This window comes from Diadema setosum, chromosome 11 (genome assembly GCF_964275005.1).
Source record: "Diadema setosum chromosome 11, eeDiaSeto1, whole genome shotgun sequence".
NCBI classification, from domain to species: Eukaryota; Metazoa; Echinodermata; class Echinoidea; order Diadematoida; family Diadematidae; genus Diadema; species Diadema setosum.
In genome coordinates this window covers 35,724,972-35,840,874 of record NC_092695.1, presented here as the reverse complement: position 1 = coordinate 35,840,874, position 115,903 = coordinate 35,724,972, and the positions used below count along the sequence as shown (strand labels likewise).

Genomic DNA, 115,903 nt, shown 5'->3' with positions numbered 1-115,903 from the left:
TTCGTGAGTCTTTATGTGTTCTCATGTTCTGTTACAAATAAATAAATGCATCTGTTACTTGTGATTCATAGCTGCTACTTTGTATTGCATCAAAAAGATAAGGTAAACCGTCTTCAGTCGTGTTCCTGAACTGTTGGACGTGCAAATGTCTCCGTCGTCGCCGGGTGCTGCAAAGCGCAAAGTCACTTTTCATACCCAACCGCATGTATAAGACGTCACGGCATAATTACCCAAATCGAGCCAATTACATTCGAAATGTAACTCACTACAATGCCTTGCTCGACAAGATGATGCACTCTTTGGTCCAACATTGATAGAGAAACAAAGTCCATTGTCGGGATGGGATAAGATTTCGGGTAAGTATGCATTTCTCTCCTCCACTGGATGCCTGAAGTGTCACGTCTTAGAAATCGGTTTTCTGATCTATGATTTACACTCCTGCAATCTCAGCCATGCGGAAATTCTTTACGATTTGTTTACAAGACTGTTCGGCCCAGAGTTTTGCCCCTTCGCCCGATTCGGCAAGATTTATCTGACGGCAACGCTGTTATCGTGTGTGACCTTACACTTTTTGTAAATATAATATGAATGTGATTGCAGCAGAAATGGATATTGTTATCGCGATTTGATTGCCTGAGCCTGGTAGAGTCGGGTCAAATTGATCGGTGGGCTGAACTCGGCGGGCTTGACAGAGATTTCCTGCACTTTGTAGTTGCAAGATGTCAGCAAAGCAGTCAGTCAAAGTGGAAGGAATTCATTCGCACTGGCCTCACTTTGATTGAAATTCGTAAGTCATTAACATGTTTCAGTTATTACAACCTCCTGTGGATATCGCGTAATAGCGTCATTATATTTTGGAATGATTTGCGAACAGGTCAGAAGTCGAAACCCCGAAATGTTTTGACCACCTTTAGCTCATTGGGACAGACGTGCTGTATATCCATCCATGCATGCTAATTGAATCACAGTGGACTTCCATCATTGTTTTAACAATCTTGTTTTTAATGATATAAGGAATGACTCTATGAAGGAAGAAGAATGCTTCTGATGATGTACATTTGGTGAGTATATTGTTACGTATATTTTTATCGATTTTTCTCCATAGAATCTCAATTTTAGTTAAAAAAAAACCTTGAAGCTGAGTTGATGTGTGTGTCATCTTTCAGCTCAGTAGGTGATCTTTTCCGGCAATTTCAAATTAGTAGACTCCAATGGCGTTATGAGCTGGTGTGTGTGTGCTTGTTGTGTTGAATGATTTTTAAATAGGCCTATACCTCAGAGACATCTGTTGTATAGTTATTGGCAATTGATACATGCGAAATTACAAATTTTGATGTGACCACTAAATAAAACGCTTATCTTTGTAAGCTAACAATTACGCGCAGATGAACACAGTCAAACAATTTAATCACACAAACCCTCTCACAACCTCTCTGACCTACTTTGACGAAAGGTCGAGCTATTATCCAACACCCCACCCCCAGCAGTCCAATTCGTTCAAATTCCCAACGCTTTGTTGTTGTTGTTATTTGAGGGAGTAGCGATTAACTCAAGCGAACTCTGTACCCCTTTATGATTTTGATATACCAAGTACCACTGCCATGCTTGAATTCGAAGTTCAGATTAATTAGCGCTCACCATCAGAAATAAATGAGTTTTACAGCCGTCAATGTCGAAGTTGAATATTTTGACAATCAGCTGATTTAACAGAAGAGATTGGCATTATGTGTGTATTACTTTCGAGCAACTTGTATAGAGTTCGCAATAACCATGTCATAATATATCGTCGCTGGGGTGACAAGACCTTGTATCTCCAATTTTGGTGAAAATGACTTTTTTGCATTTATGGTCAAATAATCAGTTAAGTGATGTCCTGTCCAAGTCCTAGGTGTCTTACCCCTAATGTGAAGCCATCATGGCACGTCAAAGGAACGGCTGTCCCATTCGGTATAGTGCTTTGGCCTACATTATCTTGATATAGGTCTACCGTATATATATATATATAATTATAATTTTCTACATTGTAATGAAAATTGTCTCATTTCATATCATTTAAAAAAAATTACATTATCTTGTTCTTATTTTGAATGATCAGATAAAGCAAATGAAATGGAAAATTCAGCTATGGTTGTAAGAAGGGATGTTCCTTGTCAACATAATTACATCAACACAAATCTATTCACGATTTGAGTGTCATCATTATCGCAATATCTATATGCATACGCAAATATCTGTGTGTAATTATAATCGTTTTAGATATGTATAGTGTCATTATGCACGAATGAGTGGCGCCTTCTAATTGAAAGTGTGCTTTGATACAAGGCTCTTTATATACGTCAGTATCGCAGGCAAGGACGAACCATCGTTTTAATGATATTTGAAAGTGTCCCTTGTGCACCATGTAGCCCTACATCATTTAAACTGTAAATGAATTTGTTGTTGTTGTTGTTTTGTATTTTCTTCCATTTCCCTTTGCCGGACTTACAACTCAACAAAAGAAATGATCAAATTATACGTCTGGAATCTTTATTCACATCCCCAACGTAACGACTACTATCCTACTTCGATGCAGATCACAAGTGTAACATTAGGGCGATTTTCCTTTTTCATAGCTTTTTGGAAGGTTTCATAGCACAATTTTGATTGATGTCATTATATTGATGCCATACACTAAAGCTTTGTTTCTAAACTTTGAAGATTCATGGCACAAAAGAAATGAAATGATATAAAGAAATATCATAAGTCAACCATGGAGCTTTGCAATTGCATAGAAAAAAGGAAAAGGGACATTGGGGAGTACTCCCCCTAAAAAAAAAAAAAAAAACCCAAACATATTGCTTACCGCCACGTCATTATCATGACGTCGAGATGTTAAATTGAATTTAGTTAATAAGCTCTGTCACAGAAGCCTACGTTAATGGGGTCAAATTCCGAAGTATTTGTCATCTATTCGAGATGGTAGTCTTTGTTTTCACTTATATTCATTAGTTATTATAGTAACAAGACGCAAAACAATTGTCATCACTGACCTCTTCCCTACATATTACCCTTGCATGTTCATATAATGTCCTTTCTGATGTGCCGCGCATATTATGTTACAGCACGGAACATTGTGACAATTACGACTTTAGAGATATTATGAGGAGTCTCTTAAGGGTTATTTCATAAAATTATGACGCTAATTTATTATGATGTAATGAGACTGACTAAAAGGACGTGTGGTGTGAATTACACGAAAAATGCATACCTTGTATTATATCCAGGTACTAAATACAAAGGTTTACATGTATTATATTGGACGGGAAAAGCTAGATACTGTATACCGGTTCACTGGCTCTCACACTAGGTGCAGATATTTTATCTGCCACTCATTCTAAAGCACAAATTTCAAGTACTTTGTATTCCGACAATCGTCTTGAACAGCCCCTCACTTAGTTTATAGACTATACACAATATCTACTACGATAGGGAGACACCTATTTAAATACTGTTCGAGAGTATCCTATTGAAGGGATATTTCACCTACTATTGGCGTCTCAAGTTGTACGTGCTTAAGTGGAATGGCGACATTACCATCACATTTTCACTCGCACCTGCCGATGATACACTGCTCTTTCCGCCCGCCTTTCGACTGAAGGGTGAGACGACGTACCGACTAGTGGCAGTCCATGCGTTGCTGACAAATTGAACTGTGGAAAAGGTCATGCTTTTAAAGAGATAAAACCACACATTCCAGAATGTAAAAGGAAATTTTGTTCCACTTCTATTTTCCATCGTTTTCATCAAGCAAATTTATCGTTTGGCTCTCAGATGATTTTTGTGCCCTGGAGTTTACGAAGTGCACGACTATTGTAGTATGCTTTTTTTTTTTTTTTATTCTTAGTAGTAGTATATGTATAGTTAGGCTATTATAGTCTCTGCATGGTGTTAAACGTTTCGCCGTGTTTTATCTTCCCCTCTATCATACACATCGCTTGCGCGCATGATTATCTTTTTTTTATGCTTTGAGAGATAAATATCCTCCAACTCAGGAGTTGGTTGGAGCTGTTGAGCAGTTGCTTGATTTTAAAAGAAAATTAAGTTTGATGACCCAGTTCTTTTCAAACCATAGAGAATCAGCAAAAATTTAATATTTCATGATGTTGATATATGAAACGTTAACTTTGGTGATTTGAGACTCAAACTAACTTCAGATAATCAAAAAATATCTTCTCAAATCAAAGTCAATTTTGAAAGATCTTGTTTTCCGAGACCTTGTAGTGCATGGACTATCTAAAAAAAGTGGGTCCAGCAAATTAGATGTAGATTGTATGAAAATAATCCTAGTTAGAGGCAAATGAAATTTATTAGAGTGAGCTGCTGGGTATTACTATTAATAAGAATCTATGTCACTGATGGTGCTGTGTTTATATGGGAACACAGGGGCATCTCGCTTGTCAAAATCATAACTTTTGTTGTAGCATTTCACATGGCCTCTTGTGTTCTTTTTTTTTTTCTTCTTCCAATGGTATACAGAGAGTAAACATTTGAATTCTTCCTCCCTGTTCTGAATCATTCGTAAATCTGTCTGTTTGACGAATAAATTTCTCCCATATGTGTCAGGAAAGTATGTGTGTGCACGTCCAATCATGCACCCACCGACGCTCCCTGGACCACCATCCCAAACCGCTATTAAGATTGTCTATAATTAAGCATTTGCTAAAAGGACTCAGGGAGTTAACATGAAAAATTATGCTGTTTCATAGTTTGCCAAGCTTTAGGAAAGGAAGCTGCAGTGTGTTTGCGAAGAGTACATGTGCCGCGGCGTGCCGGATACTCAGAAGTGGACAAAGACAACGGATGTATAAATGACAGGATCCTTCTGCCTCATTTACATTGTATCGTTTATATTGCAAGTGTGGATCTGTTCGCGGAAAAATCAATTCAGATGAAATTTGAACATCTAGGCGTCGAAATCGTTCAGTAAATTTGCGAGGTTGCTATCATACCTGCAAGCAAATCATTTAATGTTTTCTTTTCAAATAGTTTCTCTCATTCTCTTGGTGTATATTATTCTGGCGTCGTGTTGTGGTATATAATATATTGATACAAGTACACGTGTGGTACGTGCTCTTTCTTTGACTGACGTGTGGTGGATCATTAACAAACCAAATACGGTGCAAGTAAAATTCTGGCTCATTTTTACATTGTCTGGATCATCATCATCACTCTTGGTCTGAATGTTTAGATTGACGGGTTAGATAATCTAATAAAGTGAAGGGATCAATTCTCCCCGTCCTTTCTTTTATTTAAGAAATTTAAGCTTCCTGTATTTGTTTCCTTTTTTTACAGTCGTGAAGGCAGTTGATAAACTTGGGCACGGACTTGTTTGGGCTCAGAACTCTTTGGAATTACGTGACGTGCGGAACTAGATGTGACAAAGCAGTGCTGCATAATTGAGGAGGAGGGCTCGCATCTACTTTGTGGTACACTTTTTAATTATTATTTTTTTTCGAATATCTCTGTAATGCTTCATTCATTGTGATGTTCACTTAGTTAGCGGAAACCGTGTAGCACTTTTTCACCTTTTCATAGAGTACATTGTAGGTATTTCTCTCCGCGTGAGGATAGAGCGGACAAGTATCCATTTCCAAGCCACGGGTTGGTAGATTTATTGTTTGACAAAAACAACTCACTTTCATTTTATTTTCTCAATGGAAGGGTCCTTGTCAAAAAACACACCATACAAACAACCAAACAAACACAGAAAGATATATGAGCATGGTCAGCATCAAACACGTTACATCTACCCAAGTACCGGGTTTTTTATTTTTTTTTCAAAACGAGAACGTGACCTGATATTTTTGTGACATTTCCATCTGTAATATTAAGCTATTCATCGTAGTTTGCAAAAGATGTTACTTCCTTTTTCATTAATTTGACTTACTACAAAATAAACTAAAAAAACAATTAATTTCCCTCGTTGTGCAGGAGGAAAAAAAATCATGATCAACATACCCGGATTTACCACCTGTTGCCATGGTGACGATGCGTTCGTTGCGGCTCTTTGTCCCTCACCCAATACCAATGTTTCCGCCATTGAGCCCGAATTGAACAACACTCCTCAGCTCGAACCCAATTACTACGTCTTCGTCTTCACTCTCATCCTGTTGTTTCTCGTTGTCATTGGCAACAGCGTCACCATATTCATCTTTACGAGTTCCAGGAAACTTTTAAATGAAACAGGTATAATAACTGTCATGAAGATGATCTCTCGAGGAGAATTGTAGTGAAATGCACACACTGATGAATTAGAATAATAGTTCTCTTATTTGGCTGATGATTTTCTGAAGAAATTGTAAATGAATATCTATACGATTTGTAAAATTGTCTGTAAGTGTGTGTGTGTGTCTACGTGTGTGTATGTGTGTCTGTGGGTGTGAGAGGGAGAAATGATGATTGAAAGTCACATGTTGATAAACATTTGATTGTACTTCGGATTAGTTTACTTGAAAATTTAAAAGATTGAAAATGAAAAGACGACCTTCGTAAAGTTGGGCTCCGGCCATTTTTGAACTGAGCATAATTTATATCGACTATACTGTAGTTTTGAATCTATACATAATGCTCACCTGATCGCACAACTGTGATTTCTGATGCTATTAAGAACTGAATAAACTCATACTATTGTCGATACATTATTAAACTTTCTCTTCATATGCACAAATATTGACAATCCGTTTCACATTCATATGTTAATTGTTTCCTACGAAGGAACTAGGCAGCTGTCATCGTAAATAGATAATGACATTTACTTATCAAATAATGTTTTCTTTATGTTGATAACAATAATTCTAATGATAACTATGAGTTCTTTATATCAGTACGAGTATGTCCTATACTTTTAATCATATACCATCATTGTTATTTTTGTTGTCATTCTAATTTTATTGTTCTCATTGTTATTATCATGATCTTTGGTCTGTTCTTATTATTACTACTGTTATTATGTACTCCTCCTCCCCCTCTTCCTCTTCCTCCTCCTCCTCCTCCTCCTCCTAATAACGGTGGTTTTATAATAATAATAATATTACCACTACTATACCACCACCACCACCACCACTACTATTATTTGCTGTTTGATTTGCTTTGGATCTGTAGCTCTGTGTCTGGTCAACCTGGCCGTAGCAGACTTCCTGACTGGAGTCTTTTACCTACCGATGTCGCTGGTTTGTTCGCTCAACGGCGAATGCATAATCGCCTCCAATCGACCGCTGTGTCTCAGTGTCATCATCGTTTCGTACACGTGCTACGGCGCGTCGGCCTGCACTCTTACGCTTGTGAGTATCGACCGCTGCCTCAAGATAAGTCACCCCCTCCGCTACCACGTCATCGTTACAAAAACCAGGATAGCTATGTGCCTGGCCTTGATATGGGCTGCTTCCTTTACCCTGCCCTGCTGTTTTATACTGACCAACCCACACATTATTCAGTTCGACGTCAATTATTACCAATGCGGCCTACAGGCACATTACGAAGATGCTCTGGCCTACACGTATGTCACGAATTTCTTGATTTTTTTCGTACCCGTACCAGTCATGACTGTGTGCAGTGTGAGGATCTTGGTTATCGCATTTCAGGCGCGCACACAGATAGCCAATCAAGAGGCGGCAGTGGGTGGACGTGAGGCCAGGCGCGGATCTGCCCGCAGCCGACATTCTCGCGCGTCCGATATGCGCGTCACTGTTCGCGTCTTCATCGTCGTAGTCGCCTTCATCGTCTGCTTCTTGCCCTTCAACATCCAGATGTTTCATGCCAGAAGGTGGTCCTCCATGTTTCCTAACAGACTATCACTCCTGGCAGTCATGATGGTCGAAATAAACAGCGCCATCAATCCGATCGTCTACGTCACAACGTATGCCACTTTTAGGCACGTTATTACGAACAAGTTACTCAGTTGCTGCTTCCAGTCGCGTCGACATAACTCCGTGGTCTGGTCGTTGACAAGACCTAGGTCCCAGGATCAGGCCCTCCCATCAGCGAGCCGAATGAGCGCAAAGAGCATCACGGCACCTGAACCAAACAGACTTCGAGATGAAACTCTAGATGACATACGTGCCACCGGGGAAGAACGCTGTCCCTTTTTATGTGAATCTCCTCCAGCTTTACAATAGATTATATCACTGAATTTGTGTGGGCTTGATGTAGCTATCGTGGCTCACGCACTAATACTTCGTCATTAAAACGTATATGATACAAATGTTTTCAACAATGGATTTGACTAGAAATGAGTGACTGTAACGCCAGATTATTGTAAAGACAAGTTAATTTCTACAGTGGAAAGGATTTGACTTGTAAACTAAGGAGGTATAAAATGAAATCAGGCGGACAATGGAATTGACTCACAGCCCTATAGTAATGCTTACAAATCATTCTTTGGATGCTTGAAACGAATAAAAATGCATGTTAACTTAGTGATATCGATTGACGTATTAAGATTACGACATCATTTTACCCATTAAACCAGTCATTAATCTTAGATAAACCAACTATAGATGTAGGGCCTACCTATCAAACTGTTTGAAGACATTCGATTTTCTCTCAGTCGCCCCTTTCTATCTCTCTCTCTCTCTCTCTCTCTCTGTTCTTTCTGAGAGATCGAGCAGAGCCTAACAGCCAGATTCCTGTCCCGAGAGAAAAAACAAGCGTAAACCATAACAGAATTCATTTTCTCAAACTCATAGCGTGACAAATAACGCACTAAAACCGGTGTGGGCTCTGAATATGACTTGGTGTGACAGTCACAACGGCAAAGGACTACTGAGTGTATCGGGCCCATTGACGCTATTGTGTATAGCCTGATTATGTTCAGACTCTCAGAGAGACTTATGTAATATTCAAATACTCATGCGCTCTCACGCCGTCGTTTGATATGATAGTATCATTCCTGATTATCAACTAATGATTTATATTCTGTTAACGTTATTTTCTGCTGACTTCTCCCATATCTGCTATTTACAACCACGCAGGTAGATGGATTCTTGCCCGTTGGTCTATGTGATAAGAACAATTTAAGAGCTCCATCAATGTATTATGTATTACTGATATGGACGCGTCTATCAGCAAGATGTCATTCTTGTGAAGTTTCCACTGTGGTATTTTGTTCTTTCAGTGAATAAACATCAGTTTGAAAGGAAATTGTCAAAGATTCTGAGTGCAAACAAATTATTTTGTTTCTCGATTTATCAATAACGACATTATATTTCAATGACATGGATAGTACAACGTCGAAAGAAAAAAAAGTTCCGGTTGTGAGAACCTTCACATTGCTGAAACATAGATCCACCTGTATTCAAAAAAAAAAAAAGAAGAAGAAAGAATTAACAAACAAACAAAAACATTCTTTGGTGTCAATCATGCCATGGGATGGCTGTTAGTCCACTTTCAGCTTTTATGACAATAATGAGAGCACTTATATGGTAATGGTCTCGTACCTCGCGTTTTAGTTATCTGTATGTGGGTATGTGTGTTTAAAAGATAAAGGCTTCAGGTAGGACCAGAGGGAAGTAATTAGGGGTGCACGTCACGAGACCGACACCCACGAGTCATACAGCCCACAAGTTATACAGCTCACAAGTCATACAGCCCACGAGTCATACAGCTCACAAGTCATACAGCCCACCAGTTATACAGCCCACGAGTTCGACACTGAGTAAATAAAGCCCACGAGTTCGACATCAAGTAAAATAAGCCCAGGAGTTATACGGCTCACGAGACCGACACTACGTACAAAAGGCTCATGAGACCGATAGTAAGCAAATAAAGCCCACGAGACCGACACTACACTAAAAAGGTCCACGAGACCGACGCTACGCATACAAGGCTCACGAGACCGACATTACGCAAAAGAGGTTCACGAGACCGACACTAAGCAAAGAAGGCCCACGAGACCGACAGGATGAACAGCGCCACCTATAGACCAATAAATTGTATAGGGTGTCCTGATAATAGCATAGGAAGATATGAGAGATGGAAAAGAAGAGTTGCCATCTCCGGCAGGGTGTTACCCCATCAGTTGCCCCCCCCCCCCCCCGAAATGATCAGGATCTTTAATTGTGTTTGCATGGGTGTGTGTTTGTGAGAAAAAAGAATGAACAAAGTACAGTAAAAGTGTGTAACAGATCTTTCTACAATAAACCTGCGAGTGTGTTGATTTAGTATCAATTAAAAATAAAAATAACGTAATCGTCTATTAAGGTAGCGTTAGGGATTCGGAAAAAAACAGATGCATCCATGAAAACAGCTATTGTATTTCACGATAAAATGTACTGTTCGGAGGAGAATAATATAAGCAACAAAATTGAGGTGAATCCCTGCGACATAAAACGTTTTAATCAGTAGAATTACATCATAGTTACAAAGAAAATTACAAATAGATCTTACTGCAAAACGTCAAAGCAAGAGGGTAGAATATCTAAAATAGAATAAGTAAACAGTGAATCGGGAAAGAGAAGAGGTAAAATTTATATCTTTGTCCATTTTCTAGCTAAAAACTGGGAAAGCCTATCAAAAAATAGCACGATGGCATTATGAATGCTCTAAAATTAATGCATATACCGTTATTGTCCTCTGTTAAATTCATTTGTGTTTTTGTCTCTTTTTTTTTGCGGGGGGATGAAGAATACTAATTCTTCTATTTTTTTTTTTGGGGGGGGGGGAGCGGGGGCATGAAGAATACAATTCATTTTTTCTACTTGATAACAATGTCGCTCCCTGACACACTTGCCCCCCCCCCCCCACCTCCCCCAGAAGTATGAGAAATATATATTTGATGACGTTAATAATTATGTAGATGGCCACCATCTTTCAATTGACAGCGTTACGAAATTACACCCGCCAGTATGTTATTTTTCCGTTCATGGAACACCCTGTACAGGTGATTGACATGTAGATGGCGCTGTTTTTCCTGTCGGTCTCGTGGGCCTTCTTTGCCTACTGTCGGTCTCGTGGGCTTTCTTTGCTTAGTGTCGGTCTCGTGAGCCTTTTTAGCTTATTGTCGGTCTCGTGGGCCTTTTTTGCCTACTGTCGGTCTCGTGGGCTTTCTTTGCTTAGTGTCGGTCTCATGAGCCTTTATTGCTTAGTGTCGGTCTCGTGGGCTACGTTTGCTTAGTGTCGGTCTCACGAGCCTTTTGTGCGTAGTGTCGAACTCATGGGCTGTATGACTCCTGAGCCGTATAACTTGTGGGCTGTATGACTCATGGACCTATTAAAGTATTATTGATGTCGGTTTCGTGGACCGTATGACTCGTGGGTGTCGGTCTCGTGGGATGCCCCCAGTAATTAGTAAAAGAGAAAAAAAAAAATAATAGAAAATACATCATAAATAGAATAGGAAAGGAAGAGAGGAAATCAATACCGCGACTTATCAACCAAGCCGCTTGAGATTGGGATTGAGGAATGACTGAAGAATGGTGAAAATACGAGGCACTGAGCAGACATCTTGTTTTGTATGTTTGTTTGTCGATGGTACTTGATGTGATATAGGTATAGAATTTGCATGAATCATGGACTCTTGTCCCGTTTTATCCGTTTGCCCGTCTGCACTGCCTTTAAAAATGATGCGGTGTGTCTGTGTGTGTGTGCACGCCGCTGATGGAGATCCGATCAGATTTTGAGATCCACTTGAGGAATTGGATTATCATTCTCTAGTTTGAGTTCATATATTATCATGTCATGACTTCCGTTGTGTGTGTGTGTGTGTGTGTGTGTGTGTCACTTTGTGTGCTTGACAAGGCAATTTGGATTGAAAGAGGAACCATAATGTCGAAGTTACCTACCTGTAAATGAAAAAGTGAAATTATAATCAAGGTTCGTTTAATGAAAATTACACACAAAAATACAAACCAACAAAAAATAACAAACACAATGGTATACAAACACGCACAAAACAGAAACTCTGTGAAAAGTCATATCATTTTATAATTGCATGTGCATATCAGATATAACCCACATGTCTGCAAGTTGTGTAAGATTAAATCATCATAATATTACACATAATGAATGTTAATTAGTGATTATGAGTAAATTCCTGCTTGAAAAAGCTATTTTTGCTAAATCATAAAATTCAAGGATGACCATTTATGTACGAATAAGCCTATTACAAGCCTAATTTCTGTTTTGTTATGTTTTGTTTTTGGTGCGCACTGAAAGACAAATGGGAAAAGAGAACAGTGATAGTTAAACGGTGTCATGCATCCCGCTCCACAGCTCACTACACTATAGTGGTAACAGTAACAGTAGCGGCAAGACTTATCACAAAACTCGGTAGCAGTTATGTTCTATACAGTCATGAAAATCGCGTTTGTTGGGTTCAGAAAACAAAATTAACACCCATAAGAAATTAAAAACACAACAACAATAGCACACATAAGGCCTACTTACTACATACACTAAGCGTCCTCTACAGGTTATTCATCTGTAGTTGTTATCTTATCATTACTTCACTTATGATTCCTGCTGAAAACGATTTCTGCATTTGTGATCTCTGATGTCCACGTACGACAGAGAAGAAAGAGTTGTAAAATTTACATCTTGTTTTCTTTTTTTTTATGCGCATTGCAATAATGACAATGTGTATTCCCTAACTTGTCCTCCACAGGGTCATGTTGCACAGCCCCCCCCCCCCCCCCAAAAAAAAAGCATCGCAGTACAGTCAATTACGTCACCGCAAACATTCTTCACGATTGGCTGCTTTCTTGAGGTGGAGCGAAATACAAAACATTCATTGGCTTGCCATCCGTATCCCCGTCCCGTACGCCGACACACGTATAACGTATCCGCGAGCCAGCGTTCATCACAGAAACACTGTAGGCCCTACGGAGAAGAAGTTTCAGGCAGTAAAGCCTGTGTAGCTTTAACCCTTGTATGTTTTTGCTACTGTATCATCAGTATGAGTGACCGAGATATTGCAAGCGTAGATGCCCTGACAAATTCCGGGAGAAAAAGGCGAAGAAGTTCCATCGAACATGGTGAGTCACCGTCACAATCAGAAATTCTGTGTTTACATTGTCCCACGCACCTGTTTTTGTGGTGGGTACATAACTATAGTCTACACTAGGTCTACAGTTGTGAATAGAAATATTCAGCCCTGAGCTGAGCTGTCGCTGTATCAAATCACTTAAGTGTTAGAGAAAATGTGTCGCGTGCTTCGCACGGCGTTTGATCGGCTATATAACTACATGGATATTTTCTGTCACTTTCAAAATTCAGATATAGTCCTGGCCATGATAAGCCCTGGCATATGCATAAAATGACATAAAAACTGCATCAGTGCATGAGTTTCATTTCCTTGTTTTTGACGGTATTCTCAGTCCATGTCCTGTGTTGTACTTTTGTAGTGTAGTACTATAGTCATGATAGTAGTGTTTCATTCTGACTGAACTCGCTTGCTTGACTATTAATGAAGTCTCCAATTGATTTTCATCTCTGACATCACCAATGTCAGTTCGGGAAACCCACTCACAAGGGGGGCCCCTCCTTATAAGTAACCCGTCCCCCTTATAAGTAACCCCGTCCCCCTTATAAGTAACCCCCGGGGCACCCCTTATAAGGAGTCTCCACGCTTTTTTGCAATGCAACGCGAAAATGAAAGGACTGTGGCAATTCGCTTGATTATGTCCATAAAGCTTCACAAGTTTCCTAGTTACTCACGAAATTTGAGCAAAATCGGTTCGAGGCATCATATCTAAAATCATGGATTTAAATGCGATGTCAAATGACCCATGCGAATGCTGAAATGCGAGCGATTACTGGCGTGAGTATCGCCAGACTGACTCAATCGCCACGTCTGCACTCAAGCATTGCCGCACCGCCGCGCCTGGCGACACTCACGCCAGTAATCGCTCGCATTTCAGCATTCGCATGGGTCGTTTGACATCGCATTTAAATCCATGATTTTAGATATGATGCCTCAAACCGATTTTGCTCAAATTTCGTGAGTAACTAGGAAACTTGTGAAGCTTTATGGACATAATCAAGCGAATTGCCGCAGTCCTTTCATTTTCGCGTTGCATTGCAAAAAAGCGTGGAGACTTCTTATAAGGGGTGCCCCGGGGGTTACTTATAAGGGGGACGGGGTTACTTATAAGGGGGACGGGTTACTTATAAGGAGGGGACCCCTTGTGAGTGGGTTTCCCGAACTGATGTGATTTTTGCACAGCGCCTACCAAAAAGTTATTAATGTCATGTAAATTTAATTGTTATGATGATAACGAGGGGCAACAGCTTATAAGTTTGGTTTATGTCCACTTCCAAGGTATACAAGGTATGTTATCGTTACACTAATAACATAGTGTTATAGTAAACAGTAAATAAAGCAGATCGAAGCCTTACTGCAACCAGCCCCATACGCATACGTGTGTAGCGTAATGGGGCTGCGGACTGTAGCATTCAGGATCATGACAGGGTAGTATCGTGGACAAATATCAACTTAAAATCAAAAAATTTCTTCAATTTGAAGACTTACCAGTGAAGTTGAAGTATTGACAACAGGGTTCGTGCAACGTTTGGTTCTGTCAATAGTCCTTTTTTGTTCGAATTGATGACTAAATGTGACTCGGTCGAGAGGAACCTGGGAGAGCTACACTGAATTGACGGCCAGCGCATGCGCACACAGACATCTTGTCCAGTCAATGGATTTGAAATTTGTGGGCATGTTATGTGTGCGGATGCACTGGCCATCAATTCAGTGTAGACTATGGCAGTTTGTAATTGTAATGGTTGCATCTCAATCAGCAAAAATGAATCAACAAAAAGTCCTACAGCGTGCAAGCTATTGGACACTCTTCCATGGAGACAAGATAATGACTAGATCCAAAGTTTCAAGGAGGTCAACTGACTTGATGGGGAAAAGAATATATGTCTCTTGTCACTTGACTGCCTTTTGTAGTACATTGTAAAGTATTAATGCAAGAATGTTAGCTTGTGGCAATGAAAGAAGACACCAAATTGGTTGCATGACTATAATGAGGCAAGAAATACAGGGAAAACAATCATATTCCAATACAAAAACACCCCTTATAAAGGAGGTACAAAACAATGGAGTATCAACTAAAGGAGGTACAAAAACAAGGGAGTATGTTGATACACCTCTATAAAGGAGACTTTTTTATTATTTTGTTTTTGCACATTTGCCAGAGATGAGAATTGATTGAATCTTTCAATGTTTCTTGCATATGTTCTAATGACAGTTTTTATTCACTTTACCTGATTACATTGTAAAAACAATGTACAAAAGAAATAATGTTGCAGAAGCTTGCTGAGTGGAGAACCAAGAAAGGGTTGCCTGTTGGGGAGAGTTTTCACAGGACTACACCTCTTCCTGCCAAGAGGTATGTTTCTTTACTTGCTAAAGATATCAATAATTACAGTTTACTTAGGTACTTGCCTGTGCTTTGAGACACAGTCTTTATTCCACTGTGTTTTTCTTGCATTTTCTAAAACAAAATTCAATATATCTGAAGATAAAAGTACATCATAGTATGTTCTTGTATTGTGATGAAGTAAAGTGTATTTTGGAGAAAATTGTAGTCACATGTGCATATTATAAGAAGTTTCACTTTCAACAGGGATCAAAATCAATTTGAATTTGAACAATTGAAGAATAAGGTGAAATTTCCATTTGGATCAGGTTTCCTTAGTAGTATTTTTCAATTTGTCATTTTTTTTTTCCATGTCTATTCCATCTTATGTTGTTTAAATCTCAGAAATGGATGCTTGTTGACTTTGTGCCTTAGACTACCTTAGGTTTACTTGGAATTTCTTTGAGTAGTTGTGCACACTTTGGTATTTCGTATTTCCATCAAACAGGAAAAGCTGCCAGCTGTCTAAATCAGAGAAGAAGAACAGACCCAGCCTCCAGACAACAGCTAGGTTCTCTACCCCAGGACCTTCGTCGCATCATGGCCGAACTCCCTCATTCCACAGTTGTACGCGAGCCACCTCGCAGTCCACTAGAAAGCCTGGCAGACAGAGTCTAAACCCCAGCACTCTGTCCAGGGATACCTCTGCTACCCGGCAACACCAGAGAGGACCAGCCGGGGTGGGGAGACGAGCCTCTCAACCAGCTGTCACTCCTGTGTAAGTGTGCCTCAGTGTGAGGGGGCGACATGTACTTTGTACACACTAACTGCTATGCCACAATGAATATATGGCACATGTTGAGAAAGAGAGATGGGGGGGGGGGGGGGGGGAGTGAATTTGTATGTTAAGTACTTGACAGTGGAAAGAAATAAATGATTTCAATTCAAGTACAATTTTGTAGTGTAATAAAACATTTGGGTAAGTTGAAGTCATATTGTGAAGTGGTACTAAAGATTGCATTGATCAACTGCGAGATCAAAGAGAGCTGTATTTCATTTCTGTGTCTTGTATGCCTATCAAACTGAAACAAATGCTTAACCCATATAGGATGAGTCCCAAGTACATTCGTGGAAGGTGTCTACGGGAAATGCGTGTTGCAGCAAAATCAAACCGTCCTCAACGGGTTTGCAGTATAACCGTGCAAACTGTTTTGCAGTATAACCGTGCTTCTTTTAAAAAGTCCCCTGATATCCAGGTCTAATCCTGTGTTCATGATGACCCCTGCTGATATGAATAGGTCTCCACACCACAAAATCAGGAATTGCTTGATTAAAGTATATTTCAAATATTTCTAATCATTTCTCTCTTTTTTTCTACACCTACTAAGCCCAATCCTTCAAACATCTGTGTTCCCTGCCGTAATGTAATCAAGAGCACATTTTATTCAGAGCTAAAATAAGTACCATGACACACCTTGCCTAAACCAGGTCCACTAGTTCACAGTACCAAGACAAGTTTCATACATAACAATTTCACACCTTTCTTTACCATTCCTTTAATCCTGAAATGTTTTGCACAGAGCAAATGGCTATCATATTATACTATCAGAGGCATTATTCTATAGGATCTGCCTTGCTATTGTTAATTTGTGCATTAGTCAAGATAAGATGTATAACACTCAGCAATGTGATGCACAGTGCAGTTGACTTTACTGTTGATGAAATCACAAAATGCAGATGTCGGAAAGTGCAGAAAAGATGAAAAAGTAAAATGATTAAAAAATTACAATACATATTCTGATCAAGCAGTTCCAGAATTTGTGATTTGTAAACTAATTGATATTTGATATTTGATATTTATTCATGTCTGCAATTTCATGACAATTTACGTACCTAGTAAGCAGCAGTCAACATGCGATTGATGTTGGGGGAATCTTTAAAGTACCAGATATTGTATGAAGATGCACTCTGGGTAAGGATAAAAGGGTAAGCTTACTTGATATGAATAGAAAAAGGTACATGCAACATGTGTATGAAGGTCTTCACATGTATATTGTAACCAGTACCAATAGCATGGCATGTCTGCTTGAAGACAATGGGGAGCTTTAGATTTTTGCGACGGGACATTCAGAGGAAAAAAAACATGTTCTGCGCCTGCGCAGAAGCGTGTCAAGTCGATCTATTTATAGCTTGCGTCGTCTGAGTTTTTCACTACACGTTCTGGGCTATTTTTATGTCTGCTCAATTCACGACATAGAGAACTACTTCATGCACCAAACATATGGGGGCGCCATTTTATTTTTTATACGTTGCGTCTCGGCGTAATCTAAAGCTACTTTTCAGCACGACGCAAGGGGAGAAGAGAACGTCCAATGCACTGGTCTCAAACGTCCGTGCCGCAAATCTAAAGCCTCCCTAATGACTTGATTACAACAAACACGCATGACAGAATACTCATGTCATGTGCAGTGTATGCAGAGATGGCATGTTAAGGGTTAACTGATATTACACCCTTCTTTTCTGCCACACCAGGCCTTTGGTGGATAGAACGAACCATACTCTGGAACCTTCGGGTCCCTACCAGGAGACAGAGGTGACGTTTAAGCCTAAAGCAATCACTCAAAGTAGGAAGTCTGTCAGATTTGCATCACCTCGGAAGAAAGATACAACGGTTACTGTGGAAACGCCATTTTCTGTGTCTGATGCTCTGAATACTCCAGCAACAGCAGAATGTACCAGTAAAGTTGGAATGAGGTAAGGCAGCATTAAAAGATAATTCATTATACTTTTCATTTACGAAGACTACCCGGTAGTCTTTTATTTTTTTATTTTTCAAAATCATTATTCTAACAGGAAATTCTTGAACACAAGGACATGAAGAAATGTTGACCCACTTTTGTCTCATCAATATTCAGCTATAGTATGACTAGACATACACAGCAAGATGAAAAATCTCTCACAGGTCAAAGGGTGAATTTCCTTTGCATTAATACAGGAGTGAATATCAACCAAAGAATCAAGTGCTATTGTTTGGCCATGGTGAATGAATGTGAAGTTGCAAATATTTTGTTCGATGATACCATGCCACACTAAGAAGCAGGTGTCATTCTTCATAACCATGAAATCAGCGAAGTACATCAGCCCATTGTAAGTTTGTTGTTCAAGAGAATCAGAGCAAATTTTTTGTATCCTTCCACCCAATGTAAGGACAAAACTGGAGCAGTGGTTGATCTCAAAAGGCAAGACACCGTCTCGCTTCCGCAACTTTCTTGGATACGAGTCCTCCCTGATCATGCCCCCCTCTTGGGGCAAACGGAGACGATCGTGCACCCCTGGCCCGTCTTCCCGAGTTAGGGGTAGGAGCAGTACCCCAGCGGGTCGAAGGTCAGTGGGTGCTCAACCCAAGACGAGTGATCCTGTCTCAGCGGTGATGAAAGAGTGCCTGGTTATGCTGGAAGAGGTTTGTAAAATCTCATACTGTGAAGTAGAACAAACTACTTGTGTACCTGGTATGTCATTTTACCTTGAAAACTAAAATATGTGCAGAGTGTGTGATGATTCCAAAGTTCTATGAGTTCAAAGCAGCAAATTCTTGTCTGATAAACATGATTCAACACAAAGACGATACAGGTTTTTTTAAGTCCTCTTCTTTATATTCTATTGATTTTAATCCCTCATAAGTCAAATTTTCAAGTCAAAGCTATTTCTTCAGTCCAAATACATGTAGATTCCACTTAGGCAAGGTTGACTGTATATCTATCCAGTGTCTGTATCAAGATTGGGTAAATTCTATCTATCCTGAGTAGAATCTGAAATAGATTTGGCTGTTGCCATGTCTAGCATAGCTGTAATGACCTAGATTTGAGGGCTTGCTTGCTAAGGACTGTCACATGTATAGTGTAGCCTTATTTGTTTGTCAGTGATTGCCTTTCTTTTGTATCACTTTGTGTGACAGGGATGTCCACTGGAGGACATGTCCTCCTGGCTGGATGGAATGGTGACCAAAGTGCCACTCATCCAGCAGAGTGCTTCCTACTGGGTCTGCAAGGCAGCCATTACAGAGAGGAGGGACGGTGACCAGTCTGCTGCAGAGTGTCTGTGTGAGGCACTGGAGTTTGGAGCTGAGGTATGAACACCTTGTCTTCAGTCTCAACAGTGATGATGGTGAATGATGACGATGATGATGATAAATTCTGTGATATCTAATCATTCATGCACATAACAGCAATTGAATGAATATTTCTCATTTTTTCTGGCGGCATTCTGGTGAACTCATGTTCATTGTTGTGGCATGTTAATATTTGTTTCATGTTACTTTGCAATGTCAGTGTACAGTATATTGTTTTCTTCTGTATATACATTTTACTATTTAATGTACGTATGTTTATCAGTAAATTATTCAGGGCTCCATGGAAGACCACTATTTATTGGTGAATGGGCTACCCTTACAAAAGATTAGAAATAGATAAATAAATGATGACAATGATGAAAATAATGGTATAAGGATGAAGAAAAATAGTTACAACAATGAAATCAATACTTATGATAAAACAAGTGTGATTGTTGTATAACATGTACATCTTCAGCAAGAGCATAGAAAATTGGAAAATATGAGTGAGGAAAGACTTGAAAAGATGTGGACATGATAATAATACACATTCTTGGGATCAAGCTTTTCCACAAAGACCAGAGGTTCATAAGTCTTCATTAACAGAGACATCATCTCTTAGATTTTTCAATCCCCAACTAACTCCTCACCACTCTCGTTATAACGAACACGGTTATAACGAAATTGTGGTTTAAGTAGAAATTAGGGCCGCAATGCTATCCACTATGTATTTGTATTATTTGTTCGGTTATAACAAAATTTCGCTATAACGAAAGAATACTGCTGGTCCCGAGGACTTCGTTATAACGGGAGTCCACTGTATGACATAGCATTTTCACAATTTTGATTTGCAGCAAAATCACTCTTAACAAACGGAACAGTTTTTCTTTCTTCTGATGGAAGTTATTTTAATATCGTAAATAAGATTTCTTAAGAAGTTGTAAAAAGCTTTTTCAAAAAAATGTTAAGAATTTTCCTTCAAATTAGCCTGTGAAAGAACTCCAAGATCGTCTAGCTGCCTATCGTCTGAAACTGAAACTGAGCTCAGAGGACCAAGATGAACATGGCGCCATCGAGATGAGGGCAAGCCCCGCCGAGACTGGTGCCCTGTCTCCTCCCATGAGAGCCTCACCAAGCCTCCAGCTGCAGACACCTGTGGCACACTTGGACTTCGACGATGAGCCCCATCATCGGTCTGTGAGGAGGGAAGAGAGTCCTGCATCTCATCTGAACATCAAGTACAGTCTGAAGGAAACCACTCCCTACTTTGCCAGGTATGTCCATGGAAGCTGCATGAACTCTATCCATGAGGTTTACAGACAGCGAGTGATGCTGTAATTGTGTGCACAAAGTCACAGATCTCATATTTCAGCAGGCTGCCCTCTCTGTCCAGAGTAGAGAATGTTCTGTTTGCTGACATGGGGTACTACTGTAGTAAAATCTCAAAAGCACATACCCTGGTCAGATCTTTGCTTTAAAAGTCGGACAAACTTTCATAAACAAAACCGATAAAACTGTTGGTTTTAACTCTTTATGTGCCACGGTGGAAACCCCCTGTGTGCCACGTTATTCTGAGACAGGAAGGTAGTCATGCTTTGAGAAGGAATTCTGTTTTTCCAATTTCTATAACTTCTACAATTTTCTAAGATAGGCATTATAGCAGGCAAAGTGAAAGAGGAATGCCAAGCTTTGTTTCGATATAAATTATATGACGAATCTATTTTCAGTTTTCTTTTAAATGACCACTTGCTACATTACTGTAAATGCATGACTTTTGCACGTAAAACCGTGACAGTAACTTAGAATGTACGAGCAAATCTAGTTGGGAACACCGCTTGATAGTCACCACATAGAATGTAAGCCGTATATGAGAGAAACAAAAGCACGAGATACGCTTTCATTGTGCCGTGGCATTAGCAGTGATTAGCCGATTTATCGATCGGTTTTGGCAGCTTTGTTTGTTGAGCAGAATATGCGAAGTTGGCACACCGTCGACTGAGTCGGACGTGCGAACGTGGCACATAAAGAGTTAACAGAGACAATATAAATTCTTATTCTAAGTCTGTAAGATTAGTTTATGAAGGTCACAAGCTTTTTTTCCCCGCATGACCACATATTATTGGAAGGCATTCCAGGGGTTCCACACAGACTTGTTGAAAGTCCATCGCAAAATTGCAGAAACTTATGCACTAAAAGTGTGTTTTGGTTTTTTTTTCTTCGGAAAAACGAAGCCCCAGAAAACTAGAATGGTGTGAACTGAAGTACTTGTATTTTTCTGTGCATGTTTACTCGAGTCAACCATATGCAGCAGTAGAAATTGACAAATTAATTGGCCCTGCCTTCCTGTTTTTCCCCTGTGCTAGAATCCACTGCACTCCTGGCCATACCCCAGCTACATCCTGCATGATGGTGACACCAGTCAGGCGATCAACACGCCTGGACAACAAGCGACGGTCAGTGGTCAGCGTGGGCCTTTGCCCCGCTCCTGTGGAGGAGGATTGTCTGGACACCATGCAGGACGTCGTCTCCTCCTATCCCACAGCACAGCTCATCTTGAGACCAAACAGGGCTCTGGCAGCCGAGTTTGGAGATGAAGGAGAACTTCTAAACTAAATGGAAAAAACTATCACGTTTCAGTCCGTTTATTTCATTTCCAACAAATATAATTATAACATTTGAATACACATAATAACAATATAAGAAAACAAACAAACTGTGAACTGAGATACAATGTTGTCAATTTCATGACAAATACTGAAAGAAAGTTGTTGAAGATGGAGGGGACTGCTAAAAAACAGGGTTTGTAATTTGCAGTTCCCTCATACAAAAATATCTAATTACAAAACTTACAGAACTACGTAAATTGCTTGAAAAAAAAGAAGAAGAGAAGTTACACAGAAAAGAAGTAGACACAAATATCATCACTTTTGCCTTGTGAAAGACAGCAGACATTATTTCTCGAGCTAGAGGTAATTCTACTGATCCTTAAACCTGCTTAAAGACCCATTAGTGTGGGGAGGGACGGATGGTCCGACTGAATTGATTTCCATTCGCTGCCCACCTAGGTACATTCGAGAACCACAACTAACACAGCCCTGCCAGATTAGAATCGCCCATCGGCAAATATGTACATTGAAGCACATGCTCATCAGAAAAGTTCGTTTCCAGTCTAGCTAGATTCTTTGGTTCCATGTGTGTAGAGATCAGTGGTAAAGCTGTACACATTGCATTTTAATACAGGAATTTCCAAATGTATCCCGAGTCAGGCAGGCCTTCCCATGACATGAACCCTACCATGCCACAGGGTCTTCCAAGTTCCAGGAATTGTCAATGGATATTTTGTCATACAGTGACAAGTTATGGGACAATGATGAATTAGTATATACATGTATTTCCTATATCTTTATATATATATATTTATATACATACATATATATACAAGCTTCAAGTCTCTCTGTGTGTATATCTATATGTATGTGCTCAAATTGATGAAATGAAATTTTCAGTTGCGTTTTGTGTATATGATAGTGAAATATGCTTAACTTGCCTGTACAGTAGTTATATTAATACATGTGTTCAAGTTTAATTGATTTATTTTGATTTATTTGTTTATGTGTCATTAATTTTCAATAGACCATTATTACTCACTACTACTACTACTACTACTACTACTACTACTACTACTACTACTACTACTACTACTACTACTACTACTACTATTACTACTACTACAATGGAAACAATGAAAAATTCAAGGGACTTGTATATTTCTCTGAGCGAAAAGAATGAACAGATTAAGTAAACTAGACTTATCATTTTGTTTATGATGCCTATTGTTATCTACTGATGGAATCTAGTACATTGTAGAAGCAAGAGCTGGTGAAATTGAAAGGATTATTATAGAGGACTGCTGTAACATACTACCAGCCTGCAATGTTATCGGTTCTTACATCATTTTTTTGCAATTATGTACATTCCGTGTATGTGTTGGCTTGATATTTTACAATTCCTTCTACATGCATGGAATCCTTGCTATTGCTACATCTCTGTGTATATACGTGCATAGCCAATTTCTAGTCTTACTCCAAGACCCCTTTGAATTTCATATATTTATTGAAGTAGTCTTTACAAAGATATCATAACTGAAACACCATGTAGACTGAGAAATTATACTCTGTTTTGATCACACAAGTATACTCAACAGTACATCGTGCCATTTTTCTTATAACCAGTTGAAGCAAGAAAACAGCAATAAAGAGGTAGCCTTCTCATCAGCATAAGACCACATTTAGGTTTCAGAGTCTTTAATTCCTTGAAAATGTCCATGGAGATTTAACCTGATCCAGTGTCATACGGGAAGTGGTACATTGTTCTCAATCAAGGCTGGCTCAAAATACACTGTAAATGTATCAGTAGTGGGTGTGACTCCCACAAGCAGACATGCTCATTAGGACCATTTCCATGGGGTCAATTATATTACCTATCAATGCTTTAGTACTCCTCGTTTGTAGGTTTGTAAGACTTGTATTTGATAAAGACAGAGAACATGATGCCAGTTTTGCTAATAAATATGTATCATAGATTCATATGCACATGCACAATATGTATACCGGGTATTGTAGTGCTTATATATAGCAGGTGCTTCAAAGATGGAAAAAAAAAACAACAACAAACAAACATTGGCTATGTTATCAATAATTAGTTGAATCGAATAACATTGGCTATGTTATGCAGTTATCCAAAATGTTTCCAATAGCAAAATATGCCTCTACTGCTTAAATTTGAGTTGATGCTGAATAATGTATCAATTTATCACTGGGCTTGTGAGAATAAATACCACTTGCCACGCAGACAGCAACATTTCTGCCAATTTTTTCTTCTGTGGGTTGATGGCCAATCCTGCCTCTGCAAGAATGTAACAGTCAAATGTATGTGTACATATTTACACACACACACACACACACACACACACACACACGCACATATACCCAGGGTATATAAGAAGAATGAGTCTTGAGTACGCCATTTGTAGATTCCAACAAGGTTTTTTTATTCACAAAATTTTCGGCCTACCTCGAGCCTTCGTCAGTGTATACATTCAAAGTCCAACACATGGAAAATTCCAAGATACAGTATTGATATATATACTGTATATCTAAATAAACTCACTACAGTCCCACCTCTCCTATCCAGACATGTCGGGATCGGTACTTGTCTGGATAAGGGATTTGGCCGGATATGGTAGACTCACTGTTTAATACACGCAGCTGTCGAAGAACGATCACCTGTACTGTGCCCCAATTTAATGAAATGTTTTCTGTCCATGTTCTTGAGGTGACTTGGGGGTAGTGAATGTCTGAATGCGTACTATTTAGATGAAAATTTGATGAGAATTTATGTTAATTATGTTGGGAATAATATGTAATACACATGAGTTTGTGTAGGAATTTTGTTTGAGCTGGACACCTCTTTTCCCCATAATTATTAGCTTGAAAAAACAAACAACAACAACAACAACAACAAAAAACACACACATGCCGAGATCGCATCTGGATCATAGAGAGATTCGGATAAAGGGAGGCCGCATAGGAGAGGTCGGACTGTACTTTATTTTGGCATAAAATCATAGCCCCCCTTTCAGTCCTGTATTGAGTACTGAGCCCTGTCTACTGGCTATGCACCAGGGCCGAACTCAAAGCCACCAGAGGACAACCGAGGAAGTTTTGTCATTCTGCCCTACGTTTACACTGAGATGCACTGCTTTATTACAGTGTTTGATCCCCATTCACCTTCGTTTGACAGTGACAAAAATGGACAATGATACTGTACTTTGTAATATTTCATTATTGCAGCAAATATGCATCTGCACTAGATAATGCAGTTCACAAATCATGTATCATTTAAAATATCAGAAGATCAAGAAGTGAAAACTGTTCAAACTTGAACTTCAGAAGTAAAGTGAGAACTACATATAGAATATCAATTCATTTTTTTTTTTTTTTTTTTTTTTACAAATCAACAAATATGAAACTTTGAATGCAAAGACAAACACACAGGAAAACGTAGAAATGGCCAGTAATTATGTTTGCAAGTTAAATTCATTTTCATTTCATTTCAATTTATTTTCATATTTCTCACATATATCATAATATAAAGTAAATTGACGCGAAATTTATACAGAACATAATTCAAAATAGAACTTCACCGGAATGTTCAAGTTTGTCTTGGTATACACAAGGTCTGTATACATGCGAGTTAAACTGAGATCATAATGCGAAAAAATATGATGGGGCCTGCGTAAAAGCGAGCTTGTATAGAGCCTCAGATCCCGTGATAAAATCAGATTAGGGGAAACATAAGTACAGATATTTTTTTTTTTAGACCATACTATAACTGGGGGATCCGATGTGGAGAATATACTGCAATAAAGCTACCACATTTGACACTAGGAAAAGGCACGCAGTAAAGAATTGTTGCTAATGTGAATAATTCAATTACACTATTTAAACACACATGGCAGTGACACACACTTGTAAACCTTGTCAAGTGTCATTTTATTCTCAGTCAGACTGCATTACCCAATAATTGCCACAAATTGCTTTCAAACGTTACCAGTGTTTCAGATGTGATTTGCAGACAGATGGGAGATTACCGGCCAAGAGTACTGTATCCTCATGTTTGGCCTCGGCGTAAATGACCGACCTTATGACTCTGCAACATCTCTAACCCAATTTAATTTAACATGCAATCAAACAAGGTCCCCTCCCACTAGTAGCCAAAATTAAATGTTTAGAAGTCCAGCCAAGTTGTGCATCTGTCGCATACACGTCTTTGAGACCAGAACTTGTCCACTTTGGAATTACTTCCGGACTGAGGTCGGGCTTTGGCAGGGGAGTCATAGGTGCTGTACACACTGGGCCAATCACATTATGAAGCCATTAGCAATACTAAATCTGTCTTGCACTTTGCAGGTGTGTGCCAATAACCTGCTAAACTTCAAAACTAATCAAAGCTGATTAGTTTTGCTGCTGCTTGAACAATAAGTGAGTAAACATGTATATTGAGTTCTCAATATTGTAGATCCTAGCCAATGGTCATAGAATTTGGGGACCAACTGAGGAGAAAAAATGTTTCCTTGCAAAAAGTGACTGTAATTGTTTTTGAAGGAACAAAACACAGAGCAAAGATTGGAAAATACACACATACATTGTGCTAGTATCATATGCTTTTGCTCATCACGGCAGCTGCAGATGTTGCATGATTTTTAGTTAGGGGTCCATTTGTTGATCAATGCAATATGATGTGTCTGAAACCAAAGTTAGCAAGTGTGTGTGTGTGTGTGTGTGAGAGAGAGAGAGAGAGATATGAGGAAAGAGAAAAGAGAAAACGGTGTGTAGCTTTGACAGTATTATTCCGCTTACTGTTCCTCCTTTTTTTTTTCTTTTTTTGAAAAAGTGCGCAAGTTGAAAATTGGGTCTCCACTGGGATAATATATATATATATATATATATATATATATATATATATATATATATCCTATATATATATATATATCATATATATATATATATATATATATATATATATATATATATATATATATATATATATATATATATATATATATACATATGATTACATGCTATGAATTTCAGTGATAACGCTTTGCATATTGATATATGATATACCACATCTGTAAAGGGTTCTCATTCACATTCAGGGCTGGTTAGTGCATCTGGTTAAAACATAAACAAGGGGGGAAAGGGCAAAATTGCATCAAGTTTGGCCTAGAACACATTGAAAAGGCTTTATTCATTGCTGAATGAATGCTGACAATTTCATCAATCTAATTTAATAACACGTTTAAAACACTCAATTGCATTACCTTAGAAGTTGTAAATACAAGCATATAGCTACCATAGATGCAATTTACTAAACTTATTGGGATACATATGCAGATCCTATTCTGTCTTGCAAAACTACTGTTAGTCCGACATGAAATTTACTGTAAACCAAATTCTTATTAATGAATCTTTGATTCAGCTCTGCTGCATACAGAATCATTAGAAGGTAAAAAAAAAATAAAATGATAAAGTGCAGTTTTATCTAACAGCAGTGTTGTTGATCTTTGCATGTAGATGTGAAATTCTGAAGAGGGAGCAAAACAAAGACTGAGGTGAGGAAGTAAAGTGGGGGGGGGGAGGGAAAGGAAGAGAGGGAGAGCGATAGAGGGAGAGATATCCAGACACAGAGGCTTAATAAGAAATTAGAAGCAGAAGCACATCCCGTCAGACAAGGAAGAGAAGAAATGAGACTATGAACCCGTCATACCTGTGAACACCATGTGTGTGTATCCTCTGGGGATTATCTCATGGGATTTAGAGTTTGTCTGATGTCTGACATGCTCATATAATCCCTGCAGCCGCAAGACATGACATACTTTGTAATGTGTGGGTCTAAGAAAGCAGGCCGAGGCAGACAGAATCAAGCGTCTTGCACCTCCCAGGAGCATGGTTTGTCATGCTCTCAATTTGATATCTTTCCATGATTTTTATTCAAAAATTTATATTTTTCAATAATTTTGTCAATATTGGGTTATCAAAAGCATAACTGCCCTTTGTTGATAGATTTGTAACAATTGTAATAACCATCTGCTTCACATAAAACTTTCATTCAAGAACACTTGCCTCTTACTTTAACTGGAAATCATTTTACACACACACACAAAAAAAAAAATTAATTGTAAATTTACCCCCTCATGGATTTCTCATTCAAACAAGCATATACAGATAAGGAGTAGTATCATATTCACAGACAACATGATAAGAGGAATAGAGGTTAATAGTGGTAACATCATGTGTATGTAGTTGAAAGGACTATTGGTTGCCTTTAAAAAATATGTAACCAAAAACTAGTATCTTTCAATGAAATCATTGATGGTGTATTGATAGGGTTCACAATATCATGGCAACCTTCAATTCAAACTTAGTTGGGAAACTCAGTTTGAGTAGTGACCCTTATCGGTGCTCTGCAGACCTTCATATTTCAATTGATATCACTTGCAGATGTCATTCATTATCTAGCTGCCACTTTGAAAATGACAAAAATTAAATGCTACATTTAAATGCCCTTATTTTCCTTTACATACAACTAGTACATGTATCTAGGAGCAATGTTAAAGATTGTAGCAAAGACTTATATAATATTATAATCATTATGTTAAAGGTGCAATGTTTAGCTGAAGAGAGGTTCTGCATGCAAAGCAATATCTTTTGAGACTCCATAAAACTTGCTTATAATAACCATTCACTCAAAAGTTAAGGTTATCTCAGCAGCAATCTCATATTAAAGGTACTGTAGATTAAAGTAGAATGCTGGGAGCTGGAATTTTGCAATCTCCTGCAGAAACATGGAAAAAACCCACCTAATATATATATAGGGAGAGATGTTACATTGTTCTCATACTGTATATCACAGGAAGCTATGAACTCGCCAGGCTGCAGACGACCCTCCCTCTTCTCCAGGCCCCAATGGTTGCCATGACTCCCACGTGACTCCGTCACCAAGGCGAATTCCCAACAGTCAAATTCTTGTCACCTATTCTCAAGTTGGGTGGTAAGATGATACCACACAGGGGTGACTCAGACCTGTCTACAATCGGGAACCAACTGCAAGAAGGGGAGCGTCACACAGCCTCATTCTTCAATGTCTGATTTTTATCATGTCTTGCATGATGGTGCGTCCCTGACCCAGACTTCGAAGACCACAAGAACATTACAGACCTGGCCAGGTCTTTCTACATGTATTACAGCACATGTGATGTCATCATTCTTTCCGACATTTCCTGTTACACATACCCTAAAATTGAGTATATATCACTTGCCCAGATCTTATGCTGGGGGTTCCTCCCTAAAAAGACATACACTCAGCACAGATGCCTGTCCAAGGGACTAAACTCTTACTTCTTTCTTATCTCAGCGTCTTGTTCGACTAATCAGGGTGAGGCATGCCTCACTAATGTCCTTCCAAGAAGTTGGTTAGTCATTATGACCTTTGCACCACATATCACTCAGCCACACACAGGCTCATTAGACACATTTTTACTTTTGCTGCTACATCCAGAGAGAATTTCATCCATTATATAGCACAACTGTAGCTTGAAAGCCATACATTCTTGTTGGATGACTGCAAAACACCATTGCACTTTTGAAGTTGACAGCATAATTATGTAATACACTTTTAACAGCAAACAGCTTTTACATACATGTGTGTGCTGTATGGGTCTTGGGCATTAAGACTCTGTTGTATAGGTCTGGTTTTTTTGTTTTGTTTTTTTTTTTGCAATGGTCTATGCTTTGTAGGTGTGTATTAGTACATATCTGCGGTTTATAGGTCTGTAGTTGAATTTGTGTTTGTGTAGATTTGTGATTATAGGTCTGTGTTTTAGATAGTCTGTCTTTGTTTAGATCTGCATTTGCATTACGTCTGTATTGGTACAAGAATGTGTTTTGTTGAACTGTTTTCATTAAGGTGTGTTGTTGTATGGGTCTGTGTTGGCATGAGTTTGCATTTGTACAGTTCTGTGTCTGCATCGGCATATGCCTGCATCAGCATACGTCTTTGTTCAGATCCATGATAGTTTAATCATTTCTCTATTGGCATAGGTCCATGTTGGTATGGGTCTCTGAGTTGTTTATATGTTTTCGTCTCTGACATTGCCTCTGTATTTGTGAGCATGTATACTTACACGGTGCACTGAAAGACGTACGTAGAATATCTTCAAGACAATTTTGAACCACTCACTATTTATGCACACAAGAAGGAGTCATCCATGGTCCTGCACTCAGTGACACACTCCTCATGATCCCTCATCAGTTGTCTTGCCTGAGTCAGGATATCAGAGGGGATATCTTTAACTTGGTCCCAGCTAACCACATCACCTGCAGCTGTGGAAGACATCTTGTCACTGACAGGTGGGGGGAAACCCAAGAGACAGCGAACAACAACACTGCCACTCACAACCAGAACAAACAAACAATGCATCTCCATTGGTCAAAAGCTCTGGGTGACAAATAATAACAGTTTAACCTGTCAGCTCATGGGCTGTGAAATATGGAACTGGAATGTTTTTCATTTGTTGGAAAGATTTCAATATTGCATGATGGAGAGAAAAGAGAGTCATTTCTACTTTTTCTTTTTGTTCTCTCCTTTTTCAATGACTGAATCAACTACGATCAACTCATCAATATGAATCAACTATGTCTTGAGGGATTAGGGTGTTTTAAACAGCACAACTAGGTGTACATGTGTGTAGAGATGATGTCCATATTTGATCACATTGCTGCAGGAATTCTTTTTTAGTTTGATCTCCATCTATCTAGAATGCCATTTAATTTTACTGTAGGAAAAGACAGCATTGTGATAAGGTAAGAGAATGAGTTCAGCTCACTGACTAGATTCTATCCTTAAGCAGTACATCTTGGCATAAAACCATGCTAACTGCTGGCTAATGGTGAGTCATGGAAGACAATGAGTTTCAGGAGAAAAAAAAAAGACATGTATGCAAGAACTCATGCAGAAATATTATGGGGTATATTAGATGGGTAGATACCTTTGTATCACACTGTAATTGAATTATACGCCTCCATTTAAGGGAACCGAGGCCATAGCTATCGATTGCTCACTTAAGTTATACCAACACCACTGACTGCAGTGACTTTGGTTGTGGTAATACCTTCCTCAGCCAGATACAAAGTTGTCGACATAGAGGAATAGCGATAATCAAGACTTACAATGTCATGTTTTCAAACACTTGTACATAAGCCACATGAATCCTTTCAAAGAAGATGAATTTCCATGTTTCATCCCTCATTTAATCCCTTAATAATAATACAATGAACACCAGCACCTCAAGCTAAAGGGGGCCAACAATCCCATTATTTTTCACCTATCCAACTATCTTCCACTGATCTCCTGCGAGGCTGAGATGCCAAGATATTAATCTCACTAAAAAAAACAGGCCACATGCAGTGCCTTGGAAGAAGACAAGGCCCCCTGCCTCTCAGAGGGCCAAACTGATGGCTGCCAAGAAGTGACGCAGACTGAACTTCTTTGCTTGACATTACAGTGTGTTACAGTGTCTTCCGGTTACGGAAATCACAACCACAGTAGCAAAAAGCTCATTGTCACATATGAAGAGGAATGGTTAATACAAGTGTACTTTGTTCACACATGTTACTATTCTATCTCGGACTGCAGTTGTACCTATTACACCCACTAGACTGTTCATCACCAGAGATACAGGTATTGATCAAGGCCGTATAATTCAATTCTTTATTTCCATAATGTGGCTATTAATTTACAATATAAACTTCGATAAACTTTGTTACCAAATAAAAAAATATAATATTGTGAGAATTTTGCATGACTTCATAAAAACATTTTCATATTACATACATAATCTTTATAATTTCTCTGATAAGTTTCAAAAAGAACTATCTTTTTTTTTTCCTCTCTTGTAAAACTCTTTTCTTTTTGTCACAATGAATTACATTGGATACTGGATAATTTTGAGGATCCAGGTTCTCCTCTATACACTGATCCATCAATACACATCTACAGCATCTGCTCACAATCAGCTTCTTCTCTTCTTGAATTGCGATCGACAGAACACTGCCACGATCAGCTGCAACAGATGATGGAAATGATGCCAACTTTCCGCGCCCTTTTGTCTCTGACAAGCCAAAAATACTCTGGAATCTTTTGCACTCCGTTCCTGTCTGATTTGCCACACATGATGCCATTCGTTTCGCAGATTCCAGAGAGTGACATGAAGACCGGTTCCTCTGAAGATCACTTCCAGACTGAAGACGTTGAGGGCAGCGCTGCGACGTCCACCACCCCTGTCCAGTCTACATCTCTGAAGTACTCCAGACGATGACTGGTGAAGCAAAGATGGAGCAGACAGTAGTAATGATTGTAGTGGATATTTCATATCAAACATGTTAAATCCAAATCTGCATAAACATTACCTTTACAACAAAATGATTTGCTAGATTTCATATTTCTGATCTTTATCATCTCTAAAAAAATGTCAAATTCAACCATAAAACATTACATCTTAAGAGTAAGAGGTAGCATGTTCAGGGCTACGGAATGAAAGAATAACTGGCACACATTACAAAAAGCTGTACAATAAGCCTTTGATATGGAAATATACTATTTCTGACACATGAACTGTAGGCAAATAGGACATATTTGCTCATTGTAAAGATTTGATTGAGCTTGTAGCATTAAAGAAATTTGCAACAGGAGAAGATTTGAGTTGGTCCATAAATTGCAAATAATTGCTGAATGTCTGAGAATGCATGCAATCTTCTCCACGTATCATCTCCCAAGCCACTGCAACAGCACGTCCCAAACATGGCCGTGGCTCAGAAATAACTTCCGATCAGTTCACCAAACTTCGGGACAAATCAGTTGGGAGTGGCCAGAGACGGAGTGCAGCTGCACACTGACTTTCTGACACTCCAGACGTGACTTAAAGGTCTGATACAGATGTCAGTGAGTGGGATGTTTGCCCTCATATTTCTGCTCACATTTTAGGCCAGCATCCATAGTCATGCAGGCATCCCTTTAATAGCCATAGAAATGGCAGCAATGCACATATTACTGCAAGGCTAACCCAGGTCTGCCAACATTCCTTCATCCAAGGGAGATTCCACACAGCAATCAGGGAGATATCTGTGTGTTACATGCCTTTCAATGGGCAAAAATAATCCCCAAATCAGGGAAATTTTAATATTCTCTTATTTAGACATGAACAGACTTTGACATTTTCAGGGAGACTCCTGCAGAATCAGGGAGACTTGGCAGCTCTGCTGACCACTATCATAAGACATTTGTCTGGCCTTGTTGACCAATACACATCTGATTCAACATCTATTCTATTCATGACCATCTTGCTATGATTGATGGTATTCTGAGCATATGAACATACATTTCCGTAATTCCCCTCAAAAAAAAAAAAAAAAAGAATTTTAAAACAAAGACACAGCAAAAAACAATAATTTGTGCAAGACTTATACATCACAGGGTGTATGGGTGTTGTTATAACACACATCTTTATCCCCTAAATCTCTACGCAAACCCATGACAATTGCACTCACACAAAAATCCATTGCAGAGCCAAAAGAATGCATTTTGTCCACATTAAAAGCATGCAAATATATTTGCTTGCCATATGTTCCAGTTATTAATGTCTTGATTCTGCAGAATCAAAAACATGCAAAATTCATCTTACCTGGCCGAGCGCTAAAAATTACTCACACAAAAGTATCAGGTTTTACAGTACCAATTTCATATACCATATTTATCTAAAAAGTGGCAATTGCTTTTCAGAACTGAACAACCCTCCCCACCCCATCCCATCCACCCCCCCCCCCCACCGAAATACAAATCACTAAGCACATCTCCAGGACCCCATTTCATAAAAAGTTGATATGATAGCAACTCTTGCTGGAGTGGCAATTGTTAAAGTAATGAAAAAAAAAATCCAGCTTCCTGATTGACTTTTGCTATGGGAAGTTGCCATTCCAGCAACAGTTGCTATCCTAACATCTTTTATGTATTGGGTCCCCGATCACAGCCTATGTAACCCTGACTCCATTCAAGGTCATCAGAGTAAGCAATCAGCTCCCATATGTGATAATGACGATATTACTTGACTGCAGAGAGACATTAATTATCCACGAGCACTATCAGTATCAAGGCATTCAGCCATGTATACTTATTGATGATGTACAATCATAAAATGTTTTGGAGTGGAAGCCATTTAAAGGGAATTGCACCTCTGTCTGTGGACAAGGTATTTGTTAAGCACGCATAAATTAGGTTGTGTTGGAGGGGAATATACCGGTAATATGCAAAGAGAAAGACTGAAGTTGATGAATCTCATTATCATTCTAATTACATTATTCTTTAGACATCACTACCACTCTGATGATTTTACCTTCATATAAACTGGCTCCATGCTTTGTTTGTACGTTGACTGCTTGTCATTGCTATGCTCTCATATACCACACATGTTACACATACACTTACTAACTGCCCTACTTTTTCAACTGCAGTCATACTACAGATGATAATTTCTTTTAAAGAAGGAAATATGAATCAGAAGTGTGTGAACCACCTTGATAGATATGTTTGACGAAACAAATGGCTAATTTGCTTCGAGCCATAAAAGGAGTTGCTCTTCATAAATCACTCCAAATGAAGAAAGGATGAAGGATATTCTGAAAACAAAAAACTGCCGCTCAACTCTGCACAAAGTGGTTGTGGTTTCCTGGGATTTGGGATGAGTCAGGATCAAAGTGGATGAAGCATTATCCAAATTTGCCCCACTGTCCAGCTTCATATCCTGTCATCTTTGACCTGACCTTGGCCCAGCTTCCCGAGGTGTCTCATCCTGTCCAGGAGCGATGCGACAAGTTTCCTCACCAATGTCCAAGCACACCATTCCTCGCCAACGTCTGAACGCACCAATTGGCTGGCCAATGAAATCACCCAGAAAGACTCCGATGTTAATTCATTTGACCTTCACAAAAGAGGTCAGCTGACCTTATAAGAGATAGACTGATCATGGTCAGTCTACCCTTTATCAGTGTTTTTTTTTTTATGTTGTACGCTGTATTTAGATTGATAGCTATAATTACAAGAAATAGGGACAGGCATCCTAACACATCAAGAAGTATAGTGGTTAGCCGTATTATTTATGCATATCGTAATGTTCTGATGAAATACTTTGGTTTACTGCTATTCTTTTCATCCACACTTAAAAACCAGGATATTACAAGCTGCTCCTGACTTTGTTCTAACATATCAAGATCTCTTCTGCTACACATGCACAGCTATTTCGACATGAAACTGTCACATCATTCATGACAAGTGAGTCGAAGAGACAATGTAGGACATCTAAAACCCACACACAGCCAGTCAAAAGAGCGTGAAAAAAGCTCAAAGTTTCCAAAGTTGGCGAAAGCCGAAAGTTTGGTCGACAGAAGTGAGGAGGTTTCTCTTCCAGCACAGCCAGGACCAGTTCATACCTGCAGGAGAGACGACGAGAAAGCTGACTAACAGTTTCCGTCATGAATCAGGACTACTGTATAATGAGATGAACCGTCTAACCCCACCTGACATTACCCACAATTGGATAATTGTTCGCACACTGTCAGATTAGTTCTCGTGGCGCCTCTGGGGAATTCTTATCTCGTGACAGAGCGAAAACCAGTGAGACCTCTAGTTGCCTCATTCCAAACAGATTTTAACATTTTGACATAACCCTGTCAGTCATCCAATGACCATTTCCGCGTGACCAATAGGACCCAGTGTAACATGGCCACATGAAAATTATGCACAGCAAATGGGATTGATTTAGAGACCATAAAAATCTGCTCATATCAAGCCAGATGGAACAGGTTTCAACAGGACTGAAGTGGTCATGTTTCATGGTAACCTGCCTCCCAGGTTGGTAATAAGAAGTGCTAATTCCTCTTAGGATAGTGAGCACATCGTGAATGACTTCATTTTCAGTTATTCTGTGACACACACACACAAAAGGAGAAGAAATATCTATATGATATTCATTGTGATCAAGGAGACAATGAGAGTGATACCAATTTAACAGTGACATTGACAGTTGGGAGAGTTAATCTATAACTTCCCTCCATTAACGCAAAAGACTGTTACAGGGGTTCAAATGCACTGGCAGATTTACGCCAACTGGAGTAACTGAATGAGTGGTTCTAGTATGGATTAATACATGACATCAAAACCATTTTTTAAAAACTCTAATAGTATAAATTGTGAACATGTGATACAACCATGTCTTTTTATCACAAACTTCAAAGAAGCAATGGAATTCTATGATGTCAGCTGTTCAGCTTTGAAACTGAATGAGCAGAAATGCGACAAGATTCACTGGTGTTCCATTGGTTTGGCCAGACATGACTTCCTATTTGTTTGATACCCTTCATATTGAATTGATTCATATTTTTCTGTATTTCTATTTCAGTTTCCTCAAACAATCTTCCAAAGTTGGATTCTCCTGTAAGAGTGATGACACAATGTAGGCTTGGTCATTGCTGCACAGAGACTATATCTCTTTCCTTTAGCTCTGGGTGCAAAGCCGTCTTCTTTTTTTCGGAAATTGCTTTCCATTTTAGATGATCGAGCTCAAACTGTGAGTAAAGCTTTTCACATGAGATGATTAAGCTGAAACTGTGCAAGCATGGGTTATGTTTTGCACAATGCATGTGCATGAGTCATGCCAACAGTCCCCCCTTGCAAAAGTTTCCACTCAGCTTAATTATAGACTGGGGAGGATTCCAATGTTTCCTTCCCCTCATTTTCCTCACAACCTGTGCCTCAAATGACACACCAGACATGCCCCATGCACCAAGCTTGCTCCTCCACTACATGATCTTATTAAAAACCTGGTTCTAAATCCATGCACTGCCTGGCAACACTTTCTCATGGATGAATATAAGACAAACCCCCCCCCCCCCAAAAAAAAAAAAAAAAAATCTGTTTCTGAGCACAAGCAGTGCATGTACATGTATGTGTATATTATGGGGTGTGTTCGAGCGCTCTAAAGCGAACCAAAGCGAACTGAACGAAAGTGTACCGTACTGAACTGTGCAAGATTTAGAGCGTTTGGGCACTCTGTCGAGAAAGCGTACCTCACGAGTTATTCCTAGAAGAGGTCACGCATTTTGTAGCAAAAGGGTTATTCACCTGGATTCACTTGAACTACTTACAGATGTCCCAAACAAAGAGAATGAACTCTTTGCATTACGATGTACATGCATCCCTTAAGCACATTCTCACATACGAACCTTTGGTACGTTTTTGCTACCCTTCTGGAGCACATCGGGAAGTGGTCCACTTTTGGCTCAGTACAGTACGGTACACTTCAGGAGCGTTTGAGCGCTCTTCTGGCACGGGTACGGTACGGTACAGTTCGCTTTATGCACCCCCTGTGGGTGTCTCACTGAGCTGGAGACTTCTTGGTGACCTGGTGGTGACTCGGGTCTCCCTGGTCACGGAGTCCTCTCCATGATGCCTCTGCGACATCTTCTGGAATGTAGCCGAGTCTCCGGGAAGTCGCGAGAGAATCAAACATGTTCAATTTTTTTTTTTAGACTCTTTCAAGTCTCAAACATGTTGCCGATACGTCTTAGTGGCATCTCCTGCAATTCAGGTCTCCTGGTCGCAGCCAAGTTGAGGAGACTAATTTTATCTGTGAGGTCTCCATGACAACTTCTGGATGAATATATTATCATCTTATTTGGAGACACAACTCAAGTTGCCCTGGAGTAACTTTGTTTGTGAGAGCACAAGCCATTTTTTTTTTGGTGACTGATCATTCGTGGCAGTCACAGCAAAGTCTCCTCCAGTTAGATACGCCCTTACATATGGTAAATTGTTTCATGTGGTTGCTATGGAAGCAATGAATGCTCATCAGCAAGCAGCCATGCAAGCTATGGCTTCAAGTCCCCTACAAAGGACTACGCAGTAAGGATTAAGTCCCTTTCCCAGGGGCACGACTGTCGCAGCCAGGGGACTTGAAACAGGGACTTCACGATTAGTGGACCGAGGTCATCCCATGAGGCCGACACCCACGGGTCATACAGCCCACGAGTTTGACAATGGAAAAAAAAAAAAGGTCTGTGAGTCATACAGCCCATGAGTTCGACACTACGCAAATAAGGCCCATGAGTTTGACAGTGTAGGTAAACACAGCCTATCAGATTGACATTACAACATGGGGCTTAATGAGTTGGTCACCTGGGCCTTGTTTGCTTAGTGCTAAATTCATGGGTTGTATGACTCATGGGCTGTATGATTCTTGGGTGTCAAACTTGTAATGTGCACCCAATGGATCTATCCAATGAGCCACAGCAATGGAAGTACATGTTGCCTGTTCACCTTTACATGAAGACAGGCTATCTAGACCTAAAACAAAATTTTGTGACAACTTGCATTATTAGAAAGGCACTGCAAAAGACCTAAGTTGTCCAGCAGATTATGCAAATCTAAGAAGATTCATGGATTGTCCTTAGAAATGAAGCTGTGTATAGTGTACATTATCATGCAGGTGTAAGTGTGGATGTGTGTGTATGTGCATGTGTCGCATATTCTGGTATGATCACCTAATAATCATCAAAGCAGTGTAAAAGTCTAATCTTGGGAGAGAGAAAAACTGTATACATGATACGACTGATCTAGAAAAGGCAACATAGTTTTGTTTTCTTCTTTTGTCTGAGCACCCACACTCCGATTCCTTGACCCCAAACACACACAGCAAAAGGAAGATCCAAATTTTGTGTACAATCATCTCCGTTTCCTCCTTGAGGCAACCCCTCCCTTCTCTCTGTCACATACCTTCCTATTCAATGTCTATTCAAACTTACAAGTCTGGACAGTCATGTTTGCCTCCTTCAGCCGGGTACAGGGATTCATACTCCCTCTCTGCACCTGTTCCATGGATTGCGTAAGCATTAAACCTCCTCAGACCCCCTGGTAGGTAGGCAGCGGGGAGCTTTGCCGATCCCCTCCACAAGGACCTGTCATCTTGGATGAGTGCCACAAACTCCAGGGGGAGTCCTTCCTGTGCAAAGATTAAAAAAAGACGAAGAATATAATGAGTGTGAGAATAGATGTGAGGATGTCGGTGAGAGGAAGTCCTGTTTTATCAAGGAATCTATGCTATTCGCTGGCTTGACCCCCCTTGAAGAAAAGTTGCACGAACCTGACAGGAAGGCTGAGTCAACTGACATTATACACTGAAGACAATAAAAAATGCTTGTGGTGACGACTCTTGGCACAGGAGGGGGTGGAGTGGGGTAGGGTGGTCAGGTAATGTTACTCACACCATGCAGTGACATTGCATGAGTGCAGCTAGGTTCTCTGCCTGTAGGCTTTCTTCCACTGACCTGATATGAGACAGAAAGAATTGCCGCGACAGATTCCTAGGGGAACTTTAAAGGGTGTGTACAGTTCTGGTCGAGGTGAGGATTTAGCTTTTAACGTTTTGCGAGATATTCAGAAACCACTCTATGAGATGTCAAAGAGCATGCAGTTCTAAGGGGTATCAAAAGTTTATTCGATGAAAATCGGTTTTGAAATGGCTGAGATATCCAAAAACAAGGTGAAACAAAGAGATCCTAATAAAGTTGTGGCATGTCGCCTTTTGTTATTAGCACTTTTTGGGATATCTCAGCCATTTGAAAACCAATTTTCATCAAATAAACGTTGAATCCTTCTTAAAATTACATGCTCTTTCATATTTCATAAGAGGCTTTTCATTATCTCACTTAGGAATGTTCAAAACATGAATCCCCACCTCAACCAGTACTGTACAGTCCCTTTAAAGTACTTGTAGCTTTGGAAAGACATGGATAATACACATACTATGTATGAAATATACACATAAATCTCTGTCAAGTAATTAACTCAATGTTTGTTTGCTTGTATTTTGTTGTTATTGTTTGTTTTTGTTTTTTTTTTAATTCCTGAATCAGTAATCTTGTTTTCTACAGGATCAGGTGTGGGAAGAGGGAGGTCATGGTTGCCCCCCCCCCCCCTCAATGATCTCAAGGTAGTGTTAATCTGTTGTATTTTTCTAAGAGCCACAAATGTGGGGACTGCAGCACCCAGCCTCCCCCCTCCCTCCCCCAGTTCTGCAGCCCCTTTATACATGTATATCCTTTTCTTACTTTTAGTAGACTTGCTAAGGGGGTAAACACTGCATTTTTTAGTACAAATGTCCTACTTGACACAGATGTTCCCTAGGGCAATTGAAAAATTTTCATCTAAAGAGACAATCTGTATCTATGCAAATAAGCCTTAATTTGCATAATTTATGCAAAAATACATATAAAATTATTTAAAAATATATGTGCATCCAGCGGAAATACATAATTTGGCAAAAAATTTCTATTGAGTAAGTGGAAACAATTCCTGCCAAAAATGATTTTATACCTATGTAAATTAACATAAAATTTGCATAATTACGCAAGTTTTTGTGCAAAAATCTGCATTTTCGAGAGAATTTCTAAGCTATTAAGCACTGGATCTTGTAGTACAAAGTTTCAACCTGGGATGGATGTTCCTTGGGTCAGAAGTAAATGATTCATCTGAGGAGACAAATTGTCTCTATGAAAACAATCTGTTATTTGCATAATATGCATATCAATACCTACACATCTACAGATAATCAGAACAAACAATAAGCTTTAATGTGACAATGTCTTAAATCGCTTTGAACTTAATGTCCAAAAAGCTAATAGAATAAGACAATATTCTCACAGCAACACTTTTCAGTTGCTCAAATTGTGTCCATATTGCTAAATTAACTTAGGCATTTTAAGCATAAATTATGTATAGTACACCAGACGTGAAATTTCAAAACATATTGATCTTGAAATGATTTTTACTATCAATTTTCCCTCATTGCATAAATGCTTTGCAGGGTGGAAAAAATAACAATCGATAGTGACACTCTTTAAATAATATGATTATGCAAATCTAACAGTAGAGCCTACGTATGAACAGATGCAAATTGGAACAATATTGCTTACAAAAGGACTGTGTTTCCCTTGCAAACAGTACACAACTGAGGTCATGGTTAGAAAATCATTACAAAAAATACTACCATAGTTAAAGTGTGAATTCTAATTTTCATTGTATTTTCTAGGCAATCAAGCAAATAAGAGGCTTTTTACCGGTACATCAAACTGATTGTGCAAATTATGTGGATGCAAGGGTAGCTGCACACATTAAGAACTTACAAGCTTCAGTTAGAAACAAAGTCTGTTTCCGGAAAAAAAAAACTTAACTCAGTATACTATGAGCTACTATTGCATGGGAACTATGCTAGGAAATTTAGAAACAATGACATTTTGATATATGTCAATCAATATATGCAAAACTTGCCATGTCAACAATAAAGGAGATGTTATACATTTACTTTAAGTCAAATAATCTCAGTCTCTGACTTAAAATCAATCAATTTCAACCATAAATCAAAGCAGAAATACTATGTCCATAGCCATAAAAGAGTTAAATCGATGGCTTTTACAATTACTAGGATGTGATTTGTCAACAAATCGTCACTGGCTACTGTTTACGTAAATCGTAAATGTCATATTCTCCCGGGTTGTGATTGTTTTCCCTTGGCAAAATGTAACTCCCTGGCGGTCCAAAGAATGTTATATTCCACCACATATCAGCTAATACCTGTATAGATGATCATGACCTACATGATCTTGAAGCTTTTTCCAGAAAATAATTATGTTAACTGGTTTAGTGTAAAGATGTCAGAGGTTAAATTAAAAGAAATACACAGGTAAAAATTTAAAAGGTATAAAGAATGTCAGAGGTTATACATGTGTGCATCAAAATTAACTTCCATGCGACCCATACATTAAATGTAATGACGGTGATGACTATACCATGTCACTGAATTTCATGTCCTTTCCTACTTACCAAGAGGAAACAAAAACACTTGAGAGGGGAGGGCTTAACGTTTTTTTCGATAATAAACAAAGGTATCACTGTCAGGTAGAACATGCACAAATATGTACTAAGTTTCATGATCTCACCTTGATTCACAATCAAGATATGAAAGAAAAAGTGAAATATAGCACTTTTATCAAAGCTTTGACATTTTGGCAGGAAATTTCCCAGAGAATATCCATTACATAATACATGTATATATGAAGTTTCAAGAGAAATCCTACAAGCATTGCAAAAACATGAGGGAAATAGTGAAATTTTAAGGGCTCAATTGACCTTGATCTTTGACCCTTAAATTCCCTAAGTTCCATGAAGACACCTTGAACCATTTGCGAGATGCATAGAAAGTGAAATTGAAACACTTTCACATGAAATTTGACCTTTGACCTCTTGACCTGAAACTCTCTAGAGAATCTTATTTTGGTAGTACATTGTATGCAGTTAGTAAGTTTGAAGAAAGTACCTTCAGACGTTGCATAGATATGGGGAAAACAATTAAATTCTAGCATTGACCTTGAACTTTTTTACCTTTGACCTCTTGCTGATTTTACTAAAAAAACTGCTTTATCACTTGCCCCATCATACGTCATCTTTGGACCAGGTTTGGTGAAATTTGCATAGTCTGGTCTCGAGTTATCGCGTAAACTGATACATTTTCTTAAATCGACCTTGACCATTGACTTCGGGTACATTCGGGTATTAATATGCATAAGATGCTAATTAGGTGGTATTTGCATAGACAAATAGTATTTTGATATTACAAACCATTTCCTTTTGACTAAAGGAAATGCATACTACTTCCGTAGTTTCGATTGTAAAATGCAGTTCTTTGACTGTAAGAAAACTTTAAAAATAATGTTTTTACTTTACTTTCTTTAGTAATTATGTAAATTAGCTGGTAATGATGGTTCAATATATTCAATTTCTTTTCTCATTTTGCTTCATAAATTGTTTCTAAAGGGTTAAATCTATCTAGGATGATATTTAAGAGGAGTTTCTTTAAAGCTCCATTAAGGCTTTTTGTTTGTTCTGATTATCTATTGATGTGTAGGTATTGATATGCATATTATGCAAATAACAGGTTTTTTGCATAGAGACAGTTTGTCTCTTCAGATGAATCATTTACTCTTGACCCAAGGAAAATCTATCCCAGGTTCAAACTTTGTACTACAAGATCCAGTGCTTAATAGTTGAGAAATTCTCTAAAAAATGCAGATTTTTGCACAATAACTTGCATAATTATGCAAATTTTATGTTGATTTACATAGGTATGAAATCAATCTTTGCAGGAATTGTTTCCACATACTCTATAGAATATTTTTACCGAATTAGGTATTTCCGCTGGATGCACATATATTTTTAAATAATTTGTATATGTATTTTGCATAAATTATGCAAATTAAGGCTTATTTGCATAGATACAGATTGTCTCTTTAGATGAAAAAATTTCAATTTTACAGAGGAACATGTGTGCCAAATACGACATTTGTACTATAAAATGCAGCGATCACCCCTTTTTTCGCCCTTAGCAAGCCTACTATTTGTCATTTGTCAGCAGGGATACCATTGGCATGTTTTAGTTCTAATTTCAAGAACCAAATTAACTGACAATGATGTTTTCTAATGAAACTGGAAATGGTCAAAAGTGGTTTTTATGCCACTACTGAAGTTAAAGTGTACATGATGATACGCCAACATATGCCATCTGTCACTCTCGGAATGTTAGTTTATGAGGAACAATATTTTGTTATTCTTCTTGTTTCTCTTTGTGTTTTCCCTTTTTACAGTGTTCAAGAAACACAGCAAAGGGTGTTGGATGCGTAAATCCTAAATCAAATCACAGTAGAGATTAGAGACCTGAAAGAAATAAAGAGAGAAAAAAAAAGATGATATGTAGGGTAGAACTTAAAGAGTCAGCTGATCAGAGGGGCGTGGGAGCTTTAGGGAAGCTGAGGGAGATGTGGGAGAGGAAGGGGGTAAGGTAGGGTTATGTCACAACAAATAGGTGCCTTTAAATTTGTTTTGCCTTCACACATCAGTGGTGGTAGGATGAAGTACACCACATACAGGAAATTGAATCCTCAGGAGGAAGCGCATCAAGAGGGAGTGAGCAAGGAGGGGGTGATGCAGGTATAGAGAAAGGGAGTTTAAGGAGAAATATCAAGGAATAAATACACTGACACATAGAGAGAACAGGAGAAAGGGAGCTAAAAGAATGCATAGGCACACAGAAAGAAATAGGAGAGAAAAGGAGAGAAGAAAGATATAGAGGAATGTTATATAGGACACACAGAGAAACAGGGCAAAGAAAGTGAGCTGAATTAAAGGGATGGTACAGTATTGGTGGAGATGAAAATTGGGCTTTAACTTTTTTTGCGAGATACCAAGAAAACACTTATGAAATAGTACAGAGCATACCATTTTAAGAGGAATTCAAAGTTTATTTGATGAAAATCGGGTTTGGTATGACTGAAACATCCAAAAACAAAGTAAAACAAAGCGATCGTAATAAAGTGTGGGTCCCACACTTTATTACAATCGCTCTTTTTTGGATATCTCAGCCATTTCAAGACCAATTTTCATCAAATAAACATTGAATTCCTCATAGACTTACATGTTCTTTCATATTTCATAAGAGGTTTCTCATTATCTCACCAAAAAATGTTAGAAACCTGAAATTAGGTCTCAACCAAAACTGTACGATCCCTTTAACAATAAAATGGAACAGATGGATAGACACATGGGGTGAAACAGAAGAGAGAAAGGGAGATAAAGGAGAGATATAGAGAAATACACAGATAGACATATAAGAGAAACAGGAGAGAAAAGAGGAGCTGAAGGAGAGATATAGAGGAATATATAGACAGACTCACAGAGAGAAAGAGGAGAGAGAAAAGAAGGTAAAGGAGAAATATAGAGGAATAGATATAACACATTGGGGAAACAGGAGACAAGAAGGGAGCTGAAGGAAGGATATACAGGAATATATTGACACAGAGAGAAAGGAATATAATGGAGTGGTACAGAGGAATAGATAGGACACAGCTAGAAACTATAGTGAGAGAAGGGGAGATGAAGGAGAGATATAAAGAAACAGATAGACAGACACAGAGAGAAACAGGAGAGAAAGGGGGAGTTGAAGGAAAGATATAGAGGAATAGATAGGACACTACAATAATTGGTTGGAGAAGGGAGGATAAAAGAGAGATATAAGGGAATAGACATATTGACCGATTCGGGTTCGTTGAGGGCAGCAGACATTTTATGGCACTGGGCGCAGCCATGAGCTCAAATTGCGGTGTCTCAGCCGACCCCCCCCCCCCCCTGCTCTCCCCCACCCCTCGGGCAACATGTTTATCGCGCACTTGTAACAAAGGTTCGCGCACTAAGCAAGCATTCGCGCACTCAGTACGAGACGCCCATTGGCTAAAGCAACCATGCATCAGTTTTTCATTCTGCGCGCGTGCTAATGTAGGGAGAGGGGTGGGGAGTGGGAAGGGGGGGTCGGCTGAGACACTGCGTAATGGCGCTGCCCATGCCAAAAATACACATAGCGCGTCACAGAATCGGTCAATACCCAGAGAGAAAAAGAAGAAATGGAGATAAAGGAGAGATATAAAGAAATAGATGTATAATAGGCAAATAGAGAGAAATGGGAGTAAGAAAAGGAGCTAAAGTGAGATAAAGGAGAGACAGAGGAATGTATATGCAGACATACAGAAACAAAAGAAAGAAAAAAGAAGCTAAGGAAGAGATATAGAAGAATAGATCAAGGTCACAGCGAGAAACAGGTGAGAGAGGGGAAATCTAACCCATTGAGAAAAAGCTGATTTTGCTTCAACACACATTTCCCGTATACACCTGCCAAAGTATACTCAGGACTAGTCTTTACACTGGTTAAGAATAGGCAGGCAGACACACATAAACAGGAGAGAGAAAGGAAGCTAATGGGAAAGGAAAGAGGAATATATTGGCAAACACACAGGTGTAGTATGTGACTAGTGGAACACATGACAGAAACAAAAATACTGGCATAAACAGACCTCATATAATTGGCATGCTTGTCCCATTCTCACTTATCTCTATCCATTACACCAAGCCAACCTTTCTGATTCACATTTCATCACTTCCTGACATTCAATTAACATTCACTGAAGCCAGGCCAATGAATTTTAAGGCAAATCTTTAGAAAATTTTCATGGGTAAGATTTCAAAGATACTATTGTGATTGTATGTCACTTGTTTGATACCTGTTTTCAATTCTGGGTTTTAAAAAAAAAAAATAGAAGCATATTTCCGGACTTTGCATTAATATTCTTTTCAGCAAACTGCTTCAGAGATCTATCAAAATGGAGAAACAGATGAGCAGACATAGGGATAAAGAGGAGTATTAAAGCTCATTATTCATTTCAATCAACCTATTAAGGACGAGTCCTGAGTATACTCGGGCAGGTGTCTATGGGAAATGCTTGTTGTAGCAAAATAAGCCTACCCTCCACGGGTTAAAACAAGATGAAAAGAATAGATTGGCATATATGGTAAAAGCTGATTATTCATTTCAACTTAAACAGGATGAAAAGAACAGATTGGCATATAGATGCATGAAAATTATCTGCCAATGAACAGAATTAATCTAACTCGCCTTAATCCCTATTGCATCACCGTGGCCAAACTGTCAGACTGAGGCACATGCCTAACGCAAGGTGGCTAACTTAAAATTAGGTCAAGTTTCGATGATGTAACTGCACACTGATGAAAACATGCACAGCACATTACAGCTAAAAACCTGGGTACAATATAGGCAAAAGGAGGAACACAGGAAAAGTTGTGAGTTCAAAGCCTGTTTAACTCTTGTGCAATAATGCACAAAAGCTAATTTCTTTAAGATTTAAAGTTGTCTGATTGGATGGCTATGGCCAAAAAAGAAAAACCATACAATTACGTCTTTAAAGGGCAGAAAAAATTCTTGCTTACTAAACTAAATCTTTGTCATTTTATCAGTCTTTACATATCATATTTGATATTTTGATTTGATTTGATTTGATTTTTATTTCACTTTTGAATTTCTTTTTCATACATAGATGAAATACAAAGTCAATTGAACAAACTAATTGAGCACAGTATAATTTGAATCTGACAGTGTGATTTTGTGATGGTGTGAAAGATATCTAAAAGTTCTGCTTTATAAGCATATAATCAGTTTGAGACACATCGTAAGTTTTTAGATGGATTGAGCCCAGCAAACGTACTGTCCAGCAGGGAAGAAAAAAAAAAAAAACGAAAAAAATAAGGCAGTGGCCCCAGCCATCTGGGACGCGGAGGGTTTTAGCCGATTAGGTGAGGAGCTTCCATGACTGGTTTTCGGAGGGGAAACAACCTTCCTGAGTACTGCTGCTTGGCTAAGGGAACAGCGAAGCCTGATCTGATGATTCAGTCACATCAAGTGGTTTCTCCTGGGTGCACAACTAGGCTTCGCTTCAGAGCAGGACGGCCAGTGATTTATAACGATGCACTAGAGCTGGGAACACTTAAAACTTTTTGGAGATAAAGGACTAAAACGACTCACCGCGCTGTAAACTTTCTGTCCGACAGGCAGCAGGGACTATATAACTACAGCTACAGCATCTGGTAAGTCCTCAATCTATTTATATTTATTTACTACTTGAATTAACAAGGCATACATACTCATATATTAGACCTAGCAGCTAATCCAGTCCCTATTGTATTACAAGTTACTTAACAGTCGCATGTGAGACTCAAACATAAGAGCCCTTAACGCGGGCAAATCAGGTAACTGAAATTCAAATTCCACCAAATTTCTGTTCTTTACTTCAAATGTGACTTTTTGTGCACCCAAGTTTTAGCTCCATTACTCCCTTTACATTGCTACTTTAGTCACAACTTATCTCCAGCCTGAAGGAAACACCCACACTTGCTATGATGTGATTTAAGCTGTGACAGAGACAGATATTGCCGTAGGTCTGCTATGGTTTTTCAGAAAACAACCTGCAGACAGGTAGCATAGTATTGATTACTTCCCGATGTCACAATGGTGGAACGATATAGGCCTAAAGAAGACATAAAGAGAATTCCACAAAATTGAATTTTTTCCATACAAAAAAAAATATACATTTCCCTCACTTTATACTGACATATGTGTCATTAGTAATATTATTCCACATGCCTTCTGAAGGAAGTAGGTCAAGTGCTCTTTCATTATGTTGGAGAAATGGGGAAAAAAAGTGTTGGAATTCTCTTTATATTTTCTTTACCGCATTTCACTACTTAACACCATTACTTTGTTAAACAGATGGTCAAATTTTCCTTGAACCTCTATTGATAAGTTCTCCTAAAGGTGCTGCATTCACTGAATCCATATATATTTAGGATAAATTTCCCTTAAGCAACTAGTACAAACTCAGGAGACTTCTCTGAAGTTTCTGCTTCAGAGCCTCGGGGCTCAACCTCAAGGCTCCGATGAGATCTTCTTTAACCCACTGAAGACTTGTCCCGAGTATACTCGGGCAGGTGTCTATGGGAAATGTGTGTTGTAGCATAATCAGCCTGTCCTCAATAGGTTAACAGAAAGCAGACCTGGTCTTCTCGTCCCGAGAAGTATTTGGTAACGCGACAGCACAATTTTAGCCTTTTATCATAGAGGGAAAGTTCTCTGCTCTCTCTTTTTCCTTCAGTGTCTTTATATTTATGTTGTTGTTTTAATTGTCACTTGATGCCACATAACTAATTCAGATGCTGAAAATTCTAAAATTGCTGCAGTTTATAAGTGGAAGAATCAATTTGCAGTTAAAAAAAAATCAGAGAAAATGTGGGTAGAAGAAAAAAAAATCATCAGGATGACTGCAGATAAGTATCAGGACAAAGCAAACTGCCATCTTTCTCTGATCCAGTTCAATCTGCATGCATACTACAACATTCATGTGAGTGAGTGTGATATTACCAGCTGAGCAGTGGGAAGTTGCCAGTAGACTGTTTGTAAAGTAGGTGGAGCTAGATAAATACATCTGTTCTCCTTAACAAAATAAAGTCAGGAACTTTGACATGAAAGTGAAATATACGACCAGAAGGACCTACAAAGTGTATGTGCTCTTCTGGCGTCCCTAGATTGAACTATAAGGCAAAATGAGATGATATTTAGGAAGGATAATTTGTGTCCTAGCTTCCTGAGCTTTTGCTCTAACATTCAGTCAAACTGTCCTATTTAGGATACATGTGACTATGATAACATAATTGTAATACTGAGCAAGAAAGTAAAAAAAAAAAAAATGAAGTATTCATAAACTAATTAATAGGATTGTATTGCAAACACTGTGGGATAGTATTTGACAAAATTTGCATTCCTGCATGACATGTATATTATAATGCTCAGATGGCTTGTCATAACAGTGTTGCATGGCTTGTTCTTGTGGCATAAGGAGTGGTTTATTCACACACACACACAAAAAAAAATGGTTTGGAGGATGAATCACTGTCCTTTTCTAGCTCTGCCATTACATACTGCTTGGCTGACAAATCCAACATTACAATGTAGAACTGACAAAGGACTTTCTGCCTGCCAGTTTAGAAAGGATGGGGGGGGGGGGGGATGAGGAGAATCAGTCACTTGTTGGTGCTCGCCAGGGTCCTGTATTCCTGAAGGCAGCTCGAGGGATCAAATGTTGCCTGGGACTCTGCACCAAATGCCATCTTTGCTTCACTTCCCCCTCCCTGTCATCGCACATCTCCATACTAATTGTGAGCTTTCAACAACGCTGTTGCCACGAATACGGAAGGAAAACGCAATGTCGAGGCAAGATTTCTCTTCTTGATAAGCTTGGCAACTGTGAAATGTGAGGGGAAAAATGTTCATGCCGTCCAAAGCATATGACAGTTCATTTCATTTACAGATACTGATGCCAAACTGTTGTTTGAAGGCTTTGAATGTGATGTGAATGGGGGACAAAGAAAGTTGATGGAAACAAGCTGTGTATTAAAACGATGTCTACAGAGATACATTGATGGCTGTTCCCTGAATGATACTAATTTATGACAATCATGTTTGAATGTCACTGCTATGATCATGCTTAAATGCCTCATGAATACAGGCATGGTGGCTTTTACTGATTCAGAATGAATAGGACAGTGGAGTGTATGAGTGTGAGAATAAGAGCAAACAGAGCGTACTGATTCTATTCATTCAGAAGTCCCAGTAGGATATTTCACTTCCCCTCTGACTGTACAATACAACAACATGAAAGTAAAGTTTGCAAAAAGTTCAAATTAGGATTCAGATACAACATTTGCCAAAACGTTATACATGTAGGATAAGAGGTTACTGTACAACAGGTAGAAAATACTATTTTAAAGGGTACTGGCAAGCAAGGACTATATGTTAGTGATATTGTACCACTCATAAACGGTGGCACGACATTTGCTCCTGCAACAATTGCTTTGGTCTTATTTTCTCCAAGAACTTAGGGTTAGGGTTGTGATAGGGTTTAAGGTTTGGCATGATGTAGGGATTAGGATTAGGGTTAGGGTTATGCTTGTTGGTAGGTTTTCTGTTTGGCTTAGCATGCAGATATTCCATAAGAGCAATTGTCACAGAGGCAAATGGCATGGAACCCTCATAAACATACATTATGACTATTCTCATCTCTGAAATTCTTACCAAATCTATAAAGGGTGATATTCGTGCAATCTTTTGCCAGATTGCTGCTACTGATCATTTGGTGCAATCATGCAACATAGATTAGTATAATGCTGATCCCTCCTTGCACCCAGTCGAAACCACAGCACGTACATGTGTGATAACGAGTAGTCTATATAGCTATTCTACCTGCCTCTGTGTAACCAACGCTTTAGAACACTATCTGTAACTATCGTGCTGCTTGAAATTTCCTTGTTGCTGAAAGTACATTATATGTGACTCGTAAGTGATCATACCCATTCAAATAATTGTTCAATGAGTCATGTTTTTTTTTAAACATATATTTCTAAAGTATGGAACCAGAGTAATAAGGTCCACAATCAGAAGTTTGTCGAAATTTATAGATTTCATACCCTCGGAATTCTGATGCAAAACTTTGTTCTTTGCTGCGTCAAATCGGAAAGGGTGCATACTGGTAGGAGTCCCAAATGTTGCATTTATTGCCTGTTGGGCAGAACTGCTGCAATTGCAGAGTCATCAACAAAGTCAACAATTTACATGGTTTGTCAAAAAGGCACACCTATCCTAATCAATATTTACACACATTATGGCCTGATGAAAGTCTGAGAACAGGACAGATGAGGAACATACACCCACATTTTTTTTTGACACTGCTTTTCACCTACACTGTCAGTGTGAAAATACTAACGACAAGACAGCAGGTTGTACAGGCACAGTCACTTAAAGATAATACAAAGTTTTGGTATTACCTCAAAAGTTTCCCTGAATTTTCTTGTCTTAGTTTGTGTTTCAGGTTAAAGTACCTTTCATATAACTAACACTGTGAGACTTACTCGCCCCAAAGTGCTCTCATGTCTTAGTAATCATGCAATAATGGTTTTGTACCAGAGCCGCCGCCGTACGGCGGCGAGGTAGTACACGTACAGTATTGTACGAAACCATTATTGCATGATAACTGCGACCAGCAGCGTGCAGCCCCATACGCATACTGAGTAGTTAACTGCGACCAGCAGCCCCATACGCATAGCTAAATGGGGCTTCGCATTGTAGCTTACAGGATCATGACAGATTTAGTATCGCGGGTAAATATCAACTTAATATCCAAAAAATTCTTCAATTTGAAGACTTACGAATTAAGTTGAAGTCTTGAAAACAGGCTTCGGGCAACGTTTGGTTCTGCCAATAGTCCCTTTCTGTTCGAATTGATGACTGAATGTGACTCGGTCGAGAGGACCTTGGGAGAGCTACACTGAATTGACGGCCAGCGCATGTGCACACAAACATCTTATCCGTTCGTGGATTTGAAATTTGTTCGCATGTGATGTGCGCGTATGCGCTGGCCGTAGTAATCAGTGTATGTAGCTCTCCCAAGGTCCTCTCGACAGAGTCACATTCAGTCATCAATTCGAACAGAAAGGGACTATTGGCGGAACCAAACGTTGCCCGAAGCCTGTTTTCAAGACTTCAACTTAATTCGTAAGTCTTCAAATTGAAGAATTTTTTTGATTTTAAGTTGATATTTACCCGTGATACTAAATCTGTCACGATCCTGAATGCTACTATGTGAAGCCCCATTACGCTATGCGTATGGGGCTGCTGGTCGCAGTTAATTGCATGATTACTAAGAAATGAGAGCACTTTGGGGCGAGTAAGTCTCACAGTGTTAGTTATTTGAAAGGTACTTTAACCTGAAACACGGAAATTCAGGGAAACTTTTGAGGTACCAAAAATTTTTATTATCTTTAACTCTTCTCCTGAAGCATAAGCTCCCTTGACCCTTTTTGTGCTAATGACTCAAATTTTCGTGAGATTTTGTTTTCGTGATTAAACATCGAAGCTATCGTAAAAGTGCCCTAATGCCAGTCCAATGACGATATTTTCACATGTTATTAATTTTGCAGCCAAACAATGATCTGCAAAATTTGAGAAAATTAAATCCTCGCAAAAAAAAAATAACAGCTTTTACAATATATCATTAAAACACATAGATAGGCCAAAGTCCTCCACAGAATTAATATACCCAATAAATGCTGTCAATAAGTTTTTGTTTTCTCTTCAAAGAAATCATAGTTGTGCTATAGTTTATTGGCATGCCATTAAAAGCTGCTGTTTGATATGATTTGAATACACATATACAGATTACAATACAAAAGAAATGAAAACAGCACAACCATATGCTCACTTTATGGTATCTCAAAGTAAAAGAGTCCACGTACAAACATGATTTATTGTTCAAATTTGTGTTGTACCTTATGGTTTACACTTACCAGTGATCAAACATTTTCCTCATTCCTACATGCACAAAGTTGCATAGCTATAAATTCTTCCAAACTATCAGTGCTTCTTGGCATGGGATGGTTAGTTGAATTTTGAGAGCATTTGGGTAACTTTAAACACATTTCTGACAATTTCTCAGAATGATACATGGTTGCTTGAAAAATATTTCTTAGTGCTCCACAGACTGAAAGCTGTAGTAAAAAGAAAATCATTTAGAACACAATGATGTAGCTGTACAGACTCACCTTGATTATATTTCTTGCCCCATGCAGTTGTAGAACTAGATACTGACCATGTCTGCAAAAAAAAAAAATGATGAAACTGTCATATGTCAATGATTATTTATCAATGAAAGAACCTTTCAGTGTAAAATAAAAAAGAATCTACTTTGTATGTGCCATACATATTCTATAATAATATTTCTATTTTTCATCAGATTACTTGGATAGGCCCGCAAAAATCCTTCCAAACTAAGCTTCTGTCAAGATGGTGATATCATATATCAATCATTGCTAAAGTATGAACATGATTAAAGGAAACCAAAATTGTTGTAAAAAGTAATGTCATTAACTTTAGTTGTACTAAGTCTTATTTTTAAGATGACACTGAAACACGTAATAACTTTTGAATCTAATTTCCAATTTTCTACAAAATTTCACTTATGGTTTAAACTGATATTCCTTCTTTCACTCGATCCACATTGATATTTGGGCTTTGGTTTCCTTTAGCAAAATACTTTAAAGTAAGATATTTTTGTGGAATTAAATTTTTGCAAATTGTCATTCGCATTCAACGCATACAATGTCGACAAGAACTTCCGCTAGCATTCTAATTTCGTGAATCTTGGCTCTTGCTAAATCGGCATATTAAAATGCATGCTGACATTCCTCATTTTACGGTATATTGGAATGTACCGTCCCCCTCCACTGAGCATAACCTGAATATTTCCCTGCCATGTCTGTTGTTTATGAAATTAGTAACACGGAAAAGAATCTCCTTTGCTACATGGTTGTTTGATGCATCATAAATCATGGCCTCTTGGTTTACGAACAGATTTGATAATCCCTCCTGCAATCAAAAGCTCAAAGATATCACTTTACGGCAGCTGACAAGAAATTGGAGTTCTAAAGTGAGATATGACAACATGTACAGGTTTGATTGGAATTATATTGCGTGCCACTATCCAGCTGATTAGAGTGTGCTTGTCAAATAAGCAGGTTGAGGGGGGGGGGGGTGATAATAAGAAAGTGTACATAATCAAATGTACCTCTCATATAGCGTGACTTGTTCTTTTTTCCCCTCACGTCATCTCAGACAGTGACCCTTCACTCCAATGTTACTACCAAGAAATTTTGTGATCATATTCTTCCTAAGAGTTTAAACAACAAAACTTAAAGGTCCTGTTAACCTGATTTAAAAAATGTTCAAGACATCACATTTGATGCATACAGTCAGACCATTAAGTTATGTTACTCCCGCACGCACTGCGCACGGGGCTGCTTCGTGCGGCTGCGTGCGGTTTCGCACGGGTGCGTGCGGCTCCGTGCCATTTCATACGGCCTCGTGCGGGTGCGTGCGCTTCTGTACGCCCCCGTGCGACCCCGTGCGACCTCGTGCGCCTCCGTGCGGCTGCGTGCCAGTCAGTGCGCCTCCGTGCGGCTGCGTGCCACCGTCGAGTGCGGACCATCTGGCACGCTACCGTGCGAGGTGTTGGCACGGTACCGTGCGTGGTGCTGGCACGCTACCGTGCGAGTCCGTGCGAATCTAGCATCCTGCTAGTCCCGACACGGGACTCTTATCTTTTTTTCACTCTCTCATACGCCCTCATTGGCGGTATACGAAGGCAGTCTAGGCAGTGGACTAGCATCCTGCGTGTGAATCCATTGGAGGCCGTGCGTGCATGCATTGTAAATAATAATATCCCCTTTGTAAGTGTGTGCTCATGACTACGTATGTGTGCGCCTGCGTGTCCATGTCTGTGGATCCGTGCCCATGCCTGTGTGCCTGCAAGCGATCGCGAGAAGACGATACGATGTACACACTGTACAATGTTCAATGAAAGCCCTTACAAGTCTGTGCAACTGCGTATTACATGTAAACACTCATGCCTGTCCAAAAATGGACGATTTTCTACATTGCAGAGATCACTTGCAATCTTTCTAAGAATATGGAGTACCATCACCGTGTGTACATGTATCTCTCCTTGCAAAGAAATTAGAAAAATTGTGTGGTTGTATGTGTGTCTTTATCACTCGATAACGTGAACAGTGTAGAAATAATCATGGTAATAATAACAATTAACAACAACAGAGAAAAGCTATTGTATAATTACATCAAGGGAACCATTTATTGTTGATGATGATGATGTTGATGATCACTCAAAAGGTAATAATAAATGTACATTGTAGATGTTCCATATTGTTACATTATCAGTATGGTGTATTAGTATTTTTACTATTTTTGCCTCTCTTAAAAAAAACACACACACACACACATTCTTTGTCCCTTCTGATAATCCCCGAAAGCTTTGAAATATATGTAGAGCTTACACATTGTCGTAAGCAGGAGCTAAAAAAACAAAAACATCGTCGCTGCAGGATAGGTCGGTATATTAACAGTTTCCGTCTCGATAGGTTTGTAATCTTGGCAAAATATATATATACATATACATAGATTAAGAAATAAAAATATACATTTATATATACATATATATATATATATATATATTATATACATATACACAAATATATATAGATATTGATTGAATCGTTTCTTTATTCAAGAAAATGTTTTACATTACACCAACGGTCTAGTTATCCCAAGGTTTCTTTGAAAATGCTGCAAGCATCAAAATATCAAACATCGTAATTTTTATATACAATTTCCCGTGAATGCTAAGCGTATGAGAGAAAGAGATAGAAAAGAACAAAAAACTTCTGCCATATGTCTTGTTTCTCGCTTTATTGCAGCGTATGTCATTGTCGAGGTATAAATGCTATGATAAATGTTGGTAACAACCACATGAGAACTTGCACATTCGATTCCCAACAACCATTAAATCATTGGGGTCCGTAAAAAAGGTTACATAATACATACGAAGCACCTCATTATAATGTATTCGATGGACCGGTGCAGAAAAACTGGCTGTCTGTAATCGGCCTTTGAACATCTCTATTATGCTCATAATCCCCGACTTTTCAGATGGCGGCTACGAGCGCGTCCAGGGATGTTTTTGTATCAACATTCTGACTATTCATGGAGGTACAATGTAACCTGATACTCTGGCCACCTGGTCTATTCAAAGTATTCTTGCGTAATACACGCGCGTAATTATGCTAGGCTGTGTTTCACCATGATGAATATATAGGACCCCGTAGTAGCAATATCGGCTCTTGCGTTGTATGAATGCTATACAGGGATCCTCCATTTGGTTCGTTGGTCAAGTATATAGATTCTTTTAACGATCTTATAAGCAGGCTGTCATTCATAAGTATGACAGAAAAACAAACAACAACTTCAAGCAACATCGAAGTTGAGTTTCGCGAACTAATCTTCCATTTGAGTTGGTTTCTCGGTTTTGTTTCAACAATTTTTATAATGTTGACAAAAGCCTGATGGGATGTTCAATATTCAATTAAATCATTGCACCTTTCTCGCAATCTTTGACAACTAATGATGACTAAACCTGTGAAATCCACGATTTATTTATTCATTTATCTATTATTTTTTTTTTTTTTGTATAGAGACGTTTTCTTTTTGAATTTATCTATCATGACTGCCTCCAGATTTCGACCATAATTATATGTCTTAGGTTTCCATGGGATCAATAAAGGAGATCAACGAGCGCATTTGTAGGTTTCCTGTCGGGTTTAATGTTGCAAAGTTTATGTGCAATCACGATTCACTTACAACCCTATATACACCGTAATGTCGGGATGAGATATTGTTCACTACACATCAAGTGAGATTAAATCTTACACAGTGTACTGTGATATGATATATATGATAAAAGTCATCAGCAAACGGGATAGATTATTGTTTTGTCTATGTGTGTGTGTGTGTGTGTGTGTGTGTGTGTGCGTGTGTGTGTGAGAGAGAGAGAGAGAGAGACATGAGAAAGGGTGGAGAATATATATATATATATATATATATATATATATATATATTTATATAATTATATATTCACTTACAACTATATGATCTTATAAAACACATGTTCAAGTCAGTTGACGGAACATTTATAAGCTCTTCCGGTCTGCCTATGAAACATCGGAGTCTATGCGATAAGAAGAAAGATTGAGAGATAGAGAGAGAAAAATAAAATAGGCTGGTCTTCTAAATTTTGTTCGATGAATGGTAATCTTAACACACTTTTGCAAACGAAATGAAATATTATACACGGCTAGGTTTGCCTATAATCTGTGTTATGGTGATATCTTATTAGATTATACATAATAATACGGGCAAAGTATCTTGGATAAGTGATTGCCACCATCGATGAGGATATTCAATCTAGACGACTAATTGAAGATGATGGGAATAAAGAAGACATAGTGGATAGCTGGAAAGGAAAGTAATGTGATGCAATGAGATAAAAATGAAGGAGCACGAATCGAGGCAAATGTATTACAAAGGAAGAGAAAATGGCATATTTGAGTGTTCAAAATGGTTTAACATTATGCGAAGATTTCATAGTCATTTTTTTTCTGTGTGTGTGTGTGTGTGTGTGTACGTTTGTTTTCTAATTTTACAGTTATGTAATTCAAACTCGTCGACAAAATAAAAGAAAAAAAAGATAGCGCCATGAATATGTTCATAATTCAATCTCAGTTTCCTCTCACTATATCCTATCACTTCAAAAAAACGTATTCAAATTAGAATGCCCGTAGACAATTCAAATTCGTCTCCATGTGAGAGAGCGTCTTTTCAAACAGGGTCGCAGGTGACCATTCCCGAATTCGACGCAGAAGTTAATTCAATTTAGCAACAAAAAAAAAAAAAAGGCTGGCCATCGCGTATACTCCAGCAGCTGTAGAAGAAGCCGATATGATCATAGAAGTATGACAAGCACAAGCCACACAGGCTTGAAGGCCTAAAATTATTACATCACTTGAGAAAATAAGGAAAAGGCAATATCTTTGTTGAAATAAACAACATTTCTCCTGGCATTCTTCAATCTCTCATAACAGACGGCTAATTTTGCTGAATTGTTCTTCTCTTATGTCATGAGTGTAAATCAATATTTGTTTAATTGTTTATACAGTACCAGTCATCCCCCGATAAAAGACAAGAAAGAAATGAAGAACTAATCTCATTCAATAAGCATAATGTATAAAGGAAATGAGCATTTGCTGCAATCGTTTATGAATATGAAAATGCTGCAATGTGCATGAGTGCGCGAAGTCTAATGGAATGAAAAAATGTAGTCCTACCTAAATGCATATATATCCTTATATATATATATATATATGTTACGCTGGCACGATAAGTGAATAAACCACTTCAATAGCAGCATGAAAACATTTGATTTCATCGATACACATGAGATAAGACAAGAACATTTCATGCTTTTATTGCCCAAAATACCTTGCTCCTAAACAAAGTGTTCAATTGAAGCGATGGGTTATCACAGGTCCATCTCTCACAAAATTGAATCACTCTTCACAAATTTGGAGCGCTTTCTACGAAGGCAAATGCATTCTATGGACCGGTGCAGAAAAAAAGAGACCGTCTGTAATCGGCCTTTGAACTTCTCTATTATGCTCATAATCCCCGACTTTTCTACGAGCGCGTCCAGGAATGTCTTTATATCAACATCCTGTCTATTCAATAAGGTACAATGTAACCTGATACTCTGGCCACCTGGTCTATTCAAAGTATTCTTGCGTAAAACATTCGCATATGTTAGGCTGTGTTTCACCATGATGAATATATAGGACCCCATAAAGGCAATAACCATCGGCTCTTGCGTTGCATGAATGTCATACAGAATATCCTCTATTTGGTTTGTTGGCCAAGTAGATTATTTGAACGACCTGTAAATGACATAATCAGATTGTCATTCATAGGTATGAGAGAAAGAAAAAAAAACAACTTCAAGCAACATCGAAGTTGAGTTTCGCAGACCAATCTTTCATTTGAGTTAGTTTCTCGGTTTTGTTTCAGCAATTATCCCTTTCATAATGTTGACAAGAGCCTGATGGGATTTTCAATATTCAAATAAATCATTGCATCTTTCTTGCTTTCTTTGACAACTTATGATAACTAAATCTGAAAAAAATCCATGCTATTGCGGTACCTGCCATCCACACAGAAGTTTCTTCTCTTTTTTTTTTTGTATAAGAAGTTTGCTTTCTGGAATTATCCATTATGTCTGCCTACAGATATGACTTAAGGTTTCCATGGGATTTAATAAAAGAGATCAACGAGCACATTTGTGATTCAACAGTAGGGGTTAAATGCTGCCAATTGTATGTACAATGTTATAATTGACTTAAAACTCTACTGCCAAGAAGTATTGCTCATTACGAATCACATGAAATAAGATTTCACATAGTGATAAGACAGAAGTTATTTGTTATAATATTATTATGATGAAAACTCATCACTAACCGGAAAGACTATTGTTTTGTGGAATTTGTGTATTTGATAGAACATTTATGAGGTCTTCCGGTCTTCAGGCGAAACACTGGAATCTATAGCGATGAGAAGAAAGATTGAAAGGGAGAGAAAGAGAGTGGGAGAAAAATAGGCTGGTCTTCTAAATGTTGTTTGATGAATGTACATATATTAGATATTGTTGTATTATATATATATATATATATATGTCTGTATATATATAATATATATATATATATATATATATATATATATAATACAGGCAAAGCATCATCGAGAAGTGATCTTCACTAATGACATTATTCAATCAAAGAATTGGATAACTGGAAAGAGAGGGAGAGAGATCAAAGAGGGTGGGGGGGGGGGGAGAAATATGATGGTCTTCTAAATTCTTTTTGATGGATGGTAATCCGATCACACTTTAGCAATCGAAATGTAATGTTACATCCGGTCAGGTTTGCCTATCTATATGTTATGGCAATATCTTTTGAGATTGTATATACGGGCAAAATATCTGTATACGTTTGTAGGCGGGAATGAAGTGGATAGCCGGAAAGGAAAGTGATGAAATGTAATGGGAAAGAATAAAGGAGCACTAATCGAAGGAAATGTATCATAAAAGAAAAGTAATGGAAACTTGATTATAAATAATGGCACATTATGCAAAGATTTTGCAGTCGTTTTTCTGTATGATTTTATTTCAATTTCATAGTTAAGTAATTCATAATCGCCAACAAAAAATAGCTTCCTGAAGATGGCCATTCAGGTTTGTTTTCCCTTCGCTATATGCTATCCCTTCAAATGTAGCATGAACACACTTCAATTTATAGTCCATGGGCCAAGACCCGAAAAATGGGTTGTTGGTACCACCTGAGGTGGCAAAACCTTTTTGGTGTCAGTTTGTTTGTCGGGCAGAGATATGCTTATCAAGCTATGATAGCATTTCCAAATGAGTAGCTTAGTCATAAAAAATGTTTTTTTTTTTTTTTAACCAATTTGGTCTCGTTTTTATATCCCTATACTTCTGAATCGAAACTAACCGCTATAAAAAGAAGAGCACTGTCTTCCGTACGTCCACAGGTGTTCTGTTGTAAACGCGATGCGCTTAGTCTTTATTCAAGGCAGCGAAGGGAATATCCAAAGGGTTATGATGTCCACAGCTGTCACGCGGTGCGCTTATATAGTCTTCATCTGGACCAATGTACCGTTATCATATCTAAAGTTCCTCATATAAGGGATTATCTATACTATTTTTATACTACCCTCTAAACAAATAAATAAATTTTAAACAAAAATCACTCTGTTTATTTACAATATTATTCATTATAATGTATTGTAGTGTACCGGTCCATTGTTTTTGCATTATCCTTTTTTGTTGGATGAAAATAAAGCGACATCGGCGTGGTGTTAGCGTTTTCACACTAGCGTTTTTGCCGGAAAATGATAGATAATTGCAAAATACGGTAAAATTCAAGAGGAATCTTTTTTTTTTTTTGGCTGTTGTTGTTGTTGTTTTAAGATAAAAGGATATACACTGTATCATAAGCTTTGGATATTCCCTTCGCCGTCTAGAATAAAGACTAAGCGCACCGCGTTTACAACAGAATACCTGTGAACATACCATGTAGAGCTGCATTTTACAGCTCTACGGAACATACAGAAAACAGTATTCCTGTGCTTATTTTTAAGGATGTGCCTCTCTTAATGATTGCGATTGATGTTCAACTATTTCTTTCACGCAAGCTTGAACAGGAAGAAGCTAAAATTCAGGCAAGGAGACGAGTTTTCTTCCATGAGATACAATCATTAAGACATACATCTATTCCCGAAAGTTGTGTGATTGCTTATGTGCTGAAGAATTGTGTCCATTACATGAATCAGGCACTATACAAAACGGTTGAAATCTACTGAAAGTCGAACTTGTTTTTTTTTTTCATTTCCATTTAAAGCGGGGATAGATTAGAAATTTGTTTGTCTATACTGACAGGAGACATTACATTTTTCCAGTACATGCTCCGCATTTAAACAGTCACCATATTTTCGTGGTCAGAATCAGATAATGGACAAATGATATATTATAAAAATGAAAATACGAAACTACGAACACGCCATATGTACAAATATTATGAACTTCAATGAATTAAACTTACTTGTGATATTCTGCATAAAAAACAAGCACGCCGATTAGATAATTTAATAGAATTAATAGAACACACAGCAATATCATGCATGGCGGATCAAATCAAGTTCAATTGGTGAGAAATCTACATGAAGTTAAAAAGTTGACTTCTTTTCGTTTCTCTTTCAATTCTTTTCAATTCATCTAATGAAGAGGATTGTCTCTGTTGCGAACGATCGCTATATATAGCACTGTTAGTCGTCTGCGCAAATCCTAATCCCTAAATACTTAAATTTTTGCTTGATAATGTAATAACCCTGCTTATAACTTTATAAAGGACTCGCAAATTCAAAGTTTCAAAACGTATACTAAAATATTATATTGCACACGGTGTATTTCAAAAAACATTTTGAATGCGTTGTGTGTAAGCATGTTAATAGCATCAATCTGCCTTTTATTTTTCGTACGTAAAGCGCACAGAAATGTAACCAAACGTTACCAAATACAGTGAAATGCATTGTACGGCGTGGTACTATCATTAGAAGTATATCCCATTCCTTTTTACTTTTATTTGCTAGAAGCAGTCGTCAAACCATGCGTCATTTTCGTAGCGACATCATTTAGGAATTAGAATGTATGAAGATAATCGGTACTCATTTATTTTGCGCTACTGACATAGCATTTACATTTTCCAACTTTTATTGACATGCAGTATTATGTTACTGTATGGTTACGATTACGAATGTTGGTTATGAATTCAAAAGACTGGTTTATTAATCGAAATATAAAGGTAATAGCTGTTTTGAAAGTAGTTCGATGCAAATTCAAAACGCAATCGAAATCACCGTCATAGGGGGAACTGATGGCTCTAGAAAACTTGTTGAGGCTAGTAAAGATTGCCGTATGCAATCTTTGTAGAAAGTTTTGACTTAGGCCATCTTTCGAGTATTTTGAGAAATTATATAAAGAAAATTATTTGTTTTGATTATGCCAAGAATTAGTTTGAACTATGAGAACAAAAAGGCGCGGTTACCCAAACAATGTCGTAGTTCGAAAAGGCATGATGGGTAAAGTGAATTCATGACTTGACTAATCCTCACTGAATTGATGATCACTACTGTAAACTATCAGTTATGTCTTGTAGATGATACCTCTGTAATCGTAGTCAAAATTCTTTTGAGCGATGAGACGAAAACCAACAAACAAAATGCCGTGTATCATCGCTCGAGATTCCAACATTTGGCGTCACCCGACCAACAATAAGTGACGAATCAAATGGAATATCATGTTGTGGGTTAGCAGACTGTGTTACGATTTTTAAATGTTTCGAGCAGTTGTTTTAAAAAAAAAAGAGAGAAAATGAGGCAAAGTTCAAAAAATTAGAAAAAAGCACGTAAATGCCGGCGGTCATGTTTGATAATCAAAATAAGAGATTATAATTGGCCGTGCGGATGTATATGATTGCCTTATTTACATGTCTGATTTCTGTAAACTATGTTATATTTAAATGTAAGTTCCCTTTCCTCCTTGATAAAAGTTGTGTTGGGTTTTCGCTATAGGCATTTATTAGGAAACACTGTAAGAACGACAACAAATGCGTACTATACATCAAGAGATGACCTATACATACATGAAACACAAAAATTTGTGTACGTTCTGATATAATGCAACTGCTTGTTTGTTAGTTAGTTAGTTAGTTTGTTTGTTTGTTTTGAATTACCATGGTCTTTGTTGAGGGAAAGATGAAGAAAAGTAGTAGAGTGTATTACTCTCAAATCCGGATAATTGCGATAAGTGTGTATCCCCGCCCTTTCTATACAGGTAAACGATTTAAGCTTGGTATGCTATTATAAAAGCCTGCATGTGTCACGCAGAAGAACTGATTCCGCGATCACTTTTAACCTTTCATAAAATTCACGTTTTAAGATAGTAACGACAGCTTGTAGGAGATAGAGTAACTTAGCGTCCCTGACTGTGGTTCTGAAGACAAAAGGGGACTGAAAAATTCTTTTACAAATTAGCAGACATAATGCCGATCCTCCAACACTGTTGCTCCATTCAGTCACTGATTCTGCTATCAATGGCGAAGAAAGAATACTGGTTGCGTCTTTATCCACCCCTTGATAGCAGGAAGTTTACCTTTCATTGTTTAAGGCTTCGTTGATGCGGGGTTTACTCGGATACAAGGCGTGAACAGTGTCGTCCGAGTTCTTTCATTTGAAATTCCTCAGAATACGCAATTCAATGGGCAATTAGCGCTGCTACTTCGCAAAGCTGTTAGCCAAATTCTTTGCAGACTTGACCTCTCACATGTCAGCTACACGCAATACACGACAAACAGCTATCATTACAAACATTCTGATTAAAAAACAAAACAAAATGAAGAAGCACACTTTTGAGTAGCGACACAGCTTTCTGTCCCTTTCTCAGATAGGTCCTACCTCTAAAAAAATACACAGATGACAAGAGTCAGAATATCCTCAAAAGGGAACACAACCTACATTGTATTTGGGCAGTAATAATGTTTATCTTCCGATTTCTCTCCATGCCGTCGCGGCCCAAACCATCATAAGAAATAGGGCAATAAGTTTTATTAACCAGGGCAACAATAGTATGCATTACATAAATTTGGCGAATTATCACACGAATTGTCGACTTAATAAAAACGAGAATACATGTAATTGACAACTTATAGGCCCTACTATATCTCCAGAGATGAACTTTAAACAGCAAGGCACATACCAGGGAAAAAAAGTTATGATTATTTGAATGAATTCATTAATGAGGCCAATTAATAACCGTTGTAAAAGTAAACACTCGCATACAGAGGTTTCAAGTTCGATTATTATGATCATTGTATTAGCTCATAGATAAAGTATTATAAATTCTGCGTGATCGTTCGTTGGAATTATTTTTTCAGCGCGATTTGTGCGTCACATCAATCACCACTTCATGAAATGGAGGGCATGTATCAAACGAAACTCGCTGGTCATGCAATCGATAGCCTTGGTCAGCTCACTATTATTGCGTAATTCTAAAGCCCTCACCGCTTGACCGCCGCGCGCACCATGCTTTGTTTTGTTTCAATGGGGTCAAGAGCAATGCCTCATTAGCATACACCCTAGAAACGGAGGTGGAGTCTCAATCGGGCAAGAACAATAGGTGCGAAACGCAACGCAAAGGCGAGCGTTCGAAAAAAATGTAACCGAAAAAATTGTCTCAGAAAAACTGTGATTTGGGACACTTGTACTCATTTTTACACGCTGAAATTTTCTGTACAAACAGATAAAACATCAAGGAATCAAAATCCGTATAAAAAAATTTCGACCCGAGCACTGCTTCCCCTTCATTTGCGGCTCATTACGGGAAAACTCGCCGTGCGACTTATGACTCATTTTGTCGGAGCGCCACACACGTGATGCGCTCCGTCGGAATGAGTCAAAAGTTGCAAAAAATGAGATCGTAGTTATGCCTATATGTGAATTTTACAGACACTAAGCTTTACACTGATATGTAATACAACTCATTTGGACATCCCTATGGATCATAGAAACGAATATTATCTACGCTTATGATGTCAGTCCATTTTCTAAATAACGGAGAAAATCGCTCTTAAAGTTCGGGCTATGTTCAAGCTAACAACCTGTTTCTTTCACTATAGACGAAACAATACAACAGTCCTGCTCTAAATAGCGACGGCGTTTACGCTCAATCGCAGGCACTACCGTATACGGCATAGCTTGGATGTGTAAGATGGCAAATGACCCAATCGCAGGACAGGTCTATCATTAACTATTCTAACCAATACGGCAGCCCGAATGTAAACTGAAGTGCGTTTGTGTCCGTGCCGCTGCCGCCGCATGAATGAGTCGGTAAGCGTTGTGTGTCGGCTGCGGTGACTTAGTTGCCGCAAGTTTTTAACTCACAAACAATAGGAAACAGTAGAAAGAAAGAAAGAAAGGCACCCAATGCGTATTACAACAAGCGTCTTTTAGCGAGGGCCTTGATCGCTTCCATTCTCCTCCCATATTGTTGTCAGTGGAAACTAAAGGAGATGCGTTTAGCAAGTACCAATACCTATAGTCCATGGGCCAAGACCCGAAAAATGGGTTGTTGGTACCACTCGAGGTGGCAAAACCTTTTTGGTGTCATTTTGTTTGTCGGACATAGATACGCTTATCAAGCTATGATAGCATTTCCAAATGAGTAGCTTAGTCATAATAAATGAATTTTTAACCAATTTGGTTTCGTTTTTATATCCCTATACTTCTGAATCGAAACTAACCGCTATACAAAGAAGAGCACTGCCTTCTGTATGTCCACAGGTGTTCTGTTGTAAACGCGATGCGCTTAGTCTTTATTCAAGGCAGCGAAGGGAATATCCAAAGGGTTATGATGTCCACAGCTGTCACGCGGTGCAATGCGCTTAGTCTTTATCTAGAACAATGTACCGTTATCATATCTAAAGTTCCTAATAAAAGGGATTATCTATACTGTTTTTATACCACCCTCTCAACAAATACATCAATTATAAACAAAAATCACTCTGTTCATTTACAACATTATCAATTATAATGTATTGTAGTGTACCGGTACATTGTTTTTACATAATATTTCATTGTTTGAATGGAAATAAAGCGACATTGGCATGGTATTAGCGTTTTCACCGTAGCGTTTTCAGCGGAAAATGATAAATAATTGCTTTGTTGTTGTTGTTGTTGTTTTTAGATAAAGGGATATACACTGTTTTATAAGCTTTGGATATTCCCTTCGCCGTCTTGAATATTAGACTAAGCGCCGTGGATATCATAACCCTTGGATATTCCCTTCGCTGCCTTGAATAAAGACAAAGCGCACCGCGTTTACAACAGAACACCTGTGAACATACAGAAGACAGTACTCTTCTTTGTATAGCGGTTGGTCTCGATTCAGAAGTAGAGGGATATAACAACGAGACCAAATTGGTTTAAAATTAATTTACTATGACTAAGCTACTCATTTGGAAATGCTATCATAGCTTGATAGGCATATTCTATGCCCGACAAACAAAATGACACCAAAAAGGTATTGCCACCTCAGATGGTACCAATATCTGGCCTGGCCCATGGACTACTAGAGTGAATAGAACCTGAGAACCCATTGTAGGCGGGGATACAAAAGACAGCATCAATAGAGGAAGTTAATGAAGTTAATTAACGATAGTCGTCTTTTCAGATCGTGTTCTTTGCGTGTACTAAAAACCCTCTAATAATGCACATGGTCGTAATGTTGCAGAGCATCAACGACTGCTTTCGTGCCTGCTCTGCTGCAGCTGTATACAGCCGTAACATTCTGAATTCCCGCCATATTAGGCACATTTCCCTTATAGGCGTTGCGTCCACATTATCTATCGCTTTTATCGCGCTTGCCAAAGCTGCTTATAATTTATACTATACGTATCAGAAGCAAAAGTTGATGTATAGGCCTAACAGCTTCATGTTGTTTTTTTTATAATTATGATTGTATCATATTAATTTGAAATTATAGTGCTTCTTATTCTCGGTCACTTTTATGATACCATAGCATATAAAGAACCATTAACTTGTAGCTTAAACCTATTTTTATTTTTGTTTATTATTATTATTATTATTTTTTTTTTTACAGAACACCACATTTACAGTTGCAATCTTTCTGCATTTGAGAAGTTGAGTATAGACCGATAGTCATATTTACAATTATATTCGGAATTAATGCTCTAAAGGCCGTCGTCGTATCGTTTTGTATTCACAAATCTTATACTGAAATAAGTGATTGCTTGATTACTTTCGGGTAAAGGAACCACCGGAAAAGGAACGCATTTATCTGTTTATTTTTTTTTTTCTTAACGAACCTAAGCTAGTAGCGAACCATATGAATTGTGTGATCTATGAACCTTCAGAATAATCAATAACCCCCCCCCCCCAACAAAAGGAAGCATTTCGTAGTGCGTCTCAGTACTCCTGTGTTTGTTTTTAAGGATGTGGCTTCTCTTTATGATTGCGATTGATGTTCAACTATTTCTTTCCCGCAAGCTTGAAAAAGAAGAAGCTAAAATTCAGGCAAGGAGACGAGTTTTCTTCCATAAGATACAATCATTAAGACATACATTTATTCCCAAAAGTTGTGTGATTGCTTATGCGCTAAAGAATTTTGCCCATTATATGTATCAGGCACTAAACAAAACAGTTGAAATCTACTGAAAATTGAACTTCGTTTCCTTTCTTCTTTTTTTTTTTTTTTTTTTTTTTGGTGTGTAATTTCATTTCCATTTTAAGCGGGGATAGACGACTAGAAATTAGTTTGTGTATACTGGTGGGAGACATTAGTGTTCCAGTACATACTCCGCATTTAAACAGTTGTCATATTTTCGTAGTCATAATCAGATAATGGACACGTGATATATTATAAAAATGAAAATACAAAACAACGAACACGTCATATGTACAAACATTATTAGCTTCAATGAATTATACTTACCTGAAATATTCTGCATTAAAAAAAAAAACACGTATGCCAATTAAACAATATCAAATTAAACAATATCATAGAATTAATAGAACACACAGCGATATCATGCACGGCAGATCAAATCAAGTTCAGTTGGTGAGAAAGCTCATTGAAGTTATAAAGTTGACTTATTTACGTTTTCCTTTCTATTTATGAAAACAGAATTACATTGTATATCTATTGAAGCGGATTGTCTCTGTTGCAAACTATTGCCAAAGATAGCATTGTTAATCTTCTGAGCAAATCCGAATCCTTAAAGTACTGTAATTTTTGCTTGAATTGATAATGTAATAACCCATATGACTTTATAAAGGACTCGCAAATTGAAAGTTTCAAACCGAATACTAAAACATTACATTGTACACGGTCTATTTCAAAATATCATTTGAATGCGTTGTGTTAGCATTTAATAGCATCAATCTGCCTTTTATTTTCCGTACGTAAAGCGCACAAAAACGTAACCGACATTACCAAATACAGTGGAATGCCTTGTACGGCGTGATATTATCATTAGAAGTATATCCCATTCCTTTTACTTTTCTTTGCTTGAAGCAGTAGTCAAACCATGTGTCATTTTCGAAGCGACATCACTTGGGAATTAGAATGTATGAAGATGATCGTTACTCGTGTATTTCGCGCTATTATTATAGCATTTGCATTTTCCAACTGTTATTGACAGTATTTTGTTACTGTATGCTTACGATTACGAATGTCGGTTATCAATTCAAAAGACTAGTTCATCAATCGAACTATAAAGGTAATAGTTGTGTTGAAAGTAGTTCGGTACAAGTTCAAAACGCAATCGAAGTCATCGTCACAGGGTGAACTAATAGCTCTCTAAAAAACTTGTTTAGGCCGTAAAGATTGGCGTATGCAATCTTTGTAGAAAGTTTTGACTGAGGCCATCTTTTGAGTATTTTGAGAAATTATATGAAGATTTTTTTTTAAATTATGTAAAGAATTAGTTTGATTTTGACTATGAGAATAAGAAGGCGCGGTTACCTCAATCATGTCGTAGTTCGATTAGGCATGATGGGTAAAGTGAATTCATGACTTGTTGAGAGAGAGAGAGAGAAGAGAGAGAGAGAGAGAGAGAGGCCAAGCAAGAGGCAATAGGCTACTTGTTCATAATGCCCACCGACAGACACAAACAAGGTATATCACAGCTAGTAGACGCTTATAATTGACCAGTTACGCTGGGGTCGCTCATAACACACAAAGAGCCTCCATGGAACACGTCAATTTCTATACGTGGGACAGTACAATATTTTCGCGATTTCGTGCCGAGTAAAGGAATGATATCCTTATGATTTCTGCTGGCGCGCGCTGCTGACCCATCAAATCATCACATTACACCTTAGGTATCATCTTATAGCTGGATAATAATTTTCCTTTTACATGGTATGCGTTCGTTAGAGCCCTACAATGAAAAAGAAGACTCTTTGGGGAATTTTAGACGAGTATGTGAACCCATTATTTCCGGGACATCGGTAATGAATTAGCCATGCACGAAGTCGATGACCTTTCATGTCGCTCTTGGAAAATTTAAACAATATTGCATTCAGGTTTTAACCTTAACCTGTCAAATAAAAAAAAAAAAAAAATCATGTGAAAACGTAATTCAGTGATCATGATCTGCGGGGTCAACTCGAGGTCACCCGTGCGAGAACTTGGATATTCTAGACGGGGTTTTTCGGCTTGCCGACTGACTGGCAATAAGCAAGCAAGGGTTTGAAGCTCCTTGGCGCAAGTAACAAGCCTTTCGTATTGTCGGGAATCGTCTCATTTCACGCTTGCGCTGAAACTGTCGGCCGGGGAATGGCGCATGGACTCGCACGCGGTATACACCTGATACACACGTACCGTGTAAGCACTGCGGGAACCAGGGAGGTGAGATGGGATCATGCGGGAACCAAGCACTGGCGGCACGGGGCCGTGCGAAATCGCACCCAAAAGCCGCACGGGTCCGTGCGCCCGACCCGCACGGGTCCGTGCGACAGCGTGCGAGGGAGTATGGATCCGCACGCAGGCGTGCGGATCTGCACGGGGGCGTGCAGATCCGCACGGAGGTGCACGACTACGCACGGGTGCGTACAGGGGCGCACGGAGCCATACGCTCCCGTGCGAGATCGCACGAACCTGCACGCAGCCGCACGAAGCGACCCCGTGCGCAGTGCGTGCGGGAGTAACATAACATAATGGTCTGACTGTATGTGTATGTCTGTTGTATCACACAAAATTCTACCATATAAAATATAAGGAGATATCAGTTTTTCTCACTAAACCATAACTGTAGATGGGTTAGTCTGGCAACATTTGTATTATATCTTTTGTTCACATTTTGTGTATCTAAAGGGTGTGTACAGTTCTGGTCAAGGTGTAGATTTAGCTTTTAACATTTTGCGAGATATTCAGAAACCACTCTATGAGATGTCAAAGAGCATGCAGTTCTAAGGGGTATCAAAAGTTTATTCGATGAAAATCGGTTTTGAAATGGCTGAGATATCCCAAAACAAGGTGAAACAAAGAGATCCTAATAAAGTTGTGGCATGTCGCCTTTTATTATTAGCACTTTTTTGGATATCTCAGCCATTTGAAAACCAATTTTCATCAAATAAACGTTGAATCCTTCTTAAAATTACATGCTCTTTCATATTTCATAAGAGGCTTTTCATTATCTCACTTAAGAATGTTCAAAACCTGAATCCCTACCTGTATACAGTCCCTTTAACAATACTTAATATTGATTATTATACGGATTCAAATTTTTACAGAGGTTATTTCTATCCCAAACTCTCATTTTGGAACTATTTTAAACGCTAATGCTGGGTTTTTGTTTCATCTGCAAACGGTAAATTATCCTTCAAGACATTTCCAGTTGATTTTTGTGAGCCATACATAAATATTTGTCCAACTTCAGAATGTTTTTGTAGAAAATAGAGAGGATGTAGGTCAGTTTCTGATGGTCCTTTGTGTCCATGAGTCAAGGTGGGACATGGCTAATAAGGCTTTTCCCAATCAGCCTGCGAGAGACTTTTCAATCTGCTCTGCTAAATAATAGCTTCCGTCAAGTCTATAAGGGCAGTTGCCAATCACAACGCCACAGCTGGGGACTCTCGACTCGACAGACAACAGGCCAATCAAGCAATTAACACTGAAATAAATCCACACATGAGATATATCTCTATTGGTTTAATTCTACATGATTTCCAGTGAGAAGTGAGTTATATCTCTGGCCCATTAATGTCAATGATTACAAATCAAAGTAGATCTCATTAAAGTCAGTAACACAACATAAACACATTTGACAGACAAGACAAATAATATTTCTAAATCTCGGTGTTCCCATTGAAGAAAGTTGCTTGCTTATAACCAAACAAAGTTGAGGAGAAAGGAGTAAGTTAAAGGAAAAATTCACCTTAATGCACATGTGGATTGAATGAATACAATAATATCAGTAGAACACATTAGTGAGAGTTTGAGGAAAATTGGACATTCCATTCAAAAATTATGATTTTCAAAAAGGTTTCTGCATAGTCACTGCCAGATGAGAATACTACCACATTTTATGATGTCAGATGTGTAGAATGATATAAAAAGAAAATAAGAGAATTCAACAAAATTTCATAAAAAAAGGGGTATACATTCCCTTAATTTCTTTCTGAAGTATGTTGTTACAGGTAATATAATCCTACCTTCCTTCTGAAAGAGTTAAGTCAGGTGCTCTTTTACAAGGCAAGAAAAGCAAAAATAAGTTGAATTGTCTTTGTATTTTGAGAACGTCTTACGCATCTGACATCACAAGCTGTAGTAATCTTCGCAGACTGTGCAGTTTGACCCAAGGAGCAGAGGTGTGTAGGTGGCCGGGCTGTCATGGGCAGGTCCATCGACTGAACTATACACACGTTTCAAAATGACTGTGTTTATCAACTCTACAGTAACACATTTCTGGCTCAAACACATCTGCAATCACACTGTTTTTCCACATTTCTAAACCCCATAATAAAAAAAAACTTTGCATTTCTCAACTGCCGAAAACTCCCTGAAAGTTGTTTATAATTGGAAACCCTAATTCTGCACCAGAAGTGACAGCTGGGGTTAACACACCTTACACAAGATCACTAGAGAATAAATAACAGGCTATATACAGAAAATAATATTAACATTCCTGTAATCACTTTAACAATCCACAAGTGGTCATAACACAACCAACTACTTTTAAAAAACACATGTATGTTACACATGCACAAGCATACACAAATTCATTCAGAAACCTGTCTTCCTGGTGTATTCAATAGAAAAAAAAAAGAATACTTTGTTGTCATGCTCTCATGTATAAGAAACTTTGTTTGTTTTTGTTGGCAGGCACACATGATATAGCCATTCTAGGTTGTCGAAAATCAGAAAAAGGAAATCCTGAATTAGTGTTTTAATAAAAGATATATATCATGTGATGAAAGGGAAATGTTTCTTCAGCATAAATACTGGTATTGGCATGTTGTCTTTTATACACCTACAGCAGAGAATCCTGAATTGTTTATTGGAAAAAAAAAATCAAAGTGAATACAAAAATTTCATTGTTATACACTGTATCTATCCATATAAAGTTGGTAATTTGGTTGCCTTTAATTCAAAGAGGCATTAAACATTTCAGTTAGTTGAACAGATGCTCAAATGTACAGTTGAACCTCTATTATCCGGCCTCCCTTTATCCGGATCTCTCTATTATCCGGACGCAATCTCGCCGTGATTTTTTTAAAATAATTACGGGAAGAAAGGGGAATTCCCAACTCCTTGAGAACTCCTACCCAAACACACATGAATTACATATTACTTCCAATATGATTAACAAACATTGCATCAAATTTCCTTCCAAATTGCTTACCTTCAGACATTTCAACATCCCGAAACATCCCCAAATGTAACAATGAAAAGGTTGCAGTATACACATTACTACATGTGGTACTACAATGGGCTACAAATGTACATCAGTACATGTGTATGCATATGTACATATTTAAAGCATGGAGTCTCCCGTATCCGGCCAAATCCCTTATCTGGATGAGCCCCGGTCCCGACTTGTCCGGATACGAGAGGTTCAACTGTACTTCAATTTCAATACATTTCATCCATGTAAAAATGAAAGAATTCATTAAATGGGAACTATGTAACTAGTACATCAGTCCTGGTTAATGATATTTGATATACAGTAGCCCATTCTACAATATTATGCAGGTAGCAACATTACTATTGAAAACAGTATGTGATATGACAAACACATCAAGGCCTTTCACTGCACCAGTCAAGCACAGACATTAACACACAAACACATAATAAATGTACACAGACACACATACAGACACATGCTGGTACACACAGGCTAGTGACATGCACCTGCTCTGGGGGAAAGTTGTGTATCATGTCTACCACAGCACTAGTCTGGTTTCCAGACCTTTTACCCCGCGAGGTCCCTTCCCAAATATATGCCCTCTGCAGTGACAAGGCCACCACATGTGATGAAGTGTTGTCGATGCCATAGACAAAGGATAATCCGCCTGAACCTGCTCCTATTTTCAACGTTAGAGGGCATCAATATTCTGCCAAGAAAAATAGTACACAGGCAGAAGGTCAGGAAGCCAGACTACTACAGCACAGTCCTACAATGTTGTGGGTGTGTCCACGATGTGAATTTTGTATAATTTACTGTACTCACTGTTGCTGCACTCATCCCTCTGCCCAAAATTGAATAGCGAGTGAGACTCATCATCTCATTGCCAGTTCATGTGCACTCTCTACAAGCACAGTACTTTACGTGGTAAAATTTTGTGGACAGAGACATCTTCCTTCGGGCAGCTAATAGGCCTATTGCAATTTGCCTTCCGTGCTATAGATCATCAGATATATCGCATGGTACGTAGGACAAACTCTTGTCTACCAGCTACATATAACTTGTGCAGGCAGATGCACAGTGTCTACTCAGAGGAGCCAGTGAAAACTGAAGGCAAATAAGCCATATAGGAATCAGCAGCAAATGCCTTTGAGTGCCACGTCGTACAGGGGTCAACGTAATTCCACATCAACGATTGTCACAAGTGTGTGTATGATCAGTGATCGTGAATAAAACAACACTTCAGTCTGTGAAGGTGATCTTCCATTGGGATCATCATCAAGAAATGATCTGAAACTTCCCAGCAGAGATTATTCTGGGCAGGCAGCTAAAAAGCAGATACCAGCAAATTTAGCAGTGAACAAAACTTGAAGTGGTGTGGCGATAAATGGGAAGGGCTATTTGCCAAGTCAATTGAGCTAAAGTTTGCATGACACCTTTCACCTTACCTTCCTCATGACCATAGAATTACTTGTTAGCCAGTGTGCAGGTCTGAAAGACATAGAGTGTCTGCACTGACAAATCTGAGAGATATCACATTTAAAACTGTAATGTAACCACTAATATAATCACTCAAATACGATGGAAGATAGGACAGTGACACTGAATGTAGGAGGAACATTCTTCACGAGCAAATTCAGCACTTTGACTAAATACTCAAGCTCCAAACTTGCCTGTACGGTGGTGGAGAGTGAGACACGGGAAGTCAATGATGGGACCTGCTTGTTCATCGATAGAGACCCCACCCTATTCCGCCTCATCCTCAACTGTCTTCGGCTCAGCCGCGTGCTCCTCCCTGACAACTTCAACGAGATGGAGATGTTGAAAGAGGAGATGACATACTTTGAGCTCTACGACCTCGCCTCACAACTGTCAAGGGTCCGCCCCGAAACAGCTACCACTGCAGGTTGTACATCAAGTATGGTGGTTGCATCTCACGTACCTTCCAGAAATGGCCAGGACTTTGTCTTCGTGCGGTGCCAGATGCAGGCAGGTTTTACGGTCTATTCTGAGTGGGTCTTTGAGTCTACCGAGTCCATCTGCCAAGAAATCGCATATTCCTTGACAAAAAGATACCAGCAACTAGAGAAACCAAAGCATCTATTGGAAGGTGCAGCTTACCGGCATTCTCAGTCCATCCATGTGGCTATATTTTCTCAGATGATGGCTGTTCATGGTTTTGCTGAAAGCTCACGTTTTGATCAGCTAAATGCTGGCAAGCTGTATAGAATGTTCATCAGACCTCGTTAATCCACCTAGAACTGGTTAGAGACAACTTCTGTACCGATTTTCCTCAAACTTCACTGATTAATGTGTTCCATCATACTTCTGCATTTACTCAAACCACATAAATTTCAGTGCCATTTACCTGTAAGGATTCCAACATTTCACAAATGGGCAATTCCACGGTGACTGACGTTACAAAGAAGGATTTTCATGAAATTGTTTACGTCGTAGTTTTGTGAATAAAAGCCCCTGGGGCTTGTAATTAGCATTGATGAATGAGTTCATGAGAGTGAAGAAATTGGTGGAAAGTTTTTCTCTCAAACTGCATTTCTTATCACATAGCAAGTGTAAATGTGTCCGGAAACTGATGTTACGTAAGAAGGACATGGCAAATGATGGTGTAGATTTAAATGGAAATATCTAATGTCCCTGACTTGCAAACTTTATGTGTTTTTTATGGCAATATATACCTAGGTTCTTAGGAACAAGTGTGCAAAATATCGGCACTTAAGATATTTCCTTTTAGCACCATACCAATTTCAGTGAAGGCATAATGGTAACTGACGTTACATAACTGACGTTATGCTTACATTTGCCAAAGGGTTTACACATGCAAAATCATGATTGAGAATAGCTTTGTGATACTTAATAATTCTGACCTCTCAGAGTGATTTGTTTGATATGGAATCATACCTTGGTTCATCAATTACAAATGCACAAATGAAATGAAACATTAGTCCATTTTCTTTCTAGTAAACATGTCAGTAGCTGACGTTACACATACTTTTGCTATGGGGTTTACAGAGAACTAATTTGTTAAAAGGTTATTATACTGCTGCAGTATACCAGTAACAATCCCAGGCATTTACTTAGCAACAATTCAAAACAAAATTTAAAGACACAAATGGGGTGGGGCCCTTAGAGGGCAAGCTCCCCCCCCCCCCCCATGCCCCAGCACAGTTGAGCAAAAATAATGTAAATGCACCAGATATTTCTTGATATTTCTCTTAAGATTGACTGCTTATTCAACAGTTATAATTACACAGAACCATTTAGATTCAGCGGTTCCAAGTATAGATATTGACATAACTAAGATCTTTTTTTTTTTTTAACGAACAGGAAAAAGTTTCTAGAGTGCCCCACCCATAACACCCTTCAATACTACACAAAACACAGATGTTTTTGCGTGTGAGAGAAAAATATCTTTCGGGTCATGGGGAAAAACACATACAAATATCAACTCATAAATATGCATGTATGAAAACTAAACTGTGATATATTTCTTCTTCTTTTCTTTGTTTTACTCCTTCTCCTTAAAGGCATTGTTAGGGCCACAAATAAAAATTTGATCTCCATCATCAATTAATTTAAATGAATAGTGCTACACCTTCGATATTTTCTGTGAAAAAGAAACATCATGCTTTTTTTGGTCAAAAGGGCTTTATTAGTTTATTCCTTGCTTGAAGTAATACAATTGTTTTTCTTGATTTGCACAGCTCAACAACACCAGCTTGTAATGGTACTTTAAAGACCTAATAAAATGGTTTGGACATTTTTTTCGCAATGATGTAATAATATTAAATGTTAAATTCTAAGTAATTCTATGGTTGTGCGGTTTTTTTTACTGTTCTGAATTTTGTTCTATACTTGTTAATATAATGGATGCAATTTCCTCGGTTTTGGAAAACTTTCTATACTTTCGCCGCATGCAGCGCACTATCACTTCTAAATTGTGATGACGTCTAAGAACGGAGTCGTCGATATTAATTGTCCGACCAGCCTAGCCATAGCCAGCGAGCTGGCAAAGCTATGCTAGCGCAGCGCAGCGACAGCCGGCCGGCGGCTGGCTAGCGCTGGCGGGGGAGCGAGCTAGCGAGCGCATAGCAGGTGCTGCGCTGCACTATTGTCATTGGCTAAGCCTTTAGACAAAAGAATATTTAATGAATTGTATCGGATTAAATACTGCCAATAATACAGATTACAACTGTGGTACGCTTGGATATCCATTATTTTCGGCAAACTCGTGAAATAGGCCCCACCACTGCGTGTCTCTACTAATACTACGGCGACTCGCCTGTGAATTCAGCCCCACCGTGTGGCGTTCATCGGTAGGTAAGAACGGCGGCGGGGCTGCCTTCCACAGTCAATACTCGTGAATGCGGCGAAAATGACTTCCTAATATGGCCCTCGACTAATTTAACGGCCAATTTAACCATAAATACAACCTTACCTAACCCTAAATCCTAGGAGGACCTACCCTTGCTTGCTATAAACGCACGGGTAGGCGGTGCACGCGAACTGCGGTGGGGCCTATTTCACGATAGCCCCACCACCACTGCGTGTCTGTACTAATATTACGGCGACTCGCCTGCTTTATAGGCGCCAGCCTAGACCTACTCGTGAATTCAGCCCCACCGTGGCGTTCATCGGTAGATAAGCACGGCGTTGGGGCTTCCTTCCACAGTATGATTTGTAGCATAAAACAAAAACTACCCGACCAAAATTGACGATCATTCTTGGTATCGTTTTTCTTAGAAAATGGCGCATCTAAATAACTGATAACAAATATTGCAGAAACTGACCATGGGAAACTGGTCAGGCTTTTTTTTTTTTTTTTTTTTTTTTTTTAGCCACGACCCACCCTGTAACGTAAGTTAGTGTTACATATCCCCCTAGAGTGTAGCCTCTGTACTACTACCAAAGATTCTGCTATTACTACTTACTAGTCTACTAGACCTTGTGGTAATAGTACTACTACTAGTAGTAGTACTAGTAGACTACTACTACTAGTAGACTACAATACTAGAAGACTGCTACTAGATCTACTACTAGACTACTAGTAGTAATACTTACTAGTACTAGTTTAACTTGTTAGCGCCGGCCAACGGGCCAGGCCACGGCCGGGACGCTCCCGCTTGCTGCGACCAGAGTAGCCGCTCACTTTGTGAGCGAGCTGGGTCTGTTCTTCTACTACTTACTAGACAAACAGTTGCAACTTACAATGTCAATCATGTAGAATACAGTATATCCTTTCTAACGTTAAACTATATGGGTGCATACCAGACATACCACTCTGTATTTCCCAGGCGATCGTTTCCGTGAGGTCTATTCTCGGACTTGTTGCCATGTTCATACGCTCTTGCACTGGCAGCGGGGGAGATGCAGCTGGTTCATATCGGTAAGGTGCAGCCCCACGATAACATTCTGGTTCATCGGCTGCCTCTCCCTCCCCATCTTCCCCTTCAACTTCATGTGCCTCCTCTTCTTCTCCGCGATATCGTCAGAGCTTCAGTCATCATCATCATCATCATCATCAATGTCGAAGTTTACTCATATAGGGGAAGACATTATGCTCGATGTACCAGGTATTTGTGCAAGCTAACTTAGTGATAATGTACGTGGTACGAATGCGTACATGTCGACAGTCAGTGGGTCGACCGGGAGCGCACATCCCGCGCCCGGGCCTGGCCGGGCTAGCTAACGTGTACGCGCGTGTACCAAGCTAGTAATCTAAGTGCTTGTGCTGAGCGGCGTCTGCTAACTGAGCACATTAACTCCATGCTTATACGTCATCAATCGGTTCAGGGGTGTTGGTCACGTGACTATCTTTTTCGCAAAAGCTGCAACGAGGTCCTCCAAAAATGTGATATTTGGGGGGGTTTCTAGAAGCGATAAAAACCGGAACGACACTGACAACATATTTACATTGATAATCATGACATATATTTTACATTTCTTTTGCATATTAAAACATTCTGCAAGCATTTTATTAGGTCTTTAAGTATGTCTCAAGATGAGCAATTGACCAATCAGATAACTAGAATATTTTTAGGCGTTGTGAAGTGAATGTTACTGGCTCTCAGAGTGGAAGACACATCATTTAACCCAACATGGGTCATATGCCAATTTAATAGGCCAGATCTAAGGCTGTCAACAGATTGCAAAAGCCAATTGATTGGCAAATTACTTCAAAGGCTGTAGTGCTGGCTGCCACTCTTTAAACTTGTACTGTAAACGTGGAAATTTTCGCGGTACATTAATTTTCGCGGATTTCGCGCTACATTCGGCTAGCGCGAATTCAAAAACGCGCGAATATATCTTCGCAATTTTCTATGCACATTTTGAACGGCCTGAATTGCGTGCGCTTCGTCGATGATACTGCTACGTAGTACAGACATGTTCACGCATATAGCAGTATCATCGCACGCACCGCACGCACCAAGCCCATAGCCAAATGGTGTGCTACATCTCCCCGACTACGGTACTAGTACTACAGTACATGTATCGAGTAAAATACCTGTACAGTGTACTACGTAGTTGAGCGCTTGTACTCACACTCGCGCGCGCCGCTCGCTACGTCGCTTTCATACGCTGGCATCGCTGGATGAAAACAGCGACTGTGTATTAACCCGCTACGGAGCGCGAATTTAAGAACCCGCGAATATGTTTTCGAGCCCCTCAGCGCGAAAAATTAATCGCGCGAAAATATTGACGTTTACAGTATGTGATTAGCTGATAGTGTGAGGACAGGATATCTAGTGAGAGATAAAAAGGTTCATTACTTTCAACCAATCATTAGAGCTCTCTCAAAGATTGAGAAGTTAAAGGGGCCCTGCTCATGTGCATTTGCATGCAAACTACGATGTATTGTATACAGTTCAGCCATATACCAGGTTCATGTGTCAAGAACCTGTATGAATGTGCGTGGGACTGTAATTGAAATCTTCACGTTACAAAATGATTGCACACAAGGCCGAATATCAATCTTTTTCAGGTCAGTCATATTATATGGAGAATACATCAAATGCAAAGATCTATCTTCTTCAAATTCTGTGAAGGAGTATGATTCAGATAATATCAGCCTTGCATGGATTTAGAAAAGTCTAGTGTACTCAACTAGAATGGCTGATGTGAAGGATGAATACTTTGAATGAAAATTTTTACCCTAGGATTATCCCATTATTATGGCAATATTGAATGCTATGAATAATCTTTTAAGTTATTTATTACTTCTTCTTTTTTGCGCCATGATACAGAACTGCCAGAACTATTTTTATAATCATACTTTCTTCATTTATGTTTGTAAGTATAAACAAGAGAGGCAATTCTAGTCTCTTGCTATGTAATCCTGTTTTTCTGTGTACTATTATTTTCGCCAGGGTTTAATTTGCGCGAATTTCATGAATCTCTGTTCAGGCGCGGTGGAGCACCCCAATTTGCATCTCATTATCGCCCCGTTCTATTTGAATTTCCAACGGGCATCCACGGCTGCCCGAAACTGTGTGCATGAAAAAGTCAAATCTTTACCTTCTCCTTGTGCCGCTATGCGTGCCGCTAGTAAACTCAAACTTCCCACACTATCTAAGTTTTTAAAAACCTTCCTTTTGATGAAAAAATTATGAAGTTTGCTGCACTAGAACTTGAGATATTCAAGCGTTTTGAAAATCACCTCTCGCAAAACATGCTCTCTGTTTTTTTCCGACTGGACTATGGCCGGGCTCCAATGTGTCCGAAATTGACAACATAAGTTCATCAGGCCTCAATCCATATATGGTGAAAGTTTTCGCTTGGTTCCACCTGTACTTTTTGAGAAATCAACATGTTTCTACAGGGTTTGGAATAGAAAAATTGTAGTAAGCGAAACAATTGAAAATGACGTCATTTCTTTTCCCGTAATATTGGGCATGCGTGGTACGTGAGATTCAGGATTTCGCGCTCATTGTTGGTTTGCATGTGACGCAGTCAATTTTGCTGAGTGTCGCACGGCGGTGACTGCTGAGCTGCTGCCGCGCACGCTGCATGCAGCAAAGCGTTGTGTGCTGTGACATGCAACGCTACAATCACGCGATTATATATACATGGGACCGACCTGTATGCTTTGCGTTCGTGTCATTTTTGACATCACCTTCTGTTTTTTTCCGACACAACCATGGCCGGGAATATTACGGTATGACATTTAAAATGCAAGCAGATAAATAAATTTCGGTGTACTTTGTTTGAATGGCGCTTTGGTTCCACAATCACACTTCGTGAATTTTAGGATGATTTTCGAGGCATATTTTTGGTAATTTTGCTCGCCAGGTTTTCGCTAAAATTTCACATGTTATCATTGTCAAATCCTTTAATATGTTATATGTGCATATTCGGACATGTTTTCAAATTCAAACTAACTCAATTTTAATCCGAAAATAGGTTTCCTTAAATTGTTATTAGCTTGAGAAGTTGTTTACTTTTTCTCAACTACGCGAGTACATGTTGTTTACTTTATGCAAATGAGACTCGGCCGCCGATGGATTTCTGCGAGATAATTGGGGTGCTCCACCGCGCCTGTGTTGGACTGCGAATTTAACAACACACGAGAATGTCTTCATGCCCTAGGGCAATAGCACATTTATGTTAGCGTTGGTGTCAATTCGCAAAAACAACATCTTGCGAAAATATCTGTACATGTATACAGTATGATGTTTATGTGTTTAGTATCGTTCTGTTTGTATTGTTGCATATACATGACTTTTGTTTTAATTCTACATGTATGTATTCTTCGCTTTTTACCATTATGTATGTATGTAGACCCCTATGGAAACAGCTCTGCTGATCAGGGTGTTCCACCCCATGAAGAGGAAATAAAATCAATTCAATTCAATACTCAATCAAGGATGAGCTCCTACTGAAACTAGATATATCGCTACGGCGACTGATATGCCTCCGCCATAATGCATGGTTCTCCTAATAGGTGTATAGTACAATGTCTTGACAATGTGTGATGACAGTTTCACACAGTTGGCAAAATATTAAAATGACAGGTTTGACACAAATGTGCTGAATGTTCACTTTCCTAGAACTAGGTTCAATTGGATGAATGATTAAAATGTCAGAGTGCAGGTATTTTGGGAACTGATGATTTTTACTTGACTTTTGACCCTTTCATAAGTTTATGCATTGAGTAATTTTCAAGGTATTGAGAAAAAGTATAATTTCAGTATCAAATGGGAAAATAGCATTATCTAAACCTTTCGTTTGACCTTTGACCTCACAGTTCCACAGAGAATCACTGTTAGGTAGAAAATGCATAAATATGTAAGTTTCATGATGATACCTTGAGTTACTTTCGAGATATGGAAGAAAAAGTGCAATTTAGCACTTTCACTTGACCTTTTACCTTTTGACCTTTGACCTTTTGGCAAGAAACTTCCCCAAAAATATATATTGGGTAATACATGCCATACATCAAAAAAAAACCTTCACGCATATTGCATTTTAAGGAAAGTAGTGATATTTTGAGTTGACCTTGACTTTGACCCCCCCCCTGGCCTTTGACCCATGACCCCCAACATCCCTAGATAATCACTGCCCATCAGTACAAGCATATATACTAAGTTCCATGAAGATACCTTGAACCATTTGCGAGATATGGAGAAAAACATGAAATTTCAATTTTTTTTCACAAAATAACCTGTGACCTTTGACCTTTGACCCTGTGACCCAAAAATCCACACAAAGTATTATCCCCCAAGGATATGTGACTGGCGACAATGGTTTCAGGCAAAAGTAGCCAATTTTGAAAATTCATTTTTTCACTGAATCACATTGCCCATTTCGTAAGCTTTGCATTGATATAAAACACTTGTATTCTTCGGCACCATAAGTGGGCATAGAAAGAGAAATAAAATACACTTTTTAAGTTGTTAGCCTGACAAAATTGCGAGAAAACAGGCTTTGAAGATTCACCTCTTTCTCAAAGACAATGTCCGAGCGGCGATGCGAGGGGAGAATCACCCATCCGTACGATGGTGCCAATTGATGTTAAGCTCTGCCTCAAGCAACCACATCGCCTTCTGATTGGCTCACTGAGAGAGTCAAATTTCGCGGGCACCTTCCTCGGAGCTCAGCGTATGGAGCCAAAAAACAATGCGTTTCGCTCGGGTTTGTTTACCAGTACGTCTTTCAAGATGGCGAATACGATAATTACCTGTATGGTGTACATGTCCATGTGTATGGTGCACGCATTACGCAATGGCATCCACACGCCATGTCCGTGTGCATGTAACAGGAGCGGTGGCGAATCCACACATTTACAAATCGCGTTTTCATTGTGGTTGATTTGTCTTTATCATTGGCGACCCTTTTGAAGGCAGAAAATTGCTAGTGCTGACAAGGGTCACGCTTCCTGTTTGTTTTGCTTTTACAAGACATGCATATATAATAATGTTGCTTTGCTCGGTGGTGCTAATTGAATTAAAACAAACAAACAAACAAACAAACACGACTCGTAAGTTTGGTGCGAACTTGACGTGTAGTATTTGAATATAATTGGTCACATGTGACCGCTCCTTTCCTCTCATCTACCTTCCATTGAGTCAGTCTGCTGTCATAATTTATACTACATGTACAAGTAGACAAATTTGAGAATATTTACACTGTAGTTTTCTTTTCACACGATTATGTTATGCTACATGATTTTTGTTTCACTTCCGTTGTCGAACATTGCGGTAGAATAGTTTGGATAGAAAGCCAAACGAAGAGCACGCACTATACAGAGCGAGCGTATATAAACCACTATACCAAGAACAATGGAGCATGTAATCGTGCACGCGTGGACAAAGCATTCCCCAAACGCTGCAACTGGTGTCTCCGAAAGCCGAATTATATAAATGTGTGCGACGCACCAGCCAATCGCGTGCGAGACCCTGCGCCATAGCAACGCTGGGGATATTGGCGCAGCGTTCGAAAGAAGCTCGAAACTGACGAGTGCGATCCAACATAGGGTGCTTAAAATTCCATTTTCGATAGGAAAAACTTAGTCTTATGCAATGAAATTTAGTGTAGATGTAGAAAACATATCAAAGATTCGATTTCTGCAAAAAACCTAAATCGACAAAAATAATGGTCAAAATCTTTGTACCCCGTCTAGGAGGGAATTTGCTCTTGCGACTTTTGCCTAGATAGCATAGCAGATTGCATAGATTGATCACTTCTTGTGATTTACCACATGTGACCACTGTAATATTTGTTCTTTTTTTATGTCATGTCGTTATATCATTGTTTGTACAGAGCACCGAAATAATCTGTCTGTTTTTATAACTATGATTGTAAAACATGTGCAATTCAGCCTTTGGCTGCCAGACATGCTTTTTAATAAAACCTGTTCAATTCAAATTCAATTCAATTCAATTCAAAGAAGATAATTTCTGTTCTTTTCATGACATTCTAAACTTGATTTCTATCACAAAGAACAATAAAGGTTAGAAGGACATAAAAAATACTGCAAGTGCTCGATGTGATTATTATCCAGTTATAGTTCCTTAGACAAGAAAAAGGCATAATGGTAGTGCAGCTTGGGCAGCATTTATAAGCTTTCCCAATATTTGAAACACACTTTAATTCCTATTTGCAATCACCTTTCAGATTGTATTTTTCAAGTTGTAGCATTCACCAACTCTGTCAAGAGTTAATTGGCAGGCCTTGTCATTGCGCAACTCCACTGTGCAGTTTGACTAGAACAGTGGAGATGTGTAGTTGGCAGTGGCTGGCGTGGGCAGGTCCAAGCTACAATTGCATTTCAAAACAACTTCGCATTTTAAATCAACTCTACAGAAATGGTTTCTGGCTCAAATGCGTTTGCAACTGCACTCTTTTCCCACATTTCTGACCCCATAATCAAAACAGCTAAGTTGCATTTTAATAAACTGCCCAAAACTTCATGGATTTTTTTTTTTTTTTTGAAATCTTAATTCTGTGCCAGAAGTGAATTGATGAATACACCTTATGTAAGATCACAAGACAATATTATAACAGGCTGTACCGTACAGTTGATAATAATAATAAAAAACAAACAAACCAGTGATCACTCAGCAATTGATGAGTGATCACAACATAACCAACTGCTCATATGCACTTATATAGCTGCCTTTAATTCAAGGATCGAAGCATCAGCACTTCAGTTAATTAGTTAAACATACACTTAAATCACTCCAACTTCATACATTTCATCCACGGAAAGAAATTCATTAAATGAGAACTTATTAGTAAATCTTTCCTGGTAAATGAAATCTGATATAGCCCATTCTACAATATTATACAGATATAGCAACATTACCAATGAAAACATGACATGTGACAGACATAACAAGGTTTTTCACTGTACCAGTCAAGCACATACATTAAATACACAAACACACTATGTACACACACAGACACATTTTGCACTTTGGCTTGAGCACGTGCTCCGGAGCAAAATATTGCGTTATAAATCTTTATCACTGCACCAGTGGCAGATCCAAGGGGGAGTGCACCGGGCACTTGCCCCCTTATTTTTGGTTAAAAACTAAAGAAATAACAAGGAAAAATGGGGGGAGATGTGCATGCCTATGCCCCCTTTAATTTTGTAAAGGCACCTTCTCTTGACAAAATTCCTGGATCCGCCCCCGAGCACAGACCTACAGCATTAATCATAAATCTGTGTTTGAATAGTACAGTTTGTAAAATTACTAAAATCACTGCCAAACTGCTGCTATACTCATATTCCACTGAGAACACCTTAAGTGGTATTTTTTGTGAGCACAGACACCTTCCTTTGGGTAGCTAATAGGCCTATTGCAATTTGCCTTCCCTGCTATAGATCATCAGATATATGATAAGGATACACTGTAGTCTATCTGCCACATAGAGCTTGTGCAGGCAGATGCACAGTGTCTATAAACTCAGAGGAGCCAGTGAAAACTGAAGGCAGAGCCATATAGGAATCAGCAGCAAGTGCCTTTCAGTGCCACGCTGTAAAGAGGCCAACGTAATACCACATCAACGATTGTCACAAGGCGTGTGTGATCAGTGATTGTGAATACAACAACACTTCAGTCTGTGAAGGTGATCTTCCATTGGGATCATCATCAAGAAATGATCTGAAACGTCCCAGCAGAGACTATTCTGGGCAGGCAGCAAAAAAGAAAAAGAAAAAAAAGGTAACATACCGGCAAATTTGGCAGTGAACAAAACTTCAAGTGGTGTGGCAATAAATGGGAAGTGCCAAGTCAACTGCCAAAAAATTTGAATAAGACCTTTTACCTTACCTTCCTCATGCACCATAGAAGTATTTGTTAGCCAGTGTGCAGGTACGAAAGATATAGAGTGATTGTCCTGACAAATCAGAGAGACGCCAAGTTTAAACCTGTTCTGCAACCACTAATGTAAACGCTCAAATACGATGGTGGATAGGGTGGTGACACTGAATGTTGGAGGAACATTCTTCACAAGCAAATTCAGCACTTTGACTCAATACTCAAGGTCCAAGCTTGCCTCCATGGTGGTAGAGCGTGAGACACGGGAAGTTGATGATGGGACCAGCTTGTTCATAGACAGGGACCCCACCCTCTTCCGCCTCATCCTCAACTGTCTTCGTCTCGGCCGCGTGCTCCTCCCGGACAACTTCAACGAGATGGCGATGTTGAAAGAAGAGATGACTTACTTTGAGCTCTACGACCTCGCCTCACACTTGTCCACGGTCCCGCCCGAAGCAACTACCACAGCAAGTCGTACATCGAGTATGGCAGCAGCAACTTGTGCACCTTCCAAAAATGGCCAGGACTTCATTTTTGTGCGGTGCCAGCCAAAAGCAACAAACATCTTTACTGAGTGGGTTTTTGAGTCTACTGAGTCCATCTGCCAAGAAATTGCTAAGTCCTTGACAAAAAAATACCAGCGACTAGAGAAACCGAAGCATCTTAAATCGGGCGCAGCTTACCGGCATTCTCAGCCTATCCATGTGGCTATATTTTCTCAAATGATGGCTGTTCTTGGCTTTATCGAAAGCTCACGTTTTGATCAGGTTACTCCTACCAAGCTGTGTAGAATGTTCATCAGACCTCGCTAATCCAGTTAGAGCCAGTTACTGACAACTTTTGTACTGATTGCACAACTTATCCCAAACTTCACTATTGTCTGTGTTGAATGTGTTCCATTAAGATTTCTGCATTTACTCAGTCCACACAAATTTTGGTTTCATTTCCCTGTAACGATTCCAACATTTCACAAATAGTGAATGGTCAAGAGTTTGAAATCTTGTTTCAATGCACAAGCAAATGCCATTTTGTTTTATAGAACACCATGGACATTGATCAGTGAATGTAGTCCACACCATTTCTTGGATTTAGTATAGAAATGGCAACCATTTTTTATTCTGTGAAAGGCAAATTTGACTGCACATTGTATTGTGGCAGAGTAGAGTCAGTCGAATGCAACATTGATCCAATCAAGCAGCTCAATTTCTTGCTACGAAAATGAGTGAGTAAGTGCATGCCAATAACTGATTTGCATGGCTCAACAGCACCAGCTTGTAATGGTACTTTTAAGTATGTCTCAAGATGAGAAATTGACCAATCAGATAGCTAGATTTTTTTCAAGATGTTGTGAAGTGAAAGCTACTGGTTCACTGAGTGGAAGACACATCATTTAATCCAACATGTGTCATATGTCAATTTAATAAGCCAGATCTAAGGCTGTCACCAGATAGCAAAAGCCAATTAATTGGTTTTAGTTTGATTGGCAGATTACTCCAAAGGCTGAAGTGCTGGCTACCACTAGAGCTGTAAACTTGTATGTGATTAGCTGATAGTGTAAAGACAGGATATCTAGTGAGAGAGAAAAAGGTTCATTACTTTCAACCAATCAGGAGAGCCCTCTCAAAGATTGAGAAGTTATAGGGCCCCTGCTCATGTTCATTTGCATGTAAACTAATAATGTATTGTGTACAGATCTGCCATATATAGACTTCATTGGACATGTGTCGAGAACCTACATCCCGTATGAATGTTTGTGGGACTGTAATAGGAATCTTCACATGTGACAAAAAGATTGCACACAAGGCCGAATATCCATCTATTTTAGGTCGATCAAATAATATATGAAGAGAATTCCATTAAATACAGAGATTTATCTTCTTGGAATTCTGTGAAGGAGTATGATTCAGTCATTCAGATAATGTTGGCCTTGCATTGTACTCAACTAGAATGGCTGGTGTGAAGGATGAATATTTTGAATGGCAATTTTTACCCTAGGATTATCCCATATATATGACAATATTGAATGCTATGAATAATTTTTAAAGTTATTTATTACTTCTTCTTTTTTTGCGCCATCATACAGAGCTGCCAGAACTATTTTTATAACCATACTTTCTCCATTTATGTTTGTAAGTATAAACAAGAGAGGCAATTCGTTAATAGTCTCTATGTAATCCGGAGTATGATGTTTATATACTCAGTCAAGGATGAGCTCCTCTTGAAAGATGTACCGTTATGCCTATCATACTGTACATTGCCACGCCAATAAACCATTTATGACTAAAAATGGTTTTTATTCCACTAGTAATGTCTATGGGAACTTTGAGTTTTGTATATCCTGCCACTTACAGTTTTCCACTCTTTCAAAGCATTTAGAATATATATTCAACCTAGGAAGTTTTTCCACAGCTTTACATTTAATCAACACCAGAGATTCTGATAGCACAAGGACTACATAGCTGAAACTTCTCAACTAGTAACACTGTTAAACAATGGCTTGATGCAGGCACAAATAATCTCTGAACAAACACATTTATCAAAGAGATCATGAAGAACACAATTCTTTAACACATTTCAGGAAGATAATTTCTGTTCTTTTCTCAAGTTTTTAGAAATACATTCTAAACTTGATTTCTATCATGCAGAACAATAAAGGTTAGAAGGACACAGAGAATACAGCAAGTGCTCAAGGTGATTATTATCCAGTAATAGTTCTTTAGGCAAGGAAAAGGCATAATGGTAGTGCAGCTTGGGCAGTGTGTATCAACTTTCCCATATTTGAAACATGCAATCACCATTCAGATTGCATTTCTCAAGTTGTCGCATTCACCAACTCTGTCATGAGTTAATTGGCAGGCCTTGTCACTGTGCAACTCCACTGTGCAGTTTTGACTTGTGAAGAGTGGAGATGTGTAGTTGGCAGTGGCTGGCGTGGGTAGGTCCAAGCTATAAATGCATATGGGCATTTCCACAGTAAATGGGTACTTTTCAGAGATGTCTCTACATTTTCTGTTTCCAATGTGCATTTCCCCTGACCCCTGAATACAATCTGATCTTCTAAAACACTTCAATGAGAGATAACTTTGCCCCAAAATTGCTTCAAACAAGCAATATATGCTAAAACTTATGCCAAAATGAAACATTTTGGGTGAACACGTGTAACGCAGGACAGAAATCTATGGACTAACATATGAAGGTCAAATTATGAATGCTCATTGAAACTTTGCTGTTTTTCGATTGAATGGCTTAATTTTGATGAGAGAAGAGAATAACAGAGCCTGTAAAATTCTATTGAAAATTTTATTTTATACCATTTCTAGACTTAGTGGTGAGCGCGCGTAACATGGACAGACCAAAATGCGACAAGACGGTCTGTCCATGGGAGAGTAGAATAGAATGATCACATGTTAGAGGCTCCCTTTCATTTCCTGAAATCCTTTGCATACTCTTCACTTTCAAGTCTAATAACTTTTAAAAGGATAATGCTATTGCTTTGAAAGTTGGCATTAACTAGAATTATCACTGAACGTGATTAATACCCCCGCCCCTAGTGTTGCTTTATAGTATGTGATGTCATGAGGGCAATGACGTTAATACCAAGTTTGTGCACTTGTCAAATTGGAAACAGAATAATTGTAGTTTACTGTACAATTACAGAGTTGACACTGAGTATAAAACTTACAGCAAATGGAAACATGCTTTCCCCCAGCATCACTACACTTAAAGACCATCATACACACCAAATTTGACCGTCATAGCTTGAAAGGTTTATTTTGATACAAAAATGAGTGGTTACACATTTCCCTCAAACTAACACATTGGTGTCTTGCAAAACTACACTTCTAGATCATGATACATTCTAAATTTGACTTTAATTGCTTGAATGATGGAAAAGTTATTCAATCTGCAAGGTTTTGGTAAAATTGTGGTTACCATGGCAACGGTTTGTGTGACAAACACAAAAATTATGTGTTCCACATCTATACCTCAGGGATATAATGCCAGCAAATTAGGTTTCAATTCCTTGAAAACTGTGGAAGAAGTTCACTCCACAGGATTTTTTTTAAAAATGTGGTTACCATGGCAACGCACTGTCCGATACAAATGATGAAGTAGTTCCCTCCACAAGGTTTTGGTAAAATTGTGGTTACCATGACAACGCATTGTCTGACAAACACAAAAAACATGTCTTGCACATCTATACCTCAATATCATCATTTACCCTAAGTTTCATTTAAATTGCTTCAAAACTGTAGGAGTTCGATCGCGACGCAAGATTTTGCAACAGACCGACCAACCCACCGCCCGACCGACCAACTGCTTGACCAACATCACGGTGATTCCTATATACCCCCTTTACACTTAATGTGGCGGGGGTATAATTATGGACAGAATGTGTTAATAGAGCATGCTTAATTTCAGCTTAATCTGAAAATCTCTTCATTGTTGTTGCTCCGCTTGTTTACATCCTGTTTTTTGTCCCATTCATCGCACAGCCAGCACGGCTTGGTAAGACACTGTACTTCAGAGCCGGTTTCTCAGTTGACGCTTATCCGGAGTGTGTGCTTTCTTTCCAGTATTTAGATATATGTGACCCGCTGCAACAAAAGGATCCGAAAGTCGGGGGCGGACAATTTTCTGAAACTGACATGAAATTATTCCCCTACTCTTCCACTTTAATGTCATATATAACATAACTCATAAAAGCACTCGGTTGCGGAGATATGGATGATTTTTATTAGCGCATATCGGGTGGTTCAAGAAATCAGCGTTTCGAGAAAACCGCCAACAAAGTTTTGCTTTCAACGCTATCACGATCAAGGGGAAGCGAGACAGTTTTCAGCGTTTGACAATAGAAGGTACGCTCCAAGCAACCTCCGCGATGTTCATTCAAGCTTAGCGTCAGTGGTCTACGCACGAACAATCAGTAACCATGCCACACACTGACCAATGAGATCACTCCTTTGTTGCTAGGGGCGGAGTCTAGCTGCGGCGCTAAATCCAAATCTTCGGACATGTTTCTCTTCCGTTGAAAGTCAGAAAATCATTGCACAGAAAAATGCTATTTTCTTGCCTTTCCTTTCATCATTAAGCCTCAAAATTTCGGCAGATGATAGAAGATACATTAGACTACAAAATTATGTCAAAAACAGAGATCCGAATGTTTTGACGGATTTTGATGATCTGACTTCAAACTCGATTTTCTCGGCTCACCCGTCAGTGACTTTAGGATCCTTTCGTTGGAGCGGGTCACATACAGGTTAGGGAAGTCCATTTGAATTGAGTTACACATCATTCTATTTCTAAAGCTTAGAGTCAGCTCTTTCAGAATCTGCCCTAAACTAAAAAAATCCATGTCTGGCAACTTTTTGTAGGTTAAATTTGTGATGCAGGGTTACATGTTATACAGGTGGCAACATTACTATTGAAAACAGTATGTGATATGACAAACACATCAAGGCCTTTCACTGTACCAGTCAAGCACAGACATTTACACAATCACATAATAGGCCCGTTCACAAACAACGAAAATCGAAATTTCAATCGCGATCCAAATTTCGATTTTTTTTTTCGACCGTTCATACACAGGGAAAAATCGCACTTCGCAGCAAGGAAAGAACGATCAGTGGCCAAACTGCACATACGCGAGTCTTGCATGACTGAAGACTGACCCCGCAGTCCCAATAGAGTTTCGCACGCGCTACGAACGATGGGATTAAAAATACCGATTTCCGAATCTCGATCGCGCTCACACACACGACGCTTGGCAAAATAATCGCGATTATTCTGAAAAATCGCACTAATAGTGCGAGTTGGATCGCGATAAGGATCGCGGTAATTAGTGAGATTTTTCTGTCCACACTGGAAAAAATTTCGAAATTTTGATCGCGATAAGAAAATCGATTTTTAAATCGCACTTTTTCCCTTGTGTGTGAACGGGCCTAATAAATACACAGACACACACAGACATATGCTTGCACCTGCCCTGGGGAAAAGTTTTATTGTGTCTACCACAGCACTAGTCTGGTTTCCAGACCTTTTAATTGCCCTGTGTAGTCCCTTCCATGCCCTCTGCAGCGACAAAGCCACCACATGTGACGAAGTGGTGTCGATGCCACAGACAAAGGATAATCCGCCTGAACCTGCTCCTGTTTTCAATGTTAGAGGGCATCAATATTCTGTAAAGAAAAATAGTACAAGCAAAAGAAAAATAGTACAAGCAGAGGGTCAGGAAGCCAGACTACCTCACTGTCCTTGTGAATTTTACTCTACACACTGTGCTGAATACATCACTTTGCCCAGGGAGGTCACCTCAGTACATGTACTTTGTCCAGGGAGGAGTCACCTCCCTGCTTTGCCCAAAAGTGAATAGCAAGTGAGACTGATCATGTCATCACCAGTTCATGCTATGTGCACTAGCTATCTTCTACCTTTTGCGTGTTTAATTTTTGTGGGCAAGGACATCTTCCTTCGGGCAGCTAACATAGACCTATTGCAAATTGTCTTCCCTGCTATAGATCATCAGATAGATTGTATGGTAAGGGCACACTCTTGTCTACCAGCCACATATAACTTGTGCAGGCAGAAGCACAGTGTCTACTCAGAGGAGCCAGTGAAAACTAAAGGCAAAGCTATATAGGAATCAGCAGTAAATTCCTTTGAGTGCCACATCATACAGGGGTCATAGTAATTCCACACCAACGATTGTCACAAGTGTGTGTATCAGTGATCGTGAATAAAACAACACTCCAGTCTGTGAAGTTGATCTTCCATTGGGATCGATCATCATCAAGAAATGATCTGAAACATCCCAGCAGAGTCTGGACAGGCAGCAGAAAAGGACCATACCAGCAAATTCAGCAGTGAACAAAACTTGAAGTGGTGTGGCGATAAATGGGAAGGGCTATATTAAATGCCAAGTCAATTGTGCTAAAGTTTGCTGACACCTTTCACCTTACCTTCCTCATGACCACAGAATTACTTGTTAGCCAGTGTGCAGGTCTGAAAGACATAGAGTGTCTGCACTGACAAACCTGAGAGATATCACATTTAAAACTGTACTGTAACCACTAATATAATCACTCAAATACGATGGAGGATAGGACGGTGACACTGAATGTAGGAGGAACATTCTTCACGAGCAAATTCAGCACTTTGACTCAATACTCAAGTTCCAAGCTTGCCTGTACGGTGGTGGAGAGTGAGACACGGGAAGTCAATGATGGGACCAGCTTGTTCATCGATAGAGACCCCACCCTATTCCGCCTCATCCTCAACTGTCTTCGTCTAGGCCGTGTGCTCCTCCCTGACAACTTCAACGAGATGGCGATGTTGAAAGAAGAGATGACTTACTTTGAGCTCTACGACCTCGCCTCACAATTGCCCATGGTCCCACCTGAAACAACTACCACTGCAAGTCGTACATCGGGTATGGCAGCAACACCTCTGTATGCACCTTCCAGAAATGGCCACGATTTCGTCTTTATGCGGTGCCATTGCAGGTCACTCAACATCTACTCTGAGTGGGTTTTTGAGTCTACCGAGTCCATCTGCCAAGAAATTGCTCATTCCTTGACAAAAAGATACCAGCAACTAGAGAAACCAAAGCATCTTTTGGAAGGTGCAGCTTACCGGCATTCTCAGTCCATCCATGTGGCTGTATTTTATCAGATGATGGCTGCTCTGGGCTTTGCTGAAAACTCACATTTTGACATGGCTAATGGTTCCAAGCTGTTTAGAATGTTCATCAGACCTCGCTTATTCACCTAGTGCTGGTTAGAGACAACTTTTATACCAATTTTACAATTTTCCTCTAAAACTTCACTGATGAATGTTTCCCTGTAAGGATTCCAACATTTCACAAATAGTGAATGGTCATGGGTTTGAAATGAAGAGTTTGTTCGCAAAAACCGATAAGTCCATTTTTGAAGATTTTGAAGTACATTCTCTGTCATAAAGTACAAAATAATACCTTTTTGAATGATATATTGGTCACTACATGTAAAGGTACATTTTTGAAGTTATGGTCAAAAGAAGCAAAAATTTTCTTATTGTTCTCTTTATTTTTCTTGACCTTTAATAACAAATATCTCCATTTGGCAAATATGGACTTATCGGTTTTTGCAAACAAACTCTTCAAATCTTGTTTCCTTGCACAAGCAAAGACCATTTGTTTTATACAACACCTCTGACATTGATCAGTGAATGTGGTACACATCTATTCTTGAATTTAGTACATAAATGGTGACCTTTTTTTTCTGTGAAAGGCACATCATTTAACTCAACATGTGTTAAATGCCAATTTAGTACACCGGATCTAAGGCTGTCACCAGATTGCAAAAGCCAATTAATAGGCTTCAGTTTAATTGGCAGATTTTATTACTCCGCAGGCTAAAGTGCTACCACTCTGTAAACTCGTATGTGATTAGCTGATAGTGTAAGGACAGGATATCTACTATAGTGAGAGATATTACAAGGTTCATTACCTTCAACCAATCAGGAAAGCCCTCTCTCAAAGGCTGAGAAGTTAAAGGGGACCTTCTCATGTTCATTTGCATGCAAACTACAATGTATTGTATACAGTTCAGCCATATACCAGGATCATGTGAAAAGAACCTGTATGAATGTGCATGGGACTGTAACGGGGAATCTTCACATGTAACAAAATGACTGCACAAAAGGCCGAATATCAATCTATATAGGTCGGTCAAATTATATATGAGGAGAATACATCGAATACAGAGATTTATCTTCTTCAGATTCTGTGAAGGAGTATGATTCAGATAATATTGGCCTTGCATGTATTCAGAAAAGTCTAGTGTACTCAACTGGAAGGGCTATTATGGCAATATCGAATGCTGTAAACGAATATAATATTTTTTTCTTTTTTTTTTTGCGCTACCATACAGAGCTGTTAGAAAATATTTTTATATCCATACTTTCTGCATTTATGTTTGTTAGTAACAAGAGAGGCAATTCTAGTCTCTATGTAATCCTGTTTTTCTGAGCATGTTGTTTATATACTCAACCAACGATGAGCTCCTCTTGAAAAATGTACCATTATGCCTATCATACTGTATATCGCCATGCCAATAAACCATTATGACTAAAAATGGTTTTTATTCCACTGGTAACGTCTATGGGAAATATTGCATATTGTATATCCTGCCACTCACAGATTCCCACTATTTCAAAGCATTTAGAATTTATATTCAACCTAAAAAGTGTTTTTTTTTTTTTTCTACAGCTTTACATTTAAACAACATCAGATTCTGATAGCACAAAGACCATGTAGCTGAAATTTCTCAACTGGAAACATTGTAACACTGGCACAAACAGTAATTAAATTCTCTAATGATGCAGGCACTAATCCCAAATATGGCTTCTCGAGAACATAATGGCCATATTCAGAACATTCTTCAAAAAAGATAATTTTATTACAGAGAATAATTGAAGTTGTAAAGACATTAAGAATACTATAACTGCTAATCTGAATATTTACAGATCATGTAATTTGGAATTTAATACCCCTTTCAATAAAGAGCACATCTTCTCTCGAATCTTTCAAGAGGGCACTGAAAATCTACCTACTAAGTACTAAAGCACTGATGACTGTATATGTTAAATGTCAAGTGCAGAGAGAATTTAATGATAATTATTATGCACTTTATAAATGTGAATTATTATTATTATTATTATCATTGTTATCAATTTTTTTATTATTATTATCATTATCATTATTATTATTATTTTTACTGTAATTGTTCTCCTGGCAAGGAAAAGTTACCAATTGTGTACTAGGTATCAGATCACTGGAGAAAAAAACAACAACAACAGGCTACACAGGAAATAATAGGAGAAACCTGTAATCTCACTTACAATAAGTCTATAGACTTAACACTACCCACAACCATATTACACACATGTATGTATGATATTCATTCATACTGAAATACCACACAGGCAAGCATACTGTAAAACGAGGAATGTTCGCGTGCATTTTAATTTCACGAATTTCGCGAGCGCCAAGTTTCGCGAAATTAAAATGCACGCGAAATTTCTTGTCTATACTATATGCATTGAACACCAGTAGCAATTCGCGAAAACTTCATGCCAAGAAAAAGGCCGTCGGCTCCAATTCTCGAAAATCTTGTGCTGCAAATATATCATGTTTTACATTATACAAATTAATCATAGAAACTTATTTTCCTGGTGTTAAATGCATAATCTAATATTTGCAGATGAAACAAAAACCCAGCATTAGTGCTTTAAAATAGTTTTAAAATGTGAGTTAGGGATAGAAACAGCCACTGTAAAAATTTGAATGGTAAAATCGATGTTAAGTATTGTTAAATATACAAAATGTGAACAATAGTTATAACAAAAATGTTTTCAGACTAAACCGTCTACAGTTACGGTTTATTGAGAAAAATACAGATATCTCCTGACATTCTAGGCTTTATCGCAAAAATTGTATATGATAAACAGACCTACACATTTGTATTAAATGTCATATCTTGAAAAAAAAAAATTAATCGCTGTTCCCAAAGGTAAACAGGGCCTTTACCAATACAGAAGGAAACTGAAAAGGACAACTTTGCTGTCATGCTCTTAAGTATAAAGAAGACAGGTTTTTGTTGCTGTTGGTAGGAGTTAATGGTACATGTATGGCAAATACAAGTTAGTTAAAATCAGAAAACTTGGGAAATTATGTGCCAGTCAATAGTAAGCGCAGATATAACACAAACAGAGATGTACACATGCACTAACACAAGTGCAGGTGTGCACATGATCTGGAGGAAATTGTGTTTTATCTAGATCACAAAGAAAGAGGGCACTATTCACCCGACTCCACATTTTAAAATAGTATTACTTCATTTCCGTAAGGTAAATCCACTACTCACAGAGATGTCAGGGCAAGAGAGCAGCTGGGCATGATATTTTGTGGCAAGTCAGCACTTTACCATTTTTAAGCTGTAAATAGGCAATCTGGTGCATACTATTAAAAATATTTTGGCTTATTCTGACAAAAAATACATATAAACATGTATATTGTCTCAAAATGTAAAAAATCAAATAACAAGTGTCGTTAAGGTGAGGATGGGGTTGGATTCAAGTTTTTTATTCATATTCGGAAAAGTCGAGAGGTATCAACCAGTAGCATGCTCACTATTGTGCACGTAAATCTTCCTTCAGATTTGTTTTCTTTTTTCTTCTTCTTCCACATCATTTTTTTCTTTCTATGATATTTTCAGTGAATGAACATACTGAACCGACATTTGGATTTTAACGCCACTGTACTGATGAAATTTCACACATATATTGCTTGATAAGAGTTTGCAATGCATTTATATATAAATAATATATATATATATATATATATATATATATATATATATATACTGAATAATATTGTCATAATTAATCTAATGCATTTTTTTCCAAACTTAGGGAGAAAAAAGTACATGACAACCCATAAATATGTCTTATACTTGGTCGATACAGTAATAAATGATATGTGAAGGCTAGTTTCTAGCCAACTGTTCATCTGAAAAATAAAAGATTGTCTAGATATTTTTTTTTCAACTTGGTCAGTTTATGTTTAATTACAACTGCAATCATCTACCCAAAATATTTCATGATTTATTTAGTCTTAAAGGGACTGTACAGTACTGGTTGAGGTGGGGATTCATGTTTTGAACATTCCTAAGTGAGATAATGAGAAACCTCTTATGAAATATGAAAGAGCATGTAATTCTAAGAAGGATTCAACATTCATTTGATGAAAATTGGTTTTCAAATGGCTGAGATATCCAAAAAAGTGATAATAATAAAAGGCTACAGGCCACGCCTTTTATTAGGATCTCTTTGTTTCACCTTGTTTTTGGATATCTCAGCCATTTCAAAACCGATTTTCATCAAATAAACTTTTGATACCCTTTAGAATTGCATGCTCTTTGACATCTCATAGAGTGGTTTCTGAATATCTCATAAAACGTTAAAAGCTAAATCCTCACCTCGCCCAGAACTTTACACACCCTTTAACAGTAACATACACAACCATCCCCCAAGACGACCAAATGAATTCCATTTCCCATTAATGTTGATTGTACATTACATACCCAAAATACATTTGTTTATACTGGACCCAGATTCTGGTATAGCTTAGCTAACAGCTTAAAAGGATCTGTGAAATTTATCATATATGTAGTCTATCATATGTAAATATATGCTGAAAAAAAAAAAAATGTTTTCCACATATATCAGATAATAACATTGTTTATGCAATATCCTCTACACTTTCACATGTATCCTTGAGATGGAGTGACATGTTCACAGATCTTTCTCCCTTTCTTCTCCACTGCTTTTTTTCTCCTCGTTCTTCATTGGGCAGTACTTGTGTATTTTGTTAACATGTGCATTCTTGTTTGTTTTTTGTTTGTTTATTTATCATGACCACCAGTGTGTTTTTGTATCTTGTTTTGGTCACCATATTTTCCTGGTACACATGGCCCAATGAATAGTGTCTGTGCCATGGCATTGTTATCTTATCTTGAGTTTGTATTTCGTTTTGTACTTTAAAACAAATACTGTCAGTGATACACCATGCTTTTATTTCATAAGCATCACATCGATGATCAAATGCATCTACTGTACATATATTAATTTAGCATAAATACCTCATGTTGGTATATTGGTGTTGATATTTGTTGTTGTTTTTGTTCTGTGATCCACCTCCTACAAGCTTTGCTTTGCAGTGGATCACTCTTTTCCATTACCATAGTTATTTGTTTTTGACACAATGGCAAAGTGTGCATTTTTCTTTTTTTGCTACATTATCATTCACACATATATTTTGTATTACAATAAAATGATTTGTTCTTTCAAATTGTTTAACAATTGAATTAACAAATGTATCACCTTGTACTATGAATTTCCTTTTATGGATGAAAACAAATGTAGACTTGAAATGAATTGAATGAATTGAATGAATTGAATTGAATTGAACTGAATTGAAATGAATTGAATCGAATTGAATTGAACTGAATGAATTGAATGTGACTTTTTTGGTGGAACTTGACGAGTATGCTGAGTTTTTGAGAGTTTTTGCCAGATCACATGAAGCACGAGTATAATGTTTACATGAGCTCCTCTTGAAAGATGTAGGCCTATGTGTGGCTTCATGATGAAGTGATTTTGATTCTTTTTCACAGGGTCTTTAAAGGTGCTGACATAAAAATTTTAACATTTTTCTTGTCCAAAGTGTGGTAATATGAGAATATGAAAATATATTTCCTACTGAAATGATGATAAAAAAGAGATATACTGAATATCATGGCTCTTAGTTCATTGTGTTGTATTGCCACAGTTTATTATATCTATTAAACTGATAAGTTAATCACCTGTCATTGCAGAGCCTTTGTAGTTTCCTCCATGAATTATAAAAGCGGGTAGATGTAAAATATTTGGGACTGCAGGGAAGAATTTGTGGTAGATTCTTAACGTTTCTCAATAGAGTGATAGAGTGTATCATAATTATGTAATATAACACACATAGAATATTAAGATTACAAAAGGATTGTACACCAGGTACGAATAACCTTGAGAAAGCAAATTAAATTCATGCTTCCCCCCCCCCCCCCATCAAACTGGACCAATTTTTGCATTGTCTGGCATATACCACATGAGTTAACAATGTGTGTGTGTGTGTGTGTGTGTGTGTGTGTGTGTGTTTACTTACAATAATTAATGGTTTTCTCATGGTGTAGCAGAAATGAATTTTCAATAACCATTATTTCTGGTGTGTATGAATGGATATGCAATATAAAAGGGGTAGTATAGTTTTTGTTGAGATGAGGATTCAGGATTTAACTTTTTGCAAGAACTATTTATATGAAATATTAAAGAGCATACACTTCTAAGAGGAATTGAAGTTTATTTCACAGGCGTTTGATGAAAATCAGTTTTGATATGGCTGAAATATATATATATATAAAAAAAGATCACAATAATAAGAGGTGGGTACCACCTTTTTATTAGGACTACTTAATGTTTTACTTTGTGTTTGGCTATCTCAGCCATTTCAGAATGATTTTGATCAAATTAAATTTTAATTCCTCATACAATTGTATGTTCTTTAATATTTCATGTACAGCAACTTAGGTGGTTTCTAATCATCCCACAAAAAAGTCAAAATCTGAATCCCCAACTCAACCACAACTACACCACCCTTTAAGTATGTCAAACTGATATTATTTGCAGCACATTTTTTTTTTTTTTTTTGCAAAAGAGAGAGATGGAGGAACTGAGAGACAGAGACAGAGAGTGAGAAAAAGAGAATCAGAGAGAAAAAGGAAAAGAGAGAAGAAAGAAGATAAGATAAAAACAAAATGAACAAACACACTGAAGAGAAAAGGACCGCCAAATAAAGAAAAGTTGCAGCAATATGGATAGAAAAGATTGTCAGAAGAGGATGAACACAAAATGATAAAAAAGAACACTTTTCTTAGAATTTTAGTCCAGTAATCAATCTTACTTACATCAATATTAATCCATCAATTTCATGTAATATGTAATTTTGTAACTAGGAAACATGAAACCTACATAATACATCAATTTCATGTTTTATGTAAGTATACATCAAGGAAAAAAATTGGCCAAATCAGCTGTAATTTGTCCAATGCTCTCATTCATCACACCATGACAAAGCCACTGAAATATGTATAATACATGTATAGTAATGCCAGCTAGAACAGATTTTTAGGTGATCCGAGTATCCTCTCGGATCACCTTCTGTTTTTGTACGGATTCTTTCTTCTTCTTCTTCTTTTTCTTCTTTCTCCCCAAAAGTTGTGCATCGATTAGCTCAGAAAGTCCTCTTCCTATCAATTTCAAACTTATACCATATATGTATCGTCTCGAAAAGACGGCAATCGAACTAAAATCAAAGTGATCAGTCGACCGTGACGTCACTATGACGTCATTATATGAAAACACATTCTCAATCATATCTCATTCATGGAATGGAATTTTTCAATGAAATTTACGTCACATATATTTCAAGTCAAGCGCATTCTATTCATATTCTCAAAATTCATCTATACCTTAAAACGTGCGCGTACGCGCGCGTTTAAATATTTGTATTCTCAAATCGAGCTCAAATTTTTTTTGCACACGTTTCAGACCATTTAGAGCATTTTTTGAAAAATTGAAAAAAATTTACGGACGCGTACGCGCGCGCGCATATACGCACGCACAGCTCATATGCAATAGAAATTTCCCGTTTTTTCACACTTATCGCCTGCCTGAAATGTTAGGGAATATGTCTACCAAGTTTCAAGTCAATCCGACTCAATATGACGTCATACGGGTCCGTCAAAGTTGAAATTCCGCGCAGGTGTCAATGGCGATATACAGTGCAACAATGCCAAAAAACCGCCAATTTTAAATCCGATTTTACTCGTCAGGATGGACGGTGACCCCCCATTTTCTTTACATATTCTGAAAGCTGATGAGTTGTACATGTCATTTCATGGGTTGGCGATGCTGGAAAAATGATTAAAAGATATCAAATTTCTTAATAAAGTAAAAAGAGCAAATTTTCAAAATTACGTCATCAAATTACAAGTTCACTCGAGCGTATCTCACTTATCCTTGGCCAATTTTCACCCAGATTTCAGTATGTTGTAGCTTACTAAATGCTCTTTCATTAATATAATAACACCATTTTGATTAGATGACGGCATCACCTCATAATATTGGATTGAAAGTAATCTTGTCAAATTTGACCAGTTTACGTGTTATCTTAATGGGAGTGCAGTTTTTCTGGAAATGAAAATTGACATGACTATCTTTTTCGAGCACTAGCTCACCTATGCTTCGGTGAATTTCTCTAAGATTTTAATATGTTGTAGCTGAGACTTTGGGCTATCTTAAGTGTGCCCTTCATTTTTTCATACGGTATCGGGATCACGTCCAAAAACTTGGTTGAAATCAAAGCCTATCTTCGATGTATTTTCATATTTCTTTCTTTTTCCAACTTTCTTTGCAATAACTCAAGAAAAACATACTCTATCACCACCATATTTTGCACATGTTTAGTTCATGTCACGTACATTATTTCATAAAATAACAACTACTTCATCAGACGCCATCTTGGGTATGTAAATTAGGGTCAAAGGTCTTAAATGTTTCATCCTGTATCTTGATGAATACATGTTCTATCTTCCCCATATTTTGCACACGTAAAGACCGTGTTACAAGGATCATTTCACAAAATAACTACTTTTTGCTCAGATGCCATCTTGTCTGTGCAGATCGGGGTCAAAGGTCATATGTACTTCTTTCTTTATCTTCGTTATGACATGTTATCTCTATGGGAGGGAATTTTTCTAGATGTCAAAATTGACATGATTGTCTTTATCGAGCACTAGCTCACTTACCCTTCGGTGAATTTCTCCCAGATTTTAATATGTTGCACAACGTTGTAGCTGAGACTTTGCGCTATCGTACGTGTTCCCTTTGTTTTTCATATGGTGTCGGGATCACGTCCAAAAACGTGGTTGAAATTAAAGATTATCTTCGATGTATTTTCATATTTCTTTCTTTTTCCAATGTTCTTTGCAATAACTCAAAAAAAAAAAATAGCCCCTATCAACCCCATATTTTGCACATGTTTAGTTAATGTTACGTACATTATTTCATAAAATAACAACTACTTGATCAGACACCATCTTGGGTATGTAAATTAGGGTCAAAGGTCTTAAATGTTTCATCCTGTATCTTGGTAAATACATGTCTTATCTTTCCCATATTCTGCACACGCAAAGACCATGGTACAAGAATCATTTCACAAAATAACCACTTTTTGCTCAGATGCCATCTTGGGGGTGCAAAGTGGGGTCAAAGGTCAAATATACTTCATTCTGCATCTTTGATAGTGTATACGGAATTCGGTACCCAAGATGGCAGGTCTGACTCCCTTTTCAAAATGAGAATCCAAACATCACACGACCAATGTCCGTAATCTCAGGTGAAAACTCGAATCATTGATTTTAAAAAAATCGGATCACCTAATTTGTCAGCCACTTGACAAATTCCGAGTCTAGTTAGGTGATCCGAGTATCTTCTCGGATCACCTTCTGTTTTTGTACGGATTCTTTCTTCTTCTTCTTTTTCTTCTTTCTCCCCAAAAGTTGTGCATCGATTAGCTCCGAAAGTCCTCTTCCTATCAATTTCAAACTTATACCATATATGTATCGTCTCCCAAAGACGGCAATCGAACTAAAATCAAAGTGATCCGTCGACCGTGACGTCACTATGACGTCATTATATGAAAACACATTCTCAATCATATCTCATTAATGGAATGGAATTTTTCAATGAAATTTACGTCACATATATTTCAAGTCAAGCGAATTCTACTCATATTCTCAAAATTCATCTATACCTTAAAACGTGCGCGTACGCGCGCGTTGAAATATTTGTATGCTCAAATCGAGCTCAAATTTTTTTTGCACACGTTTCAGACCATTTGGAGCATTTTTTGAAAAATTGAAAAAATTTTACGGACGCGTACGCGCGCGCGCATATACGCACGCACAGCTCATATGCAATAGAAATTTCCCGTTTTTTCACACTTATCACCTGCCTGAAATGTCAGGGAATATGTCTACCAAGTTTCAAGTCAATCCGACTCAATATGACGTCATACGGGCCCGTCAAAGTTGAAATTCCGCGCGCGCGTCAATGGCGATATACAGTGCAACAATGCCAAAAAAACGCCAATTTTAAATCCGATATTACTCGTCAGGATGGACGGTGACCCCCCATTTTTTTTACATATTCTGAAAGCTGATGAGTTGTTCATGTCATTTCATGGGTTGGAGATGCTGGAAAAATGATTAAAAGATATCAAATTTCTTAATAAAATAAAAAGAGTAAATTTTCAAAATGACGTCATCAAATTACAAGTTCACTCGAGCGTATCTCACTTATCCTTTGCCCATTTTCACCCGGATTTCAGTATGTTGTAGCTTACTAAATGTTCTTTCATTAATATAATAACAACATTTTGATTAGATGACAGCATCACCTCGTAATATTGGATTGAGAGTAATCTTGTCAAATTTGACCAGTTTACGTGTTATCTTAATGGGAGTGCAGTTTTTCTGGAAATGAAAATTGACATGACTATCTTTTTCGAGCACTAGCTCACCTATGCTTCGGTGAATTTCTCTAAGATTTTAATATGTTGTAGCTGAGACTTTGGGCTATCGCACGTGTGCCCTTCATTTTTTTCATACGGTATCGGGATCACGTCCAAAAACTTGCTTGAAATCAAAGCCTATCTTCGATGTATTTTCATATTTCTTTCTTTTTCCAACTTTCTTTGCAATAACTCAAGAAAAACATACCCTATCACCACCATATTTTGCACATGTTTAGTTCATGTCACGTACATTATTTCATAAAATAACAACTACTTCATCAGACGCCATCTTGGGTATGTAAATTAGGGTCAAAGGTCATAAATGTTTCATCCTGTATCTTGGTGAATACATGTTCTATTTTCCCCATATTTTGCACACGTAAAGACCGTGTTACAGGGATCATTTCACAAAATAACCACTTTTTGCTCAGATGCCATCTTGTCTGTGCAGATCGGGGTCAAAGGTCATATGTACTTCTTTCTTTATCTTCGTTATGACGTGTTATCTCTATGGGAGGGAATTTTTCTAGATGTGAAAATTGACATGATTGTCTTTATCGAGCACTAGCTCACTTACCCTTCCGTGAATTTCTCCCAGATTTTAATATGTTGTAGCTGAGACTTTGCGCGATCGTACGTGACCCTTTGTTTTTTCATATGGTGTTGGGATCACGTCCAAAAACGTTGAAATTAAAGGTTATCTTCGATGTATTTCCATCTTTCTTTCTTTTTCCAATTTTCTTTGCAATAACTCAAGAAAAATAGCCCCTATCATCCCCATATTTTGCACATGTTTAGTTTATGTTACGTACATTATTTCATAAAATAACAACTACTTGATCAGACACCATCTTGGGTATGTAAATTAGGGTAAATGGTCATAAATGTTTCATCCTGTATCTTGGTGAATACATGTCTTATCTTTCCCATATTTTGCACACGCAAAGACCATGTTACAAGAATCATTTCACAAAATAACCACTTTTTACTCAAATACCATCTTGGGGGTGCAAAGGGGGGTCAAGGGTCAAATATACTTCATTCTGCATCTTTGATAGTGTATATGGAATTCGGAACCCAAGATGGCAGGTCTGACTCCCTTTTCAAAATGAGAATCCAAACATCACACGACGAATGTCCCTAATCTCAGGTGAAAACTCGAATCATTGATTTAAAAAAAATCGGATCACCTAATTTGTCAGTCTTGACAAATTCCGAGTCTAGTTTTTTTTCCGTTTTTATCCCATTTGTTCAAGTTAGTCTGCAAATGCAGACCCTACTGACACAATCCCTGTTACATTTTTTTCCTAATGTATTGATGCAGTTTGGAAGGCAAAAATATCCACTTCCCTGTGGAAACATTATAAAACAGAAGACAACCTGCTCAATAAAAAAAGAAATGTCTGGAAAACCACATGAGAAAATATCACAAATTATACACAAACAAGATGTGCTACAACAATTCATAAACATGACTGAAGAGAGAGACTACATACCCTCGAGAGCCTGTGCGCTACTCGCTGTGATAGTAATTTTTGTGTGCACAACAGAAAGAAAGGTGTGGGACAGCAACAATGACCTTCTGTAACTACCAGTACTATTCTGTGCCGAATATGACTATATGAGGATTGATGCAATGGTTCAACTGCTGCACTCTGCTTGCACTTAAGCACAATATCGAGGCAAGGGTTTTAGGTTGTTGCTTATTCTGTGGATGATCACAGGACAACAGAGTGACTGCATATAGCACGACCACTCAGGTCAGCTACGAGTAATGACTTGGGTGTGTTGGTCATTATGCATTTATTGCCAGACTGTGTATATTGAAGGAGGTGTAGCCAGTAGGTTAATTTTCAGCCTTTATAAGCACTAGTAAGAGTGGCTGAAAGAGTTGGTTATGGTCTATGTAGTTTATTAGGATCCTGGAGGCCTCGTTTACTTGACTCAGTACACTATGTTTGCACCCGATACAGTCTATGCACGAGCACAATAGCATTATCTCATATCAGATATAATGCACAGCATGGAATGACAGTACTGCGTTCAACTGCATCTAGGCTTATATTCACTGACGGCATTGTAAAACTCTGCACTGCTGTCAGATAGCATGCTTCGGGCAATTGGAGGTATTAACAAATAACTTCCGAGGGAAACCAGAGCCAACAATGTGGTAAGCTAGACCTTGGCTGGCTTGGTTTGAACTTGGGACACGTTGGGCGAAAAACCAGATAAGTCCGGTCCCTGCCTGACCTTTATTCGACACTTGAAAATGCGGAACATTTGAGTCATGGATTGAACTTGCACTTTCTGGAATGATTTTTTCCATTTATCTCTTGGACAGTGTGCAACTTGCATATTCATCAAGAATTAAATCATTGCAAATTGAGGTTCTGGTTCAAAAACATGCAAACTTGAAAGGTGAACGACCCGACTTGTATTTGACTTGTTCACCGTCTAACATTCTTCGTAAACAAATCAGTTTTCGTGATCTTCAAGAGCCAATTAGACATTAACACCTGCTGTTGTGGGAACGGATCACATAAGTCTCCTGACACGATTCAGTGATACAAACTCAAAACATGGAGGATAAGCAAGTCACACTGAATGTCGGGGGCACATTCTTCACCACCAAATTCAGCACCTTAACAAGATATCCAAACTCCAAGCTGGCAGTTATGGTGGTCGAGAGCGAGACGCGAGAAACCGACGACGGAAGCAGCTTGTTCATCGACAGGGACCCCACCCTCTTCCGCCTCATCCTCAACTGTCTTCGTCTCGGCCGCGTGCTCCTCCCCGACAACTTCAATGAGACTGAGATGTTGAGACAGGAGGCTGCTTACTACGAGCTTTTTGAGCTCATCCTTGAGTTACCCGTGGCCTCACCAAATCAGCATGCCTCCTCGGGTCAAAGGTCACTTCCGGCAGCAGAATCGACCAATAATGAGTCATCGCACATGGGGAGAAAAAAGGATTTTTTGTACGTGCAAGGCCGTGCCGAGCAGTATGATGTTCTTTACTCAAATTGGCACTTTGAATCTTCGGAGTCAGTCTGCCAGGAAATAGCTCAAGCCATCACAGGCAAGGAGCAACCTCTGAACGATACCAAGTACCTCTCGGGAGGGAAGTGCTACAAGACAAAGATAACCATTGACATGGTGTCCTTTTCAAAGCTCATGATGGACTTGGGGTTTGAGCAGCACTCAGTATTTGAGCAAAAGGCATTAAAGCTGCGCAGAATATACATGAGACCAAAATGAGCTTGTGTCTAAAACTGACATTGTGACTAAAATTGATTCTGTTTATGTCAACCATAATAAACAAGGCATCACTTATTATCATTCATGACTGGTGTTGTACTCGTACTATAACACTACTATATTTGCTACGTGGTGACATTTTGGAGCATAATAAGAATTGCTGTAAAGAACTGTTGTCTGTTTAATAGTCAGTAAACTTGTAAGTGTTTGGGCGACATGGTGTCATTCAAACTTCTCTCTTCATTTGGAGTTGGCCTACTGTTCACTCTGAAGTATGTCCCTTTGTCAATTCGTTGAGGCATTTCAGTGGTCAGTGAGATCAGGTTTTGGCAATTCATACTTTTATCAAATTGTGCAATACAACTGAAATTAATTACATCATCTCGACCATCCTATAAATCAAAGAAGTTTAATCAAGTACCGCACTTTCAAAATATATTTCTGATAAACTAATTTCTCAGGCCAGTTTTGTAGTGCTGAATGATTGATTCAACATGTAACCTTTCATCTTCATCTATATTTGTCAATATTTTGGCTTATATTATTTCATGTCATGTCAGTCAAGACAAAAGTGAACCACTCTCATGACCTTTGTCTATTGAGGACAACTGTTTGAAGTACAGTCAACCTTGCTTAAGTCAACCTCGCATAAGTCGACTAAACGCCTAAGTCGAAGGTCTTTTCAAGTCCTCTTCTCTTTATATTCTATTGATCTAATCCCTCACAAGTCAAATTTTCTCTAAGTCAAAGCTACTTCTTCAGTCCAAACAGATTCAACTTACGTAACGTTGACTGTATAGCATGTACACAAATGTGAAAACACTACAAATACTCACCTAATTATAACAATATTTCATTTTAGAAATTGATGCCAACTGCATTCTGAGATTATGAGTAATCTTCAGAAATGGTAGAAGTCTTAATCATTCATCTCTAGAGCTGCCAAAAGAAGACATGACACTGAAATCGTGGATCACTGCAATACCAGTGGCAAAACACAATGACCCACATGGCAGAAAAGTGGATTGCACACACCCACTAGTTTTAAATCCAAAACATTGGTTACATACGATATGTTTTTCCTCTTTTAGATCATATAAGTTAATTATTGCATGTGAAGAGCTTTGAGGGAAGTAACGACCATGGCTTGAGGTCTCGCTCATTCAGCATGATAATTCAACATTTTTGAAAAATTCTGCATTATTGACATTCTGAGTAGATTTTTTTTTTATCATCTTGCAATTTGCCACTTGCCTATCTCAGTTTAGGCTTCCATGCATGTTATGAAATGAAAGCATGATGTGCTACCCAATATCTCTCAATATGAATGCATTTGTTATGTACTATTAAATGTATTTTTTTCTCTCAATCAATTTCGAAATGATTTTCTTCTGAAATGTGCGGTGGCCTCAAAAAGTTATGCACTAAGACTTACAATGTGCTTCATTTTATAGGCCATGATGGGCAAGGATATAGAATTTTCATATTTAATACTTCACATACACCAGGACTCTGCACATGTGCCTGGCGGATGACACAATACATGGATAGTACTCTCTCTCTTTGTCAGTCTAGAATTATGATCTGACATTTACCATTGTCTGAAGATTGCAGTGGCATTGTTCTCATGTTTGACTAGTCGATAATCTTGCCATTTCCTTTCAACCTTGAGCCACAACCCACAAGTACAGTATGTTTGTGGATCACAATCTCTATATCTCTCACTGTATCTGTGTGTATTTAACAGATGAAGCTCTGGGCGTATACAGTCATCACCCTTTAGGTAATTGGGACCCAGATAAACCTGAATACTGTTTTAATGTGACAATGTACTATAGCAACACTTCCAAGGCACACCAATACTATGGCGTAAATGGGGCAAGACATTACTGATATGGAACAAATGTTTCACCAGATGTTCTACCAAAAAACAAAACTTATTACAAAATGCATTTTATCAAAAGGAGAAAATTAGATATGAATTAAAATTATGCCATAGGTTTGGATGAATAACCAATTACCTTCTAATCATAATAATAAGAATAGAAATCATCTTGGTAATAATGATAATAGTGATGATAACAAGTGATGAATTATCCATGTCTTTGTTATCATCATCATTTTTAATATCTTATAGCAGCTTTGGATAAATCAATGCTGGTTAATCAACACACTGATAGCTTATTATATTATGACAATTTTTCTTCTCAAAAGCTAGTACAGTGGCCGTGTTGCCAAAGAACTAGCAGAAATATTCTTTTGAAAGTTAGTGTGTTGTGTATATCAACAATAGCAACTGAGAGAATGGTAAATGCAACTAAGAAGCTTTATGCCTTGAGGTGGTCCTTTTTTAATGTTGATGAAATGTGTTGTAATTCACATTAATGATGCATATTAATCTGTAGAAGTTCATAAGAACAAATTTTGCTGTTAAAAGTGATATAAAAACTTGTCTTGATGTAATGAATTTGTGTACATCTGAAGTCGGTGCTTGTTAGTGATATTCTTGTGTGTGCAAGTTACGGTGCGCTGTGTCAAACCTTGTATTTTTGTATGTACTATCAGATAGACAACTGCCTAATATCTCTTAATCGGGTCAGTTGCTTGATCAGGACAAAGGTTTTTATCACCCAAGTCTATCTGATTGTTAAAGAGGTGGTGACTAGCATGACATTCTATCAAACAAAGTCTTTAATTGAATTTAAATTGACAAATGAGAAGTGCATGGACTTATTGTGTCTGGGTTTTCTTCACCTTTCATCCAGAAAAAAAAAAAAAAAAATGACAGAGAGATCACTGCCCTGTGCCCAATTTATAAAACATTTACCTACAAAGGGGGGAGACAAATATTTTTGTGAATGTTTCACATGATCAGATTGATGGACCAGTCTCCTTCAAGACTAAACTTGGTACAAGGCTTAGGTATAGCCTAGTTAAATTGTCTCATCATTGCATGTAAGCTTCACATGTCATGTGCAGTCAGTTGGAACAAATCCACATGTCATTTCTAATTGAAGGAATTGTATGATCACCAAACTGTATTCCTAGCACAGCACAATGCAGAATCAGTGCTATACCACAGTAAAACAGTACAAGAAAAAAAAAAAAAGCAATTTGCTAGATATGAATGATCAGACCTTGACTTAAGTAAAGAAAACAAATATTGCAAATATCAAAAGAAAAAGAAAAAAAAGTTATTCCACTCTCAAGTTATCTAGAAAGTACAGGTAGTACTTACAGCTGTGTTCTAGGGGGTATGTGTGACATGTACACACTGCACAAGCAGATTATGATGAACCTATAGTGTTCTTTCCTCTAGAGGGCTCACATCCTCATAATACTGTATGCCCCAAGATTTCATTCCTTTGTGGCAAGTTCAGCTTGTGTGGATTCTAAAAAGCCTCCACAACCCATCCTGTAGGAAACTCATCTTGATCACAGATCAATGCCTTGCCCAACACATTATCTTTTCCATAAATAAAAGAGGAGAAAGTCATTTCTCCATGAAATAATCCTTGTTCATTTGCTTACAATGAAGACTTTACTTCCTTGTCTATATTGGTGGGTGACATGGACCAGTATCATGTGCTAATACTCAGCAGTGAATTGGACTAAATGTAAGAGTAAGGCAGCAATCTTTGATACTGGAAAGAGTAATCACAGATTATATCCTTGATAATGAGTTAAACCACAAGATATCTATAGATTGACGTTTGTCAAATTATTACACAATTCTATTTTGTGTTAAATGTTACATGTGTCTTTCTTTTACTGAACTAAGAAAAAAATAGTGTTAATTTATACAAAAGCACTGAAATTGTGCCTTTAAAAAGTGGCATGTTCTTCAAAGTTGTACATCACATCATGATTTTTTTTTTCTTCTTCTGAGGCAGAGCTTTGAGCATACATCAGAGGAATTCATAAACATTCATTTAACAGAACATATGTGCCCATCAGACAGCCCCCATCCCCCCAACCCCCCCCCCAAAAAAAAAAAAAACCCTACCAAATTATATTGTCTGGAATCTTTGCACAAGTAGCCCACATAATATTCTTGAAAAACCAACAGATGCAAAAGTAACATTACCACCTACTGCAATGATAGAAAAGCAGAATACCCATGTGAAATCATCAAATTTTGGTGTGCAATATGTTTTCAAACTCTGCACTGAGCCAAGAACTAAATCTAACATATAGTACATAATTGTATTCATGTTCATGTACAAATCATTCAATCAATGTGCTTACACATTTTTGTTGTTCTTGGAATAAACTGTTGAGTCTGAAGTGGGGTATTAGATCTACAGCCTAGTGGTATACATCTGTGGAAAGTACTGTCTGTGACTCAGACACGCCGGGCACAGTTACCTGCACTGTTTTTGTTTTTGTGTTTTTTTTTTTGTGTTTTTTTTTTTAATGAGTGATTGTTAATTTCTGCATTGATCATAACATTGAAAAGACAAAAACCACCCACTGTTGCTCCACATGTGTATGTGTGTACATATGGGTGTGTATTATTACTGTAAAAATGGAAATTTTTGCATAAGTAATTTTTCACACTTGGCCAGTTAGGATGAATTCAAGGTGTTTATATTTCCATGAAATCAAAACTTAAAATAGTACTCTATATAACAAGCATAAAAATAGCATTTCATAATTTCATAATGTGCAAAATGCATGAAAATTTCCGTCTTTACAGTAACTACACGATGTGGGAACCATATTGGGTGTGTAAGGAATCATGATCAAAACTGTTGGGGGGGGGGAAGAGGGATAGGTCAGCAGGATATTGGCATTGCATTTCTGGAATACAGTAGACAATATAATATCATCCACAGCAGGTCAGAGACACCACAATTCATTACCAGGACTAGGGCAAGCTGTTCTACAGCCAAATGGCTTATTCACATTCAGAACTACTGAGCACTCAACGTACCACTGAAGTTCATATCTTGATACATATGTAGACAGTCAATGATGAAGCGAGTTAATAACTTTCATTAAACTGTTTTTTAACCAGCTCTGCTCCCTACACAGGCTGCCTTTTCAATTTCTTTGAGTCTCCTTTTTTTTTTTCCTTTGATGTGAGTCCCCTGGGTTTAACTCCAAAGCGAGGCAATCTGTATTTGTACCCTGCACAAGTTTCCTCATAACGAACCAATGTGTTTTATTCATTTTTCTATTAATATCATTATAATTGTTATTATTAGTAGTACTACCAGTAGTAGTACCATCCAAGGGAGAAATTGATGTTTCACTTACGGGCAAATTTCCACTTCAAGGTATTTATCTTCTTCACCCAAGAAAAAGGCTTCCACAACTGTACAATAATGGTGAGAAAAGAAACCAAATATACAATATCAAAGCTTTCAAGCAACATTACAAAGTGAATAGCCTTCAACAAAAGCAAGTTGTGCCAAATCTGTGGTTATTTGCAGTAAATGCCAATAGCTGAACTCAGATAAAGGAAGAGTGTTTAACGAGAACAATTTTCATTTCTCCTTACATGGTATTGGTAATAGGAGAGCTCCTTTCTAATGCCAAGTTGTAGCAAAGAAAGCCAGAGATTTTTTGTATGAAAATTTGTGATAAGTAGATCAAATGAGTTGATTTATTGTTTCTACATGTTAACATGGCTACAGCATTCAGAGTATTATTCAGGACAGGTTGCACATGAAGAAATTACAAATGATACAGCATTTCATACACAAGAAGAACATCAGAACTGGTATGCATGTACATACAGGATTCCATGCGAATACACGCACAAAAAAGAATGGCAGAATAGATAGAAACCAGAGAGGGAGGGAAAAGAATGAATGATTGGGTGAAGAAGAAAGAAGAATACAGAAGAGAAAAGCAATATGCTAGATGGTAAACATAACAGCAGTCAATTTGAGATACATTGATTTGAAAGGAAGAACAAACCTTCATAGTCCCACAGTCCAGGCTGTGAGCTGCCAGAGGGTACAGGTGGAGGAGGGTCATCATAGAATGGTGCAACCACTTCTATTATGATGCCACCATCTCCATCCTCATTCTTTGCTATGGAGAGCTGGACTGGAGAATGGTTCACTGGTCTTCCATCCCACTGTGTCTTGATTTCAAAGTCAAGCTTGTGAGTCATACTCATTGACCTGCGGAGGAAAATATATATTAGCAGCTGATTCTCATTTTCCCATTTCATGGAAATGTACATGACAAACACTGCTGTAGTTGGTCTGCCAAAACGCTCCACCAGAATAAGCGATTGCAGCACTCTCGATGCATTCTAAACATATTTAATTTGCTTCAATATATCATTAAATAATATGACATATCAATGATGGAATCCATGAAATTCAGTTTGATATCAAAACCACATAAATCATTGTGACCATAAAATGCAGTACCGGGTATTTGAAATTTTACAAAAGCCCAATCAAGTGACTATTAATATCTGAAGTATTGATTGGGAGAAGATGCTTTCTGAGGTTTTCAGATATGACGTCAGTTCTTCCACCTCACTTGGAACACATCAGTCTCAACAGATTATTCATGAATTTATTTAGAACTTTCTGAAAATAAAGGAGTCAACAGGAATATGATATTCTGAAGGCCTTGGGTGACATCAGTTTTATTGGAAGGTATGTCCAATGGCCAATGATGCAATTTTGAGCCAATTGGCAAGCAATTTCTTTGAAGCACATTTTAAAGATGAGTAGGTGGCAAGTTTGCAATTGAATCATCTGTCAGGAAGTCCTTGAAATAACTCACCAGTGATCTTAAACCCCCTTCCCCCCCCCCCCAAAAAAAAAAAAAAAAAAAAACCACAAACACAAACACAAACAAATAATCCCAAGAAATCAATGAAAAATGATTGAGGAGGCCATCTTTAGCACTAATGCAGCTGCAGTTTTGTGTACATACTAGTATCCATACGCTCCTACTCTGGAGTCAAGTCAAGGGGTTTAGGTTCAGGGTTAGGTTTAGAGTCAGAGTTTTAGAGGTTTAGGTTTACAGGCATAGGCCCCCATCGTATAACTTAGACAAAAATTTTGGGCTGTTTAGTAGATAACTATCGAACAGATGTCAAAGATTGAAGCTGCATGACGCTTTCCCTCAGTAGCTCGGTTTGGCTGTCTGGATCAGATTTTACTGGATCATGTGTTATTTCACTCTTAATTATAGCGCAAGCCACCCATAATTCGACCATAACACTGCAAAATTTGACCGCCAACTACATGTAAAACATGCTTTTGCATGTAGTGGAATATTGGCACTGGAGGTCAAACACTGCTTGATGCTGGCGGTTTTTTTTACCATCACAAAATTTGAAGAAAATTGGTGGGTTATTTTGAAACATGAAATGTGGACATAGGCCTATGGATATTTTTGTGAAACTGCATTGCCATTAATAGTGTCAATCCTTCTCCAATGCATTTATGCCATTGGCCAACAATAGGTACAACAATGGTAGTGCGTTGATTCACTTCCACAAAATAGAGGGGTCTACTGCCATTACTAGAATTGTCAGAGAAAAGAAGGAACCGAATCCGAAATAAATTTAGATTCTAACATTTATGATTTAGTAACATTAAACAACACTAAAAATTTACAGAAAGCTGCTGATAAGACAATTTAGAGCTCTGCCTGGCCTGCCTGCTGCTAATATTTCTAGCTCAAATGAGCGGTGTTGTGTATGTGTCATCTAGTCTAGTTATAACAAATGTTTGCATTTAATTCTATAGGGTCTAGACATCTAACTAGATACTAAGTCTATAGATCTGTATCTGTACTACTGTAGCCGTAAAGGCCTTCTAGATCTTGCTAACGTCCTTATATGCCGCCCGCTGATGGGCAATAACACTTACATGTATTTGTATATTTGGGACTAGGTATTTATCACCTGTTGCACTCGTAAAAACCAGCAGACGACAAACAGAGAGAGGGTAACGGACAAAGTTCTTGGTCACCATGAATCTTAGTTATACGATATATTTCAGAAATATCCACGCCCAAATAACATACTGAACATGCCCTCACGCTTACAAGTT

The 115,903-nt window shown here is 38.3% G+C and overlaps 3 protein-coding genes across 3 annotated transcripts; 2 read left to right on the top strand and 1 right to left on the bottom strand.

Annotated features, from left to right (window-relative positions):
* The first annotated feature begins 5,984 nt into the window (after nt 1-5,984).
* Nucleotides 5,985-8,153, top strand: LOC140235454 (adenosine receptor A3-like). The gene is made up of 2 exons (XM_072315481.1): nt 5,985-6,225; nt 7,141-8,153. The coding sequence occupies exons 1-2, from the start codon at nt 5,985-5,987 to the stop codon at nt 8,151-8,153; spliced, it is 1,254 nt and encodes a 417-aa protein (XP_072171582.1).
* A 7,125-nt stretch (nt 8,154-15,278) lies between these two features.
* On the top strand, nt 15,279-22,817 carry LOC140234964 (uncharacterized). The gene is made up of 7 exons (XM_072315002.1): nt 15,279-15,368; nt 15,847-16,116; nt 17,871-18,092; nt 18,546-18,798; nt 19,294-19,464; nt 20,434-20,720; nt 21,810-22,817. Exons 1-7 carry the CDS (start codon nt 15,280-15,282, stop codon nt 22,057-22,059), a joined length of 1,542 nt encoding a protein of 513 aa, XP_072171103.1. The 5' UTR covers nt 15,279; the 3' UTR covers nt 22,060-22,817.
* A 9,481-nt stretch (nt 22,818-32,298) lies between these two features.
* Nucleotides 32,299-114,000, bottom strand: LOC140235213 (UPF0462 protein C4orf33 homolog). The gene is made up of 5 exons (XM_072315245.1): nt 113,796-114,000; nt 113,130-113,187; nt 53,215-53,266; nt 38,919-39,115; nt 32,299-32,386 (listed from the first exon to the last, which is right to left on the bottom strand). Exons 1-5 carry the CDS (start codon nt 113,998-114,000, stop codon nt 32,299-32,301), a joined length of 600 nt encoding a protein of 199 aa, XP_072171346.1.
* Nucleotides 114,001-115,903: the final 1,903 nt, after the last annotated feature.

Bases quoted from the DNA above. Each gene is read 5' to 3' on its own strand.
- LOC140235454 (XM_072315481.1), top strand. From the start codon at position 5,985: ATGATCAACATACCCGGATTTACCACCTGTTGCCATGGTGACGATGCG. The intron at 6,226-7,140 runs GTATAATAACTG...TTGGATCTGTAG, and splicing joins GAAACTTTTAAATGAAACAG to CTCTGTGTCTGGTCAACCTG.
- LOC140234964 (XM_072315002.1), top strand. From the start codon at position 15,280: ATGTTGCAGAAGCTTGCTGAGTGGAGAACCAAGAAAGGGTTGCCTGTT. The intron at 19,465-20,433 runs GTATGAACACCT...CCTTCAAATTAG, and splicing joins CACTGGAGTTTGGAGCTGAG to CCTGTGAAAGAACTCCAAGA. The intron at 20,721-21,809 runs GTATGTCCATGG...CCCCTGTGCTAG, and splicing joins ACCACTCCCTACTTTGCCAG to AATCCACTGCACTCCTGGCC.
- LOC140235213 (XM_072315245.1), bottom strand. From the start codon at position 114,000: ATGAGTATGACTCACAAGCTTGACTTTGAAATCAAGACACAGTGGGAT. The intron at 113,188-113,795 runs GTTTGTTCTTCC...ATTATTGTACAG, and splicing joins TGGACTGTGGGACTATGAAG to TTGTGGAAGCCTTTTTCTTG. The intron at 39,116-53,214 runs GTGAGTCTGTAC...ATCTTTGCACAG, and splicing joins GGGCAAGAAATATAATCAAG to GAAGGACTCCCCCTGGAGTT.